Below are 121,896 nucleotides of genomic sequence, written 5' to 3'. Positions count from 1 at the left end.
CATCATAAGTAAACCTTGTATTATATTAGCACATGATAAATTCTATGGAGAAAACTAGAGCAGGATGGGGATCAGCAGTGCGGTGGGCGTGGGGGGACAAACGCCGTCTAAAATAGAATGATCCGGTGGGCCTAAATGAGAAGGTGAGATTTCATCAAGGACATGAAGGAGCTGGGTATCTGGCGGTAATATATTGCAGGAAGGGTGAAGTGAACAGCTATACAAAAAGGCCCTAGGGCCAGAGAAGGGGAGAGAGAAAAGATGGAAGCCAAAGAGGTAATGGGGGTGGAGGGGTAATGATACAGGCCTTTGTAGACACTTGTAGGGACTTAGGCTTTTACTAAACAGGGAAGAGGTTTCAGGGTTTTAGGCAGTGATTGCATCTGGCTTAAATTCAAAGTGATTGCTGGTTGCTGTGTTAAAATAGATTGGGTGTGGGAGTGTGCAGTAGCAAGTCGTTTCTAGGATTGGAGAGATCTAAGATGGAGATACAAATTTCCACATCCCTGTAACAGAGGTTATAGAAACGCTTCAGATTCATTTTGGGGACAAAGTGGGGTCTAAAACACTTATTTAAAAGAGGTCCTGTTGTTGAATTTCCAGGAGTGAGTGATATCAGCCAGAAAGAAGTGAAAGGCTTTGTGAAGCGGGCAAAGAAGGGGTGTTACTGCTGGGGCAGGTGCCCGGGATTCCATGGGGTTGCAAGGGCCGCGGATGACTCTGCCAAGCTTTTGCTCTCCTGTGTTGCAGTAAGCACCTACACCTTGGTGGTGGGCCCACTCGCCTTTTGCTTTGCGCGGATCCAGCACAGGAGGTGCGCGGCGGCGCTCAAAGCGCGGCACTGAAGGGCTAATCTAGCCGACAGGACAAACACGAATAAACAGGTGGAGGGATTACTGACGAAATCATAGCGGACTGTCGCCCGCTGGGCTCTTCTCTGCTTGGTTCTCACCAAAAGCCCGCGCTTGAGCCAGAATCCACTGCACCTACGCCGCAGCGCCCTGGTTTGGTTCCCTCTGTGCTCGAGCCCCAAGCTCCACCTAGAGAGAGGGAAAAGGCCCGCCCCCATAGAAGCACCAATCCCGTTCGCCTGTTCCTTTCTCATCTCCAGTTAGCTTAGAGGGTGTGGTCGTCACGCCAGACTCGTCCTACCGTCGATTGGCCGGCGTCTGCCTGGTGCGAGCGGTCCTAGCCAATCAGAGACCGTCAGTCCACCCCGCGAGCCCACGAGAAGCGGCGCGAGAGCCAGGGACCCGTTGAGATGGGCGGGATGTGGGCGTGGCATCATGAACTGGGCCCGCCTACGCCCCGCCCCACCCGCCGCGCCTCTTGGCTTTAATCTTTTGCTGTGTGCGGGCGGGTGTCCACCGGAGGTATACCGGGAGGTGAGCACTGGTCCCCGGGACCCGCCACCCGCCGCCAGAATGGAGTTCGTGAAGTGCTTGGGGCGCCCCGAGGAGTTCTACAACCTATTGCGCTTCCAGATGGGGGGCCGGCGGAAGGTGATACCCAAGATGGACCAGGTGGGCCGAGCATCCCTGCATCCTGGCTGGGGCGGGGCGGCTGCGCGCGGCGCCGGGCCTGGGGCCTGGCCGACCAGGCCCAAAATCCTGGGCGGAGGGTGCGGCGAGCGGGTGCCAAACGCCTCAGGCGCTCTTCTTCCCTCGGGGCGACAGACCCCCGCCCCTTCTGGCGGCCCCACCGGCCCAGCCTAACTCTGCTTTCCTAACCCCAAATGGGGCCCAGGTGGTAGGCCTCCTCTTCCCACTCCAACCTTACCCCAGGTTGTCTTGATGTTTCTGCTCTTTCAAGACATTGCTTGCCAGGTCGTTTTCCTTCACTTTTCCTTCTGTCCTTGAGCGTTGATGTTATCTGTGTCTTAACTGGTGATTGCAAAATTGAGATTGTGTGGGTAGATTAAGTGGGGGAGGACCTGTGAGAGAATTTGGTGAATGTAAAAAGCTATGCAGATACAGTCCCAGTACCTTTTCTGGAATGAAACCTTGCTCATCCTTCCAGTTTTCGGTTACATCACTTCTATAAGCTTCCCTCACTTTCCTTGGGTCTGATCAATCCCTTATTCTCCAGTGCTTCTTAGGTTTTTTTTTTATAACACATATTTACTCTTCCAAGCTCTTTAGTTACCTGCATGTCTGTCGTTTAGCAACATTGTTGGTTGCTTGAAGGCCAGACTTGGTTTTATTTATTTATATTTCATCTGCCTCATTCTTGTATCCTTTGTTAACTGAATGCTTACAAAGGTATTTATTCCAACAAGAAACTTACCCTTAAGTGATTAGTGGATGAATAAATACATTCAGCCGAATTAGTGGGTTGTATCAAAAGTTTTAAATTCTTTTTGCCAATGGAAACATCACACATACTATTTTTTGCCTAAATGCACTCTTAATTGGTGTCCCTTATTAAGTAAACACTTTAAATTTCCCATCAGAAAAATTTTTTTCATAACTCAGGATCCATGTCATCCTTCAGGGTCTAGCTTCAGTCAGTGCCACCCCTAGTGACCATTCAGCAGACATTTTTAAACACCTGTTTTGTGCTAGATGTTATGGTGGGTGCACCGTGGCAGGATGTCATGCACAGACAAATAGGACACACAAAATGCTCCCCATCTTGTCAAGTGAATAAGACATTGTAAGACTGTTCACAGAAAATTTAGAAAAGCACCATAACAAGTTACCTGTGAAACTCCCTCAACCATTTTCTCTAGTACTGCTTACCTTATGTCGGCCCCACCGTCTTGAATGGTGGTCCCCAAATCCCTTTCAGATCCAAGATTCTATATTTGATTCTGGATTTTTAAGCTATTTGGATGTGGAAATCTTGTTCGATGTACCTTTGGTGAATTAATGAATAAAAGGTGGGTACACTACCCCCAAGAAACCTCTAGCGTTTTAAACAAGATAAACTTAAGTAAATGTGGCAGAATATAGTAAATGCATAAGGACATTTATAAAAGGGAAAAATCACTTGTGGCTGGGACAGGGGAGTCCTTTTTTGAGGGATGCTCCTGTGCCTTGTTCAGTAGGTATTTAGAGATTCTTACTGAGAGTTTTTGGAGCTTTCCTGAAATTATTTGCAAACATTTATGTTAGTGTACATTTGTATGTTTTTTGGTTTTTTTTTTTAATTTTTTTTTCAACATTTATTTATTTTTGGGACAGAGAGAGACAGAGCATGAACAGGGGAGGGGCAGAGAGAGAGGGAGACACAGAATCGGAAACAGGCTCCAGGCTCTGAGCCATCAGCCCAGAGCCCGACGCGGGGCTCGAACTCACGGACCGCGAGATCGTGACCTGGCTGAAGTCGGACGCTTAACCGACTGCACCACCCAGGCGCCCCTACATTTGTATGTTTTGAGAGAACAGTGTCCACTATTATCCTATCCTTCCAGGGATCTGTGACCCAAAACGCATAGTCACTGCTTTACAAACCAGTTTGTACAGTCTCCTGGGCACTACCTGTGACAAGTAGTTAACTGCCTTTGGAGACTTGCCCACTTCACCCCCCAGACATTTTTCGATTTTAGGAAGTGCTACCTTCTAGTACAGTAAGCGGGATTGTTTTCACTATGTTCTCCCCCTGGAGCCAGGGTCTAATCCATGTTTGTAATCCAGCACTTGACATATTTTAAGAGAACTCTCCTGTTCTTAGGAATACTGATAGCCAGGCCAAATATTCTATGTTCTTCCTTTAGTTATTCATTATATGTTATTCTTTCCAGATCATTTACCAGCCTGTTCTCTCTCCCTTTAAAGTCTAGTGTCCAAAGTTGAACAGTACTCTTTCGGGTTGGTCTGCGCATTTCAGAACTTTAAATTCCTTCTTTATGGATGCAGTATTTCTATGTAACATAGTTGAAGACTGCTTTCGCTTTAAAAAATGTATTTTAATTATAAAATATTTCAAGCAAGTAGAAAAATACTGGAAAAACTCTAACAAACCATTTTCTATTTCCAAGATTAACTATATCGTATAGTAAGTGTTTGCTATATTTGCTTCATCTTTTTTTTCTTAAGAAATAAAAGGGCCATATACAACTAAAGTCCTTTTCTCCATCTTACCTCCCTATCACATTCACTGCCTTTTTTAGGCAGTCTCATCATGCTGTGGGCTTAGAATTGGGGTCAGTCAGATTCCTAATTGCACTTGTTGAAGACCTTTTATTCCATCTTGATGCCCTGATGAAACACTTCAAAAAAAAGTACATATATGTATATATATATATATAATGTTTTATTTATTCATTTTTGAGAGGTGGTGGAGGAGCAGAGAGAGAGGGAGACACAGAATCTGCAGTGGGCTCTGTGCTGACAGCAGAGAGCCCAATACGGGGCTCGTGACCTGAGCTGGAGTCCAATGCTTAACCGACTGAGCCACTCAGGTGCCCCTGTGCTGAAACACTTTTTAAACCTAGATCTTTACCTTTTAGATAAAGGGTTTCATAATAATGGCTAACGTTTATTGAGCTCTTTGTGTGTGCCAAGCATTATTTTATACACCTCCTTGCATCTATTTTTTAAACCTTCCAGTAATCTTATGAGGAAGGTACTGTTATTTTTCCTGTTTTATAGATGAAGAACAGAGACATAGAGAGGTTAATTAATTGCCCGTGGTCTACTTATTCAGGGGTGGAGCCTGTCTTTGACTCTGGCTGTCTGACTGCAGAGCTCATTCTCTAAACCCCACCATGCTGCTTATCAGTCAGGTGATGGACCACAGAGACGCCTCAAACAAAGGATTATCCAGATTCAGCTAAAATTGACCCACTTGAGTGTGATGGACACAGGGTGGAAAATGCCCACTCTGATGTGTTCACAATCTAAAGGAGAATAGGTGTACAAAAGTAAGATAGCCTAGGGAGTGCCAAGTATTCTTAAGTACATTTTGATTTCAAGAAATTTTAGTGAAATTAGAAATGTTTTAGAGGGAACAGTTTTCAGAAAACACAGGAAAAGTACTTTGTAAAGTGTTAGATTTAGTTTAGTGGGGAGGATCTTCAGTAAAAGTTACCATGAGCCAGGTTATATAGGACTAAGCATGATGTGTGTGGGATGATGAGGAAACCAACTTGGCTGAAATGAAAGAGTGAAAGCTAGAAGTATAAAATTCATTAAGTGCATGTGGGAGTCCAAAAGCTGAGCTGTGATCAGTAAAGCAGGTGATGGTTAAGAGCAGAACTATGACACAATGAAAGCAACATTTTTGGAACACAAATTTGACAAGTGGGGGGGATTGGGAAGAAATTATATTGTGAGTTAGAATAATCAAATTAATAATGATAATAATTACCTAATAATAGCAATGGACATCATTTATTGTGTTCTTATGTTTGCCGGGCACTACGCTGAGCTCTCCAAGTCTGTTATCTCAGTGTATTAGGTTAGCTTTCGCTGAGTAACAAACCATTCCAAAACTGAGGGACTTAATTCTGGAGACTGGTTACACACCAATGTGAATGTATTTAACACTGCTGAACTGAACACTTAAAAATGGTTAAGGTGAAAAAAAAATGGTTAAGGTGATAAATTTTATGTATATTTTACCACAATTTACAAAAAAACTCAGTGACTCAGAATATCAACAACTTTAGTTCATAGTCATCTGGGAGAGCTCGGGAGTTCTACTAGTCCGGGCCAGTTTGGTTGATTTCTTCTGGGCTTGCTCAGCTGGCCGGCTGGCTTATGGCTGGGCCATCTGGTGGTTAGCAGGCTATAGGCTGCAGTGTTAAGGGGAGACCAGGCCATATGTGTCTCATCATCCAGCAGGCTAGCCCTTGGCTTCCACATGGCAGCTGGAGTTTTCAAGCCTCTGTTGGAATCACATTTGCTACTGTTTTATTGACCAAAAATACTCACAAGGGAACCCAGATTCAAGGATGTGGAGAAAAACCGTATCCCCTGATGGAAAGAGCCATAAACTCCTGTGTACAGTTTGTAACTCATCACACTTAGTCAATCTTGACAACAGCCCGAAAGTGAGAAGTGTTATTATTACTGCTATTTTACAGATTAGGAAACAGTGGCATAAAGCAATCAGATAAATTCAGTCACCTGGCTTGCAAGAAGTGGATCCAGGATGCCAACTCAGGCTAGTCTGAAAACCTCCATGCTTCTAGTTTGCCCTCGATGAAGAGCTTAGGTTTGACTGGCTTCAGATAGCTGATTAGATCCCACCACTGTCACTCCTGGTGCGTCCCGGATACTCTATAATTCCTAGTTCCTTTCTTCCCTTCTTAATCTGATGTAGATTAGTTTCCTTCCCTTCCCTTCCCTTCCCTCCCCTCCCCTCCCCTCCCCTCCCTCCCCTCCCCTCCCCTCTTCCTTCCCAAATATGTGACCACCAATTACATGTCAGATATCATTTTAGGTGCTGAAGATATAACAGCAAACAAGATAGGTGAAGACCTTGCTTTTATGAGCCTTACTTACATGCTAGAGGAAGAGAGAGAGAATGAAAAAAAGCAAATACAGTTCACCCTTGAACTACATGAGTTTGAACTGCACAGATTTACTTATACATGGATTTTTTTGATAAATGCAGTACAGTACTATAAATGTATTTTCTCTTATGATTTCCTTTATTTATTTATTTATTTATTTATTTATTTATTTTACACGTTTATTTATTATTGAGAGACAGAGAGACACAGAGCATGAGCAGGGAAGGGGCCACGAGATGGAGAGACACAGAATCCGAAGCAGGCTCCAGGCTCCGAGCTGTCAGCACAGAGGCCAAAGCTGGGCTCGAACTCACAAACCATGAGATCATGACCTGAGCCGAAGTCAGACGCTTAACCGACTGAGCCACCCAGGCGCCCCATTAAGTTTGTTTATTTTTGAGAGAGAGAGAGAGAGCGCTAGTGGAGGAGGGACAGAGAGGGGGACAGAGGATCTCAAGCAGGCTCTGCTGTGCTGACAGCAGAGAGTCCAGTGTGGGGCTCAAACTCACAAACTGAGGTCATGACCTGAGCTGAAGTCCGATGCTTAACCAACTGAGCCACTCAGGTGTTCCCCCCCCCCCCCCCCGACCTTAGGATTTTCTTAATAACATTTTCTTTTCTCAAACTTACACGTATGACATACGAAATTATTTGTTAACTGACTTTATGCTATCAGTAAGGCTTTTGGTCATCAGTAGGTTAATAGTAGTTAAGGTTTTGGGGAATCAAAAGTTACATGCAGATTTTCTACAATGTGGGGGTTAGCACCCCTTACCCCAGAGTCTAGAGACTTGACTTCTCTCATTCTCAAGTCTCCTCTATCAAATAAGAGTGTTGGAGGAAATGGTAGCCTTGGTTATTCCTAGAGAGAGAAGTGGTAAGGAGGTAGGAGAAAGACCTTCCACGCTATAATCTCTTGATTTTCTTTTTAAGTGAGACTCTTCTAGCTTCAAGATTTGATGAACAATACAGTATAATATTATTTGTTTTGTTGCCTGCAGCTTTTCTGAGTCCTTTTTAAGCCCAAAGAGCCATTAAAAAAGAAAATAGTTAAATAGAGGAAACATAGGACCATACGTTTTCCTTAGCTTAACATGCTCTTAGTTTCTCTCTTAATTAACAAAGAAACTGGGGGGAAATGTACACTTCATAGATATTGACGGCTGACTATTTCTGTCACAAAAGGATTTGGCTGTAGGATTCAGGGTTCAGTAAACTTAATTTATACTGAATTTTTAGGAGCGTTTCAGTAAATAGGGACTTGCTGCCACCTGCAAGTTGTATGACATCACTCAGAGGGGCACATAGTGGAAAAAGCAGATGTTTCATAATGATGCATTTCTGGCTTCTATCAAGTCTAAATCCTGACTCTTAGCTGAATAACTTTTGGTAACTTAAGCTCCAGGCAGCAGTTTCTTCATCTATAAAGTAGAAATATTGATCACAGGCCCTTGGCCACAATTTCCCAACTGGCAAATGGTCTGAAAATGAGGAGCGTTTTCATAAATGTGGCTCAAAATCATTTGGCAGCAAACCTGCCCTGAATCAAAATGATCCTGGCTTAGTATATTCACACTGCTGTGCAGAAGAAATATTAACAATTAATTATGGGACGTTACTCCATAACAACTGAGGCTGTATGTGCTTCTTATTGCCTGCTTTCTACAACACTAAAAATTCTGAATTCTGCACGCATCTGGCCATGAAGATTCGATGTAGGTGGGTGTAGGTCTGTAATATCTTCCTTAAAGCGTTTTGTATGGGTAAAAGGTAATGTCTGTATTGTGCTTAGCACGTAGTATCTGCCCAGCATATGGTAGTTATTAATCTTATTGTTACATAAATTTGGCTTCGTGTATAGGGTTTCTCCCTATTCTGGGCGATCTGTGTTAAAGTCTTAAGGAAAGCTGTCAGAAGGGTTGGTAGCTTGTGGAACTTGAGGCTGGAGCCCCAGTCCTGGAAGCTCAGTCTTGCATTTCTGGCCACTGCACACTCTTCCTCCAAATGCCCTTCATCCCTGTTTTCTCTTACTTGAGAGTTCTCTGGAGTGTACTTCATCTCAGACAGCAATGGATAATGTCAGGAGGCTCTAGGGACAGGCAGCAGTTAGCCCTAGACTTTTTTTCCACCCTCCCCTGCCTGCCAACTCATGTGAATCAAGCAGTGGAAATTTTTATAGTGAGCAGAGTTTTTTCCAGTGTTTAGTAGTTAGAGCTTCCTATATCTTCTTGATAATTTGAAGAATTTACTGTTCAGAGCGAGGAACTGAAACAAATAGGTGGCCGAAAAAGAATGATGGAAGGAGATAGGGAAGGGAGTTATTGACTTTGTTTTAAGAGTGGAGGAGGTGTTGGTAAGGAGGGGTAGTATTCTTTAAGGTTGCTGCTGCCCAGCTTTTTAATGGAACTCATGGTTAGAAATCAGCCCCAAAGCCATTAGGTATAGCTGAGGATTAAAACATTTAGCAGTGCGGAGAAAGGCATCATTGTGGCCTGGTAACAACAGTTTATGTGGAGAGCTTGCCATGGAGATCAGTAATAGCTGTTGTTCTGTTTCTTTTGTTTCATTGTGAAGCCTTGCCTCTCCACACTTGAGAGGGAAGGAGTTGGTGAATGGTTTTTAAATACTCTGAATGTATTCATTTATTCATCATACCTTCACTGAGTATTTTTATATGCCAGACACTGCACTAAATGATTTTACTAATATACAGTACTCAGTAAATATTAATTTTTATTAATAATTAAAGTTTTTTAAAATGTTTATTTATTTTTGAGAGAAAGAGAGAGAGAGAGCGTGAGCAGGGGAGGGGCATAGAGAGAGGGAGACACAGAATCCAAAGCAGGCTCCAGGCTCTGAGCCATCAGCCCAGAGCCCCACACAGGACTCAAACCACAAACCACCTGAGCCAAAGTCGGAGGCCTAACCAATTGAGCCACCCAGGCACCCCTTTACTAATAATTTTTTTAATTGAACATTTTTTTAATTGAACATTTTTTTAATTGAACTGAAATGAAATTCTCATGAGTATATGATATTTTTTTTAAAGGTTAACTCTCTTGACAGTATGATATGCATCCATGATAGGAAATTTAGTTAATATACACATATGAAAAGGACATGGGTCCACTGGGGTTCAGGGTTCATTGTTAACATTCCAAAGTGGTATATCCAACTAGTGATATGCCATATGTATATTTTTAACCACTGTCCTGTTTGATATTTCAAATGTTTCCTTCTCTTACAAAGACAGTGAAGAGACTGGGGTTGGGGGGAGAGTAAGTATATGGAAACTCTGTACTTCACACTGAATTCTCTTGTGAACGTAAAATAGCTCTAAAATTAAAGTCTGTAAAACACACACATACACACACAGTCAGCAATTCTTTGAGATGTGCTTGAATTGAAAACATGGCTTTTTTTTTTTTTCTAGAAAAATGATTCTCGTTTTCCTTAGGGAAGAGTAAAGTTCAGGAAGCAGCTCATTACAGCTCACTAGTTTGAAAGAGAAAGAGGATTAGAAATATTAAAAGTAACTGCTAGCTTTCCAGGGGATAGAAGATGTTCAACAGGTGTTAAAAGCTAGAGGTGGACAGTAAAGTGCGAGAAACAGGTTTTATTCGGAAAAACTAAAGGGGAAAAGAGACCCCAGTGTAGACTTGGGCTCAATTTCGAATACGACAAGGAAGAGTGGGGATTTCTAGCCAAGGAGCAGAGTGAAGGGGTCGGTGGATGGAAAATGACTGAGATGAAACATCTGGGGTGAGGGGTGTTCTAGCTAAAGGATCTAACCTAAAGGGATTCTTGCTGGAGGCAGGCCAGGGCGATGGGATGATGGGAGATGAGGAACCCTGCAGGACGGTCAAGGTGATCGGTAGCAGGATTATTGCTAAATTTGGGCGTTGCGGGGATAGGCACAAGCACAGAAATGTAAGGTTCAGAGAGCCCGACTTAAGTTTGGTCAAGGAGAGGTTCTGTCATCAGGAGGAAAAGCCAGCTTGGCAGAGTGGACAGGGCTCCGCCAGCCATCAGTGGGTTCTGCGGCCTCGGGGAAGACCGGGAGGAAGGTGGGGGTGGTGGAGGGGTCTCCAGCCCCGGGACCGCGGGGGCGGGGCTGACCTCAGGAGGGCGGTGGCCCCCCGACTGGGTGGGCGGGGCAGGCGGAGGCGCGCAGCCGCTGGGCCTACCGTGCTGGCCTGGTGGGGTGGAGGGAGAGCCCGCCCCGCCCTCTGGGGCGCGCCTCCCGGATCGGCTCGGGTCTATGGAGGAAAAATTCTACGCCAGCCCTGCATTTCCATGGCAGCAGCCGCCTGCGGCACCAAGGCCATGTCCCTGTTCAAGCGGACCTTGGTGCTGAGCCCCGCCGCGGCGCCCCGGGGTACGGGCGCGGGCTCCCCGCCACGCGGCTGCCCCTTGCCTCCCGCCGCCTGGCCCTCCAAGGACTGGCCGCGCGGAGAGGGCGTCTGCGGCAGGCTGCGGAGCCCGCCGGTGGCCGGCCGCCTGCCCCATTCCCACTCCTGCTCCGCCGCGTCTCCCACCGCCGTGTGTCTTCTCTGCCCGCAGGATTCGCTCAGCAGCAGCTTGAAAACTTGCTACAAGTATCTCAATCAGACTAGTCGCAGTTTCGCAGCTGTCATCGAGGCGCTGGATGGGGAAATGCGGTGAGTGGCCAGACAGCTCCTTTTTGCTTGGGGCAAGAAGGCTTTTCCAGGGGACTTTGAGCCACTCGAAGCTACTTTCTGACAGTCCCTATCATTTCAGTCTCTGCTTGTGGCTCAGCTAGAACGTGCCCCACTCATGCCCCACCTGAGTGAAGGCAATGTCTCGTTGGAACACCCGTGTATTTACTTTAGAATGCCCTTCCAGGCAGTTAGCCATCCAGTAGTTGCCCTGTGGGCCCAGCTTCAGGGAAGCGGGGAGGAAGGGGGGGGGGAGTGGATGGTGGCATTTATTAACTTTTTTTAGTCCTGGCAGCAGAACCTGTCTCTGAGGAGGTCATGCATTTTTTTTTCTTGGCTTCCCTTATGCTGCTTTGCAATTCTAGTATATGGGGTTAATTCTCCCCAAGTTGCTGCTGTGCAGGCTGCATACATGAACCCAGACCAATTGCCTTGGTGTATGATAGCATTTATACCGAGAAGTTTTAGCGTCTTTTGACATTTTAATCTGCAAAATATTTGCTCCATGTAAACACTTGGTTTGCTGATCTTTGTATGGTTGTTCTACAGTAGTTAAATGTAACTCATTCTGGGAGTAGTTGTGACATCCAGCTGCTAGGTTTTTTATTTCGTGTTTTATAAATAAACCACTGAAGTCCATTGCTCCCATCTAAGAAAAGAAAGCTGAGATGGCTCATTAAGTACAAAAGGGTTTGGCTCTCCTTTCAGAGTTCTTTAGAGGTAAGGCTATAGGAGGTTTGCATTCATGACATGTTATTTTAAAATACGTATCTTTGGATGTTTATCTGTTACATTAATAGTTCTTCCATTTTTTACAGCCATGCGGTATGCATATTTTATCTGGTCCTCCGGGCTCTGGACACTCTGGAAGATGACATGACCATCAGTGTAGAAAAAAAGGTCCCACTGTTGCACAACTTCCACTCTTACCTTTATGAACCAGACTGGCGGTATATGGAGAGCAAGGAGAAGGATCGACAAGTGCTAGAGGACTTCCCAACGGTAGTGGAATTACAAATGTCTTCTGCCTATGGTTGTGTTGATAACTGATGATATAGTTGGCAGCTAGCCCCCATACCTGGAGAGAGCAGTAAATAAGCAGTCTGAGGACAGTGTCATATACTGTGCTGGGAAAGAACTCTGGTAGCCAAGACTCTGAAGCCAGACTGCTACCTCTTCCACTTAGTAACCGGTGCTTAGTGATGTAGCCTGTCTAAACGTCAGTTTCTTCATCTATAGGGATAATAATAATACGTCCCTACCCATAGTATTGCTGTGAGATTTCTAAGATTTAACACAGGTTAGAATGGTGTTAGCTTCTATTATTGTTACCAGTATGCTGCTGAGAAGTCCAGTATTTCCTTCTTCAGAAAATCACATTCTAAATCCAGTGTGGTAAAAGATGGATTCTCAGGCTCGTTCACAAAACCCGTTGCCACGTAATACAGCCGAAGGCTTCTGGTACCCTTAACCTGGTAGTGTGGATGTGTTGTTCTTGATGTTGTTCTTGATGGGTAGTCGCCATGGGGTAGGGAGCAGGCTCTTAGCAGCTGGGGTGAGGACTGACAAGCACAATGATGCCCTGCCACTTATGGCCTTTGTCTGTGCCTTGGTTTCCTCATTTGTAAAGTTAAGAGCTCTCAGGATTGATAAGTTCATATGTATAAAGTACTTAGGGACGCCTGGATGGCTCGGTTGGTTGAGTGTCCACCTCTTGGTTTCAGCTCAGGTCATGATCCCAGGGTCATGAGACAGAGCCCAGCATTGGGCTCCATGCTGAGGGTGGAGCCTACTTCAGATTGTCTCTCTCTATCTGTCTATCTCTCCCAGTCTCCCTCTGCCCCTCTCTCCCACTCACGCTCCCTCTCTAAAATAAAATAAATAAATGAACATAAAGTACTTAGAAGATTGCTTGCTGCATACTAAGTATTCTATAAATACTAGGTGTTTAGTCCATTTTGTTGGAGTAAAGTGGGTTATAATTAAACTCTTGAGCTTTAGAAAATTGACAAGTTTATGTTACACGTGTCATTAGGTCTTTTCTGGAATTTGTATGTCTTATCACACAAATAAGTGTTTCTTTCATATCTTATATATAAAGGTTTGATTTAGCAAAGTCTCATGTTCTCTAAGAGCCCAAAGAAGCCCTTCTTTTTATGCACAATTTCTAGAATCTGGGGGGAAGAATAGTCCTCACGTGGCTGTTGCCATTGAAACAGGTCTATATTCCAGTGGGGAGGGGAGGAATCCACCCATTACAGAAGAGTGTTTGAGCCACTCCTTGGGTGAGGAGGGGCTATTTCAGAGTACTGAGATCATACCTTCACTGTCAAAGACAAAAATAAAATACGGTATGATTCAAACCAAAAGAAAAAGTCTGTGAGGAATTAATAGGTGGAGCTGATCCAGTGCACTGCTATGATACAAGAGAGGAAGAAGAACCTGGGACGCGTAATTAGGTGAGGAATTAGAGCTCTCACCTAGAGAGGGTACCAGTGATTTGACTCTGCCAGGATACCTCTCACATGAGCAGAGGTTGGGTTTCCTCTGACTGGAAATCCACAGACATTCACTGATGAGCTTGTGACACTCCACTAATGCAGAGAAAGTGCTGCAGACAGAGTCCCAGAGCCTTTATTTATTTATTTGTTTATTTTTGAGAGAGAGAGAGAGAGAGAGAGAGTGCGAGCGGGGAAGGGGCAGAGAGGGAGACACAGAATCCGAAGCAGGCTCCAGGCCCCGAGCTGTCAGCACAGAACCTGATGTGGGGCTCAAACCCACAAACTGTGAGATCATGACCTGAGCCGAAGTCAGATGCTTAACCAACTGAACCACCCAGGCGCCCTGCTCCCAGAGCCTTTATTATTGATGTGTATTCTCACTTTAAAAAGTGATATTCTAGTTAGAGCCTCCAAAACCAAAAAAACCTTCCAAACTACTTTTGACTTGAGTAAATTCATAACAAATAATTTCTAGTCATGGGAAAATGTCATAGGTATTTTAAAAATCAAGGTGCCCCTATCCACTCAGAAAAAATGGATATGAAAATGTGTGAATGCTAGAATAATTTTTGGGGGGTAGAGCTGATAAATGTTTAGATAATTCCAATATGCTTAGAAAACCAAAATCTTCTCCTTTATAAATACTGCATTGCAATGGAAAAACGACAGTTTGTTCAAGAAAATTGCACCATTAAATCTATCTTTTCCTGTGTTGGGGAGTAGAGTGAGAGCTGACAGGCACTTCTGTCCTGAAAGCAGAGACTAGCCCTGGAAGAGGAGAAGGGAGCAGAGAGTACAGGCCAGGCATCATTATTTTGCTGTTGTTAACCCTTCATATCCTTATGAATGTGAAATCTATGGGAGCTAGGTGTTTTGTGAGAGTGTAACTGTGTTTTGTTTTGTTTTTTAATTTTTTTAAGGTTTATTTGTTTTGAGAGAAAGAGAGGGAGTGAACAGGGGAGGGGCAGAGAGAGAGAATCCTAAGCAAGCTCCATGCTGTCAGCCTAGAGCCTGATGCGGGACTCGAACTCATGAACCATGAGATCGTGACCTAAGCTGAAACTAAGAGTCAGACGCTTAACAGACTGAGCCGCCCAGGCGCCCTGTGAGAGTGTAATTTTGAATTGGAGGTCCTTTCAGCCTTTTGTTCGATTGAGATAGAAATATATGGAAATTCACGGTGCGTTACTTTCTTAAGGAAAGGTTTGTGCACATGCTGATCACTCCCACCATCTCCTTGAAATAAGATACACAGTTTGAAAGGTAAAGCCGTCTGGTTAGGCGGACAGTCAGTTTTGGGCAAGGGCCTAAAGGCAGAATAGATAACTTGGCCTCACTCACAGTACTGCTCTTTCTTAGACATGGCACACAGCCATTTCTTTTTTTATGTTTTATTATTTACTTTTGAGAGAGAGGGTGTGGGGGAGGGGTAGAGAGAGAGGGAGACAGAGGATCTCAAGCGGGCTCCAAGTTGATAGCAGAGAGCCGGATGCGGGGCTCAAACTCACAAACTGTGGGATCAATGACCTGAGCCAAAGTCAGACGCTTAACCGACTGAGGCACCCAGGTGCCCTGCACAGTACTGCTCTTAGACTGAAGCAAGGAGGGCCTTACTCTGAGGCAAAAGGGGGGCTCCTCACTCTCAGCTCCCCTTCTAGACTATGCTCTGAGTGTCTGGAATTCCCTACCCTCAATTCCCTGAGCCACCACACCCCTAGGCCTCCTCGTGCTGGACAGAGTGGGTGCAGCCTGGGAGTGGGATCAGTGGTCTGCCCTGCTGCATTTCGGAACCAAGTCCTGAGGGAATTGTAAATTCAAACCTGAGGCCTTCAGGCTGTTGTGGAGGTATCTCTGTCAAGGCAGGAGAACAGAACGTACTGTTTCACAAGTTACTCGTTTAACAAGCGACTGATAATTTTAAGATAACTTTCATCCCAGGCAGTGTGGATTTTAGGCATAAGCCTAGACAGAGAGTTCTGTCTAAGTGCACACTTCCTCAATGTGTGTGCCTTGAGATTGAACCTGGTATTTTATGCTTTAGTGGTCAATACTTGAAAGTCAGGCTTTCTAGAACTCTCATTGTACATTATGGATGAGATATCTTTTTCACCTGGTACTAGTGGAAACTAGCAGTCTTCAAGATAACATGGGGTTATTTTTAAATGATAATAGCAATAATAATATTTATTGAGCTGTGAATTAGTTACAAAGTATATTGCATTAGTGATTTACTATTTGTATGATTTTCTGTTAATGTAGTTTTAATATTTAATCACTGGCATATTTCACTGCTCTTTTATTTTTTTATTATATATTTTAATATTTATTTTATTTTCGAGAGAGAGAGAAAACATGCAAGCAGGGGAGGGGCAGAGAGAGGGAGACAGAGGATCCGAAGCAGGCTCTGGGCTGACAGCGGAGAGCCCGATGTGGGGCTCAAACTCAATGATCCGTGAGATCCTGACCTGAGCTGAAGTCAGACGCTTAACCGACTGAGCCACCAGGCACCCCATTTACTGCCTTTTTAAAAATTGGTCAAAAACAGGACTTGGCAAATAAGCGAAGGTAGAATTACCCGGTGTTTTGATCATAATGTCCTGAAATTTATAGGGAATTTTTAGTATAGGTTAATGGAAATGTCTTGCTACCCTTGACCCCTACTTTGGTGTTTGGCCTTTCTCCATTATACGAGCGGATTCACCATGCTATCCTTGAGTGTGACTCAAGGACCTAGAAATCTGTAGTTGTGAAGCACAGTTACCTGGAGGGACAGTAAAAAGTCCTCATGGCTCAGGGCGCCTGGGTGGCTCATTTGGGTGAGTGTCTGAATTCATCTCAGGTCATGATCTCACAGTCCTGAGTTCGATCCCCGTCTCAAGCTCTGTGCTGTCAGTGCAGAGCCTGCTTCAAATCTTCTGACCGCCTCTCTGCCCCTCCCCCGCTTGTGCTCTCCCAGAAATGAATAAATATTTAAACAAAAACCGCCCTTGTGGCTCATTTCACTCAACAGAGCTTGCTGTTGCTCCTAGAGAGTATGTGAAACTGGGTGCCAAGCACGGAGGAGCCCCTTAGTGCTCTCCCTCCCTCAGGTGTCTGGGAAAACATAGGGCTCTTCACTGTCACCCTTTTTTTTGTTGTCGTTAATATTTGTTTATTTTTGAGAGCTAGAGAGACAGACCGCGCATGAGCAGGGGAGGGGCAGAGACAGAGAGGGAGACACAGAATCCGGAGCAGGCTCCAGGCTCTGAGCTGTCAGCACAGAGCCAGAAAGCGGGGCTTGAACTCATGAACTGTGCGATCATGACCTGAGCTGAAGTTGTACCCTTAACCCACTGAGCCACCCGTGCGCCCTCCTAGATATTTTTGTTTTCATTTTTTGAATTCTATAAGTAGATAATGGTAAGTCCCAAAAAGTTGTTGAAGGGGATGGTTCACAGTCAGCAGTGAAGTGTTTCCTTTGGTGTGCTTGATTTTAAGAATCTAAGCCGCTCCTCTTTCCTCACCTCACTGGTCTTTGTTCTCATAACCAGAATGACCTAGTCAAGGATCTGTTGAAAGAATGGGGTCCTAAGAAGATTCAGGGATTCAAATGCCCTTTGATAGAGTTGCTCATTTGTTTCAGTCCATAATAGAAATGACTTTTTGGCTTTGTCTTCCAGCTGTTCTGGAAAGAACAGTGTTCTGGAAAGATTGGATTGATTTTATGGACTTTTGGGATTGTTTTTAATTTCAATTTTTTTTTTTTAATTTTTTTTTTTTCAACGTTTATTTATTTTTGGGACAGAGAGAGACAGAGCATGAACGGGGGAGGGGCAGAGAGAGAGGGAGACACAGAATCGGAAACAGGCTCCAGGCTCTGAGCCATCAGCCCAGAGCCTGACGCGGGGCTCGAACTCCCGGACCGCGAGATCGTGACCTGGCTGAAGTCGGACGCTTAACCGACTGCGCCACCCAGGCGCCCCTTTAATTTCAATTTTTATTTTTGGGGGGAGACGGAGATTTTTTTGCACTGACAGTGGCGAGCCTGATGTGGGGCTTAAACTCACAAACCAAGAGATGATGACCTGAGCTCAACCGACTGAGCCACCCAGGCACCCCAGACTTATGGGGTTTAACAGTTTATGTTATTCAGAGTAATGGTAAAATATCTTAGGCCTCTGAATCCCGTGCTGTGCCACCAGCTGGTTTTTCCTCAGGTCCTTACGTATAGGTGTTTCTTGAACAAGTTTTTCTAACATTTCTGCAAACACAGACCAAGTCATTGTCACACTTCTGATGATTAATAAAGTCTGTTAACTGTTTTCAGTATTGTGTGTTGCCTCTATTAATATTTTGTAGCATTTTATGAAGTTTCATGGTGTTTCCATATTGTGTTTTGATCACCTATAAACACTTCTTTGAACTTAGGACGTTTGTATAATAGCAGTGAATTTAAAAAATATCAGTATGATTTCTACATTAGAGTTTGGGCTATGGAAAAAAATGTTGGGTAGCATGCCTCAGGTTGGTAAATTGAGTTGTTTGAGGAATTAAAATGTATAGCCTTCTAGAGGGGAGACACTATAACTTCAAGATAGAAATTTGGGAATTGATGATAGAAAATGGTTGGCTGATCTCCTCAGTAAACTGTACAAGGGGCATGAGTTTCTGGTCCTTTCCAAGGCTGTGTATCCCCATTGCCTAGAACAATGCTTGTTGTGGGGGAAGTGCTTGATACATGTTTGCAGGAATGAGTCTCCCATCCCATGAGGTTTGTCTAAAATGGGGCATTCTTCCTAAAATTCTTATGTTTATGTCTACTCTATATTGAGGCATCTTATTTATTATATAATGGAAAGGTGAGCATGTTGTGAGATTTTGAATTTTCTTTTGAGTGTAGAAATCTTAGCATTTTTAGACCCTTCTATTTTAATAAATATAAAATTTCTGAGTTTATTATTCAGTATATAGACTAGCATAACCTAGATGTTAGGCTTATAGATGAATCATTTGGGAGCCTTAATGGGTTCCACTATTGCTTTGTTTTACAATCTATAGGTAACCATGTTGGTTCCCAATGTACCTACATGTTTCATATTTTCTCTGTTTTTTGTGTGATTTCTATTTCAGATCTCCCTTGAGTTTAGAAATCTGGCTGAGAAATATCAAACGGTGATTGTTGACATTTGCCGGAAAATGGGATTTGGGATGGCGGAGTTTTTGGATAAACACGTGACATCCGAACAGGAGTGGGACAAGGTGAGCGGTTACAAAGCAGTGTTGGTGTGTGGTACGTGAGACAGAGCTGAGGATGTTCACTGTCAAGTTCAGAAAGAGGGATAAAGTTGTCTACCCGTTCCAGGTTTTCTGCTTTTACAACCCATCTGTTTAGTTTGAATGGCTCATCATAAACACTTAATATAGGGGCTTATCCTTGAATACTTGAACTAATCCATGCCCTAGAAGGAGTTTACCAGTAAGTCAGGCCAAAGTAGATACAACTTGCCCCAGGGGTACAGATGTTAAGCTTCTAAAAGTGTCTCTGACTCACTGTGATATTTTAGATAAATGGCCAAATTGCTTCATGTAGTATAAAGATATCAGTGGTTTTCATATCTTAAAAATGTTTTTTTTTTATTATTTTCTTCCGTTTCTGAGTACATGTGTATGTGTACACACCTTAGTATCTGAATCCTTTCTCCAGTTCCATCTTAACACAAGATTACATTTTATTTGTTTATTTATTCATTCATTTAAAGTTTATGTATTTTGAGAGAGAGAGCATGAGGAGGGGGAGGGATGGGGGCGGGGAGAGAATCCCAAGCAGGCTCTATACTGATACCCAGAGGCTCGATCTCACAAACTGTGGGGCTCAGTCTCGCAAACTGTGAGCTTATGATCTGAACCGAAATCCAGAGTCAGATGCTTCACGGACTGAGTCATCCAAGTGCCCCTACCCAAGATTACTTTTAAACTCAGTGCCAGCTTGACCCCATTTGTTTGGGAGAAGTAGACATCCCTCAAACTGTTAAATTTGTATGTGTGTTTCCTTAGAAACAAAAACAAGTTTAATGAGAAACCAAAGATAGTGACTTTGGATCTTGGGTGTGTTGTGCTGAGGAGTGAGCACCTCTCCAACACCTTACCTTTTTCTTTCCCATCATCTCCTTACAGAATTAACACAGTATGAGATGTTCCAAGTTTCTTGACCTCCCTCCCCCAATTCCTATGGTGGTTATAAATGGGTATTTGCGGGGATTAGCGGTGGGAGACCTCACATGGATGAGGTTATCTTCTTCAGGAGACAGAGTAGCTGGAAAGGGCTATGAGAGCAGATGATGTGGCAGATAAAATTATAATGGCTTTTATTTGGCCTGAGTTTATTCCTGAGCAGCAGCTGAGGAGGATATTAGCCAGGGTAGGAGTAGGGGGCAGGGAGAGAGTGCTTTTCTAGACAAAGTGACCTAATTGACTCTGGGGACTAAAGTAAACATCAGAATACAGGATAGAAGGGAGAGGTCTTGCCCATTTTCCATAGGCATGGTGTTTGTGAGCCTTCTTCGTCACCCTAGTGGAGGCAAAGACATTTTAATCATCTGAATTGTGTACGTATTTTGTATCTTTAATGGTATTCAGGTTGGGATCTCAGAAGAGACACTACTGCATACATATGCATTGGGTGAGTGTAGGTCCAAAGTCCGGCCTCTTAATCCTTCAGTCATCAAAACTTGCTGGCAACGTCTTTGGAACTGCTGGCTTATGCTCTCCAGATGAGCATGCGTGTGACTGCTGCTGGGCTATCAGTTGATCAATTTAAAGTTAAAGCTGAAAGAACTCCTGGCCAAGAATCAGCACTCGTTAGCTGCATGGTAGCTTCCTTTTCTGCCCTGCAGACCTACACAAGGAACCTAATGATTGGTTGTTGAATACAAGTTCTGATTAGATCAGTACTTTAATGATTTCCCCCTCTCTCTTTAACTGTGGAGGAGGAGGACTACCTCCATTCTAGGAATATTTCTATCCAAAGAACCATTATCTTAAAATATACTTTTCCTTGGACAGCTCTATGGATGTACTCATGTTTTTTAGTTTCTAGTAGTTCTTTGGAAATTTATAGTTTCCCACAGCTCATTTCTGTCTAATTTTAGCATATCTTTACTCTTTCCAGATTCTTCCTTTCCTAGACCGTATTTCGAGTGCATTCTTTTTGCCGTTTCATTGTGCCCCTTGATTGGTCTCTGGCTTTGTGTTACTTTCAACCAAAGACCCTCCTCTGTGGTCTTTCCCTAATGTTTACCCTTTCTAATGTCCTCCCCAGAGTGTACCTTTAACTGCCCTCCACTTCTAAAATTGTCTAATGGACATTAATTTCATAAGAGTATTGCATTAAGTTGTCTTGCAATACTCTTCTCAGGAGAGGATAGCTTGACAAGCCACTTTTATGGAGAAAAAGTCTTTGACGATTAAGAATGACGTTTGCCAAGATCTCTTTTTAGGAGAGGCAGTTTTATCGAAATTGTTAAATCCTGCCTTTAAGCCAGACCACCTGGCTTTGAGTCCCTGGCCTCTGACTTCTCAGATGAGTGATCTTGGACAATTAACTGACTTCTTTTCTGTCCCAGCTTCCTAAAATGGTGGTAATGATAATACATGCCTCAGGGTGCTGGGTGGCTCAGTCGGTTCAGTGTCAGACTTCAGCTTAGGTCATGATTTCACGGTTCGTGAGTTCAAGCCCTGCATTGGGCTCTGCTGTCAGCACAGAGCCTGCTTTGGATCTTCTCTTTCTCTCTCTCTGCCCCTCCCCCGCTCTTCTGTCTTCTCTCAAAAATAAACAAACATTAAAAATTTTAAAAAAAATTTTTTTTCTCAACGTTTATTTATTTTTGGGACAGAGAGAGACAGAGCATGAACGGGGGAGGGGCAGAGAGAGAGGGAGACACAGAATCGGAAACAGGCTCCAGGCTCTGAGCCATCAGCCCAGAGCCCGACGCTGGGCTCGAACTCACGGACCGCGAGATCGTGACCTGGCTGAAGTCGGATGCTTAACCGACTGCGCCACCCAGGCGCCCCAAACATTAAAAATTTTTTTAAAATAATACGTGCCTCATAAAGGTGTTTGTGAGGACTGAATATGCAGAGTGCTTAAAACAGTGTCGAGAACATAGTAGTTGTACTTTGTTCTTCTGTATAATGAAGATTTTGAGACACTGCCAGATCTCTAAATGTCTTCAATATTAAACTCTACTTACTATTCTAGTTTCTATTAGAATATTCCTAATTCCCTATGGCCTTCACCCTCAATTTTAGATCTCAAAAAGTTTACTGTACTAGTTTATTTTTTCAGTAACCTTTTATTCAAGAAGTAATGCATGTTCACAGTAGCAATACAGAAAATGCAGGTGAAACAAATAAAAACATCACACGAGCCAGAGATCAGAGATCTCTGCACATCCTTTTTGGATGTTTTTTTATTCCTTATATGTCCATAGTGTATATTTGTGTCTGAATCAAAATGAGATGTTGTACTTTCTGTTTGGAACCTGTTTTTGTTTTTGCTTTTGTAGTTAATGATCTTTACTGTTTTCATGTCAGTAAATACGTATTAAAGTACTTTAAAAATAATCTTTTACAGTACTGTCACTATGTCGCCGGGCTGGTGGGAATTGGCCTTTCCCGTCTGTTCTCAGCCTCAGAGTTAGAGGATCCCCTAGTTGGTGAAGATGTAGAACGTGCCAATTCTATGGGCCTGTTTCTGCAGAAAACAAACATCATTCGTGATTATCTGGAAGACCAACGAGAAGGAAGAGAGTTTTGGCCTCAAGAGGTAACAGAGTTAGGGGATTTGGGAAAAATAATGTCAAATACTTTTCTGAACACAAAACAAATCTTTTGGTTGCAAGTGATAGAAACATGAATCAAACTGCCTGAGACAACGGAAGAGAGTGTATAAAACAGGTTAAGATTTAGTTTGCTTCAGGGTGGACTGGCCAAATCCACAGGTTCAGTCGTGTGTGTGTGTGTGCGTGTGTGTGTATGTTTGTGTGTGTGTGTGTGTGTGGCTTTTCCCCCTTCTTTCTATCTCTTGGACAGGCTTTCTCCCAAGTAGTAGGTGTAACAACCCATGACTCACAACTTATTAGCTTAACAGAAAAGTCCTTAGGAAGGCCTACTTGGTGGGGCTTGGTTCCTGTGCCCATCCCATAATCAGCTGCTGTAGCCAGAGGGCTGAATACTTTGGCCAGACCTGGATTATCTCTGCCCAACACACATAGATGGATTCCCCCCACCCACCCCAGGAAGAAAGATGCTAAATAGACAGAAACTACAGATGTTCATTATAAGAGACCAGAGTTGATCTTTGACTCAATTTTAAAAAAACAGGGAAAGGAAAGACTTGGACATTGGTTTTATTCAGAAAGAAAGCTATAAAATATTTTTCCTTTTTTTTTTTTTTTAATTTAAGTAATCTCTACACCCAATGTGGGGCTCAGACTCACGACCTCAAGATCAAGAGTCTTCTAACTGAGCCACCCAGGCACCCTGGAAAGCTAGAAAATCTTATGACTATTTCCTACATTTGCCTATTGATTTCCATAAAATGGTTTCCTAAAACCAAGTGGTTTTAAAGTGGAAAAAAAAGGTGACAAAGTAGGGAAAATATTTGCAACTTATGCCGCAAATAAAAACTGCTAAAAGTTAAGACCAGTTACCCTATAGGAAAATGGACAAAGAGATGAGAACAGATCAAGGAAAGAAAGATCATTAAACAGCTGAAAAGATAATCAATCTTACTCCTAATGAGAAAAATTCACATTAAAACTACCCTGGGCTGAGACGCCGTAGTTTGTCAAGCTTCCCAGGGGACTACTGTGCAGGCAGGGTTGGGAAGCAGCTCTTGCGCACCCTTCCTTTGACACCAATCCTCAAAGAAGGGGAGAGATTCGTGTGAGGACCTACAGTGAATGAGTCAGTGGCCGCTAGAAGGGACGCCCCAGTCTCCTGGATCCCTGCCAGGGCCTGTCCACCGTATGACCCTGCTTCTCACACAAGCGCATCACCCAAGTGTGGTTCATGAGTACCAGCTCTGCAGTCCTGCACACATTTCACTTCCCTCTTTCTGTAAAATTGAATAGTTTATACCACAGGGTGGTGGTGTGCATGAAGTGACATAAACTGCAGCCCAGGGTGTTTAATGAATGTCAGTTCAAATAGCCTAACCCAAAAAAGATATAAAAGAATCCTGAGATACTATTTCTTGCATTGGACTGGCAGTCAAAAGTTTGATAGGCCTGAATGAAGCAAGATTGGGGAACCAGGCACTCTTGTGTGGCTGGTGAGCGTATACTGGTACAGCCCTGAGGCCTGGCAGTTTGGCAAATGACTCATATGGGAGCATATGGATTCAGTGTTGTTTGTAATAGTTACAATTTATTAACAACCCGGATGTTCCTCTACACAGGACTGGTTGAATGAACCTATGGTGTATTCACCTGGTGGAGCACAAGAAGAACTATACTATTATGGAGTAATCTCCAGGCTATATTATTAAATGAAAAAAACAGGTGCACAACACCATAGTTTTGTGTTTTGGTTTTTTACTTTTTATTAAAATTTTAGTTAGTGAACATACAGTGCAGTATTGGTTTCAGTAGAATTTAGTGACTGATCACTTACATACAACACCCAGTGCTCATCACAAGTGCCCTCCTTAGTACCCATCACCCATCTAGCCCATCTCCCACCCACCTCCTTCCACCAACATTCCAGTTTGTTCTCAATCATTAAACGTCTCATGTGGTTTGTTTCCTTTTTTTCCTCCTTTTCCTGTATGTTCATCTGTTTTGTCAAATTCCACATATGCGTGCAATCATGTGGTATTTGTCTTTCTCTGACTTATCTCAACAGCAGAGTTTAAATGGAAGGATAAACCAAAAGTAATAAAAGGTTTTCAGTAATCATATTGTGAATATTTTTGTTGAAATACTGAAACTATTACAGAAACTTGGTAACATAAAGTAAATAGGCAATTGTGTTCTTATCAGTCTAAGAACCAAGGTTTTTCAGTCTAAAATACAAGATACAAATAGGAAACAAGTTAAGCGAAACTCCCATAATCCTGAACTGAATTGGAAATATCAGTATGAACTCATGATACAGATTCTTAAAAAAAAAAAAAAAAAAGTCTACCTCTGTTTAGCAACAATGACCAAACCAGTAGTAATATGTACCTCTGGTGTTCCAATTTGGTCTTTTAATACCATTTCCCAGTATAAGGAACAGTAAGGGCAGAAAATACATAAAAGGAGCTTGAAATATACTGTCATGCCAGAAAGTAAGGGAACTATCAAAGTAAAAAGTACAGGATAAAGAGGCACACAATCCAATTTGAAGGGGCTTTCACTGGCCACATATGGAACACTTCGAGTACCAAAAAAGAATAAAAATGGCAGTGGATTAAAACACATCAAATGTGTTTAAATAAAAATGAGCATGCACCTCTTGATGAAAGATGTTGGTGTGCTCTTTTATCAAGAGGCACGTAATGTCTGATTTTCGCCCACTTTTGATGTTAGCAATCAGGCTTCATCCCTAGTTCTGTTCATTTATTAGGGTTGCGAAATAGTATTTTTATCACAGCTTTATTGAGACAGAGTTCACTTACTATATGCAGTTCATCCTTCTAAAGTTTTTAGTGTTTTTTTAGTATGTTCACAGAGTTGTGCAACAATCACAATTAATTTTAGAACATTTTCATTACCCCAGAAAGAAACCACATGCCTTCGAGCAGTCACGATCTGTTTTCCGCTGATGCCCACTCCCCAGCCCTTGGCAACCAACCATCTTCTTTTCTGTCTCTGTACATTGGCCTGTTTTGGACCTTTCGTATAAATGGAATCCTATATTATGTGACTGACTTCTTTCCCTTAGCGTGATGCTTTTAAGGTTCATCCAGGAGGTAGTATGTTATCAACACATTATTCCTTCTTATAGTCAAACAATATTCACTTATATAGATATGCCACATTTTATTTATCAGTTGAGGAATATTTGGGTTGTTTCCACTTTTTGGCTTTTATTATTTTTTAATGTTTGTTTATTTTTGAGAGAGAGAGAAAGAGCAGGGGAGGGACAGAGAGAGAGGGAGACAGAGGATCTGAAGCGGGCTCTGTGCTGACAGCAGAGAGCCCGATGTGGGGCTTGAACTCATGAACCATGAGATCATGACCTGAGCTGAAGTTGGATGCTCAACCAACTCAGGTGCCCCCACTTTTTGGCTGTTATTAATATGCTGTGTACATTTGTATACAAGGTTTTTTTTTTTGTTTGTTTGTTTTTTAAATTTTTTTTTTCAACGTTTATTTATTTTTGGGACAGAGAGAGACAGAGCATGAACGGGGGAGGAGCAGAGAGAGAGGGAGACACAGAATGGGAAACAGGCTCCAGGCTCTGAGCCATCAGCCCAGAGCCTGACGCGGGGCTCGAACTCCCGGACCGCGAGATCGTGACCCGGCTGAAGTCGGACGCTTAACCGACTGCGCCACCCAGGCGCCCCTGTATACAAGGTTTTGAGTGGACATGTGTTTCCATTTCTCTTGCATATATATACATATAGCTTGGAGAGGAATTGCTGCTTCATACAGCTACTAACCTTTGAGGAACTGCCAGACTGTTTTCCACAGTGACTACACCCTTGTGCCAGTCCTATCAGCAGTAAATGAGGGTTCCAGTTTCTCCACAGCTTTGCCAATAGTTCTCGCCTTTTTTTATGTATGTGTTTAACATCTTTTTTTTATTGTGGTAAAGTTTATGTAATAGAAGATTTACCATTCAAACTATTTTTTAAGTGTATAATTCTGTACCCTTTAAACAATAACGCCCTACTTCTCCATATTATCTATCTTTTTTTATTATACCCCCCCTCGTGGGTGTGAAGTGGTTTCTCATTGTGGTTTTGATATGCAATCTGATAGCTAATGATGTGGAGCATTTCATGTGGTTGGCCATCTGTATATTTTCTTTGGAGAAATATCTATTCAGGTACTTTTTCTGAAAACTACTAAAATACTTTCAGATATTTTAATGGTATTGTTTGTTTTTATTATTGAGTTGTAAGGGTTCTTTCTGTGCTCTGAATACAAGTCCCTTATCAGATACGTGATTTACAAATATCTTCTCCCAGTCTGTGGGTTATCTTCTTCCTTTCTTGATGTCTTTTGGAGCGTAAACGTTTTTAATTTTGATGAGGTCCAATTTATCTAGTTTTCCCTTTTGTATTGTGCTTATGTAAGAAACCATTGCCTAATCTAAGGTCATGAAGATTTATGCCTATATTTTCTTCTAAGAGTTTTATAGTTTTAGCTCTTAATTGAGTGCTTTGATCCATTTTGAGTTAGTTTTTGTATGTGGTATGAGGTAGGGGTCCAGCTTATCATTTTGCACAAATGTCCAGCTGTCCCAGTACTATTTGTTGAAAAGATTGTTCTTTCCCCCATTGAATTATTTTAGCACCCCTGTTGAAAATCAGTTGACCCTAAATATGAGGGTTCATTTCAGGACTTTGAATTTTATGCCATAAAATAAGAACTTTTTAATTCTATATTTGTGCCTTCCTTTATTAGCTGGGCTGATTTTATAGGAGATATGTTCTCTCCTTTATTATTTGCTTATTGAGTGGTACAAATCACGTATGGAAGGCAGTACATATATTTGATTCTTTCCTTTACCTAGCTTTTAAGATAATTTTCTGTCACCCTCAGAAGGTGACCAATTAGTTATCTTTTGCTGTCATTATAAACTTATAGATTAAAACATATTTGGGTTTAATCGGTTGTAATTATTCTCATTATTAAAGCTTAAAATTTCCCTTCTTTGGTCGGGAATAGATTCAGGTTGGCTCTTGAGTCCTCATGACCCTTAATAGTCTATGATAGCTTCCTTGCCATTTGATACGTGAAGATGTTCTAAACTCATTTTGTACATTTACTAAGATCTGGACTCCTCCAGCTATTCAAGAAGCTCAGGGAAGACACCTGGGCTAATGGAAAATAATAGCCAACACCACACTTGGGCAGGATAGTCATTGCTCTTGGGGTAGTCCGTGTGTGTGTGTGTGTGTGTCTAGTTTTAAAGCTAAAATACCTTGTAATTTATATTGATAAATTTACAAATGCCTTGTAAATTTGTATTGATATTTCCAATTCAAACACAGGACAATAGAATGGTTATATAATCGCTTTCTCTATATTATATCTCTACCTCATTTTTTCCTCATTGAGATTCATATTTCTCAGGGAAATAAGAGATGTCAGAATTAGTATATGCTATAACTACTCATCTGCTTTTTTTCCACATTACAGATCTTGCAGTCTCTGAATAGTGATACTGATGCTACTACCACCAAATATGCTTACGGACAATAATTCAAAAAAAATTTTTTACATATGATATCCTAATTGCCAATTTTTTATGATTATATTTATATCTGAATCGTCAGATCAGATAGCCATTACCACCGTAATATCTCCCTTTTCTCCTTTATTTTGTCTTGGTTTATGCTCACTACCAGCCTTTATGTTGATGTCTCTAACCATTTTGGTTGTCTCAAGCTCGTACTCTGGTAGATAGGAAAGAGCCATGAGAATAATAATTCTCCATGTTTATACATATTGAAGATAATTTGTGTCCTTGATATTTGAAAGTCAGTTTTTTCTAGCTATGAAGTTTTTAGCTCATAGTTTTGAGTACCTTAAATGTGTTACTCCCATTTTCTTCTGCTTTTACAGACTGGCTGTTGAAAATATAATGATCGTTTTCTTTTCCTTGTAAGTTGCGGGTTCTTTTTTGTCTTGGTGGTCGCTCCCTAGACTTATTATCAGTGAAGAGGCCAAAAGGTGCTATCCTAATTCTGTCATCCTTTCTGCATCTATCAGCAGGAAGTTTGGATTTTGTAAAAATGGTAGTGATGGTGGCAGCAGCATGGTTTGGGGATTTTTCTCAAATTCTCAAAAAGAGATGAAACAACTCGACAAAAAAATCCAAACAAACACCCAAAACCCAGCCCGTGGATAACCTGTACAAAGCACCCCCAGGAGCTCCAAGACAAAAGTGGGCACAGGCAAGATGCCAACGCCACAGATAGAACCTGCATGATGGAACAAGACGGGCCAAGTGTCAATAATTGTTGAGGCCGGTGGATGTATACATAGGGGTTTATTAACTATTTTCTCCAAGTTCTGCAGATCTTGTACCATCATTGATCTAGTACCATCAATCTGAGTGTGTTTAAGGTGCAAATTAAGAATGGATAACAAATTTGACTTTCCATAGAATCTCCTAGTCCTATTAGGCCAGTCATGTATTTGGGGGAGTGCATAAGGTTACAATGAGTGTCATTCTTTGGGCGGCTTAAGAGTTTTCAAAAATGGGGTGCAATGGCTCAGTTGGTTATGTGTCTGACTCTTGATTTCAGCTAAAGTCACGATCTCACAGTTTGTAAGTTTAAGCCCCACGTCGGGCTCTGTGCTGACAATATGGAGCCTGCTTGGAATTCTCTCTCTCTCTCTCTCTCTCTCTCTCTCTCTCTCTCTCTGTCTCTCTCCCTCTCCCCCTTCCCTGCTCTCACTTTCTCTCTCAAAATAAATAAACTTAAAATTAAAAAAAAAATACTTAAAAAAAATGGTTACCAAAGATGAAAGTAAGTTTTATGCTAGCTTCAGAAACTACTTTATTTTTTTTCTGATGTTTAATTTTTGTGTGTTTGTGTGTGTTTGGAGAATACGAGCAGGAGAGAGGGATTGAAGGAGAGAAAGAGAGACTCTTAAGCAGGTTCCACACTCGGCACAGAGCCCGATTCGGGACTCAATCCCACGATCCTAGGATCATGACCTGAGCCGAAATCAAGAGTCAGACACTGAACCAACTGAGCCACCCGTGTGCCCCTAGAGATTACTTTAAATATTAACATTAAAAATTGTCAAATCAGGGGCGCCTGGGTGGCGCAGTCGGTTAAGCGTCCGACTTCAGCCAGGTCACGATCTCGCGGTCCGTGAGTTCGAGCCCCGCATCGGGCTCTGGGCTGATGGCTCAGAGCCTGGAGCCTGTTTCCGACTCTGTGTCTCCCTCTCTCTCTGCCCCTCCCCCGTTCATGCTCTGTCTCTCTCTGTCCCAAAAATAAATAAACGTTGAAAAAAAAAAAAAAAAAGAAATAGTTTAAAAAAAAAAAATTGTCAAATCAGTCCCACCATTGGAGTTGAAGATGTTATTTCACTTTTGAGTTACTAAGATCCAAGGAGGTAATGTTCTCATAGTACAGACTTAGCTCATTTTCCCCAAATACGATTGTTTGGCAGCATTCTGAATTCTCGGAATTGGGTACGTAATGTTAATCACTAATTACTTGGAGACCTGACCATCTTCAGAATTTTACTGTTTAGCCTGCAGTATTGTTGTAGCTGGTTTTGTATATATCTGGTTATTTTTTTCAGGAGTAGACTAATGCCTTCTGAATAACACGAGTTTTCTTTATCTGAAGTCATTAAAGTATTGCTGTAGTACATGCTGTACTAATCTTCCCAAAAGGACAATTTCCCAGAAACTTAACTGACTCCCAGGTTGTGATCAGACCCTGACTGGCTGTCACAAATAGCCCCTGTGTGGAGCTTAAAACAGACTTGATCTTGGTGAAAGAGGAGTCCGCAGCTAAGAAAAACTTTACTGTCTATCATAGTTCTTATTCACGAAGATTCTTTCATGTTGCTTGGAAACCTCCTTCCCTTATGCACATGCCGACTTCTTTTTTAAGGTTTGGAGCAAGTATGTTAAGAAGTTGGGTGATTTTGCTAAGCCACAGAATATTGACTCAGCTGTGCAGTGCCTGAACGAACTTATAACCAACGCACTACACCACATCCCAGATGTCATCACTTACCTTTCAAGACTTAGAAACCAAAGTGTGTTTAACTTCTGTGCTATTCCACAGGTATGCAGTGCTGCTGTTCTTGCTGTAGAAGAGAGGTGGAAGCTACAGGCAGTGGTGTGGTGGTGGTGATGGGGGTGGATAGAATGCATTTACTATTTTGGTTTGCTGTATTCGGAATATGGTTCCTTAAAAAGAGGACTCTGGTCTGTTTTCTTTTGCTGGCCAAGAGGCAGACAGTGTCTCACCATACCTCCCCTTTGCTCTATGACCACCACCCTCAGCTCAGCCTCGCTAGATCCTTATTCTCACAGTTAAATCTAGGGCTTTGGCTTAGATTTATGGGGAGTGCTGGGTAAAATGTAGGTGAAGGTGTTGTCATTACAAAGTCTTAAGCGCCTAGTTTTTGCTGTGCTTTTCCTAGACTCATGAGAACAGAACCTGACCCTATGGACCTAGCCCCTCAATATCCTAGGAGCTTACACTTTTTAAATGCCTTACCAATTACTTTAACTCCAGTAAATGAAAGTTCTAGGATTTAACTGATTTGGAAACTCGATTTAATCTTTTAATGGCCAATCTTGAATGGTTATTGGAGCTAAAATCTGTAGGCTTGACATGGGTTTCCATTTATCCTAGAAATAATACACCTTTGAGCTTGGGAACTATCCCTCCTTCCCATTTGTGCCCTACCCCCTCCTCCATGCTGGTTTTTTTCATGTATGATGGTTATGTTTGTTGTAGGAAAAATAGAAAATTTTTTGCAGATATTATTTTGAGATATATTTTTCAGCTCTATGACTCATTATTCTAGCATAGAAAATGTTGTATTGGCTCGTGTTTGTTTTTTCCAAATAAAAAGTTTTCATGGTCAAACCAAAGAATCATTTAAGACTGCAAAGATCACTTGAGGCTGTTGTTGAGGAAGGGAGGAGTGGGAAAGGTACAAGTTTTGATATGCTTTCTTCATGGGTACTTTTTCTTGGTTAGTTACATCTTAGCTCTTTGGCACTTTCTTATTCTATAGAAGATTTTTTTTTACGTTTTCACAATGGTGATTGCTTATAGTACCATTTCTTTTCTTTCATGAAATGAAATGAATTAGCATTTTCTTTTGTCTCCCCCACCTTATATCTGTAGGTAATGGCCATTGCCACTTTGGCTGCCTGTTATAATAACCAGCAGGTGTTCAAAGGCGTAGTGAAGATCCGAAAAGGACAAGCAGTAACTCTAATGATGGATGCCACCAATATGCCAGCTGTCAAAGCTATAATATACCAGTATATGGAAGAGGTGGGTTTCTATGTAACTACGTGGATAATTTCTAGCTATTTTTTATAGTATTTAAATAATGTCATTGTTTAAATAGTTTATATTTGAATATTAGATGATCCTAACAACTTATTGTGTTATGGTATAAACAGACAGGACAGGAGTTGGTCTCCTTTATTTGGAAAGTTCGTGTATGCATGAGTTACTGATTGTTCAGAGTTGCACAGCACCCTGGTGAGAGTGTATAAAGGCAGCAAGCCTTTAGGGTGGAGCTCCTAAGCAGAATCATAGGTTTTGAGCTGGAAGCTGATGTTAGAGGCCAGTCAGGCTTTTTGTTTTATGGGTGAGAAAAATGAGGCTAAGTCTTGTGGATGCAAATGCAGTATCTGACTGATAGATCTGGGACCCCAGTCCATCCACATTGCCTCACACCCAATCCAGTACTTTCTATGACTTCATAGGCCTCAACTGAGAAACCACAGTAGGGAATTTTGGCAAAGGAAAACCATCAAGTTGCAATGATATCTAAATTTTTTTTTCTTTTTTTATAATTCTTTTAATGTTTTTATTTATTTTTGAGAGAGAGAGAGAGTGTGCATGCAAGTGGGGGAGGGGCAGAGAGAGAGGGAGACGCAGAATCCGAAGCAGGCTCCAGGCTCTGAGCTGTCAGCACAGAGCTTGACATGGGGCTCAAACCCACAAACTGCAAGATCATGACCTGAGCTAAACTCGGATGCTTAACCATCTGAGCCACCCAGGCGCCCCGATTTCTAAATTTTCTAATGCAAATCTCATTTCAAGTACCAAAACCATCCTATAAAACAGAACATACTTGTTCGAGTCAAATATCCTTCTGTGGAGGGTATAATATATGACTAGGTTCAAAAAAGCCTTTTCTTAGAGGCTAAAACTCTAGGTCCTAGATCAGTGGTTCCTTTGTTTTTTTTTTTTTTTTAATAACGTTTGTTTATTTTTAAGAGAGAGTGTGAGCAGGGAGTGGGCAGAGAGAAAGGGAGACACAGAATCAGAAGCGGGCTCCAGGCTCTGAGCTGTCAGTACAGAGCCTGATGTGGTGCCTGAACCTACAAACCACAAGATCGTGACCCAAGCTGAAGTTGGATGCTTAACTGAGCCACCCAGGCACCCTAGCAGTGGTTCTTAATTGGAGATACTTTAGTACCCCCTTCCCTGCAGGGGACATTTGGCAATGTCTAGAGACTTTTTTTTTTTTTTTTTTTTTGACTGTCACACTAGGGAGCTGGGTGGCTCTGAGATCCTTAGGTATGTTCTTACTGAAGATTGAAATACTACAGAAATACATGAAAACATAATAAGATCTTCCTCCCCCCGCCCCCTCCCAGAGGTAACTATTGCTGTCAATAGTTTTCTGCCTCCTTCCAGTCCTCTGGCTATGCCTTTACAGGGATGCACTTGGTAATAGTGGTTTCCTCTAAATAGAATTCTGCAAAAACAGTTATTTCCTCTGATTTCTATGGCATATTGCACATTCTCCTTGGAGTTACGCCCTGTCTTCTGACGAGCTTTGGACTTCAGCATTTCTACCAGAGGTACCTGTAGAAGGCGTAAGAGAAAACTAAAGAAAAATTTTTTTAATCCTAAAATTCTTTTAGTGACTTACGTGTTCAGCTATTGACCAAAAAATTGCTGCTTATGAGATTTGGGACGGTCTGATTCACCATATAGCCAGCACTTACTCTGAGCTTACTGTGTGCCTGGCATAGCAACCAACAAGGTGGGTGCTATTAATATCAAGGAAACTTGAGGCTGGTGCCATAATTTGGACCCAGATCTGGCTGACTTCAGACCATATGCTGTTCACTACAATTCTAAGGGGGTTGGATTATCCTTTCTAAACTGAGTAGTACTTTATTAGGCACTTTTTCTCTGTTTTGTATCAGTTAGAATCCTTTTATGTAGTGTGTAGTTCAGAGAATATTTTAGTTTTAATACTGACCACTGATTTCAAAAAACCATTTTTAAAAAATGTTGTTTGCTAGTTCCGTTACTATATTAAAATTCAGATTTTATCTGGTGTTTTCCTTACCCATTGGAATTAAATCCTGGTTGTGATCAACAGTTTGATTTGGGGCATGGGTACCCACACTACAGCTGACTGACCTCCCCGCCCCTACTGCTTTTGTAAATAACTTTTTATTAAAACACAGCCATGCCCATTCGCATATGTCTTGTCTGAGGCAGCCTCAAAATACAGTAGCAGAGTTGAGAAGCTGCCACAGAGGGTGACCCACCAAGCTGAAAATAATTTCTGGCCCTTTAAGGAACACTGATTGAGGTCATCGGTTTCTAAAGCTACTCTGGTGAAACCCAGCGTGATTTGGAGGAAACATTAATACTTGATTTGATTCAGAAAAATCTCAAGTCTTTCAAGTCCAAAGGAATAAAATGTGATAATGGTTTTAATGTCCTCATGAATGAAATTTCAAGTTAAAACTTTTTGAAGACCACAAGTTGTCTGTTTGCTGGTGTCCAGATATTAACCCTGATCCTACTTCTCACTGACCAAGTCTGTCCTTTGCCGGAAGACTGCAAGTCTTCTGTCAGCTTGGGGAGCCTGGGTGGCTCAGTTGGTTAAGCGTCCGACTTTGGCTCAGGACATGATCTCATGGTTAGATTGAGTTCGAGCCCCACATCGGGCTCTGTGCTGACAGCTCAGAGCCTGGAGCCTGCTTTGGATTCTGTGTCTCCCTCTCTCTCTGCCCCTCCCCCGCTTGCTCTCTCTCTCTCTCTCAAAAATAAACATTATTTAAAAAAAAAAAAAAAGGTTCTCAGATTAAAAACAAAAAGTTCTGTCAGTTCCCTGGGCTTAACTGGTGGTAACAAGAATGCACTTGCAGGGGCGTGTAAAGGTCTCCTCATGGGACTCTAATATTTACAGGAGGAGTTAGAGGGACACCGAACCTTCCTGAGGAGGTGGGCACTGCTCTTCCACACCCTCTGTCCTCTGGAGCAGCCTCAGCTGCAAACCAGTCTGGATACCTGTCAGCTGGCGAGAAGCTCAACCAGCTATTTTGGGACAGAAACAAATACTCAGGCAAACGGCCAGAAGCTGTTGTTTCCTTCTGTGCCAATGCTCACTCTTCGGCGAGGGCAACCTCTCTTAAGCGGGCACACCTTCCCATTTCACGCTACGCTGTGCTTCCTCTAGAGCATCATCCTGCTCTCCAGGCCCTTTTTGTGCTCACAACTCACAAGTGTTGTGCAGCATCGGTGGCCCTTGGGCACTTGCTAGAGCCTCACCCCTACTCAAACCTGTTGACTCAGAATCTGCCTTTACCAAGATCCCCAGGTGATTCCTGTGAACATAAAGTTTGAAAAGCACTGCTGGGGGCGCCTGGTGACTCGGTTGAGTGTCCGACTCTTGATTTCGGTTCAGGTCATGATCCCTGAGTCCTGCCGGCCTCACTGGTCCAGGATCCTGCTTAAGATTCTCTGTCTCCCCCTCTGCCCCTTCCCCTCTTGTGTGCTCGCTCACTCTCTCTCTATCTCAAAACAAGAAAAGTACTGCTGTACATCCATCTTTTCCTTCTCTGCTGACTCTGCCTTTAACCACAGGAGGAAGTACGAGATTATATGTTGTGAACTGTCTCCACTTCTCTGTCCGTCTCTCCTGTGTGAGCCTAACCCCTGCAGGTATGCACTCCTGCTCCCGCCTCTCGCCCCCTCAAGATCCACCTCCTCTTTATCTAAAGCCCCCTCCTTTTTGGGTCCCTCCTCTAGTTTGTATTTGCACTCTGGCCACTCGGCTTCAAAAAGTAAACAGATCAATACTTGGCTTGACTTTGCTCCTCTCTACCTCATCCCCATCCTCCTCTCCCTCACAGTTAAGCTTCTCAAAGGATTCATGTACTTCATGTTATCGATTCCCATTTTTTTCTCAACCCACCTCATCCTAGCTTTTGTTCATTCCTTGTCAGAACTTTTCTTACTGAGGTGATTTAATGACCTTCTAATGACCAGTTTTTGTTTGTTTAAAGTTTATTTATTTATCTTGAGAGAGAGAGTGGGGGCAGAAAGAGAGGAAGAGAGAGAACCCCAAGCAGGCTCTGCGTTATCAGCTCGGAGCCCAACACGGGGCTCAGTCTCCCCAACTGTGAGATCATGACCTGAGCCAAGATCAAGAGTTGGGCGCTGAGCCAACTGAGCCACCAAGACTGAGCCACCAAGGCAGTGCTCTAATGACAAATTTTTTAAAAATTCGACACTGGATCTTTCTCACCTTGAAAGCCCTTCCCTGTCTTGGCTTCTGTGACGCTTACCTCAGGTTTAACCTCTTACCCATCTGTCTCCTCCCTTGCCTTTCTGGCTCCTTATCTCCCAGAGTTGTCTTGATTTTCGTTTCTTCTGGCTGCACAAAATGTTCCTGGCATTCTCTTCTATGGCCAGGCTGTTTCCTCCACCCCATGCTTCACTCCAGACTTGATTATTCCAGTTCAGTCCTTGGTCATAAACCTTTTTTTTTTTTTTTTTTTGACGTTTATTCATTTTTGAGAGAGCGAACAAGCAAGCAGGGGAGGGTCAAAAAGAGAAGGAGACACAGAATCTGAAGTAGGCTTCAGGCTCTGAGCTGTCAGTACAGAGCCCCATGTGGGGCTTGAACCCACAAACCACGAGATCATGACCTGAGCCTAAGTTGGATGCTCAACTAACTGAACGACCCAGATGCTTCTAAGCCTTTTTTCTTTTTTCTTGTGGTTAATGACATTAGCTGTTCATACTTGTCAGAATTTTGTGTGCATTAGCCTTTGACCAAGCAATTCTAGGACTTTACCTACACAATTAACTAGAAAATGTACAGAGACGCTGATTGTAGCATTTTGTCCTCGGTCCTTATTGGGAGGGGGTTGATTATAAATTATAGTGTGTTCACATTACGTAGGTTGTGTTTAAAAGGAATGACCTCTTTTTCTAGGTTCTGGCATTAAGAAATGTCCATAGAAGCTCCTGGCTCAGTTAAGCATCTGACTCTTGATCTCAGCTCAAGGGTCATGAGTTCAAGCCCCGCATTGGGCTCCACAGTGGTCAAGGAGCTTACCTAAAAAAAGAAAAAGAAAAAGAAATATCTATAAAAAATTACGTGAGTGAGACACATAGGTGGCTCAGTCGGTTAAGCATACAACTTCAGCTCAGGTCATGATCTTGCAGTTCATGAATTCGAGCCCCTCGTCAGGCTCTGTGCTGACAGCTCAGAGCCTGGAGCCTGCTTCAGATTCTGTGTCTCCCTTTCTTTCTGCCCCGCCCCCACTCTGTCTCTCTCTCAAAAATAAATAAACATGAAAGAACATTTTAAAAAAAGAGTAAAGAAATTATGTGAGTGAAAAAAGTCAAATTACAGCATAATATGTTTATAACCTATCTTAAAAATAAAGTGTATAATTTCATATACACAATATAGTCATATTTATACATTATATAGAATAGCCATTCTGTATAGTGTGTAGACTATATAATACATATATATAACCTTTTATATGTTTTTATATTGGCTTATATGCACATGGCAAGAGGTATAAAAGTAACTACACCAGTATATGATAATACTGTATTATTGTGTATGACATTTCATACGTTTTTATCTGAGGTTATAAGGGCATAGTGAGGAAAAGTATAAAAGTAACTATACTGGCCTGTGGCTGAGGGGCAAGTAAGGGAATTTTGGCTCCTTTTTTAACTTTATTTTTGTATTGCTTGTTTTTATAAGCTTAACTCCATTATCTAATTTTTTTTGAAAAGAAAGAGGAAATTGTAGTTTCAATGAAACCTTTTTCTTCTTCTTTCTAGAGCTATTCTTGGTATCATAATATTAGGTATCAGATATCATTAGCATATTTCTGTAGGCATTTTTTTCCCAGTGAGCTCTCTGCCCATTGTGGGGCTTGAACTCATGATCCAGAGGTCAAGAGTCACATGCTCTACTGACTGAGCCAGCCAGGCACACCTGTGGGCACATTCATTTATTTTCTTGTCCTACTAAATCGCAGCTGTGCCCTTTCAGTGGTGAGGTGGGAGGGTGGCAAGAATATAATCTGTCTCTGGAAAAAATACCCATTATATCGTTCAGTTGGTTAAGCGTCTTACTTCAGCTCAGGTCATGATCTCACAGTTTGTGGGTTCGAGCCCCACATTGGGCTCTGGGCTGACAGCCCCGAGCCTGAAGCCTGCTTCACATTCTGTGTCTCCCTCGCTCTCTACCCCTCTCCTGCTTGTGCGCTCTCTCTCTCTCTCTCTCTCTCTCTCTCTCTCTCATAAATATTTAAAAAATATTTTTTTTAATACCCATTATATAATGAAAGTCTGGGGAAAAAAATTATTTTAAAAATATGCCCGCTTTGTAATCTTCCTCCTTTTTGTCTCTGGGCTCACATCATTGTCCCTTTCCCCCTCAGTCATCTCTTAACTGCTTTGTCAGCTTAGTGAGGGCCTCCTGTGTGCCAGGCTCGGTGCTGGGCTGGAGGCAGAAAGGTAAGACGTGGTGCCTTAGAGGCTCGCAGTCTAGTGAGGGAGACGCATAGACATAGATGAATTCAGTGCTAAGTGATAAGGTAGGAGTCTGTGTAGGAGAGTGGCATGTGGCCCAACCTGAGAGTTCAAGGCAGGTTTTCTAAAAGACTAATACCTAAGACTTGGGCAACAGGTCAAGTTAGCCAGGTGAGTTAGCCAGGTGAAGGAGTGTGACAGGGGCATTCCGGGCAGAGGGAACGGTGTGAGCAAAGGGGAACAGACGCATGCAGAGCATCAGAAGTAGAAGACGACAGCGGGTAGTTGTTCTAGAGTGAGAAGAGACAGGTGGGGAGCGGCAGGCGAGGCCGGAGAGGCCCAGTGGGCCCAGGTCATGGGTGGCCTCGCGTTCCACATCACGGAACTCAGAGCTTATTCAGCTGGTGATAGGTAGCCACTGAGGGTATCAAGCAGAGGTTTTTAGTTTCTTTGGTGACAGCGTGGAGAGCAGGCGAGTGGACTTCAGGGTTCAGGCAGAAGGAGAGTCAGGAGCTCAGGTTGGAGGTTGGTGACAGCTCAGATGAGAGGCATTGAGGGTCTAGCCGGCAGCAGTGGCTGTAAGCATGGAGGCGAGGCCTGGATGCAGCAAAGGTGTCAGGTCTGTGGAGGTGGAGGAGGGTGAAGGCACCGGGAAGACTCGAGGATAACTCTCTGGTGCCCTGCTTCTGCTCTCGCTTTTCTTCATCTAGCCTGTTGCCCACACCACAGATTCCATCTTGTTTGGCTGTGTTCGCCCAGCCTTCGCGATATCATTTCCCCTTTTCTGTGTTGCTCTCCTCCAGCCCAAACTATGCTGACGTTACCAAGCTCCACTCTGTTCCTGGCTCTGAGGCGTTGGGGATGCGAAGACCAGGGAGGACCTGGGTGGCTCCCCAAGTACAGGCCTCCTTGCTTGCTCCCTAGGACAGGCTGTGGGATTACTGGGCCTCAGTTGACATCCTGCCTTATTAGTGGAGTGACTTGGAGTTTCCTTTCATGTTCTCTGAATCTGTTTTGTAAGAGAAATGTGGATATAAAATACCTACCTGTTTAGGGTTATTGTAAGAAGTAGACACAGAAGATAAAGTTCCTAGGACTCCATAAGTGGCACTTAACTATTTTTTTTTCCTTTCTTTAACAGATTTATCATAGAATTCCCCGCTCAGACCCATCTTCTAGTAAAACAAGACAGATCATCTCCACCATCAGGACACAGAATCTTCCCAATTGTCAGCTGATCTCCCGAAGTCACTACTCCCCTATTTACCTGTCATTTGTCATGCTCTTGGCTGCCCTGAGCTGGCAGTATCTGAGCACCCTGTCTCAGGTCACAGAAGACTATGTTCAGACTGGAGAGCACTGATTGGGTAAGAGTGGGAGCTAACGCTCGCCGTGGAATAGACTGACCTTTCCTTCAAGGAAGGATGTTGGTTTCCCCCTCCCCCTCCATTTCCCTCCTGCTCTAATTCCTAAGAGAACTCTGTGGACTTGGACCTTTAGAAACTGTGACATGCAGTTGAGAAGATGACGATAAAAGGGAAGGATAGCTCACCCTCGGCTGGCAGGTACTTGTGGGCGTGCTCACATCTGCGCAAGGTGGCCAACAGCCGGGCGCTCCTCGCTGCAGGGCAGAGGAAATGGTTGCGTATGGGGTTGCTGAGAGATCTTATTTCGTGTGAGTCCTGGCTAGAATTCTAATGAAATGTACTTAATTTGAAGCAACCTCGGAATACATGTCCTAGCAGGAAGTGAATTTTTCTCAGTTTGGTTCTGATTTTTCTCATTTTGTTTTCTCTTCAGTTGATTGGAATGTGGCAGATGTCATTGTTTGTAGCTCTAGGTGGTGGTCCCACGTTTCCTAAGAATGCAACTGTCTTCTGCACGTGAAGGCTAACGATTCACTTCTGGGTGTTCTGGAATGGTTTCCTCATTTAAAAGGAGATTAGCTTTCCCAGAGAAACTGCAGGATTGCCTTTGGCCCCATTGTAGAAGACTGGCCTCCAGTCAAGGCTGACTTTTTGAGAAGACACCATATGTAAAGATACGTTTGTAAAAAAGAATGGAATTACTCTGGATTTGTCAAGGGCAGTTCACTTGAAATCCTGGAGGCACATGGCAAATAAGAACTCAAGAGCGGAGTTAGTGATCGAGGGCCAGGGGGCCTGGCCCGCTGCTGCCCGCAGAGCGGACCAGAGCGGTACCAAGAGCGAGGATCCAGCTGCCTGGCCCCGGCTCCACGGCGCCCGCCGGAGATGAGCAAGTGACAGCATTGCCTCACTGCCCAGCCCGTAACCTGCATTAACTCTGCCAGCCTACTCTAAAGTGGGCTGATTCTCTTAGCCGCAGCAGATTTCATTACATCCAGGGGGCTTGTTGTGGTTGTGGTTGTTGTTATTGTTTTGTCCTTTGTTTCTGTTTTTAAAAAAAATCACGTTTATACACTGAAGTTTCAACAAAGACAAAAATGTTTTCAGGTGATGGGCTGGGAAGCCGAATGTACTTAGCCTAATTCTTCTAGCATCGCTGTTTGCCTTCTTCTTTACTCCCACGCAGCCGGGGTTGGTGATGCGTTCTCACCCAGTGACTCACCGAGAATCTCAGCCTGGACCAGGGAGGACCCCTCTCTAGGGGTGTTTGAAAAAGCCCCTCAAGCTGAGCAATCACTGTCGTAGGGCATTAAAGTGCTTTCTAGAAGCCATTAATGCTCTCCATGTACATAGTATATAGTCTACTCTTTTGCTGCTGTCCTTTGTGGATGGTGACTTAATCACAGAAGTTGAGGGTTTTCCCCAGCAATAATATTGGCCTTGCATTGTTATACGCACATCCACACTGATTTTCGTCCTGTGACTGCCGCCGCCTGACACAATGGCTTAGTTTTGGTCTGTGGGTTGGTTGATTGTTTTGGGGCTCAGTTGGTTGATTGTTTTGGGGCTCAGTCCTGGACAAACTTGGCACCACGCTGAAGCCAAAGTCCTTTGCCACCTGGAGTACAGCTGTGAGCTGCACTCAACAGTAATTTCCCAAGTAATTTAAACATCGGAATTTGGTTAAAGATTCCAAGGTAGGTTGTTATAAATTTGTGCGTTGAAGTACCAGATTAGTTCTGTCCTGTGTAGAACACAGGACAACTTGGTGGAGAGCCTTGGTCGGAGGTGGATGTACTGGAAGTTTTCCTCCTGGCTCACTTGTGACCTGTGCGACTTTCTAAGCTTCTGTAAGGTTTATTAGATGACCTTCTAGGTCCCTCCCAACTGTAAAGCTGTGGATTTTTTTGTATCACTGACTTGTGCCAAGGTCTTAGCTCTACTGTCCACTCCTGAGTGCTTTGGAAGACCATTGCCCTTCTGTTTCTCTACTTAAATTGCCATGTAAAATACAGGATACGCAGTTAAACTTGAATTGCAGACATAATAGTGTTTTTTAGTAGAATTATGTCCCCCAAATTGTATGGGACATACTTTTTTCTTTTAATGTTTATTTTGAGAGAGCATGTGAGCGGGAGGGGGAAGGGCAGAGAGAGGAGAGAGAGAATCCCAAGAGGGTCCTGCACTCAGTGCACAGAGCCAGACACAGGGCTCCATCTCACAAACCTTGAGATCATGAGATCCGAAATCAAGAGTCAGACGCTTAACCGACTGAGCTATGCAGGTGCCCTGCACAGGATATATTTCTACTAAAAAATTACTTGATCGGAAATTCAAATCTAATTAAGCATCCTTTATTTTTGTTAAATCTGGCCACCTCACTCTGCTCCACACTAATTATTCATCAAATATTTAGCATCTCTGGCCCATAGTCTACTTGATTTCTACTTACAGTGGAGTATTTTTAGCTTTTCCTCAGAGGAGGATCTGACCCATCTGAATCTAAAATTCCATTATAACAGACCTGAGCAGGAACCTGCTCTCCACACTCTGGGAGCTCCTAGAGCTCCAGGTAAGGCCTGTGCAGACACACAGAGCCACCTATCTCCCTTTGGGAAAGTGCTTGGAGCAATTACCCAGAAGCCCATTCTATCAGAACCATTTCTCTGGGTCCGGCATGCACATGTGCATAGGGGAGGAGACATGGCTAGCCATTTGTTAATTATTCTTAGCAGCTTTGGAAGCAGAGCTCTAAGGCTGTGGTTCTCAGCCTTTAGCATCAGAGTTGCCTGAAGGTCCCAGATTGCTAGGACCATTTGTCTCTCAGGTCTAGGGAGGTACCCCAAAACTTGCATGTTAAGTTCTCAGGTGATATAAATACTGCTGCTGGACAGGAGCCCAGTTTGAGAACCACTGCTCTAAGGCCTTATTCTTCAAACTTGAGTGAACATATTGAATTACCAGGAGTCTTGTTAAATTGCAAATGCAGACTGAGGTCTGGCCCAAATTCTGCATTTCTGACAAGCTAGGTGATGGCCATGCTTTTCAAGTGTAGCTATCTGATGTATGTGAAGAGTGGGACAGGTTCAACTGTGTGCTCAGATGCGAAGTCTAAGCTAAAATCACGCCCTTCTCCAGGGAATAAACGAAAAGGCACAGACGGTCACTTCCATCTATCAGGACAGGCACCCCAGGAAAACATGGCACCAATTGAACTGAGGTGACAGGGTGGTGGTCAGTGAGGTAATTTGAGGTTTATGAAAGAATTGACATCGATTCCAATCCTAAATAGACATTGTTTTATTTTCTAACAAAGACTCAAGCTGACCCTGAGGATGCCATGAAGTTCATTTGGGTACTTCGTTTTAGGGCAGCTCTTTCGCCTTCCAGGGGGGAGGATGGGCTGCAGGTGGGCACGTGGCAGACAGGATGGAAACGGGATCATTCAACTCCATTTGGAGAGCAGGTCGAATTTGTTAGAACTACATTGAGGTTATGAATGTCTTCTGATTGCAATTTTAAGAATAAAGCGATTGCAAAATTTGTGGCTTTGGTAGCCTTTGTTAAACACTTCTGAAATATGTCGGGTTTCATAAATTTTCCCTTCAGTATTCACCGGGTGTAAGCGCTTATTTGATGATGCAGTTTCGGATTCCTTGTTTTTAATGTTCATTTATTTTGAGAGAGAGTGCGCAAGCTGGGGAGGGGCAGAGAGAGCATGCCAACCAGGCTCCGCGCCATCAGTGCAGAGCCCGATGAGGGTCTCGATCCCGAGAGACACGAGGTCATGACCTGAGCCAAAATCAAGAGTCAGAGGCTTAGCTGACTGAAGTACCCAGGTGCCCCTCTGATTCCTAACTTGCAATTCACATCAAAAGTCACACTTTCCATGCTTCTGGAGCGAGTCTACCTCTCAGGGAAAGAAGTCACGTGTGGATAGGCCAGTGGGATGGCTGCAGTTTCCCCCGTTCCCAAGAACTGGTACGCATCTTTGCTTAGGATTCTTAACTAGGCCCATGCAAAGCCACGGTTCTTAACCAGCAGTGTAAATCAGAGACCTAGGGAACTGAGAATATGACACACAGGCTCTGCCTCCATCCCGTTCCCTGTATCGTTCCAATTTTAGTATATGTGCTGCCGAAGCGAGCACTCCATCCCGTTCCAACATCGGAGGGGACCAGGGAAAGCCGGTCCTCCGCTAGGACACCTGGGTCATGGCATCACTGATACGCCATTGCTTGTGTGAATCCTCACACAGGTCACTGCTGGCCTGTAGCTGGTAAAATGCGGAGTATGGCTTTATTCTTAGCTCTTTAAGCAGGGGCAGAGTTCATCAGGGCTTGAGGCAGTTTAGGGGAAGAATTTACAGAACAGGGTGGATGAAAACGGCAGAGGCCTAAGAAGAGAGAAACTGGTTTGAAAGTGCAGCTGGGCAGCGAGGAGTTAAAGTAGGCATTTATCTAGTTTCCCCTAATTGAGGCAAGAGACCCCCGGTTAGAGTTTCAAGGACCCCCAGATGCAGGAAAATGTTGATTCCACGGGATAAGGACAGACAGCAGCTCCGAGTCTACAGACAGCGGGATCCCCACAGGAACACAAGGCTTCACGTTAAGGGAGCAAACTTTTATTGGCACCATCATTCCTTTCCTTGTTAAATTAACAGAGTGAAGCAGTGATTTTTTAAACGGTTAAAGCTGGCTTCTCCCAAACGAGCTCCACTGTGTCAGGCTGATAGGCCTATTCGCTCACGACCACCCGGTTTTGTTGTAAGGAGACAGCCTGTGAAGCAGGCCAGCTCTTCCAAAAAGTTTCCTCGTTTGTCCATATGACCAGCTGAGGTGCACAAAATTAAAAACCCCTATTTAAAAAGGAGCCATGCCACGGAGAAGACCAGAGAGGGGGTGCAGCACTGCAAAGCTCAAGGGATGCAGGGCCCTGGGAGAACAGCTTTCTCCAGAGAGCTGCCGCACTATTTTCCTCCTCAACTTACTCCAAATCTAGAAAGTTCCTCGCTCAGAAGTACTGCCGCTGGTGGCAATCTGTCTTGTGAGGAACTCCACTTCCTATTCCTGTGGAAAGCCTACAGGCCCATGTGGATGTTTGTCTCGCTCCCTGGTGCACGCGGGTTGGGGGGGGGCGGGGGAGCAGTGTGGAGGTGGCGGCCGCAGGAGTCGGAGCAGCAGGCACTACGCGCAGCACTAGTCTATGGGGGAGGCCTCGCCGTGCCTGCAGCGGGCGCTGACGTGGGCTAAGTGTGCACTGTGACAGCAGGTCCACTGAACGGGCCGGAAGGTGGCAGGCTTCGGATGTGTCTCCTTGGAAGACAGTCTGACAGCAGACACGAGGTTTGGCCCAATCCTTCAGGCCCTGTCCAAAACCTCTTGTATCTCAACTGAATGCAAAGAATAAAAGACATTCCTACCCTCCGTTACCAGCCCAATTGGCTCGATTTAGGGAAAAACTGCCCCGGGGCTGGCAAGACCAGTGCCACAGCAGATTAGATCCTTTTCCAGTACTGCTCAGTGCATGGGATTCCAGCCACAACTTCCGATTCGATTCCACAGTGATCCCGTCCCCGGAGGATTTTAAAGAAGCCTGGGAAGCAAAAGTAATATGCCTTTAAAGTGTGCCTTGGGTTTTGGTCCTTGTCAACATACTCAGACTCACCCCAGAAACACCTAGGAGCGGCAGACCCCAACCCAGCCCTAAAGCAAGCATCAAATCGGCATCGAGGTGCCCTATCGATGTCTGTTTGCCCAGGAGCCTGGCACCACATCGTGAGGCCTCTGGACACCACTTCCAGTGGACCCCACATAAACCGGCTCTGCGCCTAGGGCGATGGGGGAACTGTGCGGGCACCAGCGACCTGAAGCTGTCACCTGGTTCACACCACCCTCTCAGGATCAGAGTCTACCCTTATGGCAAGGGAACCCCCAGCTCACTAGCACCCAGAAACCTGGAGGCTCACAGCTGAGCCCCGGGCCTAGTGTTAGGAGCTGTGCAGCAGCTTTTCAGCTGAGCAGAAAAGGACAAGAGGACCACTACGTGCTGGCTCACCACACCCTCCTAGCAGGAAGAGGGCTGCCACTCACCATTGTCGCCCCAGTCAGTGTTCCAGGAGTTGCCAACCAGCCAGTAAGGTGTGTCATTCTCCACGCCCCAGCCCAGGATGCGGACAGCATGGCCTCCCATCATTTCTCCGGTGACGTGCTGGTACACGCCTAAGGGAAAGCCCATTCAGGTAGAGACCAGGCCGATGCCCCATTTCCCACGGCATCCCTGCACCTCAGCCAGCTACCTGTCAGGACAAATGGGGTCCAGAGGGCCCAACAAGCCCTCCCAAAGAACTGCTTGCAAACAGGGTAGTACAAGAGGCCTGGTGTTCTCCCAGAAGGCTCCAGGGGCTCCCACAACGTTCGGGAAGTATTTAAATAGGTTTTTGAAAGCCCAACTCTCAAATATGTTGAAAAAATATTAAAATGGGGGTCCCAACAAAATACGCTTCTTGGTCACCTTTAAAACTAAAGTTACAAATTCTAATTTAAGGAAAAAATGGAATGTTAACAAACCAGTTATCTGTTCTACATACTGGGACTCCACGTAAGGATTGGTCAAAAGGGTTCTATAAAACTTAAAAGAGTTTTAACTGCTGCCCTGGGATACACGCAGAGGAGAAGTAGGAGACAGGCCGGATCGGTGGCGGCGAGCACTGATGGATGAAGAAAGATACAGGCGGAGGTGCCCATGGGCCTGTCAAGCAGGCCATCCCCTCATTGGCCAATCACTTTGTCAAATGAAAATGCATCCTTTTGTAATATGGGGGGGGACTGTTAAAAACTGCCAGCTTTATAACTTTTTCCTTGCCAGAATCATCTTTATCCAATGAGGTTTCATAAAAGTTGAGAGGTTTGAAGTTTTCTATCTGGCACAATGTAAATGAGACCGAAGTGGTCAGCTATAGACCGTTCATCTAGAATGGGGGGTTTCCAAGAGGGCTCTTGGGCCAGGGGCTGTCCTCATTCCCCGGGTGAATCCCCACAGCCTCCCACACGGCCAGGTGCTTCCTGTCTTCTCATCCACTGAATGTGAGGCATGATCTGGGACGTGGCCAGGACAAAATGAGGTCTTCTTCCTTGATAGAGTCCTGGTGGTCCCCCAGAACCCAGACCTCCTCTGCTCCCACTGCCATCAGAGGGGCCAATACATACCAGACTTGTACAGCAAGAAGTCCGAAAACACAGAGAAGGCCGCCTCTACAGGGCCATTTTTGTAGATCTCCGCCATGATCTCTTTCTCACTGTTCGACACGCTGTAGGAATTACATCCTGGCAAATGAATCAGCCGAGTGGGGGTTGAGGCGTGCTTCCCACGGTTCCCTCAGTCAACTATGCACTGCTTTAAAGGGGGATTCGCCCAGCCCAGGGGGTCAGGGAAGGCTTCTGCAGAGGAGAATGATGGAATTGGACCCGGAAGCCAAGAAGTGGGAGAGCAGAGCTCTGTATCGGGAGGGGCAGTGAGCAGGAGACCCTGGAAGAAGGGTAGAGTGGCACCCAGAAAGATTCTCGGCCAGATTACTCCTCTGTAAAGCAAGGGGTCTGGTCCCTCCCCACTCAGAGGGTCTGTGACTCTCAAACAACAGGAATCCTGAGGCCAAATTCAGGGTGGAGACATGCAGAAATGCAGCGTGCTGCTCTCTGGCAGGAGAGTCCTTCATAACTTTTCTTTCTCCATCCTGCGTTCCTGACTCAGACTCACTTGCCCTGGCCTCTCCCTTTCTCCGGCCTGGGAAGGGTGTCGGCAGGTCCCCGGGGCCCGGGGTGCTGGGTAGTAGCCCAGGCCCCACCTTACCGTAGTGCTTGTCTTCTTTGTAGGATGGGGTGTAGCCGGGCTCACAGATCTTGCTGCACTTGGGGGTGTCCCCCTCTCCTGTGCATGGGGGCCGGGAGCCATTCACGTGGTGCTCACAGGGAGGGATGGAGTAGGGTCTGCAGCCTGGGGGGGACCAAGTGGAAAGGAAGGTGTCAGCCGACAGCTTCTTCAGAAGCCCCTTGAAGCAGAGGGCAGAGCTGGGGCGATAGGAGCAGTAGGTCAAATACACAGCACTCCCCACACTGTGCTAACTCTGCCTTCTCCAGCCTCCTGCCCTCCACCCTCAACCGTCACTTTGTAATGCACAATGAGCCTGTTACTGTTCTTTGATATAAAATCCATCTAGCCAGATACGCGCTGATGGCAGACACTCACCTACATGGGAATCATAGAGGCCACCAGAAACCAGGCCTTGTTTTGTCCAGAAGTTCCAAGCTTCAGCAGGAAAGCCCCCATTACAGCTGAGAAAAGAGCCATCCATTAAATTCACTGTGAGAGAAGTTGTAGCTGCTCCCAGACCACTGCCTGAGGCCCCAGGGTTGCAACTGGCCCAGCAGCTCTCCTGGGTCTCAGCCAAACCCACTCATCCCCTCCTTGGCTAGTCACTTCTTCCAGGGAATCACCACCACCATCCTCAACAAATCGGAACGACTCTCTTCTTCCTGTCTACCCCAAACTAGGCTGTGTCCTTCCTGGAACACGGAATGCACATTGCAATTCCCTGGTGTTTTAATACAGAAAATGCGAAGGCCAAGGACTGGTGTGAGGTGAGGCCTTGGCACTGTTTTTTAAACTCCCAGGTATTTCTAATCTGCAGCCACATCTGAGAACCACGTTATAAAACCAAGGCCAGAGCTGGCAAAAAGGCAGGCACCCATCATTCTTAATTACAGAAAACAGACCCCAAGGCTATTACATTTCCTTCAGCAAGAAGAGGGAACAAAGATGACAAAAACCAGGCCTGAGATCTGAAACTTAATCACATATTCCAAGACCATCTGTGTTGTGCCTGGACCCCACCACCCACACCCAGCACTGTGGGGTCAGCCCGGTTTTAGGTGGCTCCCAGAAAAGAGTAGTCACGCCAGGCCTGCTTCTGGACTCCCCAGGTCCCCAAGATGTCCCAGCAAAGGACCGTTATCTGACCTGCAAGTACCACTCCTGTCCTCAGGGAGCCCTCAGCCACTGTCCAGGAGGCCTTGGCCTGGGGGCTCCCAGTGCCATTCCCAGGGGCCCGGCTCCCACAGTGGAGGATGCTGCTTCAGACTCACCCATCCCCACACTGGTCACCACAGCAGGTGAGCATGTCCTCGGCGGACACCTCCACATTGACATGGCCATTGGTGAGGATGCAGATCCGGTCAGAAATGGCTTCCACAGCCCCAAATGCCTGCAGGAAAACAAGCCCCACGCAGGTGAGCCCCACTCCTGGACTGTGGGCCCCACCGGCCACCGTCCACAGCGTCAGAGGACCACAGCAGGCGGCTCAGACCTTGCTGACTAGTCTCTCCCAAGGTCAGTGAGGGTCTTGGTGCTCAAGCTGGTCTTTAAAGTTAGGAGACCCATCCACCCCACATCTCTATCTGGTCACTCAGCTCATTTCTAAAATGTGGTTTCTGTTAACAGAAAAAACAGCTCACACAAAGGACAAATACTGTATGATTTCACTAATACAAGGTATCTAGGCTGGTCAGTAAGAGACAGAAAGGAGAGGGGTGGTTGTTGGGGGGCAGGGAACGGAGGGGCAGTGTTTAATTTCCACACTTACAGATGACAAGAGTTCTATGGATGGACGACGGTGATGCGTTCACAATAACGTGAATGTACTTAACACCACTGAACAGTACACTTAAAAATGGCTAGGACAGGGGCGCCTGGGTGGCTCAGTTAAGCATCTGCTTCAGCTCAGGTCATGATCTCGCGGTCCGTGAGTTCAAGCCCCACATCGGGCTCTGTGCTGACAGCTCAGAGCCTGGAGCCTGCTTCACATTCTATGTCTCCCTCTCTCTCACTGCCCCTCCCCTGCTCACACTCTCTCTCTCTAAAAAATAAATGATTAAAAGAAAAACTTTTAATTAAAAAAATGGCTAAGGTAGCTCAGGTCATGATCTCACAGTTCATGGTTTTGAGCCCCAGCTCAGGCTCTGTGCTGACAGCTCAGTGCCTGGAACCTGCTTTGGACTCTGTGTCTCTCTGCCCCTTGCTGGCTTGTGCTCTGTCTCTGTCTCTCAAAAATGAATAAGCGTTAAAAAAAAATTGCCGACCAAAAATGGCTAAGATGGTTAATATACCACGTGCACTTTACCACAGTTAAACAAAATTAAGACAGCTCATTGACAGAGATGGATGTTTCTCCACGAAGCAGAGTAGGAGTCTAATGGTGCTTGCTGATGGCCTGGGACAGCGCATCAAACAGAAAAATAGCCTCACAGCACACACACGGGCCACCCAGGGCACTTTGCGTGTCTATCTATCTATTCTTCCACCACAGATCTTCATAATTTTTATGTTGACAGAAACGAAGGCTCAGCAAGTTCCAATAACTTGCCTAGTCACGGCTGATCTGACAGCTGTCCCCCCACCTCACTCCAGCCCCTCTCACCCAGCAGGAACCACAGGAACCCTGGTCTCGGATCTCTTTGATGGTCGGGCAGTTAGGCCAGTGTTCCCGGGCATCGAAGTTTTCAGGCAGAACCATGTCCTCGGCAAACGAAACTCTAGATAAAGGAAGGCCTCCGTGACAAGCTCGCATGTCACAAACCACCCCCACCCCTAAAGAGGCCAGTGACTTCGGGCCAGGCCACCGCCTGGCAAGGGAGACACAAGGGAGACAAGCCCAAGATGATGGCTGCAGGGCTGTCCCCTGGGAATTCTGTAGAACCAAACCAGGAATTCTACTGCTCAACACAGCTTCTCATTCCCTATGCTGTTTTCCAGTCTTATTTTCTGGGGTATCTTTCAAGAGTTTTGGCCACAAAGTCCACATAACTGTGTTTCGTCCTCCCCTAACCCGCCCCACACAGGGTCTGCCCAGGGTCCTTGCATCAATTTTAGTATCTTCACCACCGTGTTAAGTCTCATAGCTATTCCATCTGTGTTGTCAGAGATTTCTAATGCTTCTTACAAGAGTAATGTCTACATGAAAATGCCCACTGCAGAGTTCTCTAGAAAAAAATGGAACATTAATGGAGATCATATGACTTTTCTTAAATTCTCCTTAAACCATTTAAGACTGGGTCCATCCCGGTCATGCAGAACCAGACCTGGGGCCTTTTCCACTGGGGCTCTGAGACACCTGCAGCAGCACAAAACACGGGCACCGGGGGCTGAGCCCTGTCAGGTGGCGTCCTTGCGGCTCTGGGAGGGGGAGACCTGTGGGTGCCAAGGCCTCCTTTCTTCCCTCCTTCCCGCTGTGCCAAACGCACACCTGCGGTTCCCATGGCAGCGGGGCAGGTGCAACAGAGTATCTATCCCCCAGGGAGCAGGCACTCACCTCTGGGGCAACTTGGGCCCACCCAGGATGGTGCCGCACAGCCTCCTCAGGTAGCTCGGCTCCACATGGTAGAAGTTGTGTCCAGCCTGGAAGAGAGCCCCGCCCGCAGCAGTTAACAGAGGGGGTGTCTAGGGATGCGGGTGGACGGAAGTATGCACACCGCCCACATGCAACGGCTGACAAGGCCAGGGCTCCCATCCAGCTCAGCAGAGCGAGGGGGGTTGGGGCCCTCTTAGAGAACACACGTGTCCCCAAATTCGTGGTGAAACCTAACCCTTGATGACACCTGGAAGTGAGGCCTTCGGGAGATGATTAGGTCATGAGGGTGGAGACTTCATGAATGAGATTAGTCTCCTTACAAAGGAGACCTCAGAGAGCTGGCCTGCCCCTCCCACTAAGCGAGGACACAATGAGCAGTCACCCATCTGCAACATAAGAGTGCCCTCCCTAGAGCCCAACCATGCTGGCGCCCTGAAATTGTACTTCCAGCCTCCAGAACCACAAGCAATACTTTTCTATTTATAAGCCACCCAGTCTGTGGTATTTTGTTACAGCAGCCTGAAAGGACAAGACAGGCACCCTGCGAGCAGGCCACGATCAGCCCAGAGCGAGCCACACGGGCAGCGCACAGCTCCCAGGCCAGTGGGTGTCTCCTCTGATCTGCTATGTTTACTGATGTCAAGAGAGACGCTCTGCAGCCCTGAACGTGGCTTATTCCTCATTTCTTAATTCCTGAAGCCCCAGGGCTGCGGGCCAGCCAGAATCGAGGTGCTGCCACTACTGATGAGCACTAGCACCTACCACGGTGGGGTTCAGGGTCTTCCTGATTGTGAACCCTTCCAAAGCTCGTTTATCACCCAGTGCACTTCTATGGATGCACGCGCGCGCGCACACACACACACACACACACACACACACACACACACACACACAGGGAAGGGAGCAGGTAGGCATGGGCCTGAGTGGCCAGGACTCTCAATCAGACCAACTGTCCAGGACAGAGTGTCCTGTGGGCCACAGCTGCAGCTACCTCCCTCAGGAGTCAGAATGCACAGACCGATCCCCAAAAGGGACACGCACAGAAGTCCCCACAGCCCACCTTCCATGTAGTGTTACGCTTGTTAACATAGTCGACCAGCTCATCCGACAGGAGCTGGAGAGGCGGTCTGCTCTGGGCATTGGTCAGCACCACCAGGCAGCTAAGAGTGGCCAAGAGCTGCCACATTTTGGATGCTGGATCTTAGAGTCACCTAGAAAAGAAAACACACAAGACATCAGGACACTTCTTTCAGTTCAAGTGCTTAACATACACAAGGGTGCCATCTCTGATGGCATGGTTCCAGGGCCAGAAACAACCCAGTAGTCAAAACACCCACGTCCCCTTCCCGGCTCTGCCATCTCTGCCCCCCTTCTGTTCCTCAGTGTCCTCTCCTGGAAAGCTTGGGTGTGGTGGCAGAGAGCCCTCAAGGACCATGGGCTCCCAGGCCTCGTATCATCAAAATCCCAACCTATGCCCACATCACAGGGCCGTGCCGTGGACTGAACGTCCGTGCCCCCCAGCCCCCCAAATTCATGGTGAAATCCTAACCCCAATGTGGTGGGATTACGAGGTGGAGCCTCTGGGGGGTGATCAGTCAGGAGGATGGAACCCTTGTGATGGAACCAGTTTCTTATAAGACACCCCAGAGAGCTCCCTTTCCCTTCGGCCATGTGAGGACTCCACAAGAAGTTTGGTGACCTGGAAGAGGGCCCTCATCTGACCATCCCGGCACCCTGACCTCAGACATCCCCCCATCATCCAGAACCAAGAAACAAATTTCCGTTCAGAAGCCACCCAACGTGTAGTATGTGTTGTAGCAGCCCACGGGCCAAGACGGACTGTATTTGCTTCTCCTCCAGATGCCTGGGAGACAGGACAGAGAAAACCACATGGCTGCATTGCAAGCGGCGAGGCCCTTTTGCAGCTGCGTCCTGGTGATGCATGTGGCCTGGGTCTCGGGGGCTGTCCTCAAGCTGTGTCTGAGTCACTGCTGTTCCCTGGATGGTCTGTGGCTATCTTGGGAGCTGAGAGGATGGGGCGCGCACTGACCCGCTGCCTGTCATAACCCCGGGGCCCAGGCCACAAAGCAGGATCGGTGACTCCACGAAACAAATCAATGAACGCAGATACTAAGGCTAAATTGAGTTCAATGCCCTCCCTACTATTGCCAAACTGCCTCTCCATGGGTCTGTAGAACCCAACCAAGTCTTGGAGACTTTTTTCCAAGTCAGTGCTCTGAAAGAGTCAACAGATTAGGTCCCAAGTAGAGGCCCAATGAGAACAGAAAAATACAAAAGAAAATACATTTCATGAGACACATTCTGGATATAAAACAAGCAAAACACAAGCGAGCCAAGCCCAGCGTGTGCCAAACTCAGCAGAACCAGGGAAGCAGGGCTGGTTTGGCCAGTGGCACAAGTCTGAGATTTTTCTCTGGTTTTTCCAGTCAGCCAAGGGCTCTGTTTCCTGGTTCAAAGCGGGAGCTCCCGAGAAGGGAAGTCATCCCATTACAACCACAGTCCTTAGATCTTGGACTGGCTTGCAAGTCAGGAGACGGGCAGTTTCCCGCTCGGCCTCTGAATCACGCTCTTAGGCAAGCAGCTCTAATGAAAGCAAGAAATGCTCTTCTGGGTGTCACAGCACCATGGGGCCTTGTGAGATGCCCACACAGTGGGGAGTGGCGGCGGTGGGGAGAGGGGGAGGATTTCCTGTCCCTGACCTCTGGGGCTTCCAGAGTGACCCATCTCCTCCGGGGTCATGGGGTTACAGGAAGATGCACTGAACATGCCGCCTCCCACAGTGAAGTACGTCTGAGGGAAGATTTAAACTTGGCGGCTGCCTCAGCAACAATTCATCCCAACGAATAACTATGATGGCAGCAAACGATTCTGGAAAAGAGCACTGATGGAGGCTTGCTTTCTGAGACAGTCGGTACATTATAAAACCCTGGGTGACTCCTGCCTGGGAACAGTCTGGTCAACAAAACAGACCATTCAGAAGCATCTCCTATGTGTGGGTGCTCAGCGTATGTGGTACAGGTGGGTGAGGAAACAGCACGTGTCATAAATGGTGCTTGCACATCTGCATCTTGGAAAAAATAGTAAGGCTGAACGTTTACACTTGGTTTCTCACACACGAGAAGCGCTACACAGAACAAAGTTCTTGAATTAAAACAGAAACTGTATGAAGAAAATAAACGCAGTTTAAACAACCTATTATCAGAGTAAGATATTTAAGACTGACGTAAAACCAAGGGACAAGGCTTGCTTATGTAAAAATAAAGCCACTCTTCTAAAAAACAAAATAAAAAGTGACCAACTACAAAATAGTACTTACATATACGCAAAGCTTCATTTCCTTAATATGCAAAAGGCGCCTAAAAATCTGAATAAAAACAGGGGTGGCTCAGTCGGTTGAGCATCTGACTCTGACTTCAGCTCAAGTCATGATCTCATGGTTCGTGGGTTCGAGCCCCATGTTGGGCTCCATGCGGGGATTCTGTCTCTCCCTCTCTCTGCCCCTATCCTGCTCATGCTTCCTCTCTCCCCCTCCTTCTCTGCTTCTGTCTCTCACAAAATAAAAAACTTAGTAAACTTGAAAAAAAAACTGAAAAAGCAGAATAAAAAAGTGGCAAATGGACACACACAATGAAGTATAGGAAAAAGAACTACAAATGGCCAGCAGATATTAAAAGATGCTCCACCACAGGGAGGTATAGATAAAATTAAGGACTGGCAAAGGCAGACAGCTGGACAGCTCCTGGGGGGTGGATTAGGCGTGGGGAGGCAGAGGTGCTGCACTTATGAACCCCATGGAGACGATGGCCTGGCTTTTTGTTTTTTTTAAATGTTTATTTATTTTTGAGAGAGAGAGCATGAGCAGGAGAGGGACACAGAAAAGGGGAGACAGAGCATCCAAGGCAGACTCCAGGCTCTAAACTGTCAGCACAGAGCCCGAAGTGGCCCTCGAACTCATGAGCCGTGAGATCATGACCTGAGCTCAAGTTGGATGCTTAAGCGACACCACCCAGGCGCCGCCGCCCCCCTCCCCCACCATTTCTATTAATTTGGCGATCTGCACACGCTTTGACTCAACAATTTGTCATTCAGAAATGTATCCTACGAGCTTCAAATTCACAGATATAGATATACAGATGTTTACTGAATATTCTTTGTATCACAGAAGACCAGAAACAAAGCAAGCGTCTACTAACCGCAACTGTGAAGTTACAGTAAATGATTAATAGAATACAAAGTAACCATTAAGATAGGAACTAGCTGAAGCGAGAATCACATTGTACTGATAAGCAAATAAGCCCAAGATACCCGTAAGTGGAAAAAAGCAAGCAGCCGGTGAGTCATGGTAAGCGTGTGAGACCATGAAGCAATATACATTCACATTACCGTTACCACATGTAAAACATAAGGAAAAACATATGAAAGCAATATCTGTGGCGGGGAGATTTATTTTCCACTAACCCCCCCTTTTTTTCTAAATTAAATTAACATATTATATTCAAAGTTTTGGTCTTTTAGGAAGAGTAGCTGGAGCTACCAAAACCCCTGAGCCCAAAGGCACTTCCAGTTGATTTCCAGTCAACAGTGAGGCCTTCTCCCTAGTGACTTTCTGCTCAAAACACAGAACACCTTCTTTCCAGTGACTCACAGGGAGGCTGGTGTTCACCAGACCACATCAGGGACCCACGTGACCTCCAACTGTTAGGTGAATGTCTATGTCCTCACATGGCGGAAGGGGCAAGGGAGCTGAGGTCTTTTTAAAAAAAATTTTTTAAGTTTAATTTGAAAAAGAGAGGGAGAGAGAGAATCGCAAGCAGGCTCCATGCCATCAGTTCAGAGCCTGATGCGAGGCTCAGACTCACCAACCTCAAGATCACGACCTGAGCCAAAATCAAGAGATGGATGCTTAACCGACTGAGCCACCCAGGTGCCCCTGAGGTCTCTTTTAGAACTTCTGGGCAAAGAAGCAAAGCAGTCAGATTCCTTCCTTTTTCACGGCACCCTCTGAATTACAGCCGGTACCTTCATATTTTCCCCAGATGTAAGAACCTGGCGCACAAACACTGGAGTATACACTCTGGGCACGTGGGCATTGAGACCCATGCCAGCAGGTTGGGACCTGAAGAGCCCATCAGAATCACACCCTATCCTTGGCTTTCACTGTGACCTGTCAGGCAGGGGGGACAGGAACGTGGCTGGGTCCTGAGCCAGGCCCAGGTGAATGCTCCCTATATGTCTCCAGGTGGCCCCCGGGGCTTAGCCATCTGCTGAGATATTACATCATAGGCAAGTGGAGAATGGGGGCAATTCCATGGTAGCTTGGATTTTACACAAGATTCCTCTGGTTTTTCTGGTGGCAGAGACCACAGCCACGACCCATTTATCGGACGGTTCTCAGTTCCTGCACTGACGGCTGCCATGGCCATACCCGGGCCCAATTCCTGAGGTCTGCCAGGCCCCCCAGATGTGACACTTTGATGCACTTGCCCTTTTCTTTCGGTTCCACAGGCCCTCCTCCAAATTTCCTGTTAACTTCATTCTCCCTACTCACAACTCTGTGTCAGGAAGAACCAGGGGCCCCAGTGAACTTCAGAGATGTGAGCCTGGAGGGCGGGAGCTCATCTTGAACCAGATTCCCAGCCCCACTAGGACTGAGCACTTCTGAAACTCCTCTTTTCAGCCCAGCCCTCCAGGCACAGGGCTGTGGCATTTGGTGGAAAGTCGGGGTTGAAGTGGTTAATAGCTGCGGTAGCCTGTGGGGCAGAGGAGCACTGGGCTTGGAGTCAGGAGACCTGGATTCAGATCTTCCACTTACTAACTGTGCACCCTTGAGTACCAACCTGTACTGAGCCTCAGTTTCACCACCTGTAAGACGGGGCTAATGACCATTCATTGCTCCAGGTGGAAATCAAGAGTGTCATGAGGGTGGGCAGAAGCCCCTGGTACAGCGCCTGCTCTACAGTAAGAAAGCAATAAAGGGCTGCTCACGTGGGCACGCTTAATGCCCAGGTCCAACTCACTGCCCTGCTTCCTTCCCTCCTCCGTCTTCCCTTCTTCCCCCTACTTCTAGCCTGTGCCAGAGAATTCCGGTTCACTCCAAACCGGTCCACAATACCCCTCTATCACAAAGAGTCTGAATTAAAATGAGGTTTTAACCTCAATGAACCTCCAAGTGGGTTTCCATTTTGAGAGTCTGGAGACTGTTGAGCCCAAAGAACATTAAGTCAACTTTCTCCTCCTTGAAGGGGACACAGATGTCCTGAGAGCAGTGGCAATTTGACTTCAGTGAGCACCAGGCATCTCTCTCTGCATCCACACAGATCATGCACACTGGACAACCTATGTGCAAATGGTTAAAATAAGCTTGTTAACGTCGGGCTCTGTGCTGACAGCTGGGAGCCTGGAGCCTGCTTCGGATTCTGTGTCTCCCCCTCTCTCTGCCCCTCCCCCACTCATTCTCTCTCTCTCTCTCTCTCTCTCTCTCTCAAAAATAAACATTAAAACAAAATTAAAACATAAATAAATAAAATAAGCTTGTTAACATGTTGGTCATGGGTTCCCTGGCCTTCGCATGAAACAGAGCCAGCTCTCACTTCCCCTCTTTTGGGCAAATACTTCCCTTTTAATTTCTCAGTTCTGTGGTCTTTTTTTTTTTTTTTTTTTTTTTAAATTACAGCAGAGAACGAACAGCAAGTCCTTATTCTGTGAGAAAAGAGGGGCCCGAAGTGGATAAGCACTTCCAAGTCACCAGACTCCCTCTCAGGGCGTGGGCTGGTGGAGGGAACATCTGCGGGCAGATGGTGCTTCTAGCCCCGGGTCAGCTGGTCCTCCTGGGTAGACCTGGGGTTCCACTACACCCCTCTGCCATTTTGCCAAGACAACCTCCGGCTAAAAAAGGGCAGACTCTCGCATCTCTTTCCTCTCCAAACCCTGCGGCACTTAACGGTTTACATGAAAGCACATCCCACTGAGGGTCTATAGAATGTCGACATGGGCACAGAGGGGCCTGGGGCCAGCTGATCCCGTTAGCCATCCCCCCCCACCCCCTTATAGCAGAACCATTCCCCAGACTCCTTTGAAGCCATTCCTGGGACTAATGCAGACCTTGGGACTCTGGAAGGTGCTGGAATAAACACAGGAGAGGGGCTGATGCCAAGTCACAGAAGGCTGAGAGTCCTGATATCCCTAAGGACATGCAATCAGTTTGGACTGTCACCAAGCTTGATTTTTAAAAAAGCTTTCTCATGTGACTGTAGAGCCCCTCAGGTAGATCGGATTCGAAATCTGTACTGAATCTAAGGAGACAGGTCTGCAATTTCCACATAAGCCAGTGGCAATCTTGTGGCCCAAACAGAGGAGGAACGCCTGCCTAGCACGTCTTCCTTCCCATACGTGGCTCGTGCCTGTCCACTGCTGCTGTTCGTACGCTGCCAACCTCTTGCACAGTGGGCTCTAAAGAATCAAAAACTGAGTGTGCCTAGATTTTACCAACAGCCACAAACTAAAGTTGTATCTTGGCTACAGATTAGGGGGAAGGTGGACAGGCAGGAGGGATATGAAGACTGAGTGGGACCTTGCTAGAGAACTTCGTCAAGCTTCTTTCTCCCCCACAAAGACTTATCTTGCCTCCTGCCATCACCACTGACGGTTGTTCCTGAAGTTTCGACCGCTTTGGTACACCTACACATCGAAACCAGGCAGCTCTTCATTTCCTCTGACTTCAACTTGCCCAGTCACACCTCAGCTTTGGAGCGGCTGTGATGCTGACACAACGTGCCTTCATCTCAGATACGCTCGGACCTTGCCTTTGAGTCTGAATCACAGCCTTGATGTGTCTTTCGTGTTTCATGTCTTTGCTCCTGATGGAAACACGTTCAACTACTTCATGGCTTACGATCTTTAAGTTAAAAATAACACAACAAAAAGGGCTCCTAGTCGCCATCCGTCTCCTTAAAGCTGTGCGGGTGAGCAGGCAGCAGTTGGCGACCTGTCCTCTAGAGCCAGGCTCTGCAGCTGAATGCCCCAAAGCAACTCCTGGGTGACCCAGAAAGGGGGTCCACGGCAGTCAGCCACCAGCTGTGCAGCTAACAGCCCTGCAGGGTCGAGGGGAAGCAGCGAGAAGGCCCCAGCTGCCTCACCCACCTAAACAGCTCAGGCCACTCACAGGTACTTCCCTTGCAGCACACCTGCCAACCATCTGTCCAAAATCAGTGACTAATTCCCACCAGGTTGAGCAGGGCGGGCCTGCTCAACGCTAGTCTCCCACAGGGCCTGGAAACCATCTAGCTACACGGCCCACAATGGAACATCGCTTAAGATCGGCCACGGCAGCCCACATCCTGCAAACAGAAGAAGAGAATTACTACCTTAGGCTTAAAACAATGGACCCCGGGAAGGCCCTCAGCAGCTGAAAAAACTTGTATCGCTGAGAACCAAGAGAGTTTGGGCAAAGTCCTAGAAAGTTCTGGAAGCTTTTGCTCACCAGCTTTGCTCCACAGCCCTGATACTGACTTGCTGAGATGCTAAAGGGGGCACTGCATTCTCATGTCTGTTTCTCCCACGGACATACTGCCTGGATTCTGAAGGACCTCAGCACCGCTTTGCAAAAGCTTTCAGAAATCCTTGGAGATTTAAATGAGATTAGGGTTCTGTGCCTCCCCAGCCTGCAGGCGCACAGCAGCTCCGTAATTCGATTGCAGGCTAGATCACATCTCTCTGCCGGCTGGGTACGGAGGTGGCTAAGACTTCGGCAGTGCCAAACACAAGCGACAGAAAGGCCTTGCCTCTCTGCTTGATCCGGGTTCCTCTCAAAGCTCCAGGAAAACATACTCACCTCACAAGTCTGTTGGGAGATGTAAGGAGATGGTCTTTTTGGAAGCGCCTTCCATACAGCCTGGCTCAGAGTGGGCAGCCCTTATAACGAACTGCCACCAGCAAACGGCTGTGGGCTCACTAGTGAGGGGAGTACACATCTCTCTAGTCACAGGCCAGTTAACTCTTGATGTCCCAGGCTCATTCTTTTTACTCTCAGAAGTAAATGAAAAAGCAGATGAAAAATTATGATCGCCCTACTTGCAGCAACGGGTCCCCAAACACTGGTTCATTCTGCTCTCTTGACCCACCAGAACAAAGCACTCCCCAACACCAACCAGGTTAAGTGACTGAGAAGGTGGCTCCCGGCTGATGTCTGACAAGGCCTCCAGTCTGGAGTGGCGGAGGCCTTTGGCTGGCACGGCCTTCCCAGGTCTTGCACAAGCCTGGAAGCCGCGTGACTTACACATGTGTGAGCACATCCTGCCCAAGTCTGGGTCAGCAGGTCAGAGGGTCATGGGGAAGCCCAGCCCCTGCTGGGTCTTTTGGCAGAGTATCTAGGTGCCTTACACTGGGTCAGTTTCCTATTTTGGTGGGTTCTATCCCACCCTCCTCCCCTCATCCTTCCTGGTAACTAGGTTATCTTGATGACCAGACCAAAGTGAGTTACTGGCCTGGTGGAGACAGATTACAACAGTCAAGACTGTAGGCATGCATCTTTCTCGGCGTCCAGCATTCATAAGACAGTAACGCTGGAAAGGGACCTTTGGTCTTGTATGAAGCCTTTGTTTTATCACATGTGAGGGAAACTGGTGCTTGAGAAAACAAGCAAGCCCTGAGGAGTATATCTGAGTAGGGACAGACAACTGGCAAGAGATCAAACTCTAGGAGAAATTCCACCTCAGTTATTTTAGTGACCCCTGTCATGTCACCAACTTGCAGGAGCCTCAGTTTTCTCATCTGTAAAGGGGAAGCATCAAACTACAGTACCCAAAACACACATGCATTCTGAAAGTTAAAAAAAAAAAAAAATTAGAAAATGCCACCTAATTACAGAGAAGTCCAGATACCTGTTAGGATGTAGAGAAACCTTAGTACGCTCTCGCTGTTAACAGACACATTAAAACTACAAACACTGTCAGGGATCAACAACAAAAATAGAAAACCTCACTAGATCAGTGGTTTCTTGGGCAAGGAATTAATTTGAATTCCTGGAAATAAAAATTAAATCAGCGACACCATTTCAAGCCCATCAGTTTGGTAAAAATTAAAGTCTGGTGATAGCTAGTGGTGGTAAATGAGGAACAGGAACTCTCAACCCCGCTAGCAACACATACTGATAACATCCACTGGACAGCGCTCTCTATCAGCATCTAGCACAACGGAAGTGCACACACACCTTATGACCCAGCAATTAATGCGACTTCTCCTGCTCTTGCCCTCGAGAAACTCTTGCAAGTGCCTGAGACGCCGAGGGTTTACTGTAGTGCAATGGTGAATAATGCAAAAGTAAAAACTAACTGTAACCTTGGTAAATACTCTGTGCGTTGGAGAGGAACTAGATCTTCATGTATCAACATAAATAAATCGCACAAACACTAGGGGGAAGGGATACACCGCAGCACAACTACAGTAATATCAATTTTAATAACATTGTTCACAGATTGATATAAAGTATTAAAATTACCAAGAAAAAAAAAAAAGCGTGCAGGAGAATTCTAAAGAACAGAACAGACAGGAGCCAGGATGTCTCCCAGGAAGATCAGAGGCAGGCCCCGGTGGGTAATGGATTTGCAGAGCCAACAAGCTGCAACCTGCCTCCTTCAAAGGGGAGCTGTAACCAAGAAGTGCACTCACCCTAGGAACCCCACACAAGCCTGAGACTTGGAGGCCGCAGGGGCTGTGGGAAGGGTGTGGGCATGAGGCTTGAGGTTAAAAATGAGACTGGCTGAAGTCTAAATATATAATGGCATTTGGTTCCTAGGTCCCCTTCCCTATCCAAACGAGGGTGGAATAGGAACATTAATTAACAGCCACGGAAGGAGGCTTTATCGCCCACACACCCTTTCTTAGGCAGCCTCCGGAGTGTGTGCTGAGCTTAAACCAAGAGGTGACGCTATATATGGGACCAGATGCAGACACTGCTGTCTATCCAGTATATACAATACATACCTGCATGTGCCTCACCTAGATTCATCTCCATGTCAACCCCCACCATCTCTCTGCAGGTGAGGCTGAACCCTACGAAAGTGCCCAATTTCAATCCTTCTTGATCCAGAAAAATTCCCATTTCTTTTAACACCTTCCTTATGTGAAACTATCTACAATAGGCGGCACACGTCACGTCATGAGCCCTCCCTCTGAAATACTTCAGTTTTTCTCTCCCTATGACAGGGAAAGTCTACACAACCACAAGTCATGACCACATTTAAGAAAATGACCCAACAGATGCTCGACAGCTCCTCTGGATATGCTCTCCATTGCCTCTCAATCCAACAGCCAAAAGCAACACAAGATCTCTTATCCCTAAAATGTGTGCAGCTTCCTACTCCAATTCCCAGGTCCCGTAACTGGAGAAAGAAAGAGCCAGTCTAGAAGAAAAGTCCTCAGCTCAAGCTGCGGAATCAGCAGCACACCGGCGGGTTCATCCTGGAGCCAAAAGGCCTCACCGCTTGACCAGTTCAGAAACAGAGTTGTCCTGACCCAACAGCAGGGCAGTTACTAGAGCCAGGGCTGGACTGGCCTTCAAAGCCCCCAGATAAGGGATCTACAGCTTTCCACTGCTGAGCGGCAGTATCCCAGCTGTGGGACAGATGCCCAGAAAGATCTGAGTAGAACTTTTCTCCAGGGCACCTTCAGGGTTGTTCTTTGGGAAAGCCACTGCCTGGGGGGTGGGGGCAGGGTGCGGCTCAGTCCCCTTTTCCCATAAGTTCAAGGGCTCTGGGTCACCATCACCTGTGCCAACAGGAAACAATTCTCCATTAAATTAAGGATGTTAGGGCAGAAAAGCAGCCCTTACTAAAACAGACACCCTTCTAAGCCTCGTCACCTGTCACATTCTTATCGTTCTGAATCTATTATAAAGTCAACTGAACGCATGTATCTCAGCTGTGTTTGCCTCTGGCGGAGGCACTTGAGGATTTGTTTCCCAAGGTAACAAAAGGAGCTAGGTCTGCATTTGAACCCCACTTCCTCCCCTCCCACTGGGGATGAGGGACTGGTAGGATGTGGGCCTAAGTAATTGTCCCGTCCCCGTCCCCATCCCCCCCCCCCTCAGCCTGTTGGCCTCCTCCAGCCTGTGGAAGAGAATGCTCTAGGCCCACTAAGAAGGCAAATCCAATTTACATCTACCAGGACGGCCTGCTGCTACCCTCCGACTCCCTCGCCCAGGCCTCCAGGGTCACTAGCTGAGGGAAGAGGTGATGCCCCAGAGACTCTGGCCTGCTTTCTCCTCTCGCACACAACCCTGGCCTGTGGAAGGCGCCGCCTTCGCTCCACTGCAGTAGGGAGTGGCATCTTCCCCTCCACCCCCAGCCTCCCAGGGAGAGGTGGACTGGAGCCCCATGCCCTTCACCCAGTCTCCCAACCTTCTCTCAGCTTAATTTCCCCGTCCATGGTGGAATTAGCTCAACATGTGGCCTCCACCCGACTCCACCCAGTTCCAGGCTCGTGTTCTGGTTTCTATCTTCTGGGGTCCCTGGAATCGTGTGTGGTCGTGTGCAGAAAAGTTGCCCAAGCAAACCCTTTGGAACAAGAAAACACCTGCAGGGAGACACTATTTTATCAGCAATTTCCTGAGGAAACTGAGGCCGAGAACTCACAAGGGGTTGGGGAGGTAGATCCTACCCGGAAAGTCACCAGAACCCAGGCCAAGCGCTTCCCCGCAAGCTCCTCCCCCGGATCTCCCCCGCAAACTCCCCAGCTCCGCCCGGGCTGCTCCCCAGGCTCGACCCTGGAGCCGGGCGGATCGTGGGGTCTGGCTGAGCCGACCCGGGCCCGCGAGCACAGGCCTAGGGGACGGGCCGGCGGGTGCCTGCTTTCTGGCCGGAGTTGGGGCGGGTGCCAGGCTGCCCTCGTGGGATTGTTTTTTTGCTTCTCTCCCCGCACGGACTTTGAGAAGTGTGCGGGCTGCCATCCCTGCCCGCCCAGCTGTGACAGCCCGAGGGTCCTCCCCCCCCCCCCCGCCACTTCCCGCCCGCCCCGGGATATCTCGGGACCCGGCCTGGGCCTGGCGGGGGTGCAGAGGGACCCGGTGTCCCCGTCCCATCGCCAAGGTCACTTCCATCGCGGCGGCGCCGCGTCTCCACCGCCCGCCCGCACTCACCGACTCCGCAGCCGAAAGCCTGGGCCTGCAGCCTGCGAGCTGGGGTGCCGATGCCCAAGCCGCCGCCGGAGCTTCCCCGAGCCGGCCCCAGCGCCTATTTACAGCGCCCGGCTGACTCGCCACGCCCTGCGCGCCCAGCTGACTCGCCACGTGACCGCTGCGAGCCCCGGGCCCGCCTCTCCACCCCCTCCCCCACCCCGGCCCGCTCCCCCACCGCCTCCCCCACCCCGGCCCGCCCCCCGCATCTCCGCCCTCGGCCCCCCCCCCCCCCCCCCCCGCAGCGGACCCTGCACCCGACACGGCTCCGGGAGATCCCGCGGCTGGTGGGTAGGGGGAGCTTACGGATGGGGGCCGGTGGGGAGCCGAGGAGAGATGCAGGTGGCCCTAAGGGCCTCCATCCAGCCGGGAGAAATTCCCCAGGGGCCGCCGGAGCCTGAAAGCAGCCATTCAAAGCCTGATGGATCCCTGCTGGGGGGGAGGGGTAACTGTCCTTCATTTCATTCATTCAGAAACCACTGACTGAGTGGGGGTTATCATGAGAGTAGGCCTCCCAGAAGAGCCTTAAAAGGCTCTTTTGGCGTTGATATTCTGAGAACGTGCCTGTAAAATACTCCGGCTGTGTAATAATAAATGGGTATGAATTTCAGGACCTGCGTCAGGATGTCCATGGAAGAGAAGGGGCAGAAATGTTTGAAAGAGGGGTGCCAGGAGACCTGTCCTAAAGGGGACACGCACAGCAAGTACGCTATTTTATTTGGAATTTATTTGGAGAGTGCCTAGGGAGGCTGATGTAGAAGGTGGGGTGACTCAAGACCCACCCCCTCCATGAATCCCAGTGCTTCTCATCCTTTTGATGACTTTGCTAGGTCGGTATTGTCTCGATTTTATTCGAGAGGCTCAGGAAAGTCCAGTATTATCTAGGTGCTTCTGATAATTAGAAAACTCTAGGTCTGTAGATCTTGTCCCCAAGAGGTCCTAGCTGATAGCTGCCGCATCTTGGGGATGCCTGGCCTCCAGCTGTCAGTCCCTGTGCCTGCCAGGGCCCATCAGAGAGAACCATCTGGACACATATACTTCTACCTGTTTGGTCCCCATTAAAGATCGGAGTGGAAGGAAGGAAGTCTCAGGGTCCACCCAGGGTTACTAAACCTTCAATTGAGTGGGATAGCTGAGGAACTCACAATAGTGGGGAAGAAGACTGGCCACCAAGGTGGTCCCACTGCAAGCTTCCCCAGTCATATCTTGAGAACCAGGGACTCTAGACTGCAAATCAGTGTTTTTGATGGGGTTTGGGGGTGATGGTGCGGTTTGGAGCTGATGGTCAAGAAAGAATTCTTGAAGACATATTTGGTGCAGAAAGGTGATTTTATTAAAGCACAGGGACAGGACCTGTGGGCAGAAAGAGTTGCACCGGGGTTGTGAAGAGTGGCTGGTTACATACTATGGAGGTGGGGCAAAGTCAAAACGGAAGTTTCTGAAGAGATTTTCTTATGCTAAAGACTCACAGATTACTGGAGGCCTAGCTATTGTCCAGCTAAGGTTGTTTTTCCCTCTAGCAAAGCATTAACATCAAGACAGTATGGAGTTCCTGGACAGTAGGCTATTAATTTTTTTTTATTTTGTTTTTTTTTATTTTTTATTTTTATTTTTATTTTTTTGAGACAGAGAGAGACAGAGCATGAGCAGGGGAGGGGCAGAGGGAGAGGGAGACACAGAATCCGAAGCAGCCTCCGGGCTCCGAGCTGTCAGCACAGAGCCCGACGCAGGACTCGAACTCACAAACCGTGAGATCATGACCTGAGCCGAAGTCGGATGCCCAACCGACTGAGCCACCCAGGCACCCCGGACAGTAGGCTATTGATGAGATTGCCTTTTTCTGGTAAACTAGTGGAGATTTTTTTCAGTTTAACAATTTGTAGGGTTTTTTTGTTGCTGTCGTTTTTTTGTTTTTTGTCCTTTTTGGGTAGCTGGGAGTGTCCAGGGAATATCATACATATCCCACCTGGGGGCGGCAGGTGTGCTGGCTTGTGCTTTGCTCTCAGCCTGCCTTATGCTCCCTCATCATTTTGACATGTCACTTTCCACATGGTGTCAGTCATTTTCAAACCCCATAATGGAGCTCATAAAAGGAAGCCCACATGGGGGTGACACGCAGATAAATATGATAAATCTCTCATCGTAACAGGAGTGCTCAGTACTTTGCACTGTCTCATTTGTATGATGTTTTCAATGGGTGCCATTATAGAGCTAGAAATCACTTTTGAAATAAAAAAGAGATAAACAAGTACTACCAGAGTAGAATTTGACCCTTCCTACCACATCTGGGAATGCTTCACGGGGAAAGGAACACAGCACATAACTTACTTGTTTATTCTCCCCGCCGCTGCCCTCACTGGATCTTAACTCCGTGAGGACAAGCATTTTTGCCTATAGTTAAAAAGAGAGCCACAGGGCCACAGTGGAGTCATTTGCCCCAAGGACAGCAAACCAAGACTTAACTGCAGGTTCCACCTACCCAAGAGTGGAATTTTAAACTAATCTATCTGGAATTTCTGGTCAGCATCAATGAGGTCATCTGTCCCACAGGCCCTTTCCATGCCCCCTCCCCTCCCCTGGGAAGATGACATTACCCACCTAATAAGACCCCCTGCCCGCTAAGGGAAGGCAGCGGTGCCTGGAACGGTCTTCTTTTGCTATAACTTTTTGCCCCAACCTCTTTCCCACAAAAACTTTCCATGTTGTACAGCTCCTTGGAGCCCTCCTTACTTGCTACATGGGGGGTGCTGGTCAATTCACAAATTGCTTAATAAAGCCAATTAGATCTTTACATTAACTTGGTTGAATTTTGCTGTTTAATGCTATGTTGTTCTTTCTGCATCCCCAGCATGTCACAGAGTGCCTGGCACCTGGTACAGAATCAATAAATATTTACTGAGTGACTGTATCAGTGAATGAAGTGGGCCTTGAATCTTAATCTGCCAGGTTTGAGGTCAGGCTCAGGGAATACCCCTCAGAGCTTATAAGGGCCTGGGCCTGTATAGGCAGAAGCCATTCGCCTGCTGAACCTCTGGAAAAGAGGCCTAGGTATATACTCAAAAGACATGAAAACATATGTCTTCACAAAAATTTGTGCTCCGTGTTGATTGCAGCATTATATACAGTAGTCAAAAGATGGAAAAATCCAGTGTCCATCCACTGATGAGCAAAATGTCATACACACATACAATGGAACATTTTTCATTCACAAAAAGGAATGAAACACTTGTGTATGCTACAACATGAATAAACTTTCAAAACATTTATGCTAAGTGAAAGAAACCAGTCACAAAGGCCACATAGTTATTAATTCTATTTATATGACATGTCCAGAATAGGCCACTCTATGTATAGAGTAGACAGATTCGTGATTGAGGCTGAAATAGGAGATTTGGGGGTGAAAGATAAAAGATACAGGATTTCTTTTCAGAGCGATAAAAGTGTTCTAAAATTGATTGTGATGATGGTTTTATACTTTTATTTATTATGTTTATCTATTTATAGATAGTATTTATACATTTTTAAGTTTATTTATTTTGAGAAAGAGAGAGAGTGGAGGAGGGACAGAGGGAGAGAGAGAGAAAGAGACAGAGAGAGAGAGAATCTGAAGCAGGCTCTACACTGTCAGTGTGGAGCCCAATATGGGGTTCAAGCTCATGAACCGTGAAATCATGACCTGAGACGAAATCAAGAGTTGGACGTTTAACCGACTGAGCCACCCAGGTGCCCCTATTTATATTATTATATTATTATAGTAAATAATATATTTATAAATATATGTTATTTATAAATATATGTTATATAAATTATGTTATATATAAATACAAATTTACATTTATATTTATAATATCTTATAAAATTATATAGAAGCTATTGAATTGTACCCTTCAAATGGATAAATATTATAGTATGTCACTTATATCTCAATACACCTATTACCAAATAAAAGAAAATTGAGGAGAGAAGTACAGGAAAAGGCTAAGGTAGCAATAATTTATTTTTTCTTTTTGGGGCTGTCCTTTTTTTTTTTAAACTATTCTTTTCTTTAATAATTTCTTTTTTTTAATGTTTTTTTTTAATTTATTTTTGAGACAGAGAGAGACAGAGCATGAGTGGGGAAGGGGCAGAGAGAGAGAGGGAGACACAGAATCTGAAACAGGCTCCAGGCTCTGAGCTGTCAGCACAGAGCCCAACGTGGGGCTCGAACTCACAGACCGTGAGATCGTGACCTGAGCTGAAGTTGGACGCTTAACCGACTGAGCCACCCAGGCGCCCCTATTGTTTTTTTTAATGTTGTTTATTTTTGACAGCGAGCAGGGGAGGGGCAGAGGGAGGGGTACCGAGGATCCAAAGCGGGATCTGCGCTGCCAGTGCAGAGCCCAATGTGGGGCTCGAACTCACGATCCGTGAGATCATGCCCTGAGCTAAAGTTAGAAGCTTAACCAACTGAGCCATCCAGGTGCCACCCCCTTTTAAAAAATGTTTTTATTTATTTCTTTATTTTGAGGGTGGGAAGGGGCAGAGAGAGGAGAGAGACTCCCAAACAAGCCCTGTGCTGACATGGGGATCTATCTCACAAACTGTGACATCATGACCAGATCTGAGATCAAGAGTTAGATGCTTTAGGGGCGCCTGGGTGGCTCAGTCGGTTAAGCGTCCGACTTCAGCTCAGGTCACGATCTCGCGGTCTGTGAGTTCGAGCCCCGCGTGGGGCTCTGTGCTGACAGCTCAGAGCCTGGAGCCTGTTTCAGATTCTGTGTCTCCCTCTCTCTGACCCTCCCCCATTCATGCTCTGTCTCTCTCTGGCTCAAAAATAAATAAACGATAAATAAACGTTAAAAAAAAAAAAGAGTTAGATGCTTTAAGGGCACATGTACCCCAGTGTTTATAGCAGCACTTTCAACAATAGCCAAATTATGGAAAGAACCTAAATGTCCATCAACTGACGAATGGATGAAGAAGATGTGGTTTATATGTACAATGGAATACTACTTAGCAATGAGAAAGAATGAACTCTGGCCATTTGCAGCAACGTGGATGGAACTGGAGGGTATTATGCTGAGTGAAATAAGTCAGTCAGAGGACAGATAGCATATGTTTTCATTCATGTGTTCATCTTGAGAAATTTAACAGAAGACCATGGGGGAGGGGAAGGGGAAACAAATAGTTACAAACAGAGAGGGAGGGAGGCAAACCACAAGAGACTCTTAAATACAGAGAACAACCTGATAGGAGGGGGATGGGGAGAGAGGGGAAAATGAGTGATGGGCACAGAGGAGGGCACTTGGGATGAGCACTGAGTGTTGTATGTAAGCCAATTTAATGATAAATTATATTCATAAAAAAAAAGAGTTGGATGCTTAACTGAGCGACGAAGGTGCCCCCTTTGGGCTGTCTTTTAAGAAGTCCTTTTTCTGAAGAAATGCCTGATTTATTTTCATTTTATTTGTAAGTGCTTGTAAATTTGTTTTCCTGTGGCTTCTCTCTGCCGGCTTCTAAATCCCCGGGGAGTTAGACTCTGTAGTGGAAAGATTTTTCACCAATGGTCTGTTGCTATTCAGTGGGTGCTTTAGTAGTTGGCAATGGTTTCTGGTGGTATTGCAAGCAGAAGGAGTTAGGGTTCCCCAGAAGAAGAAAGGCAGACATAGCTCTCTTGACATAAGAAAAATCATTTTAGGCCTCCAGCTGTCTTGTGAAAGAATGTAAGAACAAACAGCCACTGGCAGGTCAGCAGGTAGCCTAATCATATTCAGAAGTGAAAATTGACCTGACACACACTGAGCACTGGTGAGTTATCTTCACAGGATCTAAACCCCTATGAGCACTCAAATACCAGACCAGCTGGAGTCAGAGAACTGATAATGCTGACCCTTGCTGGCCCTAGTGATTTTGACATGGACTCCTTCGCTTTAAGATGACCTTTGGCCCAGCCTCATGCTGTATTCCCATTACACAAACCCGTTTGTGAATATGTATGCACCCTTAGCTTAAAACTTCCCCAGGTCTGGGGGTGTCTGGGTGTTTCAGTCGGTCAAGCCTCTGACTTCGGCTCAAGTCATGATCTTGAGGTTTGTGAGTTCAAGCCCTGCATCGGACTCTGTGCTGACAGCTCGGAGCCTGGAGGCTGCTTCAGATTCTGTGTCTCCCTCTCTCTCTCTGCCCTCCCCCGCTCATGCTCTGTCTCTCACTCTCTCTCTCAGAAAGAAATAAACGTTAAAAAAATTAAAAAAAACAAAAAACAAAAAAAACACTTCCCCAGAACTGTTGTTCGAGCAGACACTGATTTGGGAAAGATCCTAGGTGTTCTTCTGTATTTGTTGCAAGCAAGACCCTTCCTTTTCCTATTCTTTGGCTTGGTTGTGACTTGAGGCCCAAAATCCACCAAGGGGAAAAACCAGGTTCGGGTAACAATTTTAGCAGTGGTCATGGTCTCAGTTCCTTCTCCCAGGTGTTGGCTCAACAGTGATGAGTGAATCCCCTCCCTATCTTTCTTTTCCTCCCAGTTAGTGCTCAAACCTGTTAGTTCAAATTCGCCTGCAGGCTTAGAGTTGCAAGGGTCTTCCAAGATCAGACCAACCTTCCTGCCCAAATGGACTTAAAAGGAGAGCAGCTGGACAAGAAGGTCATAGGCCCAAGGCAAAAGTGTGACAGCATGGAAGTCTTTTCACAATCCCCAAAGGAATAGGATCGTATTTAACACAATAGAACAAGTTAACTTTCTTTTTAACCATCTATTTGGCCAAAGACCAGAGGAAAGGAGAATAGAAAACAGTTAATTGTCTATTCTGTAGTACACTCTATTATATAATACATGCCTTTTAAAGAATATTCTCAACCACCGCGTGATGAAAGGAACAGTTTTTACAGATGAAGAAAAAGGGACTCAAAGACAACTTGAGACAATTTATTGGGAGCAGAGCAGCGTTTATAACAGCACTCTGTGAACCCGCAGACTCAGCCTTTCTCCTGCTTCAACAGGCAATAAGAGAGGCCACAACTCACACACCTGTGAGCCACAGAGTCTGTGATGGGATTTTAGGAAGGGACAAAGAGTGGCTTTTTTACTGGCCAAGGTACTGTGTCCTTAGGAGATTGCTAAAATGCAAATAGGTAACCTGTAGAAATAAGTGCCCAGGATCCCATGGCACACTTTCTGCTAAGAATTACTCTCCCTTTACTGGGTCTGCTGGGGAACTTCCTTCCCCCGCCAGCTTCAGGCTCTAGTCCCTACTAAGACCACTTGGAAGGCACTGCCTTCCCTCAAGATCCCCACGCTTCAGCATTCTGTCTCAGAGGTGGGGGTCTCAACACAGAGCGGGTGCAGCAGAAGCTGAGGCCGTCTTGTTGAGAATTTCACCATAGTGTGGATTCTCACGGACGTCTGGCGGGTTATGGAGAGGGTTCTGTCAGTCCTTCAGCTCCAGGTCTGTGATTCTACAGCCCCTGCATCAATCCTTTCCTCTGGGAGGTGGAAGACGTTTGGAATCTGCCATGTATGACTTTAGATAAGTGACTCAGAGCCTCTGACCCTCAGATTCTTCATCTGGCTAATGAAGATATTTATATTTACCTCATGCCATTGTGGGGACTGGATGGACAGGGCTCCATGCATTCCATTTCCTCTCCATTTGTATCCCAAATCCCAGCAATGACATATTTCCTCAAAACTGGAAGCTCCCAGGGACATAATTGGCTCCCACTGGGTCAACCAGTCCATTTTGGAGGATATTATATAAGCAAGGCAGAACTTTAACTGGGATTAGAGCTGCAACCAGAACCCTGTAGCCCCAGAGGTTCCTTCTGCCAGAGGCTTAGGGATGTAGAAAAGACCTTCGGAAGGTCTCTTTAGGCCCCTTATTCTTCCTTCAGGCCTTTTATGAGCCTGAGAGCTTTATTTCCTAAGACCTCTAGCAGGTGGAAGGAAGTGAGTGTTTGGAGAAGGATTTCTTTCCCCCCTTATTCTCTGTCCCCAAGTCATCCAAACCTACAGGGCCAGAAGCATCAGCTTCCAACGTGAACCGGAATCTTCTGAGCTTCCTGATGGGCTCTGACTAATGGGAAAAGGTTGACAAACACTCCTTTGCACAGGAGTCTCCCTTTTCAACACCTTCTTGTTTCTAATGAAGCTGGGGGGAAAAAAAAAGAGCCAGGAAAACCTGGGTTTGAAGCCCAGTTCTACAATTATTCCACTTCTCTCAGCCTCTGAATAAGTTGCTATGAGGAGTAAATTTAAATTAGATCCTGTACAGTGCACCAACCCCAGCGCCCACTGACACATGCTTAGGGATGGCAAGCCCCTCCCATTTCCTAATGTCCAGAGCCAGATATATAGGAAGGTCTAGTTTTCCTAAAAACACTGACAACACCAAATGTTGGCAAGGACGCGGAGCAATGGGGTAATTGGACATCGTTAGTGGGAAAGTAAAAGGGTGCAGGCACCTTGGTTTAAGAAACACTCTGACACTTTTTTTTTTTTTAAACAAAACTAAACACGCCCTAACCCTATGACCCGATGATTCCATTTTTATGTATTTACTCAAGAGAAATGAAGATACGTGGCCACAAAAATGCTCATACAAGAGTGTTTGTAGTGGTTTTATTCATAATAGCCCCAAACTGGAACCAGACCAAGTGTGCATCTGTAGGAGGATGAATCAACAAGCCCCAGTATATTTAACCATACTTCCCAAGCAGAAAAAGAGGTCAACTTATTGTTACACTCAACCAACCACAGGATCAGTCTTGAAAGCATTATGCTGACTGAAAGAACCTGTAAGCAAAAGAATGCATACTGTATGATTCCTTTCAAATGAAGTTCTAAGGCAAGCAAAACTAATCTATAGTGGAATGAAAGTTACAGTAGTTGCCTCTGGGGATAGTGAGAGTGGAATTGACTGAGAAGAGGCTTGACCACTTTCTGGAGTGATGGTTATGTTCTACAGCTTGAGAGGGGTTTGGGTCACACAGGTGTGTGAGCAAGACTGACGCCATCTTGGACAAATCTGCCACCTTCTTGACCTTGAAACCTCTCGAGCTCAACCCGCCCTCCCCCCATTTTTTCTTTTTGTTTAACCACACACTTAAGCACACCCTCAAGCACACCGTCAGGGCATAATATCCATGTTCTTCCCTGGAGAGAAGACTGTGACGCACACCTATTCCTAAACATTCTCTTTTTGAGTGGTCTCCCAGGAAGGGCTCCCAGCTTCTAAGGGCTATAAAAAGTAGATTTTCAGGGAGGTGGGATTGCAGAAGTCTACTAGTCTTGCATCCACGCAAGACACGTGTCTTTCCTAAGTTCCCTAAACAGATCATTTCTTGCCTCAATACATTTGTCAGCCTTTTTCTTTGGTCACGGGGATCCTTTGGCCTTTGGAAATCTTTTTGAATATACTTCCTTTTCACAGAACAGCAGATGTATATCCTTGTCAACACTGGGGGAATATACACTTCAGCTTTGTGAGTTTCCTCATTGTTGATACATTTTACATGAAAAGAAACCACTGAAAACAAATACTGGATTCTGGTTAGTGATGTAGATGCTGAAAGGGAAGTTACAGATACCTGCAACTTACTTTGAAATGCATTAGGATGATGGAAGGATGGAGAAATTGAAGGAGGGGAGCAAAAGTGGATAAATGTGCGTGAATGCAGTAAAATATTAATGGTAGTATACTGGGTATACATATCAGTGTTCATCATAAAATTCACTGTAAAATTCTTCCAGTTTTGTTGTTTTTGAAATATTTCTTAATATCACATTGGAATAAAGTTCTGGTCTTAGAACTATATGAACCAAAACATAATCTAAGTTGAAAACAACTCCACAAAAACTATACTTAAACGATGGGTTCAAATACATCTTTTTTTTTTTTTCTTTGCACACACAATCCCTGGTGTTTCTTTTTGTGTCCTAATCTCCTTTCCTTACAAGGACAACAGTCATGTTGGATTAGGCCCACCCCTAATAGAATCATTTAACATAATCACCTCTTTAAAGGCCCTATCTCCAAACACAGTCACATTCTGAGGTCCTGGGCGTTAGGACTTCAACATAGGAATTTTGGAGGGATACAGGCCAGCCTGTAACACTGTCGTAGTGTACAGGGCTGCTTTGGACTTTCCCAGAAGAGTCCCCAGAGAAAAACCTGGGGACATTCTGGACTGTATGTGTAGTGAGCAGAAAGCAATGAGGGAGCAAAGGCCAGTCATTCTCAACAAATGTTAATTGACAGTCTCTTAAGGGACAGGGGATATGCTGGCTCCTGAAAGTTAAAAGGAAACTTTGCTGTAGAGCGTAGTGGATTAGGTTGCACGAGTGTTAGTAATCAGAATAAATTTCCTTGAAGACAAATGCCACAGTGAATGAGCTTTCCTATATTCCTTTTAAAAGTATCATATGATTTCACTCATATGTAGAATTTAAGAAACAAAACATGGGAACGTAGGGGAAGGGAAGGAAAAATAAAATAAAAAGAAAGGGAGCAAACCATGAGAGGCTTTTAAACCCAGAGAACAAACAGAAGGTTGCTGGAGGGGTGTTGGCTGGGGGGATGGGCTAAATGGGCAAGGGATATTAAGGAGGGCACTTGTTGGGATGAGCACTGGGTGTTATATGTAAGTGATGAATCACTAAATTCTACTCCTGAAATCATTATTACACTATGTGTTAATTAACTTGGATTTAAATAAAATTTAAATATTAAAAAAAAAAGTATCTTTGTGTTGTTTCCTGGTTTACAATCAGAGGTGGTATTCAGGTTTTTACATTACAAACAAGTATCTTCATCATTTTTATATAAAATACTGGTTTAGTTACCTTGGTGTTTAGAATTCACCTTATATAATTAGAATTCACCTGAGGTAATATGAGCTTCTATAACAAATAGACCTATCCCAACAGCAGTTAATTTCTTTCTTTCTTTCTTTCTTTCTTTCTTTCTTTCTTTCTTTCTTCCTTCCTTCCTTCCTTCCTTCCTTCCTTCCTTCCTCTTTCTTTCTTTCTTTCTTTCTTTTTCTTTCTTTCTTTCTTTCTTTTTCTTTTTTCTCTTTCTTCCTTCTTTCATCCTTCTTTCATCCTTTTCTTTCTTTCTTTCTTTCTTTCTTTCTTTCTTTCTTCCTCTTTCTCTCTTTCTCTTTCTTCCCCTTCTTCTTCTTCTTCTTCTTCTTCTTCTTCTTCTTCTAACATTAGTTCATCTCCTATTACAGTTGGAGACCAGTGAGGGTTGGGGGAAGGTGCTCTCCTTCATGATGTCACTGAGGGACCCAGGCTGCTCCCTTCTTGTCACAGGGCCATCTCCTACACATGGACTCTGAGTTCCCTGCCAAAGGAAAGGGAGAAAATGGTGGAAAAGTCCATGTCCTCTACACCACCCTGGCTTATGAGCAGTATACAATGCTTTCACATACATTCCACTGAGGAGAACTCTCCCGGTACCAGGGCTGGGAAACATGGTTTAGCTGTGTGCCCAGGAAGAAGAAATGGTTTCGGTGAGCTCCAGGTAGTCTCTGCCATGAATTCATAATCCTGGTTCCACCACTTCCCAGTTGGTGGCCTTGGCCTTGGACAAGTTTATTCAATTCTCTAGATTCCTTTTCCCTCATCTGTAGAATGGCAGTGATGATAGAGGTGATCTCAGGGTTGTTAGGAGATCAAGGGAATGTCTTAGTCAGCTTGAGCTGCCGTAACAAAACACGATAGACAGGGTGGCTTAAAGAACAGGACTTTGCTTCTCACAGTTCTGGAGGCTGAAAGTCCAAGCTCAAGGTGCCTGCAGGGTTGGCGTCTGGTGAGGGCTTTCTCAGTGGGTTGCAAATGCTTTTGCCTTCTTGCTGTGTCCTCACATGGCCTTTCCTCCGTGAGGACAGGTGGAGAGAGACAGGAGGCAACCTCACTAGTGTCTCTTCTTATTTCATGAGTGACCCCATCTAAAGCTAATTACTTCCCAAAGGCTCCATTTGCAAATACTGTGCCACTGGGGATTAGGGCTTCAACGTATGAAATTTGGGGGGACACAATTCCATCCATGGAAGGGAGTTAGTACCTGTACAGCATTGAGTGCCCAGCACAGAGCAAGCTCAGTAAACAGCCTGCTCCAAATCAAAGCACTGGCAATACACGTAAGCATGTTTGCACTCATATGGCTTCTTACAGTTTACAACATATTCTCACCCTCAACGTTTTCTACTTGGAGCCTCTTAGCAGCCCTGTGAGGTAGGCTTTTTCCGGATGACAAAACCAAGGAAAGGCTGGGCGATTTTCCAAAGTCACATGCACGTAAGCAGCTAAGCCTCCTGACTCAGTCCAGTGTTCTTCCTGTCTCGTTTTCTGAGATTATAGTCATCACCTTCGGCGCCACATGGTCCCCTGGACCTACTCCAAGGCTGCTGAGAAGCTCGCAAAGAGGGTCTGAGGTAGGAGAATCGATGAGTCTACTTCGGGTCTCAGACTTTGGGCTCTCATGGAATGTTTCAGGGCATTTTTGTCTTAGGTGCTAAATTTCCCCTCCGGGCAGACTTACTGACTTAGGTCTCTGTGAAAAGGCAGCCCTATGCCACCAGCAGTGAATACTCACTGTCCAATAGGAAGAGTGACATTAGGGACGTACCCCAATTTAGGGTTTCTCAATGATCGGCCATAATCCGAATGAAGGGAAGGAGAAGAGTAAACTGTTCCCATTTAAATGCATACACGTTGCTCGGGCTCATTTTAATATCACTGAGATGGGCCATGGAGAATGGTCTAACTTCTCTATCAATTTAGAAACATTGGCTCATTTGCTATCGATAGCCGGTGAGCAACTTTCAAAAATTAACTAACCTTTAAAGAAGTGTTTTTATTTTTCATAAATTCTGCATTTGCTTGAGAAGGCCTTCAGATTTTAGAGATCCATGGTAAGGCATGAAATCCTTTGTTTCCTCCAGATGTTTACGAGTGTGCGCTTTTCATCCTTGTTTGTTTATCTAGAGTTATGTGTGGATGAGAAGACCTCCTCTAATTGATGTGTGTGTTTGTGACTAAACGTAGAAAGCATTTTTTAATTGTTAATCATCTCATTTTGTGTGTGTGAAGGGAAGTGGTAGATCAGTCATGGATCAGGTGGGGGAAGTTGGTGAATTTTGTACCAAGGGCTGAGAAGGGGTTGGACATTCAATGGAGGCAGGGTACAGCTTACTCCAAACTCTGTTTGCTGCCTTTCACTCAGCCAGACATGGCCTTCGGTCCTGGAAAGGAGCTTCCTGGAAGGTCATCTGGACTTATGGGCTGTGAATCTGTAAAAGAATGGAGCCTCCCGCCAACAGAGGGGAGTTGACATGTAGGAGGCAGCGTTGTAACGTGACCAGACCCGTCATCAGAGGGTGCTTGTAGCACTGAGCCAGACGTGGGTCAGGTAGCCTAGGGCAGGAGGACAGTCTTTGCTCAAGCCTGAAGCCAGCCTTCAAGGTGAACCAGCACATCAGCTCAAGACCATGGGACAGGAGGGGAAGCATGGTCTGTGTATCTAAGATTAACCTGAGTCAGTCAAAGCAAAAACATCTGTGTTCTGTCAACTTGTTCCTTTTATGCTTTTCTATTTTGGTGCTTTTGCTTTAGGTTTTCAACTGGGGGCTTCCCCTTTCTTTAGAGCCAGGTAATATGGATGGAAACCTTCCATTTTCATGGCCCTTTGGATGTTTAAAGCTGTCCCTTTCATGTTTGCCTATCTGTAGGTGGAGGAAGCACACTGGGGGAGGGGTGTGCTTGCTTTCTGAGGACATAGAACTCCACGCCATGCTTGATTTTCATACACATCTGCCCAAATCCTGGGGAGTTTTGTAGACCCTCCTGGAGATTTGGGAGTGCGCAGTGAGGTGGGCCGGAGGCGGCCAAGAGGTGGAGGAGGGTTTTACTTGGCTGAAGAGGGGCTCCTGGGTGGCTCAGTCGGTTAAGCGCCCGACTGCAGCTCAGGTCATGATCTCACGGTTCGTGGGCCCGAGCCCCATGTCGGGCTCTGTGCTGACAGCTCAGAGCCTGGAGCCTGCTTCGGATTCTGTGTCTCCCTCCCTCTCTGCCCCACTTCTGCTCATGTTCTGTCTCTCTCTCTGTCAAAAATAAGTAAACATTACTTTGCAGAAGGGCGTCCAGAACATGAGGCATCTCCTTTCAGATAATGTTCTTTAGTGACCCCACCTGTGCTGGGTTCCATTTAGTCCCCACCTCTCCATCTTTTGGGCTCTCTTGCTCCTTTACATATCTCTCCCCTTTTCTTTCAGTGGCCAAACAACTCATTTCTTCCCTCTCTCTTCATGCACAGCAGCTTCCCCATTCTCTGAAGTCCCTCAAGGCTTATCTACCCCAACCTGGCCTCAGGAGGTCCTGTACCAATTAGAACTCTGGGACCAGTCTCACGCTATCTTTTCAATTTCACTTCTCTGCAAAAGTTCCTTTAGGAAACTCCAAACTTGCTCAGTTGAACTAACTGCGTCAGGGCAGGATTGCTGGTGGGATTGTATGTGCCTGGAAACCCAGTGTTGTGCTGATCTCCCAGTTCTGGGGTCTGGATGTGGAGAGGAATGAGAGGACGAGATGGCTAGCAGGGGGCCCAGCCACTGGTCTGGGGGTGGGGGTAGGGGTGCAAGTCCTTCCCAGTTGGTATAATGGCTTTGCTGGTGCTCCAGAAACTCTCCTGGGAGAGGGAACATGTTCTAGACACACCTACCCAGACCACAAACTTGCCCGGAAGTTTTTTTGTGTTTGCGTTTTAGAGCCATTTTGGGTTCACAGCTGAATTGAGAGGAGGATAGACACATTTCCCATATACCCCCTGCTCCCACACATGCACAGCCTCCCTTACTATCAACACCTCTCACAGAGTGGTACATTTGTTACAATCGATGAATCTACATTGACACATCATTATCACCCAGATTCCAGGATTTACATTAGCATTTACTTTTGACTTTGTACATTTTATGGTTTTGGGCAAATTTACAATGACATGTATCCACCATATACAGAGGAGTTTCGCTGCCCTAAAAAAACTCTAGGCTCCACCTGTTCGTGCCTCCTCACTTTTGCCCCAAAATTTTCATCTTAAAAATGCATGTAGGGGCGCCTGGATGGCTCAGTTGGTTAAGCAGCCGACTTCGGCTCAGGTCATGATCTCGCGGTCCGTGAGTTCGAGCCCCATGTGTCTGTGCTGACAGCTCAGAGCCTGAAGCCTGTTTCAGATTCTGTGTCTCCCTCTCCCTGACCCTCCCCCATTCATGCTTTGTCTCTCTCTGTCTCAAAAATAAATAAATGTTAAAAAAAAAATTAAAAAAATATTTAAAAAAATGCATGTAAAATTTGACTTGCATCTGTAATTTCATATTCATGTTTGTATTAGTATAAAAATAATGTATTCTTCAGGCTTGCACTGTTTATTATGTATTTATTGTGCCTACCATGAGCCAGGCACTGTACTGGGCATTGGACATTGAGTGGCAAGCATGACTTGTGCATAACTTAGGATCTAAGTGGAGAAACAGATGTTAATCAGTCAGCCCCCCAACAAAAAACACCATGGTTGTGGTTTTTATCTAGAGGCTGCATATTTTTTGGGGTCTGGTAAGCCAGGTTACCAAGTGCTATTTTACTCTTTTCCAATGATTTTCTGTAGCTATTCCAACGGGTGGCTCACAGAAAGCACTTAGTAGATGTTTGTTGAATGATTGAGTAAAGGGATAAATGTATGGATTATAAAGTTTGACTCTGATTCTTATCTAGGAGTGTGATGGCTAATTTTATGTGTTAATTGGACTGTCCTGAGGGATGTCCAGGTAACTGGCAAAACATTACTTCTGGGTGTGTCTGTGAGGGTGTTTCTGGAGACAGTTAGCATTTGATTCAGTTGACTGAGTGGAGATCAGCCCTCATCAATGCAAGTGGGTATCATCTAATCCACTGGGGGCCCAAATAGAAAAAGGCAAAGGAAGGATAAATATTTTCTTTCTTGTTGAGCCGGGATGACCATCTTCTCCTGCCCTCAGACATCGGAGCTACTGGTTCTTACTCTTTGGACTCCTGGACTTATACCAGTAGCTCCTTGATTCTTGGGCCTTTGACCACAGACTAGGAATTATACTGCAGGCTCGCTCCCCTGGTTCTCAGGCTTTTGCACATGGACTGAATTATAACACAGGATTTCCTGGGTATCCAGCTTATAGCAGATTGTGAGACTTTTTGGCCTTCATAACTCCATGAACCAACTCCTAGGATAAATCTCCTTTTTATCTCTCTCTCTCTCTCTCTCTCTATATATATATATCCTATTGGTGTGTTTCTCTGGAGAATCCTGACTAATAATAAAGAGTTTGGTACAGCCAGACTGGGATAGAGATGAAATCCAGGGAATGAAATCCCAAAACTCTGGTGCTTTGATGATCTACTGAGATATATGTACATGTACATGTATATGTACATGTACATGTATATGTATATGTATATGTATTTATCTTCTGAGATGATTTAGCTTAACTCCTTAACTGGGGCTTGAGGAGGATAAGATGTAGAGAAATAACACAGACATGAAACTATCCGAGGTAGAACAGAAAGAACCCGAGTTCCTGGGCGGCGCTGTGAATGTGAATCTGCTGTCCATTCTTCTGGACACACACAGATGATGGCACCACTTGACCCCGATGTCAACAAACAGGACGTAGGCATTCACCTGATAGGGATCATCATTGTGCTGGTGTTTCCAGAGCCGGAGTTAACAAACACAAAGATTATAGTGTGGATGCTGGCTGCTTCCCTGCCCTCATGGCTGTCTCCTGCAGTGTGGGTCAAGGGCATGGGGCAGAGAGATACAGGGTGCTAGAAGCTAGGGATATGGCTTGGTGGGAACGTGCTGTCTAGAAACCATCTTTGGTCTCCTCCTGGCTGAATTCCCACTTTATTAGGTGGATGATGAGGTTGCCATCTGTGGAGGTCTCCTGTCTCTTGTGGTGAGGCTACAAGAAAAGGCTTCTGTGGGCTTTTGAGTGTGTCTTCTTAGGGGTCTTGGGACCAGCACTCATGGGAGCATAAGTGTGTCTCCACATGTCCTTTGGCTTCTGTCAGCATGAGGCAGGGTGGTGGAGAGGAAGGACAAGTTTTTGGAAACTGTGACGTGGGCTCTGTGCCTTTCTAGTCGGTGCCTCCTTGGGCAAGCTACTCAGCTTTCTAAGCCTCAGTTACATCCTCTGTGCGCTTTGTAATAGGGGATAGTATTCACCTCATGATACGGATGCCAAGTGCCTAGCATAGTGCTTGGGAGACGGAAGTTGTAGGTGGTGGTCATCATCCTAATTGGTAGGGAAGGGGCCTGACTCTGCTATCCATCAGAGAAGGGGGCTGAGGTCAGGGTTTGTAGAATAATGTCTCTTTGAGAGAGTACAAAGGAGCCTTCCCCTCTCCCAACTTGCTTCCCATCAGGTCCTGTTGGACACCACGTGGCTCTAATACCATGAGAGGAGCCCACAGAGCTTCTCCTGTCAGGTTGTCCTCAGCTCTGCGGGTGCACGTGACCTTTGCCATGGGTGGTGGCAGAGCGCGTCTAGGAGGTCAAGTTGAGGAGAGCCCAATGTCCCTATGGTACTGGCAAGAAATCCCTTCCACCGGAGCATCTTGCTTTGATTGGTCTGGTTACAGGACTGGTTGTAGAGTGTTTTCAGTAAAACATTAATTTTACTAGACAACTTGATGCGATAGAGACAATGTGGGTTTTGCAACCCACAAACCTGATACAAAATCCTGGCTCTGCCACTCACCCACTGTAAGAATTGGGGAAAATTAAGTGACTTCTCTGAGCCTCGATTTCTTCTGCAAAATAAAGAAAGTAAGTTGAGTAGTTCTAAGGGTGAAACGAAATATCCCAGGTACAAATGGTTTGCTAGGGCTACCATAGCAGTATACTGCAGATTGGGGAGCTTAAAGAGCAGAAATTACTTTTCTCACAGTTCTGGAAGCTAGAAGTCTGAGGTCAAGATGTCAGCAGGTTTGGTTTGCCCTGAGATCCCCCTCCTTGGCTTGTGATGGCCATGTTCTCTCTCTGTCCTCTTGTGGTCTTGAGCACCACTGAGTTTTCTCAGTTTCCAATTTCCTGGGATTATAAGGACACTGGCCATCTTGGATCAGGGCTCACCCTAATGACCTCATTTTAACTAGATCACCTCCTTCAAGACCCTATCTCCCAAATACAATCACATTCTGAGGTACTGGATTTTCATTCATTCATTCCACATATGAATTTTGTGGGGACACATTTAGCCCATAACAACAGGTGAAGCTTCTAGCTAAGTACCGGCTCCCATAGATGCTCACTATGATGAGACTCGACATCTCGTTCCCAGTTTCTTTCTCCTGGCTCCCGTTCTGGAATGTTTCTGTGGTTTGGGAGTTGGTAATTATGCAGGGGGTGATAGTAATATTTTGCACAGAGTTCAATAGTAAAAGCTAATTAGTGGCAGGAAGAGAATCACAAAAAACCTCCTCAGCATTGCTCTTTAAGCAAAGAGTCTACCCTCAGGTACTTTTCTTGGGATGTATTACTGAGAAATCATTGGCTAGTTCTGGAATATTCAGAAGTGTGGCGACCAGCTCAAAAACATGATTGCGGTCACCGCCCACCTCTTGTTCCCTGCATGAGTGAAGAAAGGGTGTTTAGTGGATATTTATATACCCACATAAGTGGACCCTCTTTGGTGAGAAGGTCTCTCTCAGTAGCATTATTATTTTGTTATAGTCCTTGAAAGAATCTAAATAATCTTAAAATTGAAAGGTACTTCAAACATGATTTTATGTGCCAGGTACCGTACTGGATATTGGGGATAAGATTGTGTCTTGACAGGCTCTCTGCTCTCAAAGAGATCAACCTTTCTTTCTTTCTTTCTTTCTTTCTTTCTTTCTTTCTTTCATTTATTTGTTTTTGAGAGAGAGCATACAGGAGGAGCAGAGGGGGTGGGGGGGCAATCCCAAGCAGGCATAGAGCCCGATGTCAGCATAGAGCCCGATGCAGGACTCGAACTCATGAACCCTGAGATCATGACCTGAACTGAAACCAAGAGTCAGTCACTTAACCAGCTGAGCCATCTATGTGCCCCAAAGAGATCAACAATATCCCACACATAGCTTGTCAAAAGTTTACGTAGCACTTTCCATACATAAGGTGAACCCAAGCCAGTGATCCCTGGCCCAGTGCTTGCACATATGGGATGCTGGAATCCTTGCAACCTCACAAATCCTCTCTGATTGTGCAATTTCCTGACATGAAGTTGGATCTCCGCCCTACCTTCCCTACTCCTCAGCTTCAGATATCACTTTCTGCCCAGGCAAGGCTGCCATATCCTTTGGTGTAGAGCCAAATGGCTTTAGTTCCATTAGCTCATGTTCCTGGGATACAGTTCCCAGACCTGATATCATTCTGGCTGGGCCTCTTACCATTTGCCCCTATCTTTCTAAAAGCAGAGCCTCTAGAATGGACCCAACCCTGGAAGAGTACAGCAGCTGGGGGGTGGAATGAGGATAGCACTCCCCACTAGGACCGAAGTGCTACTTCCTCTGGGAGCAGTGAAGTTACAGATAGTTTTTCTAAGGGCAAGAGTCTTTTTTCTCAGTTTTCTAATGTTCAGACTCTTCATTAAGTCACCTGAATTCTCTCTTCCCCACATTAGGGTAACATAACGAAGCCACTGTCTCTCACCTTCGTTATTATTGTGAACAATAGTGTTCATTTATTTATAAAAATGTTGACCAGCTAGGGAAAGTTGGGTGTCACAAAAGCCCCGTCCTAAATATTGATGGATTTCTAGAAGCCTGACCCGTGGTTTGAGCTGCAAAGAGGATGACAGGAATTCCTTTGTCTTTCCAGAATAGTCCCAGGTCACTGTGAGCTCAAGGACAAGTCAGTCTCTTTTGCTCATTTACAGTCATTGAAGGAAATTCTTATCTCTGGACTCAAGGTGAAAAGGATCTTGGAATTCTCAAAGAGAGATTTAAAAATATATGTGATACATACATAACAAATAAGTATAAATGGTAGTAATAGTCATTATGCTACTTTCAGTGTACAATGTCATTCATTCTTTACATCAATCTTATAAGACCTCTTAATGGATGAGGAAACTGAGGCACAGGGATTGAGGTAATCTGTTCAAGCACCCATAGTCAGTCAGCAGTAAAACCAGGATACAGACGGAGTTCATCTGGCCAGGATTCAGCAAATCAGTCAGGAGCGGTAATCAAGACCAACTGAGTGGGGTTGTGGGGGGGGTGGTACAGAAAGCAGAGGGACCCCCAGTGCCCAGCCCAGGGGGGTATTCTACCTGGGGAACCACATGAATCACACTTCAGCACACATACAGACACACACACTCCACACATGCGCACACACACACACACACACACACACACAAATACACACACACCGTCAGACAAAAGATGGGGGGAAAGAAGGCATAATTGGAATTGTGACTTGGAGAATCAGGGAAGGCTTCACCAAAGACCTCTGAATTTGGATCTCTAAAGACAGTAGAATTTCAACAGGAGGAAGAGTGGGGAGCAAATGCCTCAGATCCTTCTAAGCCAGGAATCAGCATGAACACTTGGGGAGGAAGGACATGGCAGGCACATCCCTAAGGACGGCTGGATGTGGCCAGAATGTTGGACCTGTGGGAGGGGGTTAAGCACCCGGAAGAGGTAATAATAGACTCTGCAGCCTTGTGAAGTTTGTTTTTGCGGTGCCCTGTGCTTTATATGCTCTCCCTCTCTCCTCTTCCACCTTGGAGTTCCAGGCTAAGAATAAATGCATCTTTCCCCTGAAGTGTTTATTGATCACGGTGGCGGGAAGTGCACTCTCCCTCTCCTGCAGCTGCTGGAGTCAGTTCTCAGTTCTCTGTAGTCACCTTGCCGGCAGCTTTGTGGTTATTTGGTGGTAAACACCCTGGGGAGCCCCAGGAGGGAGAGGCTCATCTCTGCCCCTTTTCTGGACCCTGTTTCTGACCTTGCACATGGGCATCTCAGTGCAGCTCATGGCAGCCTCCAGCTTCAGTCCTTCTTCCCAGACCCCTCCTGCTAAATTCATACCTAGTCTTGCCCTCTCAGCCCCTCAGCCAGTCTCAAGAGGCCTTGGCACTCACTGGGCAATAAATTCATTATACTCTGGGGAGCAGGTGGAACTAAGCTGGGGCCATAGTCTGGTCTTGACCACTCACGAAGGTTTATATGCCCTTCTCTCAGAAAATATGCCAGGTAGAGAAAGGAGAAAGTCTTGAACCTGCAGAACATTTTGAGTCTATAAAGTAGGCTTGCTTTTTAATGCTGCAGTTTGCGTTTAGAAAAAATCAAAGCACTTGCCCCTCATTATTATAAATGAAGTAAGTGACTTGTGATAGCAGGTCTTGTGAGCCCACATTCATCCCTAGGGGAAGGGAAAAGGAGGCTTAAAGCCACTACCTGGTGGCTTTCCCAGACTTGGCTGCAGGACCCATCAAAGGTCCTGTGGCTAAGGGAGGGCCGCCCTGTGGTGAGGAAATAAAGGGAACACAAAATATTTTGTCTAGTCTCTGTCTCTTAGTGTCTAGAAACTTCTTGTTTACTACAATAAAAAATATCAAGTTGAGACCTAATCTAGAGAGGTCAGCTATGCCTTGTTTGCCCCTGAGATGGGAGTCCTCTGTAAGTCCCAGCTTCCAGCCCATCTGACAAGGGCAAGATGCATATTGCTAACCTTGGACTTCAGAGGCCTCCTCATGTTTGCTTTGTGTTCTCGCCTTTGGGGATCATGTACTTTCCTGAAGATGAAAGCAAGAAGAGTTAAGTGTGTCCATGTTCTTCTGAGGTCTGCCATCATAATCAATCCCAAGCCTTCGTCATTTCTCTTCTCTCTTTTAGTAAAGCTGAAAGGGCTCCTTCTGTGGGCTTAGTGTGCTCTCCCACCCCATTTGGGGCCATACCCTGCCTGCCCTATTCTCACCAGTCTGTGCCATATCTGTACATTTCTCATGCCTCTGGAATGTACTGAACAGCTGTGCAGATTGCTCACTGCACAACCTTAGGGGGCACCATTCACAAAGGCAATGAGACGAATTGCACAATGGTATAAAACGGCTCCGTGGGCCCCCTCCATCCTTCACACACTGCTTTTGTCATGTCAGAGTCCATCAGAGGCTTCCTGGAGTCGGCAGCTCTGAGTTCCTTTCCCCATTTTTGAGAGTCTTGCCCAAAGAAATATTTCTCTATTATCAGGGAAAAAAGTTCATTATGATGAATGGTAATTTTTGTGTGTCTTAGTATTAGGGAGAAGCTTGGGGAATGGTGAAGAGAGGAGAACCATGGAGCACATAGGCCTTACATAAAGGGATAACTTCTACTCAGTTCTAGCAGATTCTTGCCATGCAGGGGATGCCAACAGAATGTTGCTGTATCTTCTGGTTTATTTGATACAAGTAGAAATCTGGAGTTTTAGGGGTGCCTGGTTGGCTCAGTGGGCAGAGCCTAGGACCCTTGATCTCTGGGTCATGCATTCAAGCCCCACATTGGGTGTAGACATTATGTAAAATAAATAAACAGAATTAAAAAAAAGAAGAAATCTGGATTTTTATATTTTTACTATTTTATTTATTTATTTTAAATTGAAGATTTTTATTTTATGTACAAAGAGGTATCAGCATTAAGGTAGAAATCTTGGATGACCCACTGAAGGCAGTTCACTTAACCCAACTTAAGGGAGCCTCTATCCTTTGCGTACTGACAGAAACACCAGAGGCATATGTGGAGGCTGTATTTCTGGATCAGGCCGTGCTGGTATGAGCAGACGAGGCAAGAACGACAACCCTAGCTGACTTTTCTCGTGCGGCTACAGCAGAGCTGCTGGTGACCCACCCCCTCCCCCCCTTCTTGGATGCAACCAGGCAAAAAAGGAAGAGCTCCCAAATTTTAGTTGGGGAGGTGGGGGGGAGAGGCAGAGTTTACCCAGAATATGGTGCTGACTGCTTTGGGCTGTGTGGCTAACTGCTTTGCCCATGAGAATGAGAGAAATCTGAATTTTTAGAGGAATCCTCCAGCTTTAAATGCTGGTTCAAATGAGGAACCAATACCAGATGGGACCAAACAAAAACGATTGTGAACTGTGTTTGTCCTACAGGCTGCAGATAGTAGTAATTTCTGCTTTGCATCCCAAAAGGCAAAATTATGGCAGAGAAGGAAAACTGTTATCAGAGGTTCTGACTCAAGTGCTAGAGACTTTCTTTTGGGCAGCATTTTGCAGTCTTGAAGGCTATCTGACCGGGTAGTGCCTTGGGGATCTGCAGGATTTTCCTCTTATGATGGCACCTCGCTCACCTTGGTTCCATAATTTCCTGATGAACACTTCTTTGTCATCATGGCAAGGCGGAGACATTTGATCTCCAGGGATGACAGTCAGTTTGGATAGAGTGGTGTGCCCTTACTGGTCATAAAACAGCGACATAAATTGTAGTGGTGAAGGGTCCCCGAGTACCTCCCCAGGTTTCAAGGCCTGTTTGGAATGCTTTAAACTAACGAGTACTAAAGACTTAACTAGCACAGCAGGAAACCTCCAGGCACCATGTTGGTCACTAAATACTTTGAATATTATCCACATGGTTTCTATTTTTAGACTGAGAAGGAAAATCTAGAGGTTTTCTCAGTGTGGCCCATAGCCTCCTGCCTGGTGAATGGTAGGACTAGATCATCAGTTCGGGTCTTACTTTGGCTCTCTCTTCAAGAGACCACATGACTTTCAGATATTTAACAGCTTTGCGTTTGAAATTTCAAAGACCAGTGTAGTACTTAGGTCCTCACAAAAGGCAAAGGAGCACTGCTCTGAGTGAAAGGACACAGGTCGGAAAGGGCATGGTGTGCACACAAGAAGGGCCTCCAGGAGAGTAAGACCCTGATAAAGAACATGCCCCTGGGAGTCTCTGCCTCTTCCACAGGGGCCTCCGAATGAACATGGAGGTTACCTGAACAACACGTGCAGCCTGCTCCTTGAAGCAAGTCGCCCAGCGGAAACTTCTGGATTGCCAGGTCTAGACCTGCCAAAGTAGTCAACCTGAAAACCACTAAGCTGGAGACCAAATAGTCGTGACAAGTCACCCAGGTTTGGGGTGGTTTGTTATGCGGCATCGTTGTGGCTGTATTGACATACAGAAAATGTGACTCACACAGGAGTTGGTTAATATTTTGACATGAGTCAGACAGGAGTTTGGCTTGGCTTCTGCCTCCACATGTGCAATCCTGACCAAGTTACTTAACTTCTCACGACCATAGCCTAGAGCTTATTTTTGCAAAGATTGAATGAGGCAACATGTGTCATTTGCTTCGAATATGATCTGGCACATGATAGGTTCTGAATATCCTCATTAATAATAATGCCATTTGGTTTTTTTGAGGAAAAACGCACTCCCATTAGTCTAACAACAATTCTCATTTTACACCTTTCTTTCCACTCTTGCCCACGTGAATACATGTTCTAGATCCTTGCAGTCATAATGTGCGTAGCCACCGTTTTGATCATAAACATTTCCTTTTGTTTCTATATAGCTTTCATGATCTCACTTTTTTACTGTTTACAGAAGATTTGCGGAGAAAGACCGTAAGTTTTTCATGAATTTATAATATTTCTGGTTTAAAAAATATTGCCAAGGCCACCATAAATATGAAATCAAACATTTTATTGGGCACCTGCTATGTGCCAGGCACTGTTCTAGGAGCTGGGGGTGCAGGAGGAAGTGAAAGCAGACAAAAATCTCAAGCTTGCAAAACTCACACTGCAGCGGTAGAAGACAGAAACTAAAAAATACAAATAAATAATGATATATTGTGTCACCTGATGATAAGCGATGGAGAAAAATAAAACAGAGAAGGTGGATGGGAAGTACCAATGAAGTGCAGGGTGTGGCTTGCAATTTTAGATAGGATGGAGTGGAAATGTTGTCTCCCCACGAGAGGATGAGGAGGTGAGAAGTTGAGCCATCCACATATTTGGGGAAAAGCATTTTTCCTTAAGATTTTATTTTTAAGTAATCTCTATGCCCAATGTGGGGCTCCAACTTACAACCCCGAGATCAAGAGTCTCATGCTCTGCTGACTGAGCCAGCCAAGCGCCCCAGGGAAGAGCATTTTTGACGGAGAGATTAATGAGGGCAAAATGTGGTGAATGCCCTGTGTGTTTGGAGAACAGTCAGGAGGTCTATGTGAGCAAAGTGGAATGTATGAGATGGGAAATGGTAGGAGATAAAGTCAGGAAAATAAAAGGGAGTCAGAATGTGGAGGGCCTTGGCTTTTTTTCTTTTTAAGCTATCTTTTGTTAGATTGCTGGGCAGCCAGCACCACCATCTACCTCCAGAACTTTCAATCATCCCAAACTGAAGCTCCGTACTCATGAAACACCACGTCCCCCTCCCCTTTCGCCCAGTTCCTGGCAGCTCCCATTCTACTTCCTGCACCTTGGCTTTTACTCTGAGTGTTATGCAAACTACTGGTGGGTTTTGAACACAGAAGTGCTGTGATTTGACTTAGGTTTCAACAGGCATATCTGGCCGCTGTGTTGAGAGTGATTGAAGGGGAGGAGGGACAGAAGCAGGGAGGCTAGTTAAGTGGGAGAGACAGTGCCTTGAATCAGGGTGGTTGTGGGGGAGGTGGTGAGAAGTGGAAATATTCTCAAGGCAGAGCCCCCAAGACTTTGGATGGATTTTATGTGGGCTATGAGAGAAAAAGAGAAGCCACGGATGACTGCAAGATTTTTTGGCTTAAAAAGCTGGAAGATATTGGGGTTCCCGGGTGGCTCAGTCGGTTGGGCGTCCGACTTCGGCTCAGGTCATGATCTCAGGGCTTGTGAGTTCAAGCCTCACGTCGGGCTCTGTGCTGACAAGTTGGGCTCTGTGCTGACAGCTCGGAGCCTGGAGCCTGCTTCAGATTCTGTGTCTCCCTTTCTGCCCTTCTCCCGCTCATGTTCTCTCTCTCTCTCTCTCTCTCTCTCTCTCTCAAAAATAAATAAACATTCAAAAAAATTAAAAAAAAAAAAGCTTGAAGATGCTATAAAGTTAGGTGGGGAAGACTTCAGAGGAGGATGTTTGGGGGGGAAGGTGGAGATCAGGAGCTCACTTTCGGACATGTCCAGAATGAGATACCTTATTAAATGTTCAAGCTGAGATGTTGTATAGAGAGCTGAGTCTGGAGTTCACAGCCACCACACTGAGGGTCAAGATTTGCAAGTGAGCAGTGTATAGATGGTGTCTAATGCCATAGACTGATTGAATTTGCCAAAGTGGAAAGAATAGCCCCAAAAAACAAGTCCTGGGAGTGAACTTGAAGAGTCTCCAAGGTTAGGAGGTCAAGGATACAAGGAGGAATCAAGAGGAAAAATGAAGAGAAGCAGCTAGGAAGGACAACCAGGATAGTGTATCTTTGTGGAATTCTAGTGAAGAATCTGCTCCAAGGAGCAGAATCAGTGGTGGTTTGTTCTTGATGAGATACGTCCACAAATCTGTTGAGTGTGAGGGCCACTGGTAGGTCAAGGAGTGGAGTTTATGACTCAGCATTTAGGAAAGGGGATTGAGGCACATTTCAGGGAGGGCCAGGGTGTGGGGTTAGAGGGCTTTGAGGAGTGAGAAGAATTTATGGATTAGGGAAAAACAGCTGTCCAGAAACATCCATTGTGGGCTCCAGATGCTGAGGTTGAGCCCCAGAGTAAGGAGACTGGGTCAGTGGCAAGACATGGGAACACAGCAATCCCTGAGGGCCCTGGACCTTCTCCCCGTAAGAAGGGTCTCCAATGAACTTTGAGGCTGCTGGTGGAACTATCCTCAGTCAGATGCACTCAGAGGCTACCAGTGTGATGGTGAGAGCCAAGGAGAGTAAGAACTGCTAAAATAAAGTCAGGTCTATGTTATGGGCTTAATTATGTCCCTCCCCAACCCCAGTTTCCCTAACCCCCAGTATCTCAGAGTATGACTGTATTTGGAGATAAGTTCTTTGAAGAGGTGATTGAGTTAAAATGAAGCCTCGAGACATCCGGGTGGCTCAGTTGGTTAAGCATCTGACTCTTGATTTCAGTTCAGGTCATGATCTCATGATCATGAGATTGAGCCCCGTGTCAGGCTCTGCACTGGGCATGGAGCCTGCTTAAGATTCTCTCTCTACCTCTCCCTTGGCCCCTCTCATGTGTTCTCTCTCTCTCTCAAAATAAACTAATGAATGAATGAATGAATGAATGAATGAATTAAAGCCATTAGGGTGGGCTCTAATCCAGTCAGACTGTTGTCTTTATAAGAGGAAATGTGATACCAGACAAGCACACAAAGAGGTGACCATATGAGGACACAGTGAGAAGGTGACAGTCTGCAGACCAAAGAGAAGTCTCAGAAGAAACCAACATTTCTAATACCTTGATCTTGGAGTTCCAGCCTCCAAAACCATAAGAAAATACATTTCCTCGTTTCAAGTCACCCAATCTGTAGAGGGGCCCATAAGGCAAGAAACTGAGGGTCACCTCCAGCCACAATCCAGCTAGGAACAGAGGCCCCCAGCCCAACAGCCCAAAAGGAATTGAATCCTGCTGACAACCACATCAGTGAGCTTAGAAGTGGATTCTTCCCCAGCTGAGCCTTCAGATAAGAACACAGTCTTGGCCAACACCTTGAGTTCAGCTTTTTGAAAGAGGTTGAAGCAGAAGACAGCAAAGCTGGGGCACCTGGGTGGCTCAGTCGGTTAAGCGGCCGACTTCGGCTCAGGTCACGATCTCGTGATCCGTGAGTTCAAGCCCTGCGTCGGGCTCTGTGCTGACAGCTCAGAGCCTGGAGCCCGTTTCAGATTCTGTGTCTCCCTCTCTCTCTGCCCCTCCCCCGTTCATGCTCTGTCTCTCTCTGTCTCAAAAATAAATAAACGTTAAAAAAAAAAAATTAAAAAAAAAAAAAAAGAAGACAGCAAAGCTGAGTCCAGATTCAGCCCATAGAAGCTGTGTGATAATAGATGTATGCTGTTTGAAGTGTTAAATGTGTGCTAATTTGTTCCTCAGTGGTAGAGAAATAATATAATCTTGGGAAGGTCCTTGAGATATAGACTGGGCCCAAGATATACTCTTGGGCTCAAGTAGCATTGGCCTGAGGTGGCCTCCTTGAATGTAACCAGAAATTTGAGTCTCCTAGGATAGATCACCTTACCACTAACCCCCTCAAATTCCTTATGGTGAAATGAGAAGTTTGCACAGATCTCCAAGATCTCTTTGAGTGCAAACTCTCTACAACTTGGATTAAGAGCCCACAGCCAGTACACCTGGATTGGTTGGCTTGTGGCCCCTTTTGCCTTAATTATTTATTTATAAAGTTTATTTATTTATTTTGAGACACAGAGAGGGAGAGAGTACAGAGGAGGGACAGAAAGAGAGAATCCCAATTAGGCAGGCTCCGTGCTGCCGGCACAGCGTTCCACACGGGGCTCGAACTCACAGACTGTGAGATCATGACCTGAGCAGAAATCAAGAGACAGATGCTTGACCAGCTGAGCCACCCAGGCGCCCTTCCCCTTTCACCTTATTTAAAAGCCAGATTTTTGTTTTCAGATTTTTGCAAAAGGCAGCTGGAGCGGGTCAAATAGTGTCTCCCAAAATTCATGTCCATCTAGAACCTCAGAGGGTGACCTAATTTGGAAGTAGGATCTTTGCAGATATAATTAAGTTGAGATCATACTGGACTAGGATGGACCTTTTTTTTTTTTTTGTCTATTTTATTTTTGAGAGAGAGAGGCAGAACGTGAGTGGGGGAGGGGCGGAGATCAGAGACACAGGACAGGAAGCAGGCTCCAAGCTCTGAGCTGTCAGCACAGAGCCCGATGCGGGGCTCGAACCCACGAACCCTGAGATCATGACCTGAGCCGAAGGTGGCGCTTAACCGACTGAGCCACCCAGGCGCCCCATGGACTAGGATGGACCTTAAACCCAATAAGTGATGTCCTCACAAGAAGAGGAGAGGACACACAGAGACAGAGAAGAAGGAGATATGAAGATAGAGATGAGAGTAGAGTGACCAGCTACAGGCCAGTGAATCCCAGGATTGGCAGAGTCGGCAGAAGCAAGGAGAGAGACAATAAAGGAAGTTTTCCTAGATAAACTTGGAAAGGAGAGTGGTCCTGCCAACACCTTGATTCAGACTTCTGACCTTCAGAACTGTGAGAGAATAAATTTCTATTGTTGTAAGGTACCTGGTTTGTGGTAATTTGTTATGCCAACATTGGGAGACTAATAAAACAGCATTACTTATTTTCTTTTAAACTCACATATACCATACAGAATCACTAGGATTCTTAGAATTTTCACAAAGAATTATAGAGATCCCATTATGTGGCCATGAAAAAGGACGATTTTGAAGATTTTAGAAAATTTGGAAAACTGCTTATAATTCAATGTTAAGAGCAGAAGCAGAGGTATATACAGTATGATTACAACTAGTTAAAAAAAGAAGCCATGTACATAGGGAAAGAGAGGAGGCTGTGAGCTGAAATACAAATAAAGGGGTAGAACTATGGAGGAATTTTTCCCTTTTAATTTTTCAAAATTCTTAAAAATTTTTTTTAATTTATTTATCTATTTTGAAAGAGACAGAGACAGCATGAGCAGAGGGGCAGGGAGAGAGGGAGAGAGAGCCAAGCCGTCTCTGCACTGTCAGCACAGAGCCTGACACAGGGCTCGAACCCACGTACCCTGAGATCATGACCTGAGCCAAAGTCGGACGCTTGACTGACTGAACCACCCAGGCGCCCCTCAAAATTCTTTAATGTGTTTGTATTCACTTTTGCAGCTAAGATTACAGGAAAAGTGAATAAAGGAAATGTAGATTTTGAGAGAGAATCTGCAAAATATGCAGGTTATGGACCATGATAATGAAATGAAGTAACACTGCTATCCAATGTAAGAATAACAACACTAGTCACCAAAGTGTATCACCTGTATCCTTCCCTATCTATCCCCCCACTTCCAGAGGTGACACCTATTCAAAATTGACTATGTATCGCTGTTTTGCCTTTTGAAACAAACAAACAAACAAACAAACAAACATTTATTTATTTGCTTGTTTATTTTGAGAGACAGGGAGAGAGCTCAAGCAGGGGAGAGGGGCAGAGGAAGACAGAGAGAGAATCCCAAGCAGGCTCCACGCTCAGCACGGAGTCCATCACGGGGCTGGATCCCATGACCGTGAGATCATGACATGAGCCAAAATCAGTGAGACCATGACTTGAGCCAAAATCAAGAGTCGTACATTCAACAGACTGAGCCACCCAGGCGCCCCTTTATTGTAAATATTTTAAAAATTATTTTTAAGTCATCTTTATGACGTGGTTTGAAGTGTTGGGGTTTGGAGCCAAAGGCCAAGAAAGAATTTGGTGCAAAAAGGTGTTTTTGTTATAGCACAGGGAAAGGACCCACGGGCAAAAAGGGCTGTGAGGAGTGACTGATTACATACTTGGGAGTTGGGGGTGGTAAAGACAAAGGGAATTGCCAAAAGGTTTTTCATATGTTAAAGATGACCTACAGGATCCTGGAGGACTAGATATTATCAAGCTGGGGTTGTTTCTCCCTCTAGCAAAGCATTAAGACAGTTGGGAGTTCCTGGAGAAATGTCCTTCTCTGCCTATCTCAAGTATTTGTCAATGGGCTGCAGGTTATAAGGAAATTTAATTTTATCTATGTTTCTTTTGCCTTTGTCCTCCACATCATTCCCCCTTAAACAATTTTGACCCAGTCTTTAAGGTTGTTGAGGGTAGATAGGTCTTATCTTCTGTAACTTCGTTGGCTGAATAAAGTTGTAGAGATGTCCCTACCTATGCGTCAACATTGGTCAGTTGAGGAATTTATATTTAGGAATTACCAAAGGCAGAGGGAGCCAATCCAAGGTAGACAGCACATATGAACCTCCGTGAGGAGAAAGGATCATCTGTCAGCTGGAGGTTATGGCAGTAAAGGCATCTTAGCACCAGGCAGGGAGACACCAGAAAAGACAAGGTTAATATTATTATGAGAAAGAGAAGTCTGATTAAAAGACTTTTTTTTTTTTTTTGACAGAGAGAGAGAGAGAGAGAGAACGAATGAGAGAGAGAATGAGAGTACGGGAGAGGAGCAGAGGGAGAGAGAATCTTAAGCAGGCTGCATGCTTAGCACAGAGCCTGGCACCAGGCTTGATCTCATGACCGTGAGATCATGACCTGAGCTGAAATCGAGTCGGATGCCTAATTGACTGAGCCACCCAGGTGCCCCCTGAAAAAAAGACTTCTGAGGGTTGACCAAAAATTCAACTCCAGTTGAAAAATTCAGTTCCAGTCCAGGAGTTTAACCAATCACTAAAGGAAAGCGAGAGATCGTTTAAAGTACTGATTTGAGTGTTTATATCTTTTAGCAATCCTGTTACATTTTTGTGATATCTGGAATATATACACAACATTCTGTTTTTATGATAGCACATGTTCCACCTTGCGCAGCAGTTAAAATATCTAATGCCGTTTTGAGAGTCATTTAAGGCCTTACTTGTGTAGCAAGTGGTGTTAGCCGTCATGTACTGTTTTAGTTAGCAAGCAATCAGGTAGTTAATAAATGGCACTTCTATAGAAGCAAAAGAAAAAATATAGGTTAATGGTTAGAACAAATCACAAACCCAGTGTCTGAGTCTCCAGGGCCGCCAGTGAGAAGAGTTTTAGATGCCAGGCTCAGGTGGAGTGAGAATCCATCATGCCTCGGGAATACGATGGGTTTTTCCAGTTTGTAATTCAAGTATCTCTGGTGAACTTTCTGAATGGCCCATTGTAAGAAGGAATTGCCAGTATAAGTTGGGGAAAGGAGAATGAAAAAGAGAGGTACAACCATCATGTTCATTCGAAGAGAAGTTTGAGGTCTTCCTCAGGTTCACAGGAATAAGAAGGCATGTTAGCTGGCACACTGGTTTCCGGTGAGGAAGGTGATGTGGGAAACAAAGGCAAAAGAAGAAATGAAATTTTCTTGTACTTCCAGCCCATTGACAAGTCCTTGAGATAGGCAGTGACCTTGCCCTAGGAACTCGGCCGCCTTGATGTTAATTAACACTTTTGCTAAGGGCAAAAGGCAATCTTAGCTTAACAATATCCCGAGGTCCAAAATCCTGTAAGTCTACTTGAACATGTAGATATTTTTTTGGAAACCTCCTATATCCCCCCCCAAGATATATGCTAGCAATCGTCCTCCAAGTATATGGCCCACTGATATACATAGGAAGAGTCTCATGACTAAGTTATTACTAAATAGTGATAAATCACCTGTTTCTAACAATAGCTAGCCTCCTCAGGGTTTCTAAAATACCTTGGAGGTTTATGCTATCCCTAACCCCTTCCTAACTTGAAAGTGTATAATCAGTCACCTGTCACAACCCCAGTGCAGCTCTTTCTGCCCATGGGTCCTATCCCTGTGCTTTTTTTTTTTTTTAATTTTTTTTTCAACGTTTTTTATTTATTTTTGGGACAGAGAGAGACAGAGTATGAACGGGGGAGGGGCAGAGAGAGAGGGAGACACAGAATCGGAAACAGGCTCCAGGCTCCGAGCCATCAGCCCAGAGCCTGACGCGGGGCTCGAACTCACGGACCGTGAGATCGTGACCTGGCTGAAGTCGGACGATATCCCTGTGCTTTAATAAAATCACCTTTTTGCACCAAAGACATTTCAAGAATTCCTTCTTGACCATTTGCTCCAAACCCCAACATTTTCACACCAGAAGGTACAGGTTTAATTCTTGATATATATGAGTCCATGAGGAATGTCCTAATTTTATGGCTGTGGGTGTATATAATATGATCTGGTAGGGGCCTTTCCATTTTGGAGTTAAATCCCCTGCTGTACTAGAGTTTCAATCCTTTAAATAAACCATGTCAACTGGGTTTATACGGGGTGGGTTGCTAGTGCTGTTCGGTCAGGTTTAGGGAGGATATGGTTTGCATATTCATTTAGAGATTGATGAATTAACCGGGCCTCAAGTGAATAATTTAATAAAGCACTATAGTCTTCATCTATTGATAGGTCTACAGTGAGAAAAGGCTTTTCATATACAATTGTTAGGGAAATACATCCCATTTTCCAGTTGCTCAAATAATCGTATGCCCATGGAGTCTTTGTTAGTATCCCCACAGAATAACAAGCAACAAGATTATCTATACATGATCTATTTCTCTGACGTTTACCTTAAGTTGTCAGTGTCAATTTTTATAGGGCTTTTAGGAAAAAGGCAGTTTTGGTTTTTAATGACTTTAAGTCAAGTGAATGGAAGAAGATTGGAAACCTTAGTTGGAAAGCCATGGTCAAATATTTGAGGAAACCAGAAGAATTTAGGATCTAGCCTAGTTTATAATAAATAGTATTCAACTGTAATAAGTACAAAGATGTGTTATTGAAACATAATTTTTCTCTATGATTACCCTCATTCCAGAGTTAGCCAAATCAAGGCTAATTTGTTTGTAAAACAAGCCCAGTTTTAACAAATTTGGCCTAATTATTTACATAGACACAGCAAGAATAGTAGCTGATCAGCGGCACCTGGGTGCCTCAGTCAGTTGAGCGTCAGACTTTAGCTCTGGTCATGATCTCCAAATTCATGGGTTGGAGCACAGGCTCTGTGCTGACAGCCCAGAGCCTGGAGTCTGCTTTGGATTCTATGTCTCCCTCTCTCTCTGCTCCTCCCCCACTCACACCCTGTCTATCTCTCTCTCTCAAAAATAAATAAACCACTTAAAAAAAAAAAAAAAGAAAAAGAATAGTGATTGATCATATAGATCCTTTAAAATCTGCTTTGCTGGAATTTTTTATAAGGAATTTCAATTGAACTTTTAGTAGCCTCTCTAGACCAGAAGCCAGCCAAATTCTTCCATCAGACATGCCTGCAATACCTGTAGATTTGGGCAAATTCCTCTTCTTGAGGTCCCCAAATATCCTGAGGTTCCTCACCTGCCAGGAACTGACATTCTTTACTCACCTGGTAAGGCTGCTGGGAACTCTGCAAGGTATTAGGCCAACATTTCCAAGGGGCTCTCTTGGCTTCATGCTTCATTAAGTCGACTTTAGTTCCTTAAAGCTGTGTGGTCATATCTGAGTCTATGTATGCACGTCTCTCAAATAGGACATTCCAATCAACGTCTTGGTAAAATGAGAAATATTTCCAATGGTTTCCTGTTATAAGGAGAGCAGATTCATATTGAACCTATGCATGTAACTATGATTGCCATGAAAGAAGGAATATTCACTGAGGGTTTGTGAATTTCAGAGGGTTCAGGTAGAGAGAAAAGTCAAAGGCTTCAATTTGTTTACTAATGAATATTTCTGTAAGTCATAGATATCTTAAGATAGTCGGATAGTCGGATATCTTAAGTCATAGATATCTTAAGAGAAAGTTTCCTTAATCTGGAAGGGCAAATATTAGAGAACCAGCAATATATCAAACAAGAATCTCAAATCTATAATCATCTTCCTTACTTTATTTAATCCCACATTACTAATTCTTACTCAGTTTGGATGCAACTTTTTAGTTAGTTCTTTGGTGAATTTTTACCAATTTCAAAGAGATCAAAAAGCCTGTATTTGTCCAAAGCCCTATTTATGAATCTCCTTGAAGATGACACACGTTTCACAAGAGAATAAGGACAATAAATAGAAATGATAGAAGACTCAAAAATGGACATGGTTAAGGATCTGATGAGAGGTCAGAATAATATAGCTGACAAGGAAATCCAGTTACTTGTGACACACTTCAGTAATCAGAATATTGAGCGAAGACCTCATACCAAAATACATTTAAACTTTAGGAATTGCATATAATCTTTAGAATAGTTAACAGCATTTACCCAAACATGACCTAAGGCTTATTGTTTAACTGTAAGTTAAACAAGTAACTTAACATACCAAATAAACAAGCCTAATTGGTCAAAAAGACTTCCTTTGCAATTTGAATCTCCAGAAAGTTGGTTAAAAAAACTTCAGAGAGTTATAAAACACATGCCTAACTGGGATTACAGACTATTACAAAAGTTAAAACGTAATTATTCAGAGGCTCCTGGGTGGCTCAGTCAGTTAAGCATCCGACTCTTGATTTCATCTCACGGTTCATCTCATGATCTCACGGTTCGTGGGTTCGGAGGCCAGAATCAGGCTCAGCGCTGATGGTGTGGGGCTTGCTTGGGATTCTCTCTCTGCCCCTCTCCCCACTGTGTCTTTCTGTTTGTCTTCCCAAATAAATAAATAAACATTAAAAAAAACCTCAATTATTTATTTAACCAAGGTAACAATAAGAGATTCCAAAGGCAAATATGCAGGGTTATATAGTTAGCAAAACTTAGCTCCTTCAACATTGAGAAGTAGTCAAGGACCTGATAAAGACAAAACATAGAAACTGGTCTCCTGGGCAGATAAAGAAAAGAAAAATGTTGTTTATATTTTCTTATCAAGAGCACACCAACAATCCAAGAAAACTTTGTCTTTTTAACAGAGAGAAAGCAGACTTTCAATCTTATACCAGTGTACTTTTAAAATCCATTATTTCGGGATGCCTGGGTGGCTCAGTCAGTTAAGCGACCGACTTCGGCTCAGGTCATGATCTCATGGCTCGAGAGTTTGAGCCCTGGGTCGGCTGTGCGCTGACTTAGAGCCTGGACCCTGCTTCGAATTCCGTCTCCCTCTCTGCCCCTTCCCTGCTTGTGCTCCGTCTCTTTCTCTCTCAAAAATAAATAAACACTAAACAAAAATTAAAATCCATGCATTTCGACTTTAGTCCATCCTGACCACACATAAAATTCCTTTCCAAAGATTTCCTTCATAAACCCTCCATAACTTTCCTTTGCATTCAGATTTTGTCCCAAGCCATTACTTTCCAAACAACCAGTTTCCTTTTGGGACAAAATTACTTTCTTTTACCTTCGACAAAAATGTATTCTTATGCCTTAGATCTTTCTTGCACATCTCCTACCTTTCTACATGTTGAATTGCATCCCTTATTTCTATCAGTCTTGGTTACATTTAGCAGAATTTTAACTCTTAGAAACCCTAGTTGCACCTCCAGTGAAAACTAAGTAGCAATCAATTGTGAACTGTTATACCAGAATTCTTTAGATCTGAAATTTATAAATACATTCCATAATTTTAAAAACATGTTTCTCTATTGTGTCATCTTTCAATAAAGCACAAATCATGTTCACCAACAGACTCAAACATCCTTAGGTTCTCTGCAGTAAGAAGTCAAAAGCAGGGGCATTTCGGTGGCTCCGTCGGTTAAGTGTGTGACACTTGATCTCAGCTCAGGTCTTGATCTCAGGGTTATGAGTTCAAGCCCCATCTTGGACTCTGTGCTGAGCATTGAAGCCTACTTAAAAAAAAAAAAAAAGTCAAAAGCAGATAAACCTTGTGCTTAGTCATCCATGCTTTAGCACTCTATTATATTTGGAAAAGTACTAGATGTCTGACAAATTCGATCCCAATTTATCATCCAAGCAAAATGTTAAGGTCTTAGGGGTGCCTGGGTGGCTCAGTTGGTTGAGTGTCAGACTTCTGCTCAGATCATGGTCTCATGGTTTGTGAGTTCAAGCCCTGCATTGGGCTCTGTGCTGACAGTTCACAGCCTGGAGCCTGCTTCGGATCCTGTGTCTCCCTCTCTCTGCCCCTCCCAAGCTGATGCTCTGTCTCTTCTCTCTCTCTGTCTCTCTGTCTCAAAAATAAATAAAAATATTTAAAAATTTTTACGGTTTTAGGTTACCAAAGACCGTCTTAACAATTACCTATGAAAACTTAGAGACAGACAAAATTAACAGTCATTTTAAGTCATCCTTTTGTAAACAAATTGCAACAGAGATAACACAAGCTTATTTGACCTTCAGCAAACCTTGGTAGAATAAAAGTTTCATATTTAATGCTTATAATTCTAAAGACACGTCTATCTTGATTAAACTAAAAAGCTTAAGTTAGTTTAAATATGGACTATGTTTCACCTGGGCCCACTTAAAAGTCAATTTGTTCCCCATTGTCAATTTTACCCAGGACACTGGTGGGAAAATCTGAAGTGGGTGGTGTTAAGTCTGAGGGGGTGCTCTTTGCCCTTGACAGTGAAGATTGGAGGAGGAGCCAGTGGGGCTCCAATTGTGCGGGCCTCACCCAAGGTGATGCAGAAACCCGAAGAGGGGGAGGGGAAGGCAGAAGTAACGAGGTGCCACCAGAAGGCAGGGAAAGAGGTTCCTGGTTCTAAACCTCATCAGCTTGGGGGCACCTGGGTGGCTCAGTTGGTAAAGTGTCTGACTCTTCATTTCAGCTCAGGTCATGATCTCACGGTTCCTGAGTTCAAGCCCCTCATTGGGCTCCGCGCTGACAGTGTGGAGCCTGCTTAGGAGTCTCTCTCTCCCTCTGTCTCTGCCCCTCCCCTGCTCACACTCTTTCTCTCAAAAATAAATATATAGAAAAAAACTTAAAAAAATAAACCTCAATAGCTCGGACAGATGAACAGACGCCATGTTTTTTCCATCGAAGTGGAAATATGCAGTCCACGTCAGGCTGGAGAAGACCGAGAACTTCTCTGAAACAAAATGAGTTTCGTCACCTGCTTGGGAATATTTCTTAAAGTCCCCATCCCAAGGTAGATTTACCAAAGACAGTTGACTCCAACTATACCCATTAGCTTGAGAAATGAATGAGGGAGAAACCCCCACATCTATTCAGAGGAGGAACTGTGACAGAGAGAGTCAGTGTCCCCTTTGTCAGGGACAGCCTGTGTTTCCTTCAGCAACCTGGGTTTATTCGGAGGCCTGTTTAGACCATTATCATCCAACATATCAGGAGGGAGTTTACTGGCCTTGTTAAATGGCCAAACACATTCTGTCTAGAAGCCCCTAGATCTGGGTTCTGATTTAGAGAAGGCCTGGACCTAGAGTATCTCTGTCCATTTGCTGTTTCCTGCAGAAGAGATCTAACTGATAGATCCTACTAAGGCCAAGCAGTGCTACAGGAGATCAGTCCTTTCTTTTTTTTAAAAAATTTTTTTTCAACGTTTATTTATTTTTTGGGGGACAGAGAGAGACAGAGCATGAACGGGGGAGGGGCAGAGAGAGAGGGAGACACAGAATCGGAAACAGGCTCCAGGCTCTGAGCCATCAGCCCAGAGCCCGACGCGGGGCTCGAACTCACAGATCACGAGATCGTGACTTGGCTGAAGTCGGACGCCTAACCGACTGCGCCACCCAGGCGCCCCAGATCAGTCCTTTCTTAAATTTTGCAATCTGAATTGTTTCAGGTGGGTTAAAAGGCATCCCAAAAGACAGTCCTTGGGAACTAAAGAAGCCTAGAGAAGGTCCATTACCAAAAATCTCCCTTGACTCCCGACTGGCCTCCCACACAGAGGTTCCGGATGTCAAAAATGACCTGGGGCACCAGTTGGTTGAGTGTCCAACTTTGGCTCAGGTCATGATCTCACAGCTTGTGGGTTTAAGCCCCACATCAGGCTCTGTGCTGACAGCTCAGGGCCAGGAGCCTGCTTCTGATTCTGTGACTCCCTCTCTCTCTGCCCCTCCCCCTCTCACACTCTGTCTCTCCCTACCAAAAATGAATAAATGTTAAAAAAAATTTTTTTTTTTAAATAACCACAGGCTTCCCTTGAAAAAATTGCCCTTAATCACCGTCCTGCTGTAAAATCCTTGTAGGTGGGATTGCTGGCAAAGCCCCCCTTCCTGCTTCTCCATTGTATTCTAGACTACAAAAGGATGCCTGTGTTTGGATGGAGATACTGTGCCTTGCCTTGCCTTGCCTTGCTCTGCCGTAGAGGCGTAGAGGCGGTAAGAACCCACTATTTTAAATCCATGGAAAACAATAGAAGAGTTTTACAAGGGGAAATTACCCAATTTTGTAACTTAACTGGTCAGTAGGGGACACTGATGGAAAACAGTAAAGATAGAAATCCATCATGATCTAAGTGACATTCCAACACCTGTAGTCTTTATAGCCAACTTCCCTGGTTGGGTTTTAATTCACTCAGGTACTGGTTTTGGCCGGCTCCCAATGGAGGGTTCATGGCCAGAGGCAGCTAGACCAGAGATGTGGAGGGGATCATGTTAGATCAATGAGGAGGAAACCTCAGATGGGAGTCTTAAGATCAGCAGCCCTCTTGGTGACTTAGGTGGCTGTCCCATGCCCAAGGCACACAACTTTGTATAAGGACAGAAATGAAGAGAGGACATCAAATTTCTGGGTCTATTACCATTCCAGCCAAGGTACTGACTTCCAGCTAAAAGGCATGCTTTCTCCTCCTTATAGAGTGAACACAGGACAGAGGATTGGAGGCTGAACAATCAACATGAAAGTGTTCCAAGAAGATCACACTCCTTAAAAAAATTTTTTTTAATGTTTATTTTTGAGAGAGAGAGAGTCAGAGCATGAGCAGGGGAGGGGCAGAGAGAGAGGGAGACACAGCATCAGAAGTAGGCTCCAGGCTCTGAGCTGTCAGCACAGAGCCTGGTGCGGGGCTCAAACCCACAGACCACAAGATCATGACCTGAGCCAAAGTCGGACTGACTTAACCGACTGAGCCACCCAGGTGTCCCAAGACCATACTCCTTGAAAAGCCCCTGAAATGAAAGTAAATGGGGAGGAGACAAACTACTCACCAAGTTTGTACCAAAGCTCAGAGCTACACATTTGGGTGCCAAAATGATGTGGTTTGAAGTGCTGGGTTTAGAGCAATTGGCCAGAAAGAATTCTTGAGACAGTTTTGGTGCAAAAAGGTGTTTTTATTCTAGCACAGGGACAGGACCCCTGGGCAGAAAGAGCTGCACTGGGGTTGTGAGGAGTGACTGATTTTATACTTGGGAGTTGGGGGAGATAAGGCCCAGGAGAAATTTCCAAAAGTCATTCCATATATTTTTTTTAATGTTTATTTATTTTTGAGAGAAAGGGTAGACAGAGCATGAATGGAGGAGAGGCAGAGAGAGAGAGGGAAACACAGAATCCGAAGCAGGCTCCAGGCTCTGAGCCTAACACAGGACTCAAACCCACGAGCCATGAGATCATGACCTGAGTGGAAGTCAGACACTTAACAGATTGAGCCACCCAGGCACCTTTGGTTTTTCACATGTTAAAAAAGACCCACAGGATCCTGGAGGCCTAGCTATTGTCATGGTAAGGTTATTTTTCCCTCTAGCAGAGCATTCACATTAAGACCGTTGGGAGTTCCTGGAGAAATGTCCTTCTCTGCCTGCCTCAAGTATCTGTCAGTGGGCTGCAGGTTATAAGGAAATTTCATTTTATCTACATTTCTTTTACCTTTGTTCTCTATATCATCTACACCCAAGGTGGGGCTGGAACTTACCACCCTGAGGTCAAGAGTCACATGCTTCATCAACTGAGTCAGCCAGGTGCACCTAGTTTAACTTGAAAAAAGGTAGTATTATTGTGGGTTATGCACCTGTAAATAACCACTATTGGGTTCTCCTTATTTTGAGGTTTATTAAAATGGTTGTATGTTCTTGTTCTGTGACATGCTTTTTTGATCCAGTGTTAAATACATAACATCTATACGTATTGATCTATAGAGTTATACCTTGTTCAGTTTCCCTGATGTACATAGCCTGGTCTTAATATGTATTCATTCATAGCTTTGTCTAGATAAAGGAGGAGGGGGGAAAATCCATTGTGAGGCAAAGTTTTCAGACAGTGAAACTTTCACAAATAGGAATTTGCCGGCACGATTTGAGCAAGTCATGGTGGTTTTTTTTTTTTCTCTTTTTCTCTTCACCACTGTACGTATTTCCTTGCCTGCTGTCAGGCGTGATTTATGTCAGGCACCCCCAGCCCAGTTCCTATTCCGGGAGGTGGTGAGGGCAGGAGGGTGGGGGAGGGCGCAGTCCTTGCTTGAGGGACACCTGACAGCTCAACACAGGGCACAGACTTCCCAACGCAGCAAAATTCTGCTGGTTTCCTGGAAGTCCTTACGAAGGATCTTTCATTTTTGGCATTTTGGCTTCCTCCCTGGGTCTTCGGTCCATGCAGTGACCTCAGTGTCTCCTGACTGTGGAGTCACATGCCTTTCTCTACTTTGGAGTTTGAGCCTTATAAAGCCTCAACTCTTTGGCAATAGATAGCTTGTGGGCCTGATGTCAGCAGCCGGCAAAAGTCTTTCTGTGACTTTCCATCCACATCCACATGACACCAATGACTCCTGGTGGACCCCTGATCTGACCCTCTGATAGAGGAAGCCCCACTAAGCAGATTCTCCTGAGATAGGCTCTTCAATGCTAATAATAGCATACGTGAAATACTTGACAGTTTATAAAGCCTCTTCAAATACACATTCCCCAGAGGTGGGCAGTTCAGGTCCATTGGACAGAGAAAATCCGATGTTAAGGGAGAGAATGAGGAATAGTGTGGTTAAAGAAGCAATGGGCACGAACTACGTTTCTTGCCCATGCCTCCTGCTGTACTAGGTGCTTTATGCACATTTGATCCTTTGAGCAAACTTGGGAGGCAAGTAGTATTTTCATGCTATTTTTTTTAAGATAACTGTTATGAATTGCATATTTGCTCCCCGCCCCCCATTCATATGTTGAAGCCCTAACCCCCAAGGAGGATGCTATTAGGAGGTAGAACCTTTGGGAGGTAACTAGTTTTATAGGAGGTTATGAGAATGGGGCCCCCAGGATGGGATTAGTTTCTCCACCACGTAAGCATATAGCAAGAAGGCAGCTCTCTACAAGTCAGGAAGCAGGCTCCCACCAGACACTGGATCTGCTGGCGCCTAGGTCTTGGGCTTCCAGCCTCTAGAACTATGAGAAATTAATGTTTGTTGCTTAGGCCACCTAGTCCATGGTCTTCTTGTTATAATAGCCCGAATGGATTGGACAACCATCAGGCTCAAAGAATAAAGTGACACAGCGATAATGGGAAAGCAGGAACTGAAACTCAGCTCTGTTTCCTGTTCAGTGCTTTTGCCCATCACTGCTCATGTTATTCTTTGCTGAGCAACTGATTAACCCAAAACTTAGTAGTTTAAAACAACAGCAATCACTTATGATCTCACAGTTTCTATGGTTTAGGAATTTGGGAGCTGTTGTAGCTGGGCTGCTCTGGCTTAGGGGCTCTTGTGGAATCCCAGTTAGGATGCCCCCTGAGGGGTCACTTGAAGACTTGACAAGATCTGGAGGATCTCCCTCCTGGAGGATCTCCAGTCTTCCTGGCTAACTCACATGGCTGGCAAGTTGGTGCTGGCAATTGGCAGATGGCCTATTTTCTCTGCCTCTGTGCTGCTGGAGTGTCCCCACAACATAGAGGCCCACTTCCCCAAGTGAGACACCCATGAAAGAGTCAAGACAGAGCCTCCATGTCTTTTATGACTTTGCCTCAGAAACCACAACTGTCATATCTGTAATATACTATTGGTTGCAAAGGCCAGCCATAGTCAGTGTGGGAGGGGACTACACAAGGGTGAGAATACTGGGAGGTAGGAATTATTGGGAGTCATCTTGGAGTCTGGGTACAATGCTATGTATGACATTGCCCAGAAACATGGAATGTTGGTGTTGGTTAAAACCCAATATGGAGATAGCATTTTCATAATGTTAATTGAGTTCCAGAATCTGACAGTATGAAATTTTTAGGTTTCCATGATTTTATGATAAAAATTGGACTCGAGGGCTTTTGCTCACCGATAATGTAAACATGGGAAAGGATTAATGTAAACATAGATAGTATTTGGGGGGAGGGGGTATTTGATGAATTAAAACAAATTAAAGAATTTTTTTTTAATGTTTATTTATTTTTTTTTACAGAGAGACAGAGCGTGAGCAGGGGAGGGGCAGAGAGAGAGGGAGACACAGAGCAGGCTCTGGGCTGTCAGCACAGAGCCTAATGCAGGGCTTGAACTCACGACTGTGAGATCATGACCTGAGCTGCAGTCAGACACTTAACCGACTGAGCTCTCTGGGTGCCCCTAAAAATTTTAAACATTCAATATATGTTTTTTAAAAAAGAACGTTTCCCAATAGACTCAAGTTAACATGATCACACTTAAAAAAAACAATAATTTCTTAATATTGCCTAATCTCCAATCCAAGTAGTCTCCCAAATGTCCTTTTCAGTTGGTTATACAGAACCATACATTGCATTTGGTTGTTATGTCCCGTAAGTTTCTTTTATTCAAAAGTAGGCCCTTTTATCACGACCCTGACTTGGGAAGTTCCCGAGCCAATAGTTCTGCAGAAAGTCCCATTTTCCGGGCTTGTCTAATTGCTTTGTTGCTGTGAAGGTTAGCCTGTTTCTCTATCTTCTAAATTTCCCATAATTGAAAGTTAGGTCTAAAGGTTTGATAGGTTTAAGTTAACTTTCTTAACTAGAATACATCATAGGAGACAGATTTGGTGTTTCTGCAGTTCAAGAGACACATTAAATCTGTCTGCTCCTCCATTGGTGTATGTGATATTGTAATATAATAAGAAATATATATTTGGTCTGTGATAAAATAAGAAATATATCTTTGGCCTTCTCCCTGGCTCCTGGCACAAGGGCTTCTTAAACCCTTGGAATTTCCTGAGTGGTGTAGGTAAAAGGATTGTCTTTTGTTATTAATAAAAAAGCCCCTTTCAACCTTCCCTGGGTTTATACGAATGAGGTGACTCTTGGTGGACCCTTAGATAGCTTCAGCATAGGGGCTGGTTGCTAGTGATCAACCATGCGATCAGAGAATTGGAACTTTCTGCTCCATTCCCTGGCCTCCAGGGGTATGAAGAGCTTCCCGGTTGATAAAGACATCCAGGTGCTGGGAGGGTGATGCACCCCAACTCTACTGGGACAGAGGCTCCTGTACTAGTGAGCCTTCTGGTCCTCACCCTATGCACCTCTTCACTTGGCTTTTCATCTGTATTCTTTGTAATATCCTTTACACTAAACCAGCAAATGTAAGTCCATCTTTTCCTGAGTTTTGTGAACCATTCCAGAAAATTACTGAACCCCTGTTTTGTGGGAACCCCTGACGTATAGCTGGTTGGTCAGAAGTATGGGAGACTTGGACGTACGACTGGTGTTTTTACGTGGGGACAGTATAACTTGTGGGGTCTGGGCTAACTCTGGGGAGTTAGGTCAGCATCGAATTAAATCATAGGACACCCAGTTGGTGTTTGCAGAGAATTGAAGAATTCGTTGGTGTGAAGAATCCTCTCTCTTCCCACTTGTCCCATATGCACACATAATAAACTGCAGGGTTAGGGGTTGATAGCCTGGTCACTCTGCTGGGCAGCCGTGCTATTCCTCTTGTGGCTCGGCAGTAATGACTGGGTGTTACTTTGTCACACAAAGTCCAGTTCCCCGCTTAGAACTCACTCCACAGTTTCAACATTAAGGAATAAACCTCAGTGGAATCAGGAGTTTTATTAAGATTGGAAAATAATGATTTTCCCAAATCAATTAATCCTCTTATGTTTATAAGCCAGCATTTTTCTGGAGGGTAGAACTTTCTCTCATCAACTGAAATACAGTTCTTACTGGAAAAGTAGAACCAAAGCTAATTCCTTCCCTTTAAATGACTCATTTTCAAAGTAAGGGGTTGGCTTTATAGTCCTCTCAAATCATAACAAATGTATTTTTTTTTATTCCCTTGGATTACTCTTCTTGGATCATCATCATGGATTTGTGGATTTTTATTAATTCATGTGCTTCAAGTCACTGTATTCATAATTTTTTGATGCTCTAATGCATTTTTAAAATTTTTTTTTTTCAACGTTTATTTATTTTTGGGACAGAGAGAGACAGAGCATGAACGGGGGAGGGGCAGAGAGAGAGGGAGACACAGAATCGGAAACAGGCTCCAGGCTCTGAGCCATCAGCCCAGAGCCTGACGCGGGGCTCGAACTCACGGACCGCGAGATCATGACCTGGCTGAAGTCGGACGCTTAACCGACTGCGCCACCCAGGCGCCCCATCTAATGCATTTTTAAACAATTATTTTGAAGTATAATTGCGTGATGGTAAACTACACATACATATATATAGTGTAAAGTTTGATGAATTTTGTCATATGCCCATATCAATGAAACCATCACCAAATGAAGATAATGAATACTTCCAACACCCCCAAAAGTTTCACTACGCCCTTTGTGATCCACTGATATACTGTCTGTTACTATTTGTTTTCATTTCTAAGAATTTTATTTTTATTTTATTTTTGAAGTTGATTTATTTATTTTGAGAGAGAGTAAGTGCGGGCACGAGTGGGGGAGGGGCAGAGAGAGAGGGAGAGAATCTCAAGCAGGTTCCTCACTGTCAGCATAGAGCCTGACGCAAGGCTAGAACTCATGAACTGTGAGATCATGACCTGAGCTGAAATTAAGAGTTCAATGCTTAACTGACTGAGCCACCAGGCACCTTTCATTTCGAAGAATTGGAAATAATTGGAAACACACAGTGCCTTCTAGTTTATGTCTGGCTTCTTTCATTCAATGTAAGGATTTTGACAATCATCCATATTGTTATGTGTATCAATAATTTGTTCCTTTTTAATGTTTTATTTATTTGTTTTGAGAGAGAGAGAGAGAGTGTAGGGGAGGGGCAGAGGGACAGGGAGAGAGAGAGAGAATCCCAAGCAGCCTCCACACTGTCAGCACAGAGCCTAATGGCAGGGCTTGAACTCATGAACTGTGAGATCATGACCTGGGCCAAAACCAAGAGTTGGACGCTTAACCAACTGAGCCATCCAGGCATGCCAGTTTGTTTCTTTTTGAAAATTAAAACAATTTAAACAGCGGGGCACCTGGATGGGTCAGGGAGTTGAGTGTTCGACTCTTGATTTCAGCTCAGGTCATGGTCTCACAGTTTGTGGGTTCGAGCCCTGCATTGGGCTGCACACAGACAGTGTGGAGCCTGTTTGGGATTCTTTCTCTCCCCCTCTCTCTGGCACTTCCTTGCTCATGCTCTCTCTCTCTCTCTCTCTCTCTCTCAAAATAGATAAATAAACTAAAAAAATTTAGCAGCTTTACTGAGGTATAATTGACATACAATAAACTGCATGTATTCAACATGTACACTTTGATAAAATTTGATCCATGAATATACACCATAAAACCCTCACTGGAATCAAGATAATGAAAGCATACATCACTCCCTAAAGTTTTCTTGTGCCCCTTAGTCATCCCTCCCTTCTGCTTTTCTCTCTGTCTCCATCCCCAAACAACCATGGATCTTGCTTTCTCTACAGATTTGACTATATTTTCTAGAATTGTGTATAAATGGAATCATAGAGTATGAGCTCTTTTTTTTGGAGCTGCATCTATGTAGGTGCATGTGTCAATATTTCACTTCTTTTTTTTAATTGTGGAGTAGTATTTTGTTAAATAAATAGACCACAATTTGTTCATTCATTCATCTATCAGTGAAAATTTGGGTTGTTTCCATTTTGGGGGCCATTATAAAGAAGCGTGCCATGAATTTGAGTACAGTCCTTGTGTGAATGTATATTTTCATTTTTTTTTTTTAATTTTGTTTTTAATGTTTATTTATTTTTGAGAGAGAGAGAGAGAGAGAGAGAGCGAGCACAAGCGGGGGAGGAGCAGGGAGAGAGAAGGAAACACAGAATCCGAAACAGGCTCCAGGCTCTGAGTTGTCAGCACAGAGCCCAATGCGGGGCTTGAACTCACAAACCGCGAGATCATGACCTGAGCTGAAGTTTGACACTCAACAGACTGAGTCACCCAGGCGCCCCTGTATATTTTCATTTCTCTTGGGTAAATGCCTTAAAGGGGAATGGCCAGATCATCTGTAGGTGACTTTTAAAGAAAACTGTCAAAACTGGTTTTAAAGTGGTCACACCATTTTACTCCCCCCTCCCCCAGCAGTGTACAAGAGTTCCAGCTGTCCCCCATTCTCACAAACACTTGGTGTGGTCAGCCTTTTTGTGTAATTATTCCAGTGGGCGTGCAGTGGTATCTCATTGTGGTTTTAATTTGCATTTCCTTGATGACTAATGATGCGGGGCATCTTTTCACGTGCTTATTGGCCATTCATTTATCTTCTTTTCTGAAGTGTTTATATAGGCCTTTTGCCCACTTTTGAAATTGGGCTGTTCATCTTCTGAGTGTATAAAACACAAAGTATATAGAGTTATAAACACATAAGGTATTTGCGCAGGGACAGTGAGTTCTGCCTATAGCTTGCGCTCCTGCTATGACCAGGAAGCTGTAAGGGAATTGTAAGGTCCTGGGCAAATGCAGCAAAGAGGGTCACATAGCAGAGGAGGAGGGCAGGTGGAAGAGGGGGAAAGGTGAAGTTGGCAGGCATCCTGTGGCGCTGTAACCTTTGAGATGGGGCCCGTGTGACTGGGAGGTTCATTGGGTCTGGGCATCTCTTTCTACTTTTTGGTCTCAGCCCCCATATGGCTCCAGGTCAAAAATCCTTCATACCACAAATTACCAGGGAATTTGGCTGCAAAGTATAAACACTGTAGATTAATCCCATTTCCAAACTGGTGTTTCTGTGAAGTAGAAGCGGCCGGGAGTGCAGGTTTGGCCGTCTTTGCTGCCTCAGAGGGGTTTCGTAGATCACTAGGATGGCGGCTCTACCCTTTTCTACCCTGACTGTGCATGTAACAATTTTACAAAGTGTGCCCTTGCCTAGCATACTTCTTCCTTTTGTGATGGGCAGAGCATCGGTCAGTGCGCCCATTTTACAGTGAAACTAACTGAGGTTTTGCCAAGTTGGGAGTAGTGGAGCCAGGACTCCTTCTCCAGTCCAGAGACCTGGGTGGAGTCTTTCCCCAGGCCAGTGTCTGGCATCACCTGGTGGTGACCTCCCACACGTTTACCAGCTCTGAAATCACAGATCTGGCCTGTTGCATACCAAAAACTCAACCGAGTACATTTCAAAGATTTAATTGCTTTTCTTAAACAATTCATGAATCAGGCAGCATGCCATCTAGCAAGTAGAGGTCCTTGGGGGAGGGGAACAAAATGTAAGGCTTCTGTAGAAGGAGGGCAGGGCAAGAAAGTTACCAGCAAAAGAAAAGAATCCTTCCAGGCAAGGCTGCTTTTCTTTAGGGAAAAAAGCAAGAGGTCTCATCTTGCAGCTTACCTCATCTTTGGGGGAAACAGAGAGCCCACGTGGTGGGCTCATTGGCACTGATTGAAAAGTTCCTAACTGTCTGGTTAAGACTACCTTTCTGGGTACTGACGCTGCAATTCTGGTTTGGGAACTTGGCTGAAGTGACACCTTTGGGGGCATATGGTTTTCTTTTTAACAGACCCATCTTCTCTTTTCCCTGTCAATCCCCCCCCCCCCCGCCTCCCATTATGATTTATTGTGCAATCGTGCCCTGTTCACAGAGCAAACAACAGAAAGAGAAGCACCTGTGCTTACTGGACCTCCGAGCGAAAGAAACTTGGGTAAGTCCTGTAACCCCCAGGGACCAGTTTCCTCCACTTTATAGTGGACAGTCACCATTCCTGCCCTCTCATCTTAGTACATTCGACAGACCCTCTTTTGGAGCCCCACTCCGAAACCAGCCAAGAGCTGGCGGCCCGGGCCGGAATTTGTTTCTAACTCAGGCCCGCAGTTGGGCCCCTTGAAGTCACGGAGCCTTGGTTTTCCCTGACCTCCGTAGGGAGCTTCTCAGACATCCCTCCCCGGGGCTGCGCGGCCCGGCGGCGCCCTCCATTCTTGCGGACAGCGCCACCCAGCGGCCAGCCTGACGAACAAGCAGCCGTCCCCAGGAGCCGGTGAAAGATGTTCAAGGGCAGAGAGGGTGAGCGACCCCGGCGCGGGTCTGGTTCTGATCCGGTGGAAACCACCCGGGGCAGGACGGGGTCTTCTCCCCTCGGAGGCTGGATGGCGACACATATGCTAGTTGGAGCCACCTCTGTGGTTGCTGCTATTGGGACTGAAGCTTTTCCCCCTTTCTCGTGCTCCTGGGAGTGAGATCTGTGCACAGGGCTGTGCCTGGAGGAAGCCCCCTCCTGAGGTCTGTTTTGGGGACGCTCTCGCGCGTGCCTACATTTACAGACTGGGTGGTGCGTGCAGGTTTCCATCTTCCCCTTCCCCCCAGGTCTCCCTGGGAATTCCTCCCTCCTGCCTCTCCTGCAGCTTCGTCCTACCTCTTTTTCTTTAAACGCCTTCGTTTTTTTGGACACCCAGGTGTCTGGCGTCTGGATAACCAAGCATGGGGTCAGGAGACTTGGGATTCAGATGCAGCTGTGCCACGTCTTCTCACCATTAAAATCAGAGCCTCCTTCGGGGCGCCTGGGTGGATGGGTGGGTTAAGCGTCAGATTCTTGATTTTGGCTCAGGTCACGATCTCGTAGTTCATGAGTTCCAGCCCCACCTCGGGCTCTGCAGAGCTTGGGATTCTCTCTCTCCCTCTGTCTCTGCTCCTCCCCTGCTCACTCTGTCTCAAAAATAAATAAACTTAAAAAATAAAATAAAGTCAGAGCCTCCTTGATTGGCTCCTACACTCGGGACCCTGCTGTGGCCTATAGATTAGAGGAGAAAAGACTGCCTGCGATTCCAGACCCCTGTTCTTCCAGCCTAACTGTAACTATTCTCTCTCTACCCAGGCAGATGGGCTCGCTGTGGCCACAAACCATCCCCATGATTTCCCGCCTCCACACCACGGGCGGTACCATTTTCTTGTCCTGGAAGGCGTGGACCCCAGCTACAAGCCGTGCTTGCTCTGCCAGCCATCAGGGACATCCAACAGGAGTCTGCCACCTGAGCTCCAAGACCAAAAGCACAGGTTGGGTTGTGGATGCAGTTGGTTGATTATGCTATTGGTTTCTACCCAGAGGGGCAATATATACATATATGCTGTTTTACACAGAAACAGTTTAAAGAAAAAAGAATCGTCCATTACCCTACATAATTACTATTTATTTAAAATCAATCTTAATTAATATATGCCTCTAGACTTATAATTTGTTTTCTCTGTAAATACATGTATTTTACAAACGTAAGATCATATATATTAAACATCTTTTAATGTGTAAAAGGGATGCTTCTGTGGCTAGTGAGCTTTGAGAAAGCAGGAACTCCTACTCACCCCTTCAAAGGCCAGCCCATGTCACTCTTCGCCGCAGGACTCTGACTGGCCCAGGCAATGGTAACTGCTTATCTCCGTGTTCATGACACCTTGACCATACTTTTATATCAGTACTTATTATCTTGTATTTGGCTATTGGTTTATGCATCTGAATTCCCCATTTGATTGGAAGTCTTTGAGGCTGAGGGCCCTTCTGATAGACTTTTTGTGTTCCTAACTGTTAAAAAGAAATGATCCTGACAGTTGTTAAAATGTAAGGAAAACTCGATTCAAGAGTATTGCAGTGGGGGTCTATGGCACTAGGGGAGAGAGGTGGGGCTAAATTCCGAATACGACAAGCACAAGTGGGGATTCATAGCCAAGGAGCAGGGTGGGGCGAGTGGATGGAAAATTACTAAGAAGAAACATCAGGGTAGGGGGATTCTTACTGAAGGCACGCCAAGGACTTAGATGTCAGTGGTGCTGTGTGAGGAACTTGATCAGATATTCAAGGTGATCAAGATAATCAAGGGTGGGGAATTCTTGCTAAATTGACTTAGCAGGATTTTTGCTAAATTGAGCTAGGTAGTCTGAATACAGGCTGGGGGCCAAGGTCAAGGCCTCACTGAAAGGAGTACTCAGAGGAGCCTGACCGAAGTCAGGAAAAGAGGGAGTTTTTGTCACACTACATATTCACTGAGTGCATATATACTGAAGTGAATGGCAAGCACGTAATTAAAATACACCAGTGTATCTTTCTAGCTCTCTTCTAAAAAAGTGAAACTCTTAGTTTCCTCTCTAGGGTTTGTTGGTTTGGAAAGAAGGAGTTTGCACCATGCACCGTATCACCCTGGGTCCTGGAAGCCGTCTGTAGAACAAAGAAACTTTGTGAAGACAAGGGACGCCCCTCCCCCCCCCCACCCGGCCTGGCTTCTATTCTGGCATTTCGATGCCCCAATTCCAGTATTTATTCAACAGATATTTATCGAGCACCTACTATGTGACAGATACTGTTATAAGTACAGAGAATATAACAATAATCAAGACAGATCCTTGCCTTCTTTAGGGCTTGCAGTTTACTGAAGGGAATCAGGCAATAAGTTAAACAAATAAGGAAAATACATAGTATATCAGATGGAGAAAAAATTACACAGGGAAGGGACAGTCCCATCCCTAGACCTGGGCAAGAGGGACCCCTACCCTAAGCTCCAAACTTTAGAGGCCTGCCCTGGTCCTCTTCCAGGGTGATGAGTTTACCAGGCCGAGGGGCTATGCCCCTGGGAGCCTGAACCTCCTTCCTAGACACACACTCTGGTTACTTAGGACCTCAAAAGTTCCTTCTCACATGGCACTGAATCCACGGCCAGGGCTTGCATGGATTTGCCTTGGGTCTGATCTTAGAGGGTAGAGTAGAACACACGTGTATGGCCCTCTGAGCCTGAGGGACATAGCTGGGATGTTCACATGTATGTGTGAAGCTCCTTGAGGTATTGGTTGGAAAAGGGAGGTGGGCCATATTTGGGGGACCATCAGTTTTACTCTTGCTCCAGCCTCCACAAATGTTAAGGGCAGACCTGAAAGGATAAGGATAGGAACTTTTTCTTGGGTTAAACAGGATGGATCAAGGAAGGCATCATGGAGGAGGTGACATTTTACTGAAGACCAGAGAAAGGTGAGGAAAGGCATGATGTGAATATCTCTGGAAGAGTATTCCATGCAGAATAAAAGGTAAGTGCAAAGGCCCTGTGGCAGGAATGGGCCTGGCATGTTCAGGAAAAGTAAGCCTGGCTGTTCCCCAGGCACCTCAGCCCCTGGGGACCTGCCACATTTGTGTTTGTGCAAAACATAGAAGAAAGAGGTCCTCCATAAATGTCGTGTTGAATGAATGAATGAATGAATGGGCCAGCTTCCTTGAGGAGCCTCTCCCAACAGCACACAGATGCGTCTTCCTTTCCTGCCCTCTGCCAAAGGGTATTTCTGGGCCAGCTCTCATATCCTGATGACCAGGGACTGCTACTCTTCAGGCCAGGATTTTCCCAAACCTGCTGTTCTTAAAAGTTTTTTCCCAGTTCCTTCCAGACTCTCTCCTTATCACTTCCACCTTCCTGTTTTCCTCTCCTAGCCGGCACCCCTGATCCCCCCATGGTGTCCCCATACGTCTGCCTGTCCTCAGGGACACCAATGTCTCAGATGCAGCTGCAGACACGGAGCTGAGTGGGGGGCAGTGGGTGGTGGCGGCGTGTGGCCAAGGCGCCCCTGGCTGAGGGGATGGGGTTAGGGCCCGAGGAAGGAAAGACTCAGAGGTCAGAGGCTTGACCTGGTCTTAGCCCAGGGGAACAAGTGTGGGTATTTACTTGATAAGAGGAAGAGGAAAAAAAAAAAAGTCCCCTTATTTTTATTTTTAGAGACAGGTCCTGAGGTTTTAACCTAACATAGAGCCTGGGTCTCAGATTTTCAGCTGGTGGCTTCTGAGCTTTGCTGCCACTGCTCTGAGCGTCTATCCTCAGTCCCCGGAGATGGAGGAGCTCCAGGTGGGGGGAAGGAGTTGTGGCCTCCCTTTCAAAACCGCGAAGATGACACCCCTCCCCCAGGTCGGCCTTCAGTGCTTCCCTTCGCACAGGCTACTCCTCTGAGTCTGCTCTTCCCTCCCTGCTTTGTTCAGGCACCGCCCACTCATGGAGGACTCTGCTCAGGCCTTCCTCCTCTGGGCAGCCGGCCCTGGCCAGTGAGGCTGCGTGGGCACCCCCTCCGCCCCCGTACTCCTAGAGACCCCACACTTCTTTGTTTTCCTTCCTTGATCACTCCTGGCCTGGCCCCCAAAAGCTCCTTAACTTTCCTTGGTGGCAGAGGCCATTCTTATTCTATGTCCCCGGAGCCGGAATGGGCTGGAATGGGCAGTCGGTGTTCAGACTGTTAGTTTGGCGGATGAACGGGTAGAAAGTGAACCCTTGGAATATGCTCGCTGGAAATTTAGTATGTCTGACGAAACATCTAACGGTGAAGGAGGGTGCCATGGGAAGGGACCCTTGTTGGGGGTCCAGTGTTTTTCATGCAGTCTCTGGAGGCCGAGGAGGGTGTGCCTGCTGCCTGGGTCGGCGGGGAGCAGTCGGTGAGCTGGGGGAATGCTTGAACTATGTTTGTGAAATGCTTTAGATACAGAGAGTTCAAATTTACCATCTAGTCCGAGGTCCAGTCCACTTGGGAGGTAAGCGGGGCAAGGACGGTGTGTTCATTACACATGGGGAAACTGAGGCTCGGAGAGGTGACTTATTTGCTCTGAGAGGCTCAGAGAGGTGACTTACTTGCTCTTGGCCAGAGTCGAGCTCAGTCCTGGGTTTTCCTGGACCCCGTTGGTGCCTTCTTGTCAGCTTCTCGTCCCTCTGCACAGCCTCCTCCCAGAGACAAATATTGACCCAGCTGGTGCAGGGAGGCCTCCAGGGATGTGTCAGCTGGTGCCTTCCATAAGGGGTGGGGCTTCTGGTTTGGATCAGGTGCTTTCCATGGTCTCTTGCAGCTCTGTGGTCAAACCTCTGGCCTCTTCAGGAGACTTGTAAAAAGCACTCTTCACATCTGCCCTTGAAAGGTCCCCTTTGAAGGGGTCTGTGTGACAGAGCTGGCTGGGGTTGCCAGGAGGTGGTGCTGGGAAGCAGCAGTTTGGCTCCCATCCCCCGTTGCTCCTCCATCTTCTGGGCCCCAGTTTTGACAGGTTCTCTGGTTTTGTAACTGCCCTCATCTCTCCAGCCTCACCATCACTCAGGGGAGGGATGAAAGATGTTTGTAAAATGAGACAATTAAATTGACTATCTTGCACATAGCATCAGCATTTTCTCATACATTTTGAGGTAGATATTGTTATTCCCACTTTGCAGGTGAGTCAACTGAGGCATGCTTAATAATTATAATTGGACACTTATGAAGTACCCAATACTTTGTTTGGATTATTTATTTAATAGCAGTGGCTTTTGTTTATTGAATACTTAGTATGTGCAGATACTGTTCTAAGCTCCGTGCATACACGAACTCATTTGGTGTCCATGAAAACCCTAAGAGGGAGCCCACATGAGAAAATGAGGGCCAAGAGAAGGTTAACAAGCCCCTAAGGCCAGAGCAGGGACGTTAGATCTGGGATTCAAACCAGGTAGTCTGACTCATTGAAAAACCCAGCCCAAGCCACATGGTTAGTCACCGTGGAGCTGGGATTTGAACCCAGGCAGTCGGACTCTTAGTGTCATTGGTAGAATCAGGGCTGGGGTACAGACCCACTCCTCCAGATGCAAATGCTTAAAGCTTCCTTCTCTACCTCATGCTCTGGGCTGTGCCAAGCAGTTTACCTGCATGGTCTTGGGAAGCAAGAATGCTGTTTTCCCACACCTGGTTTCCACAAGGAGAGCTTTTCCCTCAGTGCCCCCTGGGCCTGCCCTGGCCCACTGCTGGCTGGGATGGGACAGGCGAGACCATCTCATCTGGAGTTCCATTTACAGATCAACTGGGTGAGTAGATTCAGAGCAGGATCTCCCATTTTACTTGTTGATTTCTCAAAAAAGTTCATAACACAAACAGGAAAGTGAGGTTCTGTGTATGGAGTTTGTCTCAGAGACCTCAACATTTATACAGTACCTACAACCAAGGGTGATGTTAAGAGCATTTTACATTTAGGATGGGACAAAATAAAAAATGGTCTTAGAGGCCTGCTGTCGTGCCAGATGTTGTTCCTTTGATTGCTGAATTGGGTGCGGTTCAAGAACTTTCCAAGGAAAACATCAGGAATACTGGCGTGGCCAATGGGCCTGCGGGAGGTACAGGAGGACAGCTATTTTACAAACTGTGTTGGAAGTATTTTAGTATTTGAAGGCCTGGTTGGCATGCTGGCTAAATATTAAATTGCATAAGCCTCTTGAAGATATTCCTTACCTTAGCTTATAGATTAGGAAACTAGGTACAGGGAACTTAAGTAATTTGTTCCAGATCCGTCAACTACTATGTGGTAGAGCCAGGATTCTCACCTGTCTGGCTGACTTTGAAGCATGGGCTTTGGAGCAAAGTGTTTTCTAGATGGAGAGGGGATGTCACCCCGAGCACTTCCCGGCACCATGCTTGTGTCCACACGTGAAAGCCTGCTGACGGGATGTTTAGGTAGACAGCTTCTGGGAAAGTCCTCATTGATCCCTGCTTCCCGGTATTCACACTTCTGCAATTCCTTCTCTTTGAATAACTTTCTTCTCACTAACTGAACACCTCAACGGGGGGAGATGTCGCTCCCGTGATTAGATTACAAAAGGTTTTGACTGTGGTCTTGCTAGCTGACTTGCCCTTGCTGGCTTTGATGAAGCAGGTTTGGAAGGCCCACATGGCAAGGAAATGAGGTCACCCTTTAGCCAACAGTCAGTTAGGAAATGAGGCCTTTCGTCCATCATCCAAAAGGAACCGCATTCTGCCAAGAACCACAGAGGTGAGCTGCTCCAGTTGAGCCCTCAGATGAGTCCCCAGCCCAGGCTGACATCTTGATGGCAGCATTCTGAGGGAACAGGAAGCAGAGGACTCAGACAAACCATTCCTGGATTCCAAACAACAGAAACTGTAAGATCGTAAAGATGTGTTATTTTAAGTCCCTAAGTTTGTGATGATTTGTTATGTGGAAGTAAGTAGCCAATACACATGGACATCAAATAACATAAAAAACTATGAGAATTATATTATCCAGGTGAGTTAAAGATCAAAACACAATACTTTTAGTTTTAAACATCTTGGTAGAAGTCACAAAAACTGTCCTTTCAAAGCTGCAACGGTTATCTGTCTTTATTCCTCTGAGACAGAATGTTCCTGGGTTGAGGGAAACCACCAGACCATTGGCAACATAAATGTTAAATAAGCTCAAGAGATCAGACCATGGAAGGTTAGGTTATTTTGACCAAATAACCCCTGGAGAAAACAAGAAATTATGGAACTAAAAAAAAAAAAAAAAGATGTTAAAAGTATTTAAGTATGGTCATACCAGTATCAAATTATCTGGTCAACACTGGAGGGTAAACAAGTACCTAGAGATGTAGGCAGAATCTAGAAAACACTTTTGCATTGAGAGCATTTACTGATCCTGGCAAATTTGGGTTTTCCTTTGACAGCCTCATGGATTGGTTGGTAGGGGACAGACATAAAAGTCCAAGAGCATGTAGGTTGGGAAGTCAAACAGCAACTTTCTCCCACAATATGCTGGCATCACAAAGCACTACATCCCTAGAATAAGGGTGAACCAACTATACATCTGTCCTACTGGGGGTTGGCAATGGCAGTTTTCATTGCCTGGGTAGGCCAAGGAACCTTAAGCTTTGAACTTGGTTTAAGGCAGCTCTGGGGGTGCATAGCCCTTAGATACCTGATAGAAGCAAGCAAAATCCTCCTTGGAGAAAGGTATCTTTATACTGGATCTGAAATTGTTGGTTTAAATATTTTTCTCAAGGAAAAGGAGTAGCTCACAATAAGAGATAACCTGGGAGCAAAAGAAAACAAGGTACCATGAAAAGAACAAGCAGAAAGAACAGACAATAGATGCAGATTTACAAATACTTTGATTATTGGAATAATCAAATAGAGATCCCTCTCTGACTATTTCGAGCATATCCCCACAAAAAAATGTACTTACTATGCTTAAAGAAATAAAAGAGAAGCTTGAAAATATCTGCAGGAAACTTTCCACAGTGACATGAGAGGTCTTAAAAAAAAAAACAAATAAAACTTTTAGAAATAAAATGTATAATAACCCCAAATTAAAAAGTTCAATGGCTGGCTTTAATAGCAGATTAGATACAACTAAAGAAACACTTAGTAAATAGGAAATTGGCCAGAAAAAGATCTCCCAGATTGCAACACAGAGAGACAAAACAATAGAAAATGGAGAAGAAAGGACACAAAATGTAGAAGATAGAATAAGAAAGTCTAATGTATGTTTAGTTAGAGTCCTAGAGGAGATAAGAGATACTAAAATAGAGACAATATTTGAGGAATAATAGCTATAAATTTTCCAGAATTTTGATAAAAGACCCCAATCTACAAGTTCAAGTATAATAGAGTAAGTCCCTAGATAAATAAACACTAGGCATATCTTAATAAAACTGCAGAAAACCAAAGACAAAGAAAAGAATCTTAAAAGTTGCTGAGGGCAGATGGCAATACCAATAATAATAGAATCAAACAGGCGAGTATTTCAATGTGTTGAAAGAAAATAAGTGTTAATCTAGAATTCTATGCAGTGAAATATTTTTTTAAGGAATAAGAGCAAAATAAAGATATTTTCAGATAAATAGAACCAGAATGAATTTTATAGTATTAGAGCCATGTATAAGAATTATACAGGATGTGCTTTAAGCAGATAGTAAAACAATCCCAGATGGATGGACTGAGATACAGGAATAAAGATCAAATAAAATGAGTAAATATATGGGTATGCTTAAATTTTGTCCATAGTATGAAACGACAACAATAATAATTTGTGGGCTTTAAAAGAGAAACTGGAAAAATTGAAATATATAGCAATAGCATATAAGCTAGAGGGTAAGTGGAACTAAAGCGCTATAAGTCGTTATATT

General features: G+C 45.2%; 2 protein-coding genes across 5 annotated transcripts; one reads left to right on the top strand and one right to left on the bottom strand.

Moving 5' to 3' along the window:
* Positions 1 to 1,354: 1,354 nt before the first annotated feature.
* Positions 1,355 to 41,858, top strand: FDFT1 (farnesyl-diphosphate farnesyltransferase 1). Of its 3 annotated transcripts, none has more exons than XM_047091628.1 (8): positions 1,355 to 1,523; positions 11,027 to 11,124; positions 11,961 to 12,144; positions 18,753 to 18,881; positions 22,255 to 22,446; positions 30,424 to 30,600; positions 31,678 to 31,830; positions 39,467 to 41,858. In XM_047091628.1, exons 1-8 carry the CDS (start codon positions 1,425 to 1,427, stop codon positions 39,686 to 39,688), a joined length of 1,254 nt encoding a protein of 417 aa, XP_046947584.1. In that variant the 5' UTR covers positions 1,355 to 1,424; the 3' UTR covers positions 39,689 to 41,858. The 3 variants fall into 3 exon arrangements, 2 of the variants coding, with proteins under 2 accessions (XP_046947584.1, XP_046947583.1); XM_047091627.1 differs by lacking the exon at positions 1,355 to 1,523 and having other exon boundaries at positions 10,667 to 11,124; positions 39,467 to 39,692; positions 40,126 to 41,858; XR_006964345.1 differs by lacking the exon at positions 1,355 to 1,523 and having other exon boundaries at positions 10,669 to 11,124; positions 39,467 to 39,890; positions 40,126 to 41,858.
* Positions 41,859 to 44,300: 2,442 nt separating this feature from the next.
* CTSB (cathepsin B) lies at positions 44,301 to 64,347 on the bottom strand. 2 transcript variants are annotated; one of them, XM_047091284.1, is made up of 10 exons: positions 64,247 to 64,347; positions 52,154 to 52,304; positions 51,055 to 51,140; positions 50,164 to 50,278; positions 48,833 to 48,951; positions 47,937 to 48,022; positions 47,541 to 47,684; positions 46,901 to 47,017; positions 45,785 to 45,913; positions 44,301 to 45,287 (listed from the first exon to the last, which is right to left on the bottom strand). In XM_047091284.1, the coding sequence occupies exons 2-10, from the start codon at positions 52,277 to 52,279 to the stop codon at positions 45,190 to 45,192; spliced, it is 1,020 nt and encodes a 339-aa protein (XP_046947240.1). In that variant the 5' UTR covers positions 52,280 to 52,304; positions 64,247 to 64,347; the 3' UTR covers positions 44,301 to 45,189. The 2 variants fall into 2 exon arrangements, with proteins under 2 accessions (XP_046947240.1, XP_046947241.1); XM_047091285.1 differs by lacking the exons at positions 48,833 to 48,951; positions 51,055 to 51,140; positions 52,154 to 52,304; positions 64,247 to 64,347 and having other exon boundaries at positions 50,164 to 50,237.
* Between the last annotated feature and the right edge of the window lie 57,549 nt (positions 64,348 to 121,896).

The sequence above is a fragment of the Lynx rufus genome, unplaced genomic scaffold, assembly GCF_022079265.1.
Source record: "Lynx rufus isolate CCGP_SWC_20201006 ecotype Redwood Valley unplaced genomic scaffold, mLynRuf1.p SCAF_3, whole genome shotgun sequence".
Taxonomy (NCBI): domain Eukaryota; kingdom Metazoa; phylum Chordata; class Mammalia; order Carnivora; family Felidae; genus Lynx; species Lynx rufus.
The sequence above is the reverse complement of the archived record's forward strand: the minus strand, read 5'-3'. Positions and strand labels throughout refer to the sequence as shown.

What these genes read in the sequence shown, in the direction of transcription:
- CTSB (XM_047091284.1), bottom strand. Translation starts at nt 52,279, where the DNA reads ATGTGGCAGCTCTTGGCCACTCTTAGCTGCCTGGTGGTGCTGACCAAT. An exon ending in GGGCCCAAGTTGCCCCAGAG is followed by an intron (nt 50,279 to 51,054) that starts GTGAGTGCCTGC and finishes TCCTTTATCTAG; the next exon opens with AGTTTCGTTTGCCGAGGACA. An exon ending in CAAAGAAGACAAGCACTACG is followed by an intron (nt 47,018 to 47,540) that starts GTAAGGTGGGGC and finishes TTCATTTGCCAG; the next exon opens with GATGTAATTCCTACAGCGTG.
- FDFT1 (XM_047091627.1), top strand. Translation starts at nt 10,760, where the DNA reads ATGGCAGCAGCCGCCTGCGGCACCAAGGCCATGTCCCTGTTCAAGCGG. An exon ending in TGCTAGAGGACTTCCCAACG is followed by an intron (nt 12,145 to 18,752) that starts GTAGTGGAATTA and finishes TTTCTATTTCAG; the next exon opens with ATCTCCCTTGAGTTTAGAAA. An exon ending in TATACCAGTATATGGAAGAG is followed by an intron (nt 31,831 to 39,466) that starts GTGGGTTTCTAT and finishes TTTCTTTAACAG; the next exon opens with ATTTATCATAGAATTCCCCG.